At 48.7% G+C, this 141,773-nt stretch overlaps 1 protein-coding gene across 7 annotated transcripts; it reads left to right on the plus strand.

Moving 5' to 3' along the window:
- Positions 1-6,360: 6,360 nt before the first annotated feature.
- Positions 6,361-102,520, plus strand: dgcr2 (DiGeorge syndrome critical region gene 2). 7 transcript variants are annotated; one of them, XM_041202544.1, is made up of 13 exons: positions 6,361-6,557; positions 23,950-24,005; positions 56,328-56,457; positions 64,855-64,887; positions 68,532-68,654; positions 80,763-80,888; positions 83,843-84,053; positions 85,506-85,588; positions 85,824-86,006; positions 87,563-87,766; positions 89,874-90,026; positions 97,141-97,380; positions 98,339-102,520. In XM_041202544.1, exons 3-13 carry the CDS (start codon positions 56,451-56,453, stop codon positions 98,551-98,553), a joined length of 1,578 nt encoding a protein of 525 aa, XP_041058478.1. In that variant the 5' UTR covers positions 6,361-6,557; positions 23,950-24,005; positions 56,328-56,450; the 3' UTR covers positions 98,554-102,520. The 7 variants fall into 7 exon arrangements, with proteins under 7 accessions (XP_041058478.1, XP_041058480.1, XP_041058482.1 ...); XM_041202543.1 differs by lacking the exons at positions 6,361-6,557; positions 23,950-24,005 and adding an exon at positions 29,485-29,604; XM_041202548.1 differs by lacking the exons at positions 6,361-6,557; positions 23,950-24,005; positions 56,328-56,457 and adding an exon at positions 29,409-29,604 and having other exon boundaries at positions 98,804-102,520.
- Positions 102,521-141,773: the final 39,253 nt, after the last annotated feature.

A 141,773-nucleotide genomic window follows, 5' to 3' on the forward strand; every position in this document is an offset into this window, starting at 1 on the left:
TGGACCATATCTTGATGAAGCCTACTTTTAATGAAGATAGGCATAGATGATAATTCCATCAGTGCCTCCAAAGAGCCAGCTCAGCTTTTGACTGACTGAGAAAAGAGTGTTTGAGGACTAGAATCTCAAAGCCGAGGCTGGGGTCATGATTTACCAGGCAGTTGTGATCCCTATTCTCCTTTATGCTTCGAAAACTTGAACGACCTACAGTAGGTACCTCAAATCACTGGAGAGGTCCCATCAGCGGTTCCTTCGCAAGATCCTCCATATCCTGTGTCCAACAGCAGCTTGCTCTCAACATGCCCAGATTTGAAGCGCCAGTGATTCAAAACCAGCTCCACTGGGCAGGACTTGTTGTTTTGTATGCCTGACAACAGATTCTGGAACCAGCTGTTCTACTCAAAATTCAGTTGCGCCAAATAAAAGATGTGGCTATGGGTACCTGCATGGCCCCCAGTTAAGCCTGTCTCTGTGGAGTATGTGGAACATTCCTTGGTCCAGTTCTACTCAGGCTCCCTCCCACAACTCTTTTTGCGGTACATCGATGACTGTTTCGGTGCCGCTTCATGCTTTTGTCTGGACCTGGGAAAATTTATCAATTTTGCTTCCAATTTCCACCCCTCCATCACCTTCACATGGTCCATCTCTTGACCCTTCCTTGATCTCTCTGCCTCAATTTCTGGTGATAGACTGTCCACCAATATTCACTACAACCCCTCCCGCAGCTACCTCAACTACAGCTCCTCACACCCCGCTTCCTGTAAGGACTCCATCCCATTCTCTCAGTCCCTTCGCCTCCGTTGCATCTGTTCCGATGATGCTACTTTCCAAAACGGCGCTTCTGACATGTCTTCCTTTTCTTCTTTAACCAAGGTTTCCCTTCCACTGTGGTTGACGGGGCCCTCAACCATGTCCAACCTATCTCCCGCGCCTCTGCCCTCACACCTTCCTCTCCTTCCCAGAACCTCCCCCTTGTCCTCACTTTTCACCTCACCAGCCTCCGCATTCAAAGGATCATCCTCCGCCATTTCTGTCAACTCCAGCATGATACCACCACCGAACATATCTCCCCTTCACCACCACCCCCCCCGCCCCCCCGGCACCCCCTTGTCAGCATTCCATAGGGTCAGTTCCCTCTGGCACACCCTTGTCCACTCCTCCATCACCCCCAATACCTCATCTCTCTCCCATGGCACCTTCCCATGCAACCGCAGAAGGTGTAACACCTGCCCCTTTACTTCCCCCCCCTCCTCACTGTCCAAGGGTCCAAACACTCCTTTCAGGTGAAGCGGTGCTTCACTTGCACCTCCGTCAATTTAGTCTACTGCATTCATTGCTCCCAATGCGGTTTCCTCTACATTGAGGAGACCAAATGCAGACTGGGTGACTGATTTGCAGAACACCTTCAGTCTGACCCAGACCTCCCTGTCGCTTGCCATTTCAACACTCCACCTTGCTGTCATGCCCACATGTTGGTCCTTGGCCTGCTGCAATGCTCCAGTGAAGTCCAACGCAAACTGGAGGAACAGCATCTCATCTTCCGACTAGGCACTTTACAACCTTCTGGACTTAACATTGAGTTCAACAACTTCAGATCATGAGCTCTCTCCTCCGTCCTCATGCCTTTTTTTTATCTCTTTTTCAACATTCATTCTCATTTCTTAATTTTTATTTTTGAATTTTTATTTTTTATCTACATTTTTATTTTTATTATCATTTTTATTCATTGTTTTATCCACCTTTTGTCCTATTTTCAATCTTTTTTTCCCACCAGCATTTCCCCCCCGCCCCCCCCCCCCCCCACCCCCACAAGGGCCATCTGTCACTTGTTCATGTTCTTTACAGAGTGCCTACCCCTGTCCTGCTATTAACACTTCCTGCTTTTTGACCTTAATGCCACCATCAGCACCTCCTTTAGCCATTATCACCATCATTAACACCCTTTTGTCCATGACATCTCTGGCAATCTTTCCTTTGCCTCCACCTATCACTGGCCTTCTATTCAGCTTCACCTGCTCCACCCCACTTTAACAGTATAAATTTCATTACATTTTTACTTCTTTAGCTCTGAAGAAGTCATAAGGACTTGAAACGTTAACTTTTTTTTCTCTCCACAGAAGATGTTAGGCCTGCTGAGTTTTTCCAGCTTTTTCTGTTTTTGTTCCAAAGGTCATGTTCCTTAGCTTGTCATGGACTGACCCATAGGCTAGTCATCTAACTTCTGCGCTTGGCCGAAAGGTCATATTCATTCTCGTATTTTTTTAACCACAGACACTTTTAAAACTTCTATGGATAACTTGGCCAAGCCTGGGTAATCCCGTGATGCATCCTGATCTGCCTCTTCAGTCCCCTTTTTGGCCCTTGGCTACTAACCCTGCCCTCCCACCAAGATGACTGACTAACACTAAACTATCCCATGCTCCCCGCTCCATCGCTGTTGGCCAGGCAGGTGGTTAGATTCACTCAGTCATATTTTCTAAACTACATCTTGTCTGCTCTTTCTCCCCAGGCTTGCGCAGTACTTTGGTTACCATTTTAGCAATAGCTCGGTTCCGGTGTCACTGGCACTAAATGCCACGTTTGATCAAAAGTCTGAGAGCAATTAGCAGTTTTACCACCACCAGTATGTACTGGGTAATTCTGATACAAGGATGAATGTCCACCCTAATAATCCAGTCCCAAATCATCTGCCACCACAGTGCATCCTCCAGTTTGGTTTCCACATCCTGTCCCAGTCGCTTGACTTCCTGTTGGATCCTGTAATCCCACTTCATTGCTGCTGGGGCCTCTTCCCGCAACTCCAGTAGATGTTCTGGCAGCTTTGGGGTTTACTTCTCAGGAAGCAGGTACCTCAGTAAGTCCTCCTTTAAATCATAGGTTATTTTCACCTGCTCCTTATGAGGAGGCCAGATGTGGATTATTACCAGATGTCTGTTTGTTGTTGGGGCCCAGGGTGGAAGCAGAAACTTGGGCTGATCACTGGGCAATGAATGTGACCGCACTGGTATTGAGGCTCATTGGTAGTCACGCAGTGTTCACCTCCACAGTAGGCCACCTACGTTGGTTCATGGCAGGCATTAGAAATTTCAAGGGTCCGGTTTAGAATGGTGTTAAAACCGTATGTAGTTCTCCGCTTTCTCCTGTCCCAGCTGTCTTTCCAATTTATTAGCTCTTAACATAAGTTCCTGCAATGTGACAGTCAGGTGATTAACCTTGTCATCTATATCCGCTATGTCCAGGGAATTCATAGTGGATGCCCCTACGCCATAGAAAGTGGCTGCATCATTAATTAGGTCTCATTTACAGGGGGCGTTCCACCACGCGTGTGTGGGGAAGGTGGTGGCATAGTGGTATTGTCACTGGACTAATATTCCAGGGACTCAGGGTAATGCTCTGAGGACCTGGGTTCAAATCCTGTCATGGCAAATGGTGAAATTTGAATTCAGTATAAACCTGGAATTAAAAGTCTAATGATGACCACAAAACCATTGATGCCCCGGTTGCTGGGACAGCATCAGAAATTACCATAACAAGGAGTCAGTGATAAAAGGACCTAGTCTGTGTCTCACACCACTCCAGAAGTTCCATCTGACTGATATTAGGTACAACCAAAACTATCTGATGATATATGTTCTCAAACAGATTCCTACCGGAGTCCAAAACCGCAAGTCCACTTTGGGGTCCAGGGCAGACTTTGGGGCGTTTTAAGGGCTCCCTGGTGGCCGTAACTGTAGTCCTGGTAGTTGTTGTTACTGGGGTCATGTGGGTGGCCATGGTTATGGGAGGGTCCTCAGACACACGCTCCATCTGCCATACTCCCTCTAAAACTCCCTTGCACCATTCACCAATGTTTAAATTGATACTCAGGGATCTGAAGTGGTGCTGTCAGTTATTACATTTGGTACACATACAACATCAAAATATTTATCCGTGACACTTCATGCCTCGTCGGGGAGGGTCAGGCCCATCCCTTTCCCTTTGTCCCCTTTACTCAGGGGATTCCAAGGGTTCTCGTGGCAGCGTTGTTCCAGTCCCAAGTATCCTGGGATACATCTTGGGAATACTCATTTGTTAACAGTGATATTTAAGTGTTCCTGAACACAATTGGCATCGCTTAAGCGTGTGTAGAACAGGCCTGGCTGGGTCGGTTGGTTGACTATTTTGGTTCTTTCTATGATGAGGCTAATCATGGTCATCGTGTCCCTGTAAAGAGAGAGTATAAGGGACACCGGTCATCATCGGTTAGTCCTTGTTATTCTTTGCACTTCCGTACTACTTAATCTGCATCCCAGTATTTCCAGTGGCCTTTTCATGTCCACGCATGCGCACATGTCGCTGGTTTCAGGATCTTGTAAGGTCCTTACCAGCAGGCTGCTAATCCTGGTTCTGCGGGCAGGGCCCTGACCATCGCCTGATCCCGTAGTTCTGGCAATCTTTTCTTCTGTGCCATCTAATTCCATATCCCTGATAATCTACTGCTCCCTAACCTCCTGTCTTAGGTCATGCAATTGCTTACCCAACTCTTTGATGAACCGTGTAACCCTTTCCTGAGCTGGCCCTACGCCCTCTCTGCTTGTATAAGTGCCCTCGGGCAGCCTCATGGCTGGTCCGATCATTAGTTTGAATGGGTTTAATCTGGTCATTCGGTTTGGAGTTGCCCACAGTCTCATCAGGATACTGGTCAGCAGATCAGCCCAGCCCTTGCCAGTTTCAGCAGTGGCCTTGGAGAATGATGCTCTGAGAATTCTATTCGTTCTTTTCACCATACCTGAGCTCTGGGTGGTATGTAGAACTTTTGCTTAACTCCCACAGGACACATGCCTGTTTAATTATTTTACCTGTAAAATGCATTCCCTGGTCTGAGTCTACCTGCAGGGGTATTCCCCATTCAGTATAATTTCTTCAGTGAAAATTCTCACCACAGTATTAGTGGAACAATCCCTGATCGCAAATGCTTCTACCCATCGGATGAGCTGGTCTATTACAACCAAGCAGTTCGTCTTGCCTCGACTGGGGGACGATGGCCCAGTAAAGTCTATCTGCATGTGTTCCTAAGGCCCCATGGGTCTGGACTAATGGACCTTTAGATTTTTACAGATTTACCAGCATTAAACTGGGCGCAGATGACACATCGCTGACAATGTTCTGCCACATCCCTGCTCATTCCCAGTCACCAAAAACACCGCTGCAGACATCCAAGCGTGATACTCCTTTCAGAGTGTTGGTTTCCATGCTAGATCTTAGCAGGTTTTGTCTCATACATTCTGGGGCCACAACTCACCCATTTTTCCTCCAGATTCTATACTCATCTTTGCTCACACCCCTTCTTTCCCATGCTTCCTTTTCTGTTTTGGATGTCTCATCATGTATTTTCTGAATATCTACCTCCTCCGGGCCAGTGATGCAGGTACCACTGGCTCCGGGGTCCTTGCTTCTGCTGCATGCTTTGCTGCCTCACCTGCCCACTCATTTCCCTTCTGGATAGGGTCCTGAACCTTCTGGTGTACCTTAATTTTTACCACAGTGGCTTGGAGTAATTGTGCCGCTTCTACCAACCCTTCAACTACTTCCTCGTGCAGTATATGCCCCCTACTAGTGATCCCATGCCCTCACCTACTCCAAGCAGTCATGTAGTCGTGGACAACCCCGAAAGCATACCTGCTGTCAGTATAGATATTCACGGTGTAGTCTTTGGCTACCTTGAGGACTTCAGTGAGGGCCAAAACACTCGATAACTCTTGCACTGGTTTTCAGGCAGGCTTGAGGAACACTCGAGGGTACTCTATTCCAGCATGTAGAGCATCTCTGGAGCAGCTTCTATTCGCTTCCACTGGAGTCAAGAGGTTTCCAGCATCTTTAAAACTGCTTAATTACCTTTTCTTGTAAAATGCTGTCTTTTCCAGGAACAGCAGCAACCAGAGTCCTGCATTAACCCTTTAAGGGACAGTGTCTTTTAAAAACACACATTCTTCCAGAATGTTCTTAGTCTTGACAATGGACCATTTTCTGTGGTTAAAGTGTTCATGACAGATAACTTCCTTTTATACTCTGTGCCGCTATTAATAAAACTTAGGATACAGTTTTTTTTAACCGAGCTCTCCACCTGTGCTGCCGCCTTCAAAGATCTATGCACGTGTACACCCAGGTCCATCTGCTCCTGCACACCCTTTAGAATTGTGCCCTTTATTTTATATTGTCTCTCCTCATTCTTTCTACCAAAATGAATCACTTCACATTTTTCTGCATTAAATTTCATCCGTCACCTTCCTCTTGCCCAGTCCACCCACTTGTCTATGTCTTTTTGAAATTCTACATGATCCTCCTCACAGTTCATAATATTTCTAAGTTTTGTATCTGAAAATTTTGAAATGGTGCCCCATACACCATAATCTAGGTCATTACCTGTGGGAAGAGCAGTCGGAGAGGTAGACCTGTCAGCTGCTTGGAACCGGCCCGCGCTGAGTTCGAAAGGAGAGTGAAAAAAACAAATTGTGACATCACAGGAAAGAAGAAATTTGATTGGTTGGAGAAGAAGCTATCTGTTTGGTGAGTGTATGGTGAGTATGTAGTAAGTGTTAAGGTTTATTCTATTCCTAAGGTTTAAAATAAAGTAGGAACTGTATTTTTTGGTAAGGTTTATTAAATAATTTAACTAAAATAATTTTCTACTTGGAATAAACAGCGAGAGTTCAGGGGATAAAACAGCGAGAGCCCAGGAGGTGAAACAGCGAGAGCCCGGGAGATAAACAACCGAGTGGAGAGACAGTTGAGAATTGAAAACAGCACGAGTATAGAAATGTAAATTTCTAAACAAGCACACGGAAAGTAAGCATTTATGGGCACCGAAGAGGGAGCCGATTTGTAAGGGCGAAGAATTTCTACTTTCTACTAATCTCCAGTTTATAGTCAATAGCACAAGAGTAAGGTTAAGATAAGTAAACGTAATTAAAGTTTAAGCAAAGAAGTGATTTAAAAGGTTAAGTCATGGCAGGACAGCTCAGCCAAGTGGAATGCCCATCCTGTGGCATGTGGGGAGTCATGGACACTTCTCATGACCCAGACTAGTCCATGTTCAGGAAGTGTCACTGGCTACATAAGCTTGAACTCTGCGTTGAGCAGTGGCTGGAGTCACTGAGGCACATCAGTGAGGCAGAGAACTATGTGGATAGCAGGTTCAGGGAGGTGGTCACACCACAAGTTAGGGGCAAGCAAGCAGATACGGAATGGGTGACCACCAGGCTGACCAAGAGAAATAGACAGGAATTGCAGGAGTCCTCAGAGGGCCTGCTCACTAACCGGTTTTCCATCTGGATATCGGTGAGGGCGATGGATCCTTGGAAAAGCGCAGCAAGAGCCAAGCCCACGGCACCACAGGTGGCCCAGCTGTACAGGAGGGGAGGGAGAAGAGTGCAAGGGCAGTACTGATAGGGGATTCTAGTTAGGGGAGCAGACAGGTGTTTCTGCAGCTACCGACGTGACTCCAGGATGGTTTGTTGCCTCCCTGGTGCTAGGGTCAAGAGTTATGGTGTCACAGAGCTGCAGGACATTCTTGTGGAGGAGGGCGAACAGCTAGAGGTTGTGGTCCACATTGGTACTAACGATATAGGTAGGAAGGGGGATGTGGTCTTGCAAAATCTGCAAGCAGGACCTCTAAAGTAGTAATCTCTGGATTACTCCCAGTGCCACTTGCAAGTGAGCACAGAAATATGAAGATAAGACAGATGAATGTGTGATTGGAAAGATGGTGCAGGAGGGAGGGCTTTAAATTCCAGCGACACTGGGACTGGCTCTAGGGGAGGTGGCACCTGTACGAGCCGGATGGGTTGCATCTGAACAGAGCTGGGGTTGAGTTCCTTGTGAGTCATTTTGCTAGTGCTGTTGGGGAGGGTTTAAACTAACTCAGCAGGGGTGTGGGAAACAGGAGAGAATATTAGAAAGTAATACCAGGGTGCAAGGAATGCTGGGAGAGGCAGATAGCATTAAAATAGAGAAAAGTAAGTTAATAGATGGGGTTGGAGTAAGGGAGCACATAATGAAGTCTGAGTCAGGGTTACACTGCATGTATGAGTATAGTTAATAAAATTGGGGAGTTACGCGCACAGATTGCCTTGTGGGATTATGATGTTGTGGCGATAATGGCTTAAGGAAGGGCAGATCTAGGTGTTAAATATTCCTGGTTACAAGGTGTTCAGAAAAGATAGGGAAGGGGAAACAGGAAGAGGGGTAGCGTTTTTGATTAAGGAAAGTATTGCAGCACTGGAGAAAGAGGATGTGTCAGAGGATTCAAAGACAGAATCGATTCGGCTAGAGCTAAGGAATAAGAAGGGTGCAATTATATTGCTCGATGTAATATTTGGACCTCCAGCTAGTGGGAAGGATATAGAGGAATAAATCTGCAAGGAAATTACAGAGAGCAGTTATAATGGGGGACTTTAATTACCTGTATATAGACTGGCATAGTGGTAGTGAAAGGGGGTCAGTGAGGGACAAGCATTCCTAGATTGTGTTCAGGAAAATTTCCTACAGCAGTATGTGTCCAGTCCAACAAGAAAGGAGGCACTGCTAGACCTGGTTCTTGGGAATGAGGTGGGCCAAGTAGATCAAGTGACAGTGGGGGAACATTTAGGGGACAGTGATCATTGTATCATAAGGTTTAGGATGACGGAGGAAAAGGATATTGGGTCAATCCAGAGTGAGAATAATCAACTGGCAGAGAGCAAACTTCAATGGGGCAAGAAAGGAGCTGGGCCATATAGACTGGAACCAAAGGTTAGTGGGAGAAACAGGAGCTGAACAATGGGCTACCTTCAAAGAGGAGATGGTTTGGGCACAGTCATGGTATGTTCCTTCAAAGGTGAAGGGTAGGACAAACAAATCCAGAGCTCCCTGGATGACAAAGGAGATAGAAATTAAGTTAAAGAAGAAAAAGTTTGCTTACTGCAGGCGTCAGGTAGCAAATACAATTGAGAACCAAGCTGAATACAGAAGGTTCAGAAGGGATGTGATAAAGCAAATACGGGAAGCAAAGAGGGATTATGAAAAAAGACTGGCAACTAACGTAAAAGGAAATCCCAAAGTATTCTTTAAGCACATCAATGGTAAAAGGAGGAGTATGGCTGATTAGGGACCAAAAAGGGGATTTACGCATAGAGGCAAGAGGCATGGCTGAGGTGTTAAATGAATACCTTGCATCTGTCTTTACCTACAAGGAAGATGCTGCCCAGGCCATGGTGACAGAGGAGGAAACTCAGTCATTAGAAGGGTTTAAAATTGTTAAGGAGGAGGTATTGGATGAACTCTCAGTACTTAAAATTGATCAGGCACAGGGACCAGATGAGATGCATCCAAAAATATTGAAGGAAGTGAGTGTGGAAATTGCAGAGACACTGGCAATAATATTTCAATGTTCCCTGGATTTGGGGAAGGTGCCAGAGTACTGGAGCATTGCAAAGATTATTCCCTTGTTCAAAAAAGGTTGTAAAGATCTGCAGTGAAATTACAGACCAGCCAGTTTAACTTCGATGTTGGGGAAACTTCTAGAAACAATTATTCAGGATAGAATTAATAATCACATGGATTTGGAAGAATTAGCATGGATTTATGAAAGGAAAATTGTGTCTAACTAACTTGGTGCAGTTTTTTGAAGAGGTAACAGAGACAGTTGATGAGGGAAAGGCTGTTGATATGTGTATGGACTTCAAAAAGGCGTTCAATACAGTGCCACACAACAGATTTGTGAGCAACGTTATAGGTCATGGAATAAAAGGGACAGTAGTAACATGGATACAAAATTGGCTGAGGGATAGGAAACAGTGAGTAATGGTTAATGGGGATTTTTTGGGCTGGAAGAAGGTTTGTAGTGGAGCTCCCCAGGGGTTGGTATTGGGACCCTTGCTTTTCCTGATATATATAAATGATCTTGTTCTTGGTGTGCAGGGGACAATTTCAAAGTTTGCGGACGACAATAAACTTGGGAGAATTCTAAACTATGAGGAGGAGAGTGTAGAACTTCAGAAGAACATTGACACATTGGTGGAGTGGGCAGATAGGTGGCAGATGAAGTTCAGTGTGGAGAAGTGTGAGGTGATACACTTTGGTACAAAGAACATGGAGAGACAGTATAAAATAAAGGATATTCTAAAGGGTGTGCAGGAGCAGAGAGACCTGGGTGTATATGTACGTAAGTCATTAAAGGTAGCAGGACAGGTAGAAAGCTGTTCCTAAAGCATACAGCATCCTAGATTTCATTAATAGGGGTATGGAGTATAAGAGCAGGGAGGTTTTGATGAACTAATATAAGACACTGGTTACACCTCAGCTGGAGTATTGTGTACAGTTCTGGGCACCACACTATGGGAAGGATGTGAACGCATTGGAGAGAGTACAGAAGAGGTTTACAAGAATGGTTCCAGGGATGAGACACTACAGTTATGAGGAAAGATTGGAGATGTTGGGACTGTTTTCCTTGGAGAGAGAAGGCTAAGAGGAGACTTGATACAAGCTTTCAGAATCATGAGGGGTCTGGACAAAGTAGATAGATAGAAACTGCTCCAGCTCCTAAACGGATCGAGAACCAGAGAGCACCGTTTTAAACTGTTTTGCAAAAGAAGCAAATGCAAGGGGAGAAAAAACTTTTTCACACAGCGAGCAGTTAGGGTTTGGAATGCACTGCTTGGAAGTATGGTGGAGGCAGATTCGATTAAGGCATTCAGGAGGGCATTGGAAATTTATTTAAATAGAAATGATGTGCAGGGTTACAGGGAGTAGGCAGAAGATTGGCACTGTTAAAATGCTGGGCTGAATGGCCTCCTTCTATACCATAACAATTCTGTGATTCTGTGATTATGAAGAGCAATGGTCCCAAAACTGACCCCTGGGGAATTCCACTCCAAACCTTTCTCCAGCCTGAAAACATCCATTAACCACTATTCTTTGTTTCCTGTCACTCAGCCAATTTCATATCCATGCTGCCACTGTCCCTTTTATTCCATTAGCTATAACTTTGATCACATGTCTATGTGCAGCGCTTGATCAAATGTCATGTACACCACCTCAACAGCATTACCCGCATCAACCCTCTCTGTTAATTCTTCAAAAAGCTCCAAATTAGTTAAACAAAACCATGCTGGCTTTCATTGATAAACCTGTATTTGTCCATGTGACTACAAATTTTGTCCCGAATTGCTTCTGGAAGTTTCCCACCGCTAGCGTTAAACTGACTGGGCCTGTAGTTGCTGAGCAGTCTTTACACCGTTTTTGAACAAGGGTGTAACATTCGCAATTCTCCAGTCCTTTGGCACCTCCCTGAGTCTAATGAAGACTGAAAAATTATGGCCAGTGCCTCCACGATTTCCACACTCACTTCTCTGTGTCCTTGGATGCATCTAATCCGGTCCTGGTGCCTGATCCATTTTAAGTACAGACAGCCTATCCAATACATCCTCCTTATCAATTTTGAACCATTCAAGTGTCTGAACTACCTCCTCTTTCACTATGGCCTGGGTATCATCATCTTCGATAAACACAAATACAAAGTATTCCTTTAATACCTGAGGCATGCCCCTGCCTTCATATGTAAACCTTCTATTTGATCCCTAATTGGCTCCACTCCTCCTTTTACCACCCTTTTACTATTTATATGCCTATAGAAGATTTTTGGATAGTCTATCACAAGGGACAAAGTATTTGAGAAACTAGTGGGACTGAAAACAGACAAGTCACCAGGGCCTGATGGTCTGCATCCAAGCGTTTAAAAGGAAGTGGTTGGAGAGATAGTGGAGGCATTGGTCGAAATATTCCAGAAGTCTCTGGATTCTAGGAGGGTCCCAGCAAATTGGAAAACTGCTAATGTGACGCCCCTATTCAAGAAGGTAGGGAGACAAAAAGTGTGAAACTATAGGCCAGTGAACCTAACATCTGTTGTTGGGAACATGCTAGAGTCCATTCTTAAGAAAGACATAGGACATTTAGAAAAGCTTAACACAATCAAACAGAGTCAACATGGTTTTGTGAAAGGGAAATCATATTTGACAAATTTGCTAGAGTTCTTTGAGGATGTAACAAGCAGAGTTGATAAAGGGGAACCGGTGGATGTAGTGTGTTTGGATTTCCAGAAGGCATTCGATAAGTTGCCACAAAAGGTTATTGCACAAGATAGGAGCTCACACTATTAGGGGTAATGTATTAGCATGGTTTGAGGATTGGTTAACACACAGAAGACAGAGTTGGGATTAATGGGTCTTTTATAGGTTAAAAAAATGTAACTAGTGGAGTTCCACAAGGATCAGTCCTAGGGACTCAATTATTTACTATCTATATTAATGACTTGGAGGAGGGGGCAAAGTGTAAATTTGCTGATGATACAAAAATAGGTGGGAGGGCATGTTATAATGAGGACATAAGGAATCTGCAAGGGGATATAGACAGGTTGAGTGAATGGGCAAAAATTTGCCAGATGGAGTTTAATTTAAGAAAATGTGAGATCATACACTTTGGTAGGAAGAATCAAAAGGCAGACTATTATTTAAATGGAGAGAAACTCCAAAAAAAGTGCAGCATAGAGGGACCTGGGTATTCTTGTGCTTAAAGTTAGCATGCAGGTGCAGCCATTAATTAAGAAGGCAAATGGAATTTTGCCCTGTATTGCTAGGGGGTTGGAATTTAAAAATAGGGAAGTCTTGTTACAATTGTATAGGGTGTTGGTGAGGCTGCACCTGAAATACTGTACAGTTTTGGTCTCCATATTTAAGAGAGAATATACTGGCATTGGAGGCAGTTCAAAAGAGATTAATTGGGCTGATTCCTGAGATGAAGGGGTTGACTTATCAAGAACGGCTAAACAAGTTAGGCTTTTATTCGTTAGAGGTTAGAAGAATGAGGGGTGAGTTTATTGAAATGTACAAGATTCTGAGGGGGCTTGACAGGGTAGATGTTGAGAAGATGTTTCCACTATTGGGGGAATCTCGAACTAGGAGACATAGTTGCAGAATAAGGGGGCACTCATTTAAAACTGAGGTGCGAAGGAATTTCTTCTCTGAGGGTAGTGAATGCTTGGAATTCTCTACCCCAGAGAGTTGTGGAGGCTAGATCACAAAGTATTTAAAGAGGAGTTAGATAGATTTTTGAAATATTGGGGAGTTCAGAGCTATGAGGATCTGGCGCAAGAGAGGAGTTGAAGGCCTGAGGAAGATCAGCCATGATCTTATTAAATGGCAAGCAGGTTTGAGGGGCTGAATGGCCTACTCCTGCTCCTATTTCTTATGTTCTTATGTAAGTTCGGCAACCTGTGCAGAGCTCTCCTGGGAGACTTCTCTCAGGAGCAGTGGCACCCCCACTGCCTACTTCTGCCATCCTGTTCCATTCACATACTCTTGTGACCCATCCACAAACAGGGTGTGGTCTGCTTCTTCTTGGGGCTCCTCACAGATCCCACTGGGGTCTTCTGAGATGATAGGTTCCTCGCACTCATGTGCTTCCACCATGTCCATAATACCTTCTGCAGGATCATCTCTGCAACTGGACTTGCACCCTAACTCTGGGTGGGTAAAATTAAAGTGCTCACCTGTCTGGTGCACCCAACCAATCAGTTCCTCAGTCACTGGTGGAGACGCTCTCGCAGCACCAATCTAAAAGACATTCGACACACAGTCAGCTGTGGTAAAGCAAGCAGCAGTCTTATTCAGTATGAGTATGCATATAGGGGAATGCTCTCTCAGAAGCTGTAAGAGGCAATTCAAAGTTACACAGTTTCTGTTGGTTATATATATCATTTTTTGGATAACTCATCATTAACTCACAAGGTTCTTAATCTTGTATGTCTAACATGTTACATCCTTATTTACAACATGAACAAAGAATGACTTGTTTATTACCTCCACAGTTCTGGAGGAATTTGTAAACCAATCACAGGATGACCTGACTTTTAGTATTATGTTCACAGTTCATTCCAGAACATAAACTTTGCTTATCTATCCTGATATTTTACTGCTGTGCCTAGCACATCTTGACCCTGAGGTCAAGCTATCAGTTTATTACAGTATAACTCATAGACCATTCATCATCTTATCCTAACCCAAAGGTCACATTCCTTATCTTATTATGGACTGACCCATGGACTAGTCATTTAACTTCCAGGCCTGGCCAAAAGGTCATATTCATTCTAGTTTTTTTTTTAACCTCAGACACTTTTAAAACTTACATCTGCAACTTGGCCAAGCCTGGGTAATCTCATGATGCATCCTGATATGCCTCTTTACCACATTGTTTTGTAGATGCCAGTGTTGTAGCAGTACTGGAACAGCTTGGCTAGAGTCTCAGCCAGTTCTGAAGCACAAGTGTTCATTCAATACTACAGGCAGCCTGTTGTCAGGGCCCATATCCTTGACTGTATCCAGTCCCTTCATCTGTTTCTTGATTTCTTGTGGAGTAGATCAATGTGTTTGAAGACTATGCAGTGGCCACTCCTATCAGGGCTGTAATGGACAGATGAATCTGTGACAGGTGAGGATGAGGTCAAGTAGGTTTGTCTCTGGTTGATCTTCTCACCACCTGCTGTGGGCCTAGGCTTGACAGATATGAACTTCAGGACTTGGCCAGCTTGGTCAGTAGTGGTACTACTGAGCCACTCTTGGTGATAAACATTGAAGTACCTCACCCAGAGTACATTCTGTGCTCTTGCCACCTTCAGTGCTTCTTCCAGGTGGTGTTCAGTATGGAGGAGCACTGATTCATCAATTGAGGGAGGGAGGTGGGTGGTAATCAGCAGGCGGTTTCCTTGCCCATGTTTGACTTGACTTCTCGGGGTCTAGACCCCGAGAAGTCGAGTTGATGTTAAGGACTCCCAGGGCAACTCCCTCCCAACTGTTTATCACTGTGCCACGGGCCACCTCTGCTAGGTCTGTTCTGCTGGTGGGACAAGAGGTACCCAGGGATGGTGATGAAGGAGTCTGGGACATTAACTGTAAGGTGTGATTCTGTGAGTATGACTATATCAAGCTGTTGCTTGACTAGTCTGTGAGACCGTACTCTCAATTGTGGCACTGGTCCCCAGATGTTAGTGAGGACATCACTGCAGGATCAACTAGGCTGAATGTGTCTTTGTCACGTGTAATGATTTGGATGAGGAGATTAAATGTAATATCTCCAAATTTGCAGATGACTAAGTGGGGTGGGAGGGTGAGCTGTGAGGAGGATGCAGAGATGCTTCAGTGTGATTTGGACAAGCTGAGTGAATGGGCAAATGCATGGCAGGTGCAGTATAATGTGGATAAATGTGAGGTTATCCATTTTGGTAGCAAAAACAGGAAGCCAGATTATTATCTGAATGGCTATAAATTGAGAGAGGGGAACGTGCAACGAGACCTGAGTGTCCTTGTACACCAGTCGCTGAAGGTAAGCATGCAGGTGCAGCAGGCGGTAAAGAAGGCAAATGGCATGTTGGCCTTCATAGCCAGAGGATTTGAGTATAGGAACAGGGATGTCTTGCTGCATTTGTACAGGGCCCTGGTGAGACCACACCTTGAATATTGTGTGCAGTTTTGGTCTCCTTATCTGAGGAAGGATGTACTTGCTATAGAGGGAGTGCAGCAAAGGTTTACTCGACTGATTCCTGGGATGGCGGGACTGACATATGAGGAGAGATTGAGTCGATTAGGATTATATTCGCTGGAGTTCAGAAGAATGAGGGGGGATCTCATAGAAACCTATAAAACTCTAACAGGACTTGACAGGGTAGATGCAGGAAGGATGTTCCCGGTGGGGGAGTCCAGAACCAGGGGTCAGAGTCTGAGGATACGGGGTAGACCATTTAGGACTGAGATGAGGAGAAATTTCTTCACCCAGAGAGTGGCGAGCCTGTGGAATTCATTACTACGGAAAGTAGTTGAGACCAAAACATTGTATGTTTTCAAGAAGGAGTTAGATATAGCTCTTGGGGCGAAAGGGATCAAAAGGTATGGGGAGAAAGCAGGAGCAGGCTATTGAGTTGGATGATCAGCCATGATCATAATGAATGGCGGAGCAGGCTCAAAGGGCCGAATGGCCTACTCCTGCTCCTTGTTTCTATGTCCAGTGCCTATGTCGATGCTGGGTGGTAGTCCATTTTCATTCTTATTAGACATTTTTATAGCAGTTTGATACAACTGGGTAGCTTGCTCGGCCATTTCAGAGGGCAGTTACAAGTTCACCAATTCTTTCAGGCAACAGGCATAGTGCTAGAAGCTTGGAGAAAAGAAAAATTGTATCATTGTTTAAAAAGGAGAATAAGGATAGACTGAGTAATTACGTACCAGTCAGTCTAACCTTGTTGATGGGCAAATTATTGGAAAAAATTCTGAGATAATTTATATTGTCATTTAGAAAGGCATGGATTAATCAAAGATAATCAGCTTGGATTTGTTAAGTAAAGATGGTGTCCAAACAACTCAACCAATTTTTTTTTAGGAGGTAACGAGGAGGGCCAATGAGGGTAGCACATTTGATGTAATTACATGAATTTTAGCGGGATTTTGATCAGGTCCCATATGGCACATTAGTCAGAGAAGTAAAAACGCATGGAATCCAAGGTAAAGTGATAAGTTGGATCCAAAGGGTAATGGTCATTGGGTGTTTTTGTGACTGGAAGGCTGTTTCCAGTGCATAGAATTATACAGGACAGAAACAGGCCCTTCGGTCTATCATATCCATGTTGGCCATCAAGTACCTATCTATTCTAATCCCATTTTCCAGCACTTGGCCCATTGCTCAGTATGCTATGCTGTTTCAAGTGCTCATCTAAATACTTCTTAAATGTTGAGAGTTCCTGCCTCCACCACTCCATCAGACAGTGTGACCCAGATTCCAACCACCCTCTGGATGAAAAAATATTTCCTCAAATCCCCTCTAAACCTCCTGCCCCTTACCTTAAATCTATGCCCCCTGGTTATTGACACCTCCACTAAGGGGAAAAATTTCTTCCTATCCTATCTACGCCCCTTATTTTGTATACCTCTATCAGGCCCCACCTCAGTCTTCTCTGCTCCAAGGAAAACAACTCTAGCCTATCCAGTCTCTCTTCATAGCTGAAACGCTCCAGCTCAGGCAACATTTTGGTGAATCTCCTCTGCACCCTCTCAAGTGCAATCACATCCCTCCTATAGTGTGGCAACCAGAACTGCAGACAGTGCTCCAACTGTGGCTTAACTAGCATTATATACAGCTCCAACATAACCTGCCTGCTCTTGTATTCTACGCCTCTCCTAATAAAGGCAAGTATCCCATTTGCCTTCTTAACCACCTTATCTAACTGTGCTGCTGCCTTCAGGGATCAATGGACATGTGCACCAAGGTCCCTCTGATCCTCTGTACTTCTTAGGGTCCTACCATTTGTTGTGTGTTCTCTTGCCACATTAGTTTTCCAAAAATGCATCACCTCTCATTTTTCAGGATTAAATTCCATTTGCTACTGCTTTGCCCACCCTAACAGCCCATCTATATCTTTCTGTAATTTAAATCACTATTTACAACACCACCAATTTTCATGTCATCTGTGAACTCACTGATCATACCTCCTATATTCACATCTAAATCATTAACGTACACAACAAACTGCAAAGGTCCCAGCACCGCTCGTCACAGGCTTCCAATCGCAAAAACAACCTTCGACTTTCACCCTCTGCCTCCTGCCACTAAGCCAATTCTGGATCCAATTTGCCAAATTGCCCTGGATCCCATGGGCTCTTACCACCTTGACCATGTGGGATTTTGTCAAAAGCCTTACTGAAGTCCATGTAGACTACATCAACTGCACTACCCTTGTCTACACAACTAGTCACCTCCTCAAAAAATTCAATCAAATTTGTTAGACATGATCTCCCCCGATAAAGCCATTAAGACTATCCCTGATTAATCCTTGTCTTTCCAAGTAGAGATTAATCCTGTCCCTCGAATTTTTTCCAGTAGTTCCCCTACCACTGATGTTAGACTCACTGACCTGTAATTATCTGGTTTATTCCTACTATCCTTCTTGGATGATGGTACCACATGTCCTCCAGTTCTCTGGCACATCTCCAGTGGCCAGACAGGATTTGAAAATTAGTGTAAGAGCCCCTGCAATCTCATCCCTTGAATCACATAGCAGCCTGGGATACATCTCATCTGGGCCTGGAGATTTATCCATTTTTAAGCCCACTAAAACAGCTAATACCTCCTCCCTTTCAATGCTAATTTGTTCAAGTATATCACACTCCCCCTCCCTGATTTCTACACCTACATCATCCTTCTCTATAGTGAACACAGATGAAAAGTAATCATTTAAAGCCTCACCTATGTCCTCCGGCTCCATGCACAGATTGCCACTTTGGGCCCTACTTTTTCCCTGGTTATCCTCTTGCCCTTAATAATATTTATAAAATGCCTTGGAATTTTCCTTTATCTTGCCTGCCAGTGTTTTTTTCATGCCCCCTCTTTGCTCTCCTAATTACTTTTTTAAGTACCCCCCCACCCCCCCCACACACACACTTTCTATAGTCCTCTGGGGTTTCTGCTGTTTTCAGCCTTCTGTATCTGCCTTAAGCCTCCTTTTTTTTTGTCTTATCCAATCCTCTATATTCCTTGACATCCAGTGTTCCCTGGACTTGTTGGCCCTGCCCCTCACTTTTACGGGAACTTGTTGGCCCTGAACTCTCACTATTTCCTTTTTGAATGATTCCCACTGGTCTGATGTAGACTTTCCTACAAGTAGCTGCTCCCAGTCCACTTTGGCAAGATCCTGTCTTATCCTATTGAAATCAGCCTTCCCCCAATTCAGGACCTTTATTTCCGGTCCATCTCTGTCTTTTTCCATAACTATCTTAAATCTTAGAGTTATGGTCACTATTTCCGAAATGCTCCCCCACTGACACTTCTACTACTTGACTGGCTTAACTCCCTAAGATTAAGTCCAGTACTGCCTCTTCTTTAGCAGTTCTTCAGGATTCAGTACTGTGTCCCTTGCTTTTTGTGGTATGTATCAATGATTTGGACTTGAAAGTAGAGGTATGATTAAGAAGTTTGAAGATGATATGAAAATTGACCCTGTGGTTAATAGGAAGAAAGCTGTATTCTGCAGGAAGATAATACTGAATTGGTCAGGTGTGCAGCAAAGTAACAAATGGAATTCAATCTAGAGACATGTGAGGTAAAGCGTTTGCGGCAGGGGGAGGCATTCCTAAAGCTAGCAGGAGAGGTCGATCTTGCAGTTAAGATGATGTACAGGATACTTTAATGGCCAGGGCATAGAGTATGAGAGTAAAGATGTTATGCTTGAACTCATTACAGTCAAATCATGCCCATAAAGCTTTCTGGGCGATGGACACTATACAGTTTAAAAAGGAAACATAGCATCCTGACACCGTACAAAATGCACTCTGGAGAGTCAGGTGACTTAATTTGTGGTTTCTGTACAGACAGAGACAGACATGTTTGAACATATCTCTGGGAAGTTACTTAAGATGCAAATAGCCTTTCCAGGTGGAACAGATTTAAAATGGCAAGGCTGTTAGACTCACCGGCCCCATGAAGATGGGATTTCACATAAAGTTATCCATGAGGATAATCATACCTGGATGTTAATGGGATATCAAACATTCCCCCATTTTATGACAATTACATTGGCTTCAGCTCATTTTGTGAACAATAGGATACATCATTACTGTCATTACATGACTAAACCTGGCTGGTGAGATCCATAAAGGTAGCCCAGTGGATCAGTCTGGCACCAACATCGATAGAAGAGACCTGCAAGACCATATTTATTCACTACTGATATTTGACCACATCTTTGATTGAAAAGCCAAAAATATTCAACCTCCTGTGCCTTCAATTAACCAAGAGAAAACCCTTTGGGCCTGCAACATTTCAACCACCATCTTAAGGACTGTGTAAATAGGAAACCTGTTTCTTTTAACTCTGTTCATAATGTAAGTGCATGTTACATCTTTAGGAATCATCTTTTCTTGTGTGTGTGCATCTAGTGCATATGAGGACTGAGTATTGCGAGTACATTTGGGTGTTAGGAATAAATGTTTATTCTTTATTTTGATTTAAACATACAAGAAACCCTGCTTTGTGCCTGTTCCTTAAATATGCAGCACTCAGGCATAAAATGCTCCTCCTCTACAAATACAGTGTTGTGGTCTGCCAAGGAGTGAAGAAAGTGGGAAATTATCCCACATCCCTCTCCATCCATATCAAACTGTATAAAACACTAGTTAGACTGCAGCTAGAGTACTGTATATATTTCTGGTCACTGCATTACAGGAAAGATATGATCACACTAGAGAGGGAACAGAGACTTACAAGGATATTACCAGGACTTGAGTGCAGCTGGGGCAGTTTTCCTTGGAACAGAGGAGGCTGAGGGGAGATTTAATTGAGGTGTATAAAATTGAGAGTCCTGGATAGAGTCAATAGGAAAAGATCTGTTTCTATTAGCAGAGGGGTCAATTTGCAGGAAGCATGGATTTAAAGTAGTTAAACTTTGAGTTGAAGAGAAATTCTTTCACCCAGATGATGGTGAAGGTCTGGAACTCACTGCCCACAAGGCAGAAATCCTCATCGTATTTACAAAATACTTGGATATCCACTTGAACTGCTATAATCGACAGGGCCATGCACCAAGAATAGCAAGTGAGATTGGGCTAGATAATACCTTTCTCAGCTAGCAAAGACATGATGGGCTGACTGACCTCCTCTGCAGTCATGAATTTCGATGATTCTGACACAAAAACACACACGGGAAAGGTGGAATATACTTAAAATAGATAAAATGCGGAAGGTACTTTAGGGGGAAACAGTGGCGTAGTGGTAACATCACTGGATGAGTAACCCAGAAGCCCAGGATGATCCTCTGGGGACATTGGGTTAAAATCCCACCACAGTAGCTGGTGGAATTTAAATTCAATTTATAACCTGGAATTGAAAAGCTAGCCTTAATAATGGAGACCATGAAACCATGATGAAAGCAAAGTACTGCGGATGCTGAAAATCTGAAATAAAAACAGAAAATACTGGAAAAACTCAGGTCTGGCAGCATCTGTGGAGAGAGAAACAGAGTCATTGTTTTGAGTCCGTATGACTCTTGTCATAAAAATCCATCTTCTTCACTAATGCCCTTTAGGGAAGTAAATCTGCTGTCCTTAGCTGGTCTGGCCTATATGTGATTGCAGACCCACAGCAATATGGTTAACTCTTAACTGCCTTCTGAAGGTGGTGTGGCAAGCCAATTAGTTCAAGGGCAATTAGGGTTGGGCAGATATGATGGCCTTGCCAGAGATGCCCTTATCCTATAAAAGAATTTAAAAAAACTTGAAAGAAACAGCATGCCAGGTGAAATGTGGGATATGCTTAAAAACAATAAGCAGGGAAAAGTGAAATATAGAGGAACAGAACAGAATCTTTACCTGTGGCGTCCCCCAAGGATCTATCCATGGTCCCCTCCTATTTCTCATACACATGCTTCCTCAGTTTTGAATATTTAGTTTGAAATGTTCTCTGTTTCTCCCACTACAGATGTTGCCATCCTGCTGAGTATTTCCGGCATTTTCTCTTTTTAACTCAATCCATCCCTATCCCTAGTAACTATCTGAGGCAGAATCAGACTGTTCATAACCTTGGTGTCATAACTGACCCCAAGCTGAGTTTCTGATCAATTATCTGCACCATCGCTGAGACTGCCTATTTCTACCTCATAACGCCATCCAAATTCCTCCTCTGTCTCAGCTCATCTACTGCTGAATCCCTTATTACCTCTAGCCTTGACTATTCCAATGCATTCCTAGCCAGTCTCCAATGTTCTACCCTCCATAAGGTCGTCAAAACTCTGCTGTCCATGCCCTAATTTGCACCAAGTTTGATTTCCCTATCACCCCTGCATTCACTGACCTACATTAGCTCCCAGTTAAATTACAAGAAGTTACACAAACTTGAGTTGAATTCCCTGAAATTTAGGAGGTTGAGGTGTGATTTGATCAAAATTTTCAAGATATTAAAGGGAACTGATAGGGTGAGAGAAACTATTTCCATGGGCTGGGGCTGGGACTCGGGGACAGGGTCCAAAAGTTAGAGCCCGACCTTTCAGGAGTGAAATTAGGAAACTCTTGAACACATAAAGGTTGAAGTTTGGAACTCTCATAAACTGAAATTAATACTTGATCAATTGTTAATACTACATCTGAACTGATTATTGTTAGCCAAAGGGATTTTTTTAAGGGATTTGGATAAAGGTGGGTATATGGAGATAGGTTGCAGATCCAGTCATGATCTCATTGAATGGCTGGGTGGGGGGCGGGTGGCTAACTGGCCTCCTTCTGTTCCTATGAAATATAAAAGAAAAACAGGACAAGTGGAAAAATTTGGATTTTTTTTTAGAGCAGTACTCCCAGAGAAACAGGAAATATACTTATAAAAGTACAAGTTCTTATTTCTGATTTCCATACTACCCTTTGACATTGGAACTTGATGTTGTGTTTTCATATGACACATGTAAAACAAAAACAGAATTACCTGTTTTCAAAGCTGCACGTGCCCCCAGTTTCATTTTATTCTTCTTCTCATCCACAGGTAATTCTGTTTTTGTTTTGGATTTCCAGCATCCGCAGATTTTTGCTTTTATCTCTTAAATTCCACATGTATGCTGATGACTCCACTGTCTCTAAGTATGGGGGGAATCATCCGCTCTTGAGTCTAAGTCTGGTGGCGGGAGGAAAGTCTGGACACCCTTCTTCTCCACACCTCCCCCTCCCCTCCCCTCCCAGCTCCTTCCCCGGACACTCTACTTCTCCTTCCCCGCTGCACCTGCCTTCACTGTCCAGCCTTCACTCCACCCTACATCTACCTTCCCTGCTTCACCTGCCTCCTCTATCCAACCTTGGCACAGATTTTCCTACTGGCACTCTGAGTGAAGTTATGCGAGGTTCCCAAGAAGGTGAAAGCAACAACTACAGCACTCAAAGTCATGGGAGAGGTGAAGCTCACAAGGTGCACACCATTTATATATAGTTGTAAAACTGAACTTTCTAAATTCTCACAAGTGGGGAATTTAGTTTGGAGGGTGGACTTAATTCTGGCGAGGTGGCTTTTTAATGAGCGTGTATGAGATGCTAATGCAGGTGAATGGAGTTCCTGACATTGCTCATCGGAAAACTTGACCCGGCTGGAAAGTTGGGAGAACAAATTACACACAGTTTACCCTGCTGTTGGGATTACAGATTTTTTGCCTTCCACCAAATGATTCTGGCCACTGGTGGAACCAGAAGATTCTGCCCCAGGTTGTTGCCTCCCAAATCCGTGTCCATCGTTTCTGCAAATCCATGTTTGAAGCTCTCTAATAGGGGTTCCATCACTGTCACGTTGCTGGAACAGCCCGAATCAAATCACAAATGGACTGTGTGCTGGACTATCCACCCTCATCCTCCCTGACCTGTCTGCAACCTTTGACAGCTGACCACGCCATTCACTTCCAACACTCAGAAGGATCCCGCTTAGAAAGATTGGAATCAAGATTGGCAGGCAAAACTGCAATTGAGCAATGGGCTGCCTTTAAAGAAGAGACAGTTTGGGTACAGTCCTCTGAGGGAAAGGTAGGACAAATAAAGCCAGATATTCCTGCATGCTGAAAGAGATAGAGAGTAAAATGAAATTGAAAATAGGTGCATCTAAAAGGTCAGGTTGATAATACAAATGAGAACCAGTCTGAATATAGAAAATTCAGAGGGAAAGTGAAAAAATAGATAAGAGCAGTAAAGAGACAGTATAAGAAGAAACTGGCAGCTAATAGAAAAGACTACCCAAAAGTCTTCTATATGCATATAAATAGTGAAAATGTGGTAAAAGGATGAATGGAGCCATGTAGGGACCTAAAAAGAGGATTTATGCATGGAGGCAGGGGACATGGCTGAGGTACTAAATGCGCCCTTTGTATCTGTCTTTATCAAGGAAGAAGATGCTGCCAAACCCATAGTGAAAGAGGAGGTGTTGAGACACTGAACGAGGTAAAAACAGATAAAGTAGAGATATTTGACAACCTAGCTGTACAAGTTTCACACCATTTAAAAAGTATCCTTATTTTCTATTAACTCCACCAAAGTGAGTAATCTCACTTTTCCCACATTATATTCCATCTGCCATCTTAGTGCCCACTCACTGAACCTGTCTGTATTCCTTTGCTGAGTCTTTTTATCTTCCTCACAGCATATATTCCCACCTAGCTTTGTATCATCAGCAAACTGGGATATATTATCCTCAGTCTCTTTGTCTAAGTCATTAGTATAGATTGTAAATAGCAAAAGCTTCAGTATAGATCCTTGCTGAACTCCACTAGTTACAGCCTGCCAATCTGAAAATGACTTATTTAATCCAGAGGCCCAAACAATCCCCATCCACCACTACTCTCCTCTGTCTGGCAGAACTTGTTCTCTCACTGAACAATTTCTCCTGAAACTCTTCTCACTTCCTCCAAATAAAAGATGTGGGTATGGGTACCCGCATGGGCCCCAGTTATGCTTGTCTCTTTATGGGGTATGTGGAACATGCCTTGTTCCAGTCCTACTCCAGCCCCCTCCCACAACTCTTTCTCCGATACATCGATGTTTGCTTCGGTGCTGTTTCATGCTCTTGTCTGGACCTGGAAAATTTATTAATTTTGCTTCCAATTTCCACCCCTCCATCATTTTCACGTGGGGTCCATCACTGACACTTCCCTTCCCTTCCTTGACCTCTCTGTCTCAATTTCTGGTGATAGACTGTCCACCAATATTCATTACAAGCCTACCGACTCCCACAGCTACCTCAACTACAGCTCCTCACACCCCGCTTCCTGTAAGCTCTCCATCCCATTCTCTCAGTTCCTTTGCCTCCTTCGCATCTGTTCTGATGATGCCACTTTCAAAAACAGTTCCTCTGACATGTCTTCCTTCTTCCTGAACCGAGGTTTTCCTCCTACGGTGGTTGACAGAGCCCTCAACCGTGTCCAGCCCATCTCCCGCGCATCCGCCCTCACACCTTCCTCTCCCTCCCAGAACCATGACCGTTGTCCTCACTTATCACCCCACCAGCCTCCACATTCAAAGGATCATCCTCTGCCATTTCCACCAACTCCAGCATGATGACACCACCAAACACATGTTCCCTTCACCCCCCCCGGTGGCTTTCCGCAGGGATTGTTCCCTCTGGGACACCCTGGTCCACTCCTGTTTCACCCCCTACTCCTCAACCCTTTCCCACTGCACCTTCCCAGGTGCAACATCTGCCCCTTTACTTCCCCCCTCCTCCACCGTCCAAGGGCCCAAACACTCCTTTCAAGTGAAGCAGCATTTCACTTGCACTTCCCTCAATTTAGTCTACTGCATTCGCTGCTCCCAATGCTGTTTCCTCTACATTGGAGAGACCAAATGCAGACTGGGTGACTGCTTTGCAGAACACCTTCGGTTTGTCCACAAGCATGACCCAGACCTCCCTGTCGCTTGCCATTTCAAGACACCACCCTGCTCTCATGCCCACATGTCCGTCCTTGGCCTGCTGCAATGTTCCAGTGAAGCTCAATGCAAACTGGAGGAACTACACCTCATCTTTCAACTAGGCACTTTACAGCCTTCCAGACTGAATATTGAGTTCAACAACTTTAGATCATGAACTCTCTCCTCCATCCCCACCCCCTTTCTGATCCCCCTTTTTTCTAATAATTTATATAAATTTTTCTTTTCCCACCTATTTCCATTATTTTAAAAAATATTTCCATCCATTGTTTTATCTCTACATTTTAGCCTATTTTGATCCCTTCCCCCCACCCCACCCCCACTAGGGCAATCTGTCTCTTGCTCGTCCTGCTTTCTACCCTTAATGTCACCTATTAGCACATTTCTTAGGTATATCACCACCGTCAACACCTCTTTGTCCTTTTGTCTATGACATCTTTTGGCAATCTCCACCTATCACTAGCCCTCTATCCAGCTCTACCTGTCCCACCCCCGCCCCCTTAAACCAGCTTATATTTCACCTCTCTTCTATTTTTCCTTAGTTCTGAAGAAGAGTCTTACAGACTCGAAACATTAACTGTATTCCTCTCTGCAGATGCTGTCAGATCTGCTGAGTTTTTCCAGGTATTTTTATTTTTTTCATTTAATCCCTGCTCTGTTTCTGCCCATTAGCTAATCCTCTATCCATGCTAATATATTATTACCTCAACCTCAAAAGCCCTAAGCTTGTTTTATACTTTCAGGGGATGTGGTTAGACCAGCATTTATTGCCCAGCTCTAATTTCCCCTTCAGAAGATGGTGGTGAGCTGCCTTCTTGAAGCGCTGCAGTCCATGTGGTGTAGGTACACCCACAGTGCTGTTAGGGAGGGAGTTCCAGGATTTTGATCCAGTGGCAATGAAGAAACGCCAGTATATTTCCAAGTCAGAATGTTGTGTGACTTGGATGGGAGCTTCTAGGTAACGGTGTTCCCCTATGTCTGCTACCCTTGTCCTTCTAGGTGGTAGAGCTTGTGGGTTTGCAAGGTGCTTGGTGGGCTTGTGCAGTGCATCTTGTAAACAGTGTTTTGGGCTGTAACCTGCAGGGTAGATGAAGAGGAATCATGGATGGGGTATATACTGAATTTCCAATGGCACTGACTAAGGTTATTCCACAAGTGAATCAGCCATTTAAATACTGTGGCTACAAGAGCAGGTCAGAGGCTGGGAATTCTGTGGAGAGTAACTCACCTCCTGGATCCCCAAAGCCTGTCCATTATCTCCAAGGAACAAATCAGGAGTACAGTGCCTGATGCCAACTCTCATAATGCTTGAAGCTCAACAACATCTTGTAAACACACTGCTACCAGTGTGCATTGGTGTAGAGAGTGAATATTGAAGGTGGAGGATGATCTGCCAATCAAGGGGCTGTTTTGTCCTGGATGTTGTTGAGCTTCGAGTGTTGTGGAAATTGCACTCATCAGGCAAGTGGAGGGTATTCCATTACGCTCCTGACTTGTGCCTTGTAGATGATGGACAGGCTTTGGGGAGTCAGGAGGTGAGTTATCCCCCACAGAATTCCCAGCCTCTGGCCTGCTCTTTAGTATTTAAATGGGTGATTAACTTGTGGAATGACTTAGTCAGTGCCGTTGGAAATTCAACACATACCCCATCCACGATTCCTCTTTATCCACCCTGCAGGTTACAGCCCAAAAAGCTTTTAATACATATGTCAAATATAATTTCCCTTTTTGAAGGGCTGCTGGGTGCGCAGTGCGGGGCTACTGAGTGCTTGATACTGGTAGCATTTACCTTGGGCAGAAATATTAAATGTTGTGAAACCAAAGCAGGTAAATGGAGTTCAGATACAAATCGAATTGAATGGCAGACAGCTGAAGTGCCTTATATCCTTGGCTGCTCGTTTGCCTGGACCTGGATCTTTTCCTGCCCAGATGAAATTACATTGTTTCATAATTTGCCATGGTGAGATTTGAACTCTTGATCTTGGGGTTACAAGCCTAGTACCATAACCACTTGGCTATCATACCAGAATTTGCCTGGACCCGTACTCCACTCTCTTGATAGGCAATCGAATCCGTCTCCTGCTCTGACAGACCCCGCCCCTCACACTGACAGATCCTGCCCTCCCGCAAACTGATCTTGCCCTGCTCTGACAGAGCCCCGCCCTACCGCACACAGGCCACGCTCCCCGCTTTGACCACTCCCGCTCTGACAGACTCACCCCCCACTAGGGGTATCTGTACCTTGCTTGTCCTGGTTTCCACCCTTAATTAGCACATTCCTTGGATAATAACACCACCTTCAACACCTCTTTGTCCTTTTGTCGATGACATCTTTTGGTTATCTCCATCTATCACTGGGCCCCTATCCAGCTCAACCACCCCCCCCTTAAACCAGCTTATATTTTCACCTCATTTCTCTATTTCCTTAGTTTGTTGAAGAGTCATACGGACTCAAAACGTTAACTTATGTTCCTCTCCGCAGATGCTGAGTTTTTCCAGCTATTTTTATTGCTGACAGATCTCAGCCCTGCTCTGCCTGATCCCGCCCTCCCGCTGCCTGATCCCGCCACCACTCTGACAGACCCGCCCTCCCGCACACAGTCCACGCCCCACGCACTGACCGAACACGTCCGGTCCGACAGACCCCGCCCTTGCTGTGATAGACCCCGCCCCCGCTCTGGCAAACCCTGCTCCGGCTTTGACAGACCCCGCCCCCGCTCTGACAGAGCCCGCCCTGCTGTGACACACCCCATCCCCGTTGTGACAGTCCCCGGCCCTCGCTCTGACAGACCTCGCCCTCCCGCAGGCTGGCCACGACCCCCGCTCTGACAGAACCCATCTCCGCACTGACAGACCCCGCCCCGATCTCACAGACCCCACCCATCGCTGACAGACACGACCCGCTCTGACAGAACAAAAACAGAATTACCTGGAAAAACTCAGCAGGTCTGGCAGCATCGACGGAGAAGAAAAGAGTTGACGTTTCGAGTCCTCATGAGCCTTCGACAGAACTTGAGTTCGAGTCCAGGAAAGAGCTGAAATATAAGCTGGTTTAAGGTGTGTGTGTGGGGGGCGGAGAGATAGAGAGGTGGAGGGGGGGGGGGGGGGGGGGGGGTGTGGTTGTAGGGACAAACAAGCAGTGATACGGAAATCTTGTGGCAGAGAGGAACAGAACTTCTTCAAGGAGGTAGGCATTTCTTGAAGAGCAGTGGCAGTCAATTAAACACAGAGATAAAAACAAAAAAACTGCGGATGCTGGAAATCCAAAACAAAAACAGAATTACCTGGAAAAACTCAGCAGGTCTGGCAGCATCGGCGGAGAAGAAAAGAGTTGACGTTTCGAGTCCTCATGAGCCTTCGACAGAACTTGAGTTCGAGTCCAGGAAAGAGCTGAAATATAAGCTGGTTTAAGGTGTGTGTGTGGGGGGCGGAGAGATAGAGAGACAGAGAGGTGGGGGGGGGGGGTGGTGTGGTTGTAGGGACTGCGACAAGATTTCCGTACCACTGCTTGTTTGTGCCTACAACCACACCCCCCCCCCCCACCCCCCACTCTCTGTCTCTCTATCTCTCCGCCCCCCACACACACACCTTAAACCAGCTTATATTTCAGCTCTTTCCTGGACTCGAACTCAAGTTCTGTCGAAGGCTCATGAGGACTCGAAACGTCAACTCTTTTCTTCTCCGCCGATGCTGCCAGACCTGCTGAGTTTTCCAGGTAATTCTGTTTTTGTTTTGAATTTCCAGCATCCGCAGTTTTTTTGTTTTTTTCCGCTCTGACAGAACCCCTTCTGACAGACACCGCCCCACGTTCTAACAGAACCCGCCCCCCGCGGCGGGCCCCGCCCCTACCGCTCTGACAGACACCGCACCCCGCGGACGGACCCCGCCCACGCGCAGGTACCACGCCCCCAGGGATAGACCACGCCCCGTGGCCCATACCCATCAGGCTTGGCCCCAAACGGCCGCCATCTTATGTGTTTCCCGGAGCCTGAGAGTGGGGCCGACGCCGGGGCGGCAGCTGCCGGCCGGAGGATGCCTGGTGGATAAATGTGGCCCAAAGTCGATATCCCTTTCTTGTTGTTGCTGATCGCAGCTGTGGCGGAGCCGGAACGGCCAGGTAACTGCGGCGCAGACACAGGACCTGGCAAGATATGCGCGGGCGTACCAGAGGCCTAGTCAGTTACCCGAGAACCAAGAACCAGGCGAGCGAGAGACTGTCCGTGGGAGAGAGACCGTCTGTGGGAGAGAGACGGTCCGTGGGAGAGGGAGGGAGAGAGACGGTCCGTGGGAGAGGGCGGGAGAGAGACGGTGCGTGGGAGAGGGAGGGAGAGAGACGGTGCGTGGGAGAGGGAGAGAGAGAGACGGTGCGCGGGAGAGGGAGGGAGAGAGAGAGACGGTGCGCGGGAGAGGGAGGGAGGGGGTCCGCGGGGGAGGGAGGGAGAGAGAGGAGCTCTGCGAGAGAGAAGGGCTCTGCGAGAGAGAGAGGAGAAATGCGAGAGAGAGGGAGGGGCAATGCGAGAGAGAGGGAGGGGCTCTGCGAGCGCGATAGAGAAAGGGGCTCTGCGAGAGAGACAGGGGCTCTGCGAGCGCGAGAGAGAGAGAGGAAATGCGAGAGAGAGAGGGGCAATGCGAGGGAGAGAGAGAGACAATGCGAGAGAGAGAGACAGGGGCTCTGCGAGCGCGAGAGGGAGGGGCTCTGCGAGAGAGAGAGGAAATGCGAGAGAGAGAGGGGCAATGCGAGAGAGAGAGGGGGGCAATGCGAGAGACAGAGGGGGGCAATGCGAGAGAGAGAGGGGCAATGCGAGAGAGAGAGGGGGGCAATGCGAGAGAGAGAGAGAGAGGGGGGCAATGCGAGAGAGAGAGGGGGCAATGCGAGAGAGAGAGAGGGGGGCAATGCGAGAGAGAGAGAGGGGGGCAATGCGAGAGAGAGAGAGGGGGGCAATGCGAGAGAGAGAGAGGGGGGCAATGCGAGAGAGAGAGAGAGGGGGCAATGCGAGAGAGAGAGAGGGGGGCAATGCGAGAGAGAGAGAGGGGGGCAATGCGAGAGAGAGAGAGGGGGGCAATGCGAGAGAGAGAGAGGGGGGCAATGCGAGAGAGAGAGAGGGGGGCTCTGCGAGAGAGAGAGAGAGAGGGGGGCTCTGCGAGAGAGAGAGAGAGGGGGGCTCTGCGAGAGAGAGAGAGAGAGGGGGGCTCTGCGAGAGAGAGAGAGAGAGGGGGGCTCTGCGAGAGAGAGAGAGAGGGGGGCTCTGCGAGAGAGAGAGAGAGAGGGGGGCTCTGCGAGAGAGAGAGAGAGAGGGGGGGCTCTGCGAGAGAGAGAGAGAGAGAGGGGGGCTCTGCGAGAGAGAGAGAGAGAGGGGGGCTCTGCGAGAGAGAGAGAGAGAGGGGGGCTCTGCGAGAGAGAGAGAGAGAGGGGGGGCTCTGCGAGAGAGAGAGAGAGAGGGGGGCTCTGCGAGAGAGAGAGAGAGGGGGGGGCTCTGCGAGAGAGAGAGAGAGAGGGGGGCTCTGCGAGAGAGAGAGAGAGAGGGGGGGCTCTGCGAGAGAGAGAGAGAGAGGGGGGCTCTGCGAGAGAGAGAGGGGGGGCTCTGCGAGAGAGAGAGAGAGAGGGGGGGCTCTGCGAGAGAGAGAGAGAGAGGGGGGGCGCTGCGAGAGAGAGAGAGGGGGCTGCGAGAGAGAGAGAGGGGGCTGCGAGAGAGAGAGAGGGGGGGCTCTGCGAGAGAGAGAGAGAGAGGGGGGGCTCTGCGAGAGAGAGAGAGAGAGGGGGGCTCTGCGAGAGAGAGAGAGAGAGGGGGGGCTCTGCGAGAGAGAGAGAGAGAGGGGGGCGCTGTGAGAGAGAGCGAGAAGGGGGGCTCTGGCGAGAGAGAGAGAGAGAGGGGGGGTGGGGGGGCTCTGCGAGAGAGAGAGAGGGAGGGGGGCTCTGCGAGAGAGAGAGAGAGGAGGGGGGCTCTGCAGTTGAGAGAGAGGAGAGGGGGCTCGTGCGGAGAGAGAGAGAGAGGGGGGGCGTATGCGAGAGAGAGAGAGAGAGGGGTGGGGGGGGAGGGGCTCTGGCGAGAGAGCAGCGAGAGAGGAGGGGGGCCCTCTGCGAGAGAGAGAGAGAGAGGGGGGCTCTGCGAGAGAGAGAGAGAGAGGGGGGCTCTGCGAGAGAGAGAGAGAGAGGGGGGGCTCTGGCGCGAGAGAGAGAGAGAGGGGGGGCTCTGCGAGAGAGAGGAGGAGAGGGGGGCTTCTGCGAGAGAGAGAGAGAGAGGGGGGCTCTGCGAGAGAGAGGAGAGAGGGGGGGCTGCGAGAGAGAGAGAGGGGGCTGCGAGAGAGAGAGAGAGGGGGCTGCGAGAGAGAGTGAGAGGGGGCTGCGAGAGAGAGAGAGAGGGAGGGGGCTCCTCGCGAAGAGAGAGAGAGAGGGGGGAGAGGGGGGCTCTGCGAGAGAGAGAGAGAGAGGGGGGGCTCTGCGAGAGAGAGAGAGAGAGGGGGGCTCTGCGAGAGAGAGAGAGAGGGGGGCTCTGCGAGAGAGAGAGAGAGAGGGGGGCTCTGCGAGAGAGAGAGAGAGAGGGGGGCTCTGCGAGAGAGAGAGAGAGAGGGGGGCTCTGCGAGAGAGAGAGAGAGGGGGGGCTCTGCGAGAGAGAGAGAGAGAGGGGGGCTCTGCGAGAGAGAGAGAGGGGGCTGCGAGAGAGAGAGAGAGGGGGGGGCTCTGCGAGAGAGAGAGAGAGAGGGGGGCTCTGCGAGAGAGAGAGAGAGAGGGGGGCTCTGCGAGAGAGAGAGAGAGAGGGGGGCTCTGCGAGAGAGAGAGAGAGAGGGGGCTCTGCGAGAGAGAGAGAGAGAGGGGGGCTCTGCGAGAGAGAGAGAGAGAGGGGGGCTCTGCGAGAGAGAGAGAGAGAGGGGGGCTCTGCGAGAGAGAGAGAGAGAGGGGGGCTCTGCGAGAGAGAGAGAGAGGGGGGCTCTGCGAGAGAGAGAGAGAGAGGGGGGCTCTGCGAGAGAGAGAGAGAGAGGGGGGCTCTGCGAGAGAGAGAGAGAGAGGGGGGGCTCTGCGAGAGAGAGAGAGAGAGAGGGGGGCTCTGCGAGAGAGAGAGAGAGAGGGGGGCTCTGCGAGAGAGAGAGAGAGAGGGGGGCTCTGCGAGAGAGAGAGAGAGAGAGGGGGGCTCTGCGAGAGAGAGAGAGAGAGAGAGGGGGGCTCTGCGAGAGAGAGAGAGAGAGAGGGGGGCTCTGCGAGAGAGAGAGAGAGAGGGGGGCTCTGCGAGAGAGAGAGAGAGAGGGGGGGCTCTGCGAGAGAGAGAGAGAGAGGGGGGGCTCTGCGAGAGAGAGAGAGAGGGGGGGGCTCTGCGAGAGAGAGAGAGAGAGGGGGGGCTCTGCGAGAGAGAGAGAGAGAGGGGGGCTCTGCGAGAGAGAGAGAGAGGGGGGCTCTGCGAGAGAGAGAGAGAGAGGGGGGCTCTGCGAGAGAGAGAGAGAGGGGGGCTCTGCGAGAGAGAGAGAGAGGGGGGGGCTCTGCGAGAGAGAGAGAGAGAGGGGGGCTCTGCGAGAGAGAGAGAGAGGGGGGGCTCTGCGAGAGAGAGAGAGAGAGGGGGGCTCTGCGAGAGAGAGAGAGAGAGGGGGGCTCTGCGAGAGAGAGAGAGAGAGGGGGGCTCTGCGAGAGAGAGAGAGAGAGGGGGGCTCTGCGAGAGAGAGAGAGAGAGGGGGGCTCTGCGAGAGAGAGAGAGAGAGGGGGGCTCTGCGAGGAGAGAGAGAGAGGGGGGCTCTGCGAGAGAGAGAGAGAGAGGGGGGCTCTGCGAGAGAGAGAGAGAGAGGGGGGCTCTGCGAGAGAGAGAGAGAGAGGGGGGGCTGTGCGAGAGAGAGAGAGAGAGGGGGCTGCGAGAGAGAGAGAGAGGGGGCTGCGAGAGAGAGAGAGAGAGCGGGGTGCGAGAGAGAGAGAGAGAGGGGGGGGCTCTGCGAGAGAGAGAGAGAGAGGGGGGCTCTGCGAGAGAGAGAGAGAGAGGGGGGCTCTGCGAGAGAGAGAGAGAGAGGGGGGCTCTGCGAGAGAGAGAGAGAGGGGCTCTGCGAGAGAGAGAGAGGGGGGCTCTGCGAGAGAGAGAGAGGGGGCTGCGAGAGAGAGAGAGGGGGCTGCGAGAGAGAGAGAGAGAGGGGGGCTGCGAGAGAGAGAGAGGGGGCGAGGGGGGCTCCGCGAGAGAGAGAGAGAGGGAGCGAGGGGGGCTCCGCGAGAGAGCGAGGGGGGCTCCACGAGAGAGCGAGGGGGGCTCCGCGAGAGAGCGAGGGGGGCTCCGCGAGAGAGCGAGGGGGGCTCCGCGAGAGAGCGAGGGGGGGCTCCGCGAGAGAGCGAGGGGGGGCTCCGCGAGAGAGCGAGGGGGGCTCCGCGAGAGAGCGAGGGGGGCTCCGCGAGAGAGCGAGGGGGGCTCCGCGAGAGAGCGAGGGGGGCTCCGCGAGAGAGCGAGGGGGGCTCCGCGAGAGAGCGAGGGGGGCTCCGCGATGAGAGCGAGGGGGGCTCCGCGAGAGAGCGAGGGGGGCTCCGCGAGAGAGAGAGAGAGAGAGGGGGGCTCCGCGAGAGAGAGAGAGAGAGAGGGGGGCTCCGCGAGAGAGAGAGAGGGGGGCTCCGCGAGAGAGAGAGAGAGAGAGAGGGGTCTCCGCGAGAGAGAGAGAGAGGGGGGCTCCGCGAGAGAGAGAGAGAGAGAGGGGGGCTCCGCGAGAGAGAGAGAGAGAGGGGGGGGGCTCCGCGAGAGAGAGAGAGAGGGGGGGGGGCTCCGCGAGAGAGAGAGAGAGAGAGGCTCTGCGAGAGAGAGAGAGAGAGAGAGGGGCTCTGCGAGAGAGAGAGACGGAGGGGCTCTGCGGTGCTCTGCGAGAGAGAGAGATGGGGGTTCTGTGAGAGAGAGAGGGAGCGAGGGGGGCTCTGCGAGAGAGAGAGAGAGAGGGGGGCTCTGCGAGGGAGAGAGAGAGAGGGGGGCTCTGCGAGAGAGAGAGAGAGAGGGGGGCTCTGCGAGAGAGAGAGAGGGGGGGGCTCTGCGAGAGAGAGAGACGGAGGGGCTCTGCGGTGCTCTGCGAGAGAGAGAGATGGGGGTTCTGTGAGAGAGGGAGCGAGGGGGGCTCCGCGAGAGAGCGAGGGGGGCTCCGCGAGAGAGCGAGGGGGGCTCCGCGAGAGAGCGAGGGGGGCTCCGCGAGAGAGCGAGGGGGGCTCCGCGAGAGAGCGAGGGGGGCTCCGCGAGAGAGAGCGAGGGGGGCTCCGCGAGAGAGAGCGAGAGAAAGTGGGGCTCCGCGAGAGAGAGAGAGAGAGAGAGAGTGGGGCTCTGCGAGAGAGAGAGAGAGAGAGAGTGGGGCTCTGAGAGAGAGAGAGGGGGGCTCTGCGAGAGAGAGAGAGAGAGGGGGGCTCTGCGAGAGAGAGAGAGAGAGGGGGGCTCTGCGAGAGAGAGAGAGAGAGGGGGGCTCTGCGAGAGAGAGAGAGAGGGGGGCTCTGCGAGAGAGAGAGAGAGAGGGGGGCTCTGCGAGAGAGAGAGAGAGAGGGGGGCTCTGCGAGAGAGAGAGAGAGAGGGGGGCTCTGCGAGAGAGAGAGAGAGAGGGGGGCTCTGCGAGAGAGAGAGAGAGAGGGGGGCTCTGCGAGAGAGAGAGAGAGAGGGGGGCTCTGCGAGAGAGAGAGAGAGAGGGGGGCTCTGCGAGAGAGAGAGAGAGAGGGGGGCTCTGCGAGAGAGAGAGAGGGGGGCTCTGCGAGAGAGAGAGAGAGAGGGGGGCTCTGCGAGAGAGAGAGAGAGAGGGGGGCTCTGCGAGAGAGAGAGAGAGAGGGGGGCTCTGCGAGAGAGAGAGAGGGGGCGAGGGGGCCTCCGCGAGAGAGAGAGAGAGGGAGCGAGGGGGGCTCCGCGAGAGAGCGAGGGGGGCTCCACGAGAGAGCGAGGGGGGCTCCGCGAGAGAGCGAGGGGGGCTCCGCGAGAGAGCGAGGGGGGCTCCGCGAAGAGAGCGAGGGGGGGCTCCGCGAGAGAGCGAGGGGGGGCTCCGCGAGAGAGCGAGGGGGGCTCCGCGAGAGAGCGAGGGGGGGCTCCGCGATGAGAGCGAGGGGGGCTCCGCGAGAGAGCGAGGGGGGCTCCGCGAGAGAGCGAGGGGGGCTCCGCGAGAGAGCGAGGGGGGCTCCGCGAGAGAGCGAGGGGGGCTCCGCGAGAGAGCGAGGGGGGCTCCGCGAGAGAGCGAGGGGGGCTCCGCGAGAGAGCGAGGGGGGCTCCGCGAGAGAGAGAGAGAGAGAGGGGGGCTCCGCGAGAGAGAGAGAGAGAGAGGGGGGCTCCGCGAGAGAGAGAGAGAGAGAGGGGGGCTCCGCGAGAGAGAGAGAGAGAGAGGGGGGCTCCGCGAGAGAGAGAGAGGGGGGCTCCGCGAGAGAGAGAGAGAGAGAGGGGGTCTCCGCGAGAGAGAGAGAGAGGGGGGCTCCGCGAGAGAGAGAGAGAGAGAGGGGGGCTCCGCGAGAGAGAGAGAGAGAGGGGGGGGCTCCGCGAGAGAGAGAGAGAGGGGGGGGGCTCCGCGAGAGAGAGAGAGAGAGAGGCTCTGCGAGAGAGAGAGAGAGAGAGAGGGGCTCTGCGAGAGAGAGAGACGGAGGGGCTCTGCGGTGCTCTGCGAGAGAGAGAGATGGGGGTTCTGTGAGAGAGAGAGGGAGCGAGGGGGGCTCTGCGAGAGAGAGAGAGAGAGGGGGGCTCTGCGAGAGAGAGAGAGAGAGGGGGGCTCTGCGAGAGAGAGAGAGAGAGGGGGGCTCTGCGAGAGAGAGAGAGAGGGGGGCTCTGCGAGAGAGAGAGACGGAGGGGCTCTGCGGTGCTCTGCGAGAGAGAGAGATGGGGGTTCTGTGAGAGAGGGAGCGAGGGGGGCTCCGCGAGAGAGCGAGGGGGGCTCCGCGAGAGAGCGAGGGGGGCTCCGCGAGAGAGCGAGGGGGGCTCCGCGAGAGAGCGAGGGGGGCTCCGCGAGAGAGCGAGGGGGGCTCCGCGAGAGAGAGCGAGGGGGGCTCCGCGAGAGAGAGCGAGAGAAAGTGGGGCTCCGCGAGAGAGAGAGAGAGAGAGAGAGAGTGGGGCTCTGCGAGAGAGAGAGAGAGAGAGAGTGGGGCTCTGCGAGAGAGAGAGTGGGGCTCTGCGAGAGAGAGAGAGAGTGGGGCTCTGCGAGAGAGAGAGAGAGAGAGAGTGGGGCTCTGCGAGAGAGAGAGAGAGAGTGGGGCTCTGCGAGAGAGAGAGAGAGAGTGGGGCTCTGCGAGAGAGAGAGAGAGAGTGGGGCTCTGCGAGAGAGAGAGAGAGAGAGAGGGGCTCTGCGAGAGAGAGAGAGTGGGGCTCTGCGAGAGAGAGAGAGAGAGAGAGAGTGGGGCTCTGCGAGAGAGAGAGAGAGAGAGAGAGAGTGGGGCTCTGCGAGAGAGAGAGAGAGTGGGGCTCTGCGAGAGAGAGAGCGAGGGGGGCTCTGCGAGAGAGAGAGCGAGGGGGGCTCTGCGAGAGAGAGAGCGAGGGGGGCTCTGCGAGAGAGAGAGCGAGGGGGGCTCTGCGAGAGAGAGCGAGGGGGGCTCTGCGAGAGAGAGCGAGGGGGGCTCTGCGAGAGAGAGAGCGAGGGGGGCTCTGCGAGAGAGAGAGCGAGGGGGGCTCTGCGAGAGAGAGAGAGGGGGGGGCTCTGCGAGAGAGAGAGGGGGGGCTCTGCGAGAGAGAGAGAGAGGGGGGCTCTGCGGGAGAGAGAGAGAGGGGGGGGCTCTGCGGGAGAGAGAGAGAGAGGGGGGCTCTGCGAGAGAGAGAGAGAGAGGGGGCTCTGCGAGAGGGAGAGAGAGAGGGGGGCTCTGCGAGAGAGAGAGTGGGGCTGTGCGAGAGAGAGAGAGAGAGAGAGAGAGGGGCTGTGCGAGAGAGAGAGAGAGAGAGTGGGGCTGTGCGAGAGAGAGAGAGAGAGAGTGGGGCTGTGCGAGAGAGAGAGAGAGGGGGGGGCTCTGCGAGAGAGAGAGAGAGGGGGGCTCTGCGAGAGAGAGAGAGAGAGGGGGGCTCTGCGAGAGAGAGAGAGAGAGGGGGGCTCTGCGAGAGAGAGAGAGAGAGGGGGGCTCTGCGAGAGAGAGAGAGAGAGGGGGGCTCTGCGAGAGAGAGAGAGAGAGGGGGGCTCTGCGAGAGAGAGAGAGAGAGGGGGGCTCTGCGAGAGAGAGAGAGAGGGGGGCTCTGCGAGAGAGAGAGAGAGAGGGGGGCTCTGCGAGAGAGAGAGAGAGAGGGGGGCTCTGCGAGAGAGAGAGAGAGAGGGGGGGCTCTGCGAGAGAGAGAGAGAGAGGGGGGCTCTGCGAGAGAGAGAGAGAGAGGGGGGCTCTGCGAGAGAGAGAGAGAGAGGGGGGCTCTGCGAGAGAGAGAGAGAGAGGGGGGCTCTGCGAGAGAGAGAGAGAGAGGGGGGGCTCTGCGAGAGAGAGAGAGAGAGGGGGGCTCTGCGAGAGAGAGAGAGAGAGGGGGGCTCTGCGAGAGAGAGAGAGAGAGGGGGGGCTCTGCGAGAGAGAGAGAGAGAGGGGGGCTCTGCGAGAGAGAGAGAGAGAGAGGGGGGCTCTGCGAGAGAGAGAGAGAGAGGGGGGCTCTGCGAGAGAGAGAGAGAGAGAGGGGGGCTCTGCAAGAGAGAGAGAGAGAGGGGGGCTCTGCGAGAGAGAGAGAGAGAGGGGGGCTCTGCGAGAGAGAGAGAGAGAGGGGGGCTCTGCGAGAGAGAGAGAGAGAGGGGGGCTCTGCGAGAGAGAGAGAGAGAGGGGGGCTCTGCGAGAGAGAGAGAGAGAGGGGGGCTCTGCGAGAGAGAGAGAGAGAGAGGGGGGCTCTGCGAGAGAGAGAGAGAGAGGGGGGGCTCTGCGAGAGAGAGAGAGAGAGGGGGGCTCTGCGAGAGAGAGAGAGAGAGGGGGGCTCTGCGAGAGAGAGAGAGAGAGGGGGGCTCTGCGAGAGAGAGAGAGAGAGAGAGAGAGGGGGGCTCTGCGAGAGAGAGAGAGAGAGAGGGGGGCTCTGCGAGAGAGAGAGAGAGAGAGGGGGGCTCTGCGAGAGAGAGAGAGAGAGAGGGGGCGAGGGGGGCTCCGCGAGAGAGAGAGAGAGGGAGCGAGGGGGGCTCCGCGAGAGAGCGAGGGGGGCTCCGCGAGAGAGCGAGGGGGGCTCCGCGAGAGAGCGAGGGGGGCTCCGCGAGAGAGCGAGGGGGGGCTCCGCGAGAGAGCGAGGGGGGGCTCCGCGAGAGAGCGAGGGGGGGCTCCGCGAGAGAGCGAGGGGGGGCTCCGCGAGAGAGCGAGGGGGGCTCCGCGAGAGAGCGAGGGGGGCTCCGCGAGAGAGCGAGGGGGGCTCCGCGAGAGAGCGAGGGGGGCTCCGCGAGAGAGCGAGGGGGGCTCCGCGAGAGAGCGAGGGGGGCTCCGCGAGAGAGCGAGGGGGGCTCCGCGAGAGAGCGAGGGGGGCTCCGCGAGAGAGCGAGGGGGGCTCCGCGAGAGAGAGAGAGAGAGGGGGGCTCCGCGAGAGAGAGAGAGAGAGAGGGGGGCTCCGCGAGAGAGAGAGAGAGGGGGGCTCCGCGAGAGAGAGAGAGAGAGAGGGGGGCTCCGCGAGAGAGAGAGAGAGAGAGGGGGGGGCTCCGCGAGAGAGAGAGAGAGGGGGGGGGCTCCGCGAGAGAGAGAGAGAGAGAGGGGCTCTGCGAGAGAGAGAGACGGAGGGGCTCTGCGGTGCTCTGCGAGAGAGAGAGATGGGGGTTCTGTGAGAGAGAGAGGGAGCGAGGGGGGCTCTGCGAGAGAGAGAGAGAGAGGGGGCTCTGCGAGAGAGAGAGAGAGAGAGAGGGGGGCTCTGCGAGAGAGAGAGAGAGGGGGGCTCTGCGAGAGAGAGAGACGGAGGGGCTCTGCGGTGCTCTGCGAGAGAGAGAGATGGGGGTTCTGTGAGAGAGAGAGAGGGAGCGAGGGGGGCTCCGCGAGAGAGCGAGGGGGGCTCCGCGAGAGAGCGAGGGGGGCTCCGCGAGAGAGAGCGAGGGGGGCTCCGCGAGAGAGAGCGAGAGAAAGTGGGGCTCCGCGAGAGAGAGAGAGAGAGAGAGAGAGAGAGTGGGGCTCTGCGAGAGAGAGAGAGAGAGAGTGGGGCTCTGCGAGAGAGAGAGAGAGTGGGGCTCTGCAAGAGAGAGAGAGAGTGGGGCTCTGCGAGAGAGAGAGAGAGAGTGGGGCTCTGCGAGAGAGAGAGAGAGAGTGGGGCTCTGCGAGAGAGAGAGAGAGAGTGGGGCTCTGCGAGAGAGAGAGAGAGTGGGGCTCTGCGAGAGAGAGAGAGAGAGTGGGGCTCTGCGAGAGAGAGAGAGAGAGTGGGGCTCTGCGAGAGAGAGAGAGTGGGGCTCTGCGAGAGAGAGAGAGAGAGTGGGGCTCTGCGAGAGAGAGAGAGAGAGTGGGGCTCTGCGAGAGAGAGAGAGAGAGAGGGGCTCTGCGAGAGAGAGAGAGTGGGGCTCTGCGAGAGAGAGAGAGAGAGAGAGTGGGGCTCTGCGAGAGAGAGAGAGAGAGAGAGAGAGAGAGTGGGGCTCTGCGAGAGAGAGAGAGAGTGGGGCTCTGCGAGAGAGAGAGAGAGTGGGGCTCTGCGAGAGAGAGAGAGTGGGGCTCTGCGAGAGAGAGAGAGTGGGGCTCTGCGAGAGAGAGAGCGAGGGGGGCTCTGCGAGAGAGAGAGCGAGGGGGGCTCTGCGAGAGAGAGAGCGAGGGGGGCTCTGCGAGAGAGAGAGCGAGGGGGGCTCTGCGAGAGAGAGCGAGGGGGGCTCTGCGAGAGAGAGCGAGGGGGGCTCTGCGAGAGAGAGAGCGAGGGGGGCTCTGCGAGAGAGAGAGCGAGGGGGGCTCTGCGAGAGAGAGAGAGGGGGGGGCTCTGCGAGAGAGAGAGGGGGGGGCTCTGCGAGAGAGAGAGAGAGAGAGGGGGGCTCTGCGAGAGAGAGAGAGAGGGGGGGGCTCTGCGAGAGGGAGAGAGAGAGGGGGGCTCTGCGAGAGAGAGAGTGGGGCTGTGCGAGAGAGAGAGAGAGAGAGAGAGAGTGGGGCTGTGCGAGAGAGAGAGAGAGAGAGTGGGGCTGTGCGAGAGAGAGAGAGAGAGAGAGAGTGGGGCTGTGCGAGAGAGAGAGAGAGGCTCTGCGAGAGAGAGAGAGAGAGTGGGGCTCTGCGTGCGAGAGAGAGAGAGTGGGGCTCTGCGAGAGAGAGAGAGAGAGAGTGGGGCTCTGCGAGAGAGAGAGAGAGAGAGAGAGTGGGGCTCTGCGAGAGAGAGAGAGAGAGTGGGGCTCTGCGAGAGAGAGAGAGAGAGTGGGGCTGTGCAAGAGAGAGAGAGAGAGAGAGAGTGGGGCTGTGCGAGAGAGAGAGAGAGAGAGAGAGTGGGGCTGTGCGAGAGAGAGAGAGAGAGTGGGGCTCTGCGTGCGAGAGAGAGAGAGTGGGGCTCTGCGTGCGAGAGAGAGAGAGTGGGGCTCTGCGAGAGAGAGAGAGAGAGAGTGGGGCTCTGCGAGAGAGAGAGAGAGAGAGTGGGGCTCTGCGAGAGAGAGAGAGAGTGGGGCTCTGCGAGAGAGAATGAGAGAGTGGGGCTCTGCGAGAGAGAGAGAGTGGGGCTCTGCGAGAGAGAGAGAGAGAGAGAGAGTGGGGCTGTGCGAGAGAGAGAGAGAGAGTGGGGCTGTGCGAGAGAGAGAGAGAGAGTGGGGCTGTGCGAGAGAGAGAGAGAGTGGGGCTGTGAGAGAGAGAGAGAGAGAGAGAGAGAGTGGGGCTGTGAGAGAGAGAGAGAGGGGGGCTCTGCGAGAGAGAGAGAGAGAGAGTGGGGCTCTGCGTGCGAGAGAGAGAGAGTGGGGCTCTGCGAGAGAGAGAGAGAGAGTGGGGCTCTGCGAGAGAGAGAGAGAGAGTGGGGCTCTGCGAGAGAGAGAGAGAGAGTGGGGCTCTGCGAGAGAGAGAGAGAGAGTGGGGCTCTGCGAGAGAGAATGAGAGAGTGGGGCTCTGCGAGAGAGAGAGAGAGAGAGTGGGGCTCTGCGAGAGAGAGAGAGAGAGAGTGGGGCTCTGCGAGAGAGAGAGTGGGGCTCTGCGAGAGAGAGAGAGAGAGTGGGGCTCTGCGAGAGAGAGAGAGAGAGAGTGGGGCTCTGCGAGAGAGAGAGAGAGAGTGGGGCTCTGCGAGAGAGAGAGAGAGAGTGGGGCTCTGCGAGAGAGAGAGAGAGAGTGGGGCTCTGCGAGAGAGAGAGTGGGGCTCTGCGGGAGAGAGAGTGGGGCTCTGCGGGAGAGAGAGTGGGGCTCTGCGGGAGAGAGTGGGGCTCTGCGGGAGAGAGAGTGGGGCTCTGCGGGAGAGAGAGTGGGGCTCTGCGGGAGAGAGAGTGGGGCTCTGCGGGAGAGAGAGTGGGGCTCTGCGGGAGAGAGAGTGGGGCTCTGCGGGAGAGAGAGTGGGGCTCTGCGGGAGAGAGAGTGGGGCTCTGCGGGAGAGAGAGTGGGGCTCTGCGGGAGAGAGTGGGGCTCTGCGGGAGAGAGAGTGGGGCTCTGCGGGAGAGAGAGTGGGGCTCTGCGGGAGAGAGAGTGGGGCTCTGCGGGAGAGAGAGTGGGGCTCTGCGGGAGAGAGAGTGGGGCTCTGCGAGAGAGAGATAGAGGGGGGCTCTGCGAGAGAGACAGAGGGGGGTGCTCTGAGAGAGAGAGAGAGGCGCTCTGCGAGAGAGAGAGAGAGAGAGGGGCGCTCTGCGAGAGAGAGCGAGAGGGGGGCTCTGCGAGAGAGAGCGAGAGGGGGGCTCTGCGAGAGAGAGAGAGGGGGGCTCTGCGAGAGAGAGAGGGGGGCTCTGCGAGAGAGAGAGAGAGGGGGGCTCTGCGAGAGAGAGAGAGAGGGGGGGGCTCTGCGAGAGAGAGAGCGAGGGGGGCTCTGCGAGAGAGAGAGCGAGGGGGGCTCTGCGAGAGAGAGAGCGAGGGGGGCTCTGCGAGAGAGAGAGCGAGGGGGGCTCTGCGAGAGAGAGAGCGAGGGGGGCTCTGCGAGAGAGAGAGCGAGGGGGGCTCTGCGAGAGAGAGAGCGAGGGGGGCTCTGCGAGAGAGAGAGCGAGGGGGGCTCTGCGAGAGAGAGAGCGAGGGGGGCTCTGCGAGAGAGAGAGCGAGGGGGGCTCTGCGAGAGAGAGAGCGAGGGGGGCTCTGCGAGAGAGAGAGCGAGGGGGGCTCTGCGAGAGAGAGAGCGATGGGGGCTCTGCGAGAGAGAGAGCGAGGGGGGGCTCTGCGAGAGAGAGAGCGAGGGGGGCTCTGCGAGAGAGAGAGCGAGGGGGGCTCTGCGAGAGAGAGAGCGAGGGGGGCTCTGCGAGAGAGAGAGCGAGGGGGGCTCTGCGAGAGAGAGAGCGAGGGGGGCTCTGCGAGAGAGAGAGCGAGGGGGGCTCTGCGAGAGAGAGAGCGAGGGGGGCTCTGCGAGAGAGAGAGCGAGGGGGGCTCTGCGAGAGAGAGAGCGAGGGGGGCTCTGCGAGAGAGAGAGCGAGGGGGGCTCTGCGAGAGAGAGAGCGAGGGGGGCTCTGCGAGAGAGAGAGCGAGGGGGGCTCTGCGAGAGAGAGAGCGAGGGGGGCTCTGCGAGAGAGAGAGCGAGGGGGCCTCTGCGAGAGAGAGAGCGCGAGGGGGGCTCTGCGAGAGAGAGCGCGAGGGGGCCTCTGCGAGAGAGAGAGCGCGAGGGGGCCTCTGCGAGAGAGAGAGCGCGAGGGGGCCTCTGCGAGAGAGAGAGCGCGAGGGGGCCTCTGCGAGAGAGAGAGCGCGAGGGGGCCTCTGCGAGAGAGAGAGCGCGAGGGGGCCTCTGCGAGAGAGAGAGCGCGAGGGGGCCTCTGCGAGAGAGAGAGCGCGAGGGGGCCTCTGCGAGAGAGAGAGCGCGAGGGGGCCTCTGCGAGAGAGAGAGAGAGGGGGGGCTCTGCGAGAGAGAGAGGGGGGGCTCTGCGAGAGAGAGAGGGGGGCTCTGCGAGAGAGAGAGGGGGGCTCTGCGAGAGAGAGAGGGGGGCTCTGCGAGAGAGAGAGGGGGGCTCTGCGAGAGAGAGAGGGGGGCTCTGCGAGAGAGAGAGGGGGGCTCTGCGAGAGAGAGAGGGGGGCTCTGCGAGAGAGAGAGGGGGGCTCTGCGAGAGAGAGAGGGGGGCTCTGCGAGAGAGAGAGGGGGGCTCTGCGAGAGAGAGAGAGAGGGGGGGGCTCTGCGAGAGAGAGAGAGAGAGGGGGGCTCTGCGGGAGAGAGAGAGAGAGGGGGGCTCTGCGAGAGAGAGAGAGAGGGGGGCTCTGCGAGAGAGAGAGAGAGAGGGGGGGGCTCTGCGAGAGAGAGAGAGAGAGGGGGGGGCTCTGCGAGAGAGAGAGAGAGAGGGGGGCTCTGCGAGAGAGAGAGAGAGGGGGGCTCTGCGAGAGAGAGAGAGAGGGGGGCTCTGCGAGAGAGAGAGAGGGGGGCTCTGCGAGAGAGAGAGTGGGGCTCTGCGAGAGAGAGAGAGAGAGAGTGGGGCTCTGCGAGAGAGAGAGAGAGAGAGGGAGGGCTCTGCGAGAGAGAGAGAGAGAGAGGGGGGCTCTGCGAGAGAGAGAGAGAGAGAGGGGGGCTCTGCGAGAGAGAGAGAGAGAGAGGGGGGCTCTGCGAGAGAGAGAGAGAGAGAGGGGGGCTCTGCGAGAGAGAGAGAGAGAGAGGCTCTGCGAGAGAGAGAGAGAGAGGGGGGCTCTGCGAGAGAGAGAGAAAGAGAGGGGGGCTCTGCGAGAGAGAGAGAGAGAGAGGCTCTGCGAGAGAGAGAGAGAGAGAGAGGGGCTCTGCGAGAGAGGCTCTGCGAGAGAGAGAGACGGAGGGGCTCTGCGGTGCTCTGCGAGAGAGAGAGATGGGGCTTCTGTGAGAGAGAGAGAGAGGGGGGCTCTGCGAGAGAGAGAGAGAGAGAGGGGGGCTCTGCGAGAGAGAGAGGGGCTCTGCGAGAGAGAGAGGGGCTCTGCGAGAGAGAGAGACGGAGGGGCTCTGCGGTGCTCTGCGAGAGAGAGAGATGGGGGGTCTGTGAGAGAGAGAGAGGGAGCGAGGGGGCTCCGCGAGAGAGCGAGGGGGGCTCCGCGAGAGAGAGCGAGGGGGGCTCCGCGAGAGAGCGAGGGGGGCTCCGCGAGAGAGCGAGGGGGGCTCCGCGAGAGAGCGAGGGGGGCTCCGCGAGAGAGCGAGGGGGGCTCCGCGAGAGAGCGAGGGGGGCTCCGCGAGAGAGCGAGGGGGGCTCCGCGAGAGAGCGAGGGGGGCTCCGCGAGAGAGCGAGGGGGGCTCCGCGAGAGAGCGAGGGGGGCTCCGCGAGAGAGCGAGGGGGGCTCCGCGAGAGAGCGAGGGGGGCTCCGCGAGAGAGCGAGGGGGGCTCCGCGAGAGAGCGCGAGGGGGGCTCCGCGAGAGAGAGAGAGAGAGTGGGGCTCCGCGAGAGAGAGAGAGAGTGGGGCTCTGCGAGAGAGAGAGAGAGAGAGAGAGAGTGGGGCTCTGCGAGAGAGAGAGAGAGAGTGGGGCTCTGCGAGAGAGAGAGAGAGGGGGGCTCTGCGAGAGAGAGAGTGGGGCTCTGCGAGAGAGAGAGGGGCTCTGCGAGAGAGAGAGGGGCTCTGCGAGAGAGAGAGGGGCTCTGCGAGAGAGAGAGTGGCTCTGCGAGAGAGAGAGTGGCTCTGCGAGAGAGAGAGTGGCTCTGCGAGAGAGAGAGTGGCTCTGCGAGAGAGAGAGTGGCTCTGCGAGAGAGAGAGTGGCTCTGCGAGAGAGAGAGAGTGGCTCTGCGAGAGAGAGTGAGTGGCTCTGCGAGAGAGAGTGAGTGGCTCTGCGAGAGAGAGAGAGTGGCTCTGCGAGAGAGAGAGAGAGTGGCTCTGCGAGAGAGAGAGAGAGTGGCTCTGCGAGAGAGAGAGAGAGTGGCTCTGCGAGAGAGAGAGAGAGTGGCTCTGAGTGGCTCTGCGAGAGAGAGAGAGAGTGGCTCTGAGTGGCTCTGCGAGAGAGAGAGAGAGTGGCTCTGAGTGGCTCTGCGAGAGAGAGAGAGAGTGGCTCTGAGTGGCTCTGCGAGAGAGAGAGAGAGTGGCTCTGAGTGGCTCTGCGAGAGAGAGAGAGAGTGGCTCTGAGTGGCTCTGCGAGAGAGAGAGAGAGTGGCTCTGAGTGGCTCTGCGAGAGAGAGAGAGAGTGGCTCTGAGTGGCTCTGCGAGAGAGAGAGAGAGTGGCTCTGAGTGGCTCTGCGAGAGAGAGAGAGAGTGGCTCTGAGTGGCTCTGCGAGAGAGAGAGAGAGTGGCTCTGAGTGGCTCTGCGAGAGAGAGAGAGAGTGGCTCTGCGAGAGAGAGAGAGAGTGGCTCTGAGTGGCTCTGCGAGAGAGAGAGAGAGTGGCTCTGAGTGGCTCTGCGAGAGAGAGAGAGAGTGGCTCTGAGTGGCTCTGCGAGAGAGAGAGAGAGTGGCTCTGAGTGGCTCTGCGAGAGAGAGAGCGAGGGGGGCTCTGCGAGAGAGAGAGCGAGGGGGGCTCTGCGAGAGAGAGAGCGAGGGGGGCTCTGCGAGAGAGAGAGCGAGGGGGGCTCTGCGAGAGAGAGAGCGAGGGGGGCTCTGCGAGAGAGAGAGCGAGGGGGGCTCTGCGAGAGAGAGAGAGCGAGGGGGCCTCTGCGAGAGAGAGAGCGCGAGGGGGGCTCTGCGAGAGAGAGAGCGCGAGGGGGGCTCTGCGAGAGAGAGAGCGCGAGGGGGCCTCTGCGAGAGAGAGAGCGCGAGGGGGCCTCTGCGAGAGAGAGAGCGCGAGGGGGCCTCTGCGAGAGAGAGAGAGTGGCTCTGCGAGAGAGAGAGTGGCTCTGCGAGAGAGAGAGAGTGGCTCTGCGAGAGAGAGAGAGTGGCTCTGCGAGAGAGAGAGAGAGTGGCTCTGCGAGAGAGAGAGAGAGTGGCTCTGCGAGAGAGAGAGAGAGTGGCTCTGCGAGAGAGAGAGAGAGTGGCTCTGCGAGAGAGAGAGAGAGAGTGGCTCTGCGAGAGAGAGAGAGAGTGGCTCTGAGTGGCTCTGCGAGAGAGAGAGAGAGTGGCTCTGAGTGGCTCTGCGAGAGAGAGAGAGAGTGGCTCTGAGTGGCTCTGCGAGAGAGAGAGAGAGTGGCTCTGAGTGGCTCTGCGAGAGAGAGAGAGAGTGGCTCTGAGTGGCTCTGCGAGAGAGAGAGAGAGTGGCTCTGAGTGGCTCTGCGAGAGAGAGAGAGAGTGGCTCTGAGTGGCTCTGCGAGAGAGAGAGAGAGTGGCTCTGAGTGGCTCTGCGAGAGAGAGAGCGAGGGGGGCTCTGCGAGAGAGAGAGCGAGGGGGGCTCTGCGAGAGAGAGAGCGAGGGGGGCTCTGCGAGAGAGAGAGCGAGGGGGGCTCTGCGAGAGAGAGAGCGAGGGGGGCTCTGCGAGAGAGAGAGCGAGGGGGGCTCTGCGAGAGAGAGAGCGAGGGGGGCTCTGCGAGAGAGAGAGCGAGGGGGGCTCTGCGAGAGAGAGAGCGAGGGGGGCTCTGCGAGAGAGAGAGCGAGGGGGGCTCTGCGAGAGAGAGAGCGAGGGGGGCTCTGCGAGAGAGAGAGCGAGGGGGGCTCTGCGAGAGAGAGAGCGAGGGGGGCTCTGCGAGAGAGAGAGCGAGGGGGGCTCTGCGAGAGAGAGAGCGAGGGGGGCTCTGCGAGAGAGAGAGCGAGGGGGGCTCTGCGAGAGAGAGAGCGAGGGGGGCTCTGCGAGAGAGAGAGCGAGGGGGGCTCTGCGAGAGAGAGAGCGAGGGGGGCTCTGCGAGAGAGAGAGCGAGGGGGGCTCTGCGAGAGAGAGAGAGCGAGGGGGGCTCTGCGAGAGAGAGAGCGAGGGGGGCTCTGCGAGAGAGAGAGCGAGGGGGGCTCTGCGAGAGAGAGAGCGAGGGGGGCTCTGCGAGAGAGAGAGCGCGAGGGGGGCTCTGCGAGAGAGAGAGCGCGAGGGGGCCTCTGCGAGAGAGAGAGCGCGAGTGGGCCTCTGCGAGAGAGAGAGCGCGAGTGGGCCTCTGCGAGAGAGAGAGCGCGAGGGGGCCTCTGCGAGAGAGAGAGCGCGAGGGGGCCTCTGCGAGAGAGAGAGCGCGAGGGGGGCTCTGCGAGAGAGAGAGCGCGAGGGGGGCTCTGCGAGAGAGAGCGCGAGGGGGGCTCTGCGAGAGAGAGAGCGAGGGGGGCTCTGCGAGTGAGAGAGAGAGGGGGGGCTCTGCGAGAGAGAGAGAGAGAGAGGGGGGGGCTCTGCGAGAGAGAGAGGGGGGGCTCTGCGAGAGAGAGAGGGGGGCTCTGCGAGAGAGAGAGGGGGGCTCTGCGAGAGAGAGAGGGGGGCTCTGCGAGAGAGAGAGAGGGGGGCTCTGCGGGAGAGAGAGAGAGAGGGGGGCTCTGCGAGAGAGAGAGAGAGAGAGGGGCTCTGCGAGAGAGAGAGAGAGAGGGGGGCTCTGCGAGAGAGAGAGAGGGGGGGGGGCTCTGCGAGAGAGAGAGAGAGAGGGGGGGGCTCTGCGAGAGAGAGAGAGAGAGGGGTGGGCTCTGCGAGAGAGAGAGAGAGAGAGAGGGGGGATCTGCGAGAGAGAGAGAGAGAGAGGGGGGCTCTGCGAGAGAGAGAGAGAGAGAGGGGGGCTCTGCGAGAGAGAGAGAGAGAGAGGGGGGCTCTGCGAGAGAGAGAGAGAGAGAGGGGGGCTCTGCGAGAGAGAGAGAGAGAGAGGGGGGCTCTGCGAGAGAGAGAGAGAGAGAGGGGGGCTCTGCGAGAGAGAGAGAGAGAGAGGGGGGCTCTGCGAGAGAGAGAGAGAGAGAGGGGGGCTCTGCGAGAGAGAGAGAAAGAGAGGGGGGCTCTGCGAGAGAGAGAGAGAGAGGGGCTCTGCGAGAGAGAGAGACGGAGGGGCTCTGCGGTGCTCTGCGAGAGAGAGAGATGGGGGTTCTGTGAGAGAGAGAGGGAGCGAGGGGGGCTCTGCGAGAGAGAGAGAGAGGGGGGCTCTGCGAGAGAGAGAGGGGGGGGCTCTGCGAGAGAGAGAGGGGCTCTGCGAGAGAGAGAGACGGAGGGGCTCTGCGGTGCTCTGCGAGAGAGAGAGATGGGGGTTCTGTGAGAGAGAGAGAGGGAGCGAGGGGGGCTCCGCGAGAGAGCGAGGGGGGCTCCGCGAGAGAGCGAGGGGGGCTCCGCGAGAGAGCGAGGGGGGCTCCGCGAGAGAGCGAGGGGGGCTCCGCGAGAGAGCGAGGGGGGCTCCGCGAGAGAGCGAGGGGGGCTCCGCGAGAGAGCGTTGGGGGCTCCGCGAGAGAGCGAGGGGGGCTCCGCGAGAGAGCGAGGGGGGCTCCGCGAGAGAGCGAGGGGGGCTCCGCGAGAGAGCGAGGGGGGCTCCGCGAGAGAGCGCGAGGGGGGCTCCGCGAGAGAGAGCGAGGGGGGCTCCGCGAGAGAGAGCGAGGGGGGCTCCGCGAGAGAGAGAGAGAGTGGGGCTCCGCGAGAGAGAGAGAGAGTGGGGCTCCGCGAGAGAGAGAGAGAGTGGGGCTCCGCGAGAGAGAGAGAGAGTGGGGCTCCGCGAGAGAGAGAGAGAGTGGGGCTCCGCGAGAGAGAGAGAGAGTGGGGCTCCGCGAGAGAGAGAGAGAGTGGGGCTCTGCGAGAGAGAGAGAGAGTGGGGCTCTGCGAGAGAGAGAGAGAGAGTGGGGCTCTGCGAGAGAGAGAGAGAGAGTGGGGCTCTGCGAGAGAGAGAGAGAGGGGGGCTCTGCGAGAGAGAGAGAGTGGGGCTCTGCGAGAGAGAGAGAGAGAGTGGGGCTCTGCGAGAGAGAGAGGGGCTCTGCGATAGAGAGAGGGGCTCTGCGAGAGAGAGAGGGGCTCTGCGAGAGAGAGAGTGGCTCTGCAAGAGAGAGAGTGGCTCTGCGAGAGAGAGAGAGTGGCTCTGCGAGAGAGAGAGTGGCTCTGCGAGAGAGAGAGAGTGGCTCTGCGAGAGAGAGAGAGTGGCTCTGCGAGAGAGAGAGAGAGTGGCTCTGCGAGAGAGAGAGAGAGTGGCTCTGCGAGAGAGAGAGAGAGTGGCTCTGCGAGAGAGAGAGAGAGTGGCTCTGCGAGAGAGAGAGAGAGTGGCTCTGCGAGAGAGAGAGAGAGTGGCTCTGCGAGAGAGAGAGAGAGTGGCTCTGCGAGAGAGAGAGAGAGTGGCTCTGCGAGAGAGAGAGAGAGTGGCTCTGCGAGAGAGAGAGAGAGTGGCTCTGCGAGAGAGAGAGAGAGTGGCTCTGCGAGAGAGAGAGAGAGTGGCTCTGCGAGAGAGAGAGAGAGTGGCTCTGCGAGAGAGAGAGAGAGTGGCTCTGCGAGAGAGAGAGAGAGTGGCTCTGCGAGAGAGAGAGAGAGAGTGGCTCTGCGAGAGAGAGAGAGAGTGGCTCTGCGAGAGAGAGAGAGAGTGGCTCTGCGAGAGAGAGAGAGAGTGGCTCTGCGAGAGAGAGAGAGAGTGGCTCTGCGAGAGAGAGAGAGAGTGGCTCTGCGAGAGAGAGAGAGAGTGGCTCTGCGAGAGAGAGAGAGAGTGGCTCTGCGAGAGAGAGAGAGAGTGGCTCTGCGAGAGAGAGAGAGAGTGGCTCTGCGAGAGAGAGAGAGAGTGGCTCTGCGAGAGAGAGAGAGAGTGGCTCTGCGAGAGAGAGAGAGAGTGGCTCTGCGAGAGAGAGAGAGAGTGGCTCTGCGAGAGAGAGAGAGAGTGGCTCTGAGTGGCTCTGCGAGAGAGCGAGAGAGTGGCTCTGAGTGGCTCTGCGAGAGAGAGAGAGAGTGGCTCTGAGTGGCTCTGCGAGAGAGAGAGAGAGTGGCTCTGAGTGGCTCTGCGAGAGAGAGAGTGGCTCTGAGTGGCTCTGCGAGAGAGAGAGAGAGTGGCTCTGAGTGGCTCTGCGAGAGAGAGAGAGAGTGGCTCTGAGTGGCTCTGCGAGAGAGAGAGAGAGAGATAGAGTGGCTCTGAGTGGCTCTGCGAGAGAGAGAGAGAGAGATAGAGTGGCTCTGCGAGAGAGAGAGAGATAGAGTGGCTCTGCGAGAGAGAGAGAGAGAGAGAGAGAGGCTCTGCGAGAGAGAGAGAGAGAGAGAGGCTCTGCGAGAGCGAGAGGCTCTGCGAGAGCGAGAGGCTCTGCGAGAGCGAGAGGCTCTGCGAGAGCGAGAGGCTCTGCGAGAGCGAGAGGCTCTGCGAGAGCGAGAGGCTCTGCGAGAGCGAGAGCAAGAGGCTCTGAGTGGCTCTGCGAGAGAGAGAGAGAGATAGAGTGGCTCTGCGAGAGAGAGAGAGAGATAGAGTGGCTCTGCGAGAGAGAGAGAGAGATAGAGTGGCTCTGCGAGAGAGAGAGAGAGATAGAGTGGCTCTGCGAGAGAGAGAGAGAGATAGAGTGGCTCTGCGAGAGAGAGAGAGAGATAGAGTGGCTCTGCGAGAGAGAGAGAGAGAGAGAGAGAGAGTGGCTCTGCGAGAGAGAGAGAGAGAGTGGCTCTGCGAGAGAGAGAGAGAGAGAGAGGCTCTGCGAGAGAGAGAGAGAGAGGCTCTGCGAGAGGGAGAGCGAGAGGCTCTGCGAGAGCGAGAGGCTCTGCGAGAGCGAGAGGCTCTGCGAGAGCGAGAGGCTCTGCGAGAGCGAGAGGCTCTGCGAGAGCGAGAGAGTGGCTCTGCGAGAGAGAGAGAGTGGCTCTGCGAGAGAGAGAGTGGCTCTGCGAGAGAGAGAGTGGCTCTGCGAGAGAGAGAGAGAGAGTGGCTCTGCGAGAGAGAGAGAGAGAGAGTGGCTCTGCGAGAGAGAGAGAGAGTGGCTCTGCGAGAGAGAGAGAGAGAGTGGCTCTGCGAGAGAGAGAGAGAGTGGCTCTGCGAGAGAGAGAGAGAGAGAGTGGCTCTGCGAGAGAGAGAGAGAGTGGCTCTGCGAGAGAGAGAGAGAGTGGCTCTGCGAGAGAGAGAGAGAGTGGCTCTGCGAGAGAGAGAGAGAGTGGCTCTGCGAGAGAGAGAGAGAGTGGCTCTGCGAGAGAGAGAGAGAGTGGCTCTGCGAGAGAGAGAGAGAGTGGCTCTGCGAGAGAGAGAGAGAGAGGCTCTGCGAGAGAGAGAGAGGCTCTGCGAGAGAGAGAGAGAGAGTGGCTCTGCGAGAGAGAGAGAGAGAGTGGCTCTGCGAGGGAGAGAGAGAGTGGCTCTGCGAGAGAGAGAGAGTGGCTCTGCGAGAGAGAGAGAGTGGCTCTGCGAGAGAGAGAGAGTGGCTCTGCGAGAGAGAGAGAGTGGCTCTGCGAGAGAGAGAGAGTGGCTCTGCGAGAGAGAGAGAGTGGCTCTGCGAGAGAGAGAGAGTGGCTCTGCGAGAGAGAGAGAGTGGCTCTGCGAGAGAGAGAGAGTGGCTCTGCGAGAGAGAGAGAGTGGCTCTGCGAGAGAGAGAGAGTGGCTCTGCGAGAGAGAGAGAGTGGCTCTGCGAGAGAGAGAGAGTGGCTCTGCGAGAGAGAGAGAGTGGCTCTGCGAGAGAGAGAGAGTGGCTCTGCGAGAGAGAGAGAGTGGCTCTGCGAGAGAGAGAGAGTGGCTCTGCGAGAGAGAGAGAGAGAGAGAGATAGAGTGGCTCTGCGAGAGAGAGAGAGAGAGAGGCTCTGCGAGAGAGAGAGAGGCTCTGCGAGAGAGAGAGAGGCTCTGCGAGAGAGAGAGAGAGGCTCTGCGAGAGAGAGAGAGGCTCTGCGAGAGTGAGAGAGGCTCTGCGAGAGAGAGAGAGGCACTGCGAGAGAGAGAGAGGCTCTGCGAGAGAGAGAGAGGCTCTGCGAGAGAGAGATGGGCTCTGAGTGAAAGAGAGAGAGTGGCTCTGAGTGAAAGAGAGAGAGTGGCTCTGAGTGAAAGAGAGAGAGTGGCTCTGAGTGAAAGAGAGAGAGTGGCTCTGAGTGAAAGAGAGAGAGTGGCTCTGAGTGAAAGAGAGAGAGTGGCTCTGAGTGAAAGAGAGAGAGTGGCTCTGAGTGAAAGAGAGAGAGTGGCTCTGAGTGAAAGAGAGAGAGTGGCTCTGAGTGAAAGAGAGAGAGTGGCTCTGAGTGAAAGAGAGAGAGTGGCTCTGAGTGAAAGAGAGAGAGTGGCTCTGAGTGAAAGAGAGAGAGTGGCTCTGAGTGAAAGAGAGAGAGTGGCTCTGAGTGAAAGAGAGAGAGTGGCTCTGAGTGAAAGAGAGAGAGTGGCTCTGAGTGAAAGAGAGAGAGTGGCTCTGAGTGAAAGAGAGAGAGTGGCTCTGAGTGAAAGAGAGAGAGTGGCTCTGAGTGAAAGAGAGAGAGTGGCTCTGAGTGAAAGAGAGAGAGTGGCTCTGAGTGAAAGAGAGAGAGTGGCTCTGAGTGAAAGAGAGAGAGTGGCTCTGAGTGAAAGAGAGAGAGTGGCTCTGAGTGAAAGAGAGAGAGTGGCTCTGAGTGAAAGAGAGAGAGTGGCTCTGAGTGAAAGAGAGAGAGTGGCTCTGAGTGAAAGAGAGAGAGTGGCTCTGAGTGAGAGAGAGAGAGAGTGGCTCTGAGTGAGAGAGAGAGAGAGTGGCTCTGAGTGAGAGAGAGAGAGAGTGGCTCTGAGTGAGAGAGAGAGAGAGTGGCTCTGAGTGAGAGAGAGAGAGAGTGGCTCTGAGTGAGAGAGAGAGAGAGTGGCTCTGAGTGAGAGAGAGAGAGAGTGGCTCTGAGTGAGAGAGAGAGAGTGGCTCTGTGCGAGAGAGAGAGCGAGCGGCTGTGCGAGAGAGAGAGCGAGCGGCTGTGCGAGAGAGAGAGCGAGCGGCTGTGCGAGAGAGAGAGCGAGCGGCTGTGCGAGAGAGAGAGCGAGCGGCTGTGCGAGAGAGAGAGAGCGAGCGGCTGTGCGAGAGAGAGAGAGCGAGCGGCTGTGCGAGAGAGAGAGAGCGAGCGGCTGTGCGAGAGAGAGAGCGAGCGGCTGTGCGAGAGAGAGAGCGAGCGGCTGTGCGAGAGAGAGAGCGAGCGGCTGTGCGAGAGAGAGAGAGCGAGCGGCTGTGCGAGAGAGAGAGCGAGCGGCTGTGCGAGAGAGAGAGCGAGCGGCTGTGCGAGAGAGAGAGCGAGCGGCTGTGCGAGAGAGAGAGCGAGCGGCTGTGCGAGAGAGAGAGCGAGCGGCTGTGCGAGAGAGAGAGCGAGCGGCTGTGCGAGAGAGAGAGCGAGCGCGGCTGTGCGAGAGAGAGAGCGAGCGCGGCTGTGCGAGAGAGAGAGCGAGCGCGGCTGTGCGAGAGAGAGAGCGAGCGCGGCTGTGCGAGAGAGAGAGCGAGCGCGGCTGTGCGAGAGAGAGAGCGAGCGCGGCTGTGCGAGAGAGAGAGCGAGCGCGGCTGTGCGAGAGAGAGAGAGCGAGCGCGGCTGTGCGAGAGAGAGAGAGCGAGCGCGGCTGTGCGAGAGAGAGAGAGCGAGCGCGGCTGTGCGAGAGAGAGAGAGCGAGCGCGGCTGTGCGAGAGAGAGAGCGAGCGCGGCTGTGCGAGAGAGAGAGCGAGCGCGGCTGTGCGAGAGAGAGAGCGAGCGCGGCTGTGCGAGAGAGAGAGCGAGCGCGGCTGTGCGAGAGAGAGAGCGAGCGCGGCTGTGCGAGAGAGAGAGCGAGCGCGGCTGTGCGAGAGAGAGAGCGAGCGCGGCTGTGCGAGAGAGAGAGCGAGCGCGGCTGTGCGAGAGAGAGAGCGAGCGCGGCTGTGCGAGAGAGAGAGCGAGCGCGGCTGTGCGAGAGAGAGAGCGAGCGCGGCTGTGCGAGCGAGAGAGCGAGCGCGGCTGTGCGAGCGAGAGAGCGAGCGCGGCTGTGCGAGCGAGAGAGCGAGCGCGGCTGTGCGAGCGAGAGAGCGAGCGCGGCTGTGCGAGCGAGAGAGCGAGCGCGGCTGTGCGAGCGAGAGAGCGAGCGCGGCTGTGCGAGCGAGAGAGCGAGCGCGGCTGTGCGAGCGAGAGAGCGAGCGCGGCTGTGCGAGCGAGAGAGCGAGCGCGGCTGTGCGAGCGAGAGAGCGAGCGCGGCTGTGCGAGCGAGAGAGCGAGCGCGGCTGTGCGAGCGACAGAGAGCGAGCGGCTGTGCGAGCGACAGAGAGCGAGCGGCTGTGCGAGAGAGAAGGGAGACTGAGCCTGTGGTAAAGAGCAAGAGAAAAACTGCGGGAGGGGGGACTCCGTGCCTGCGGGCGGGTGGGCTGCGGGAGGAGGGACTTTGTGCTTGCGGAGTTGGGGGCGGTGGAGGGACTGCGTGCCTGTGGCGGGTTGGTGGAGGGACTGCCTGCCTGTGGGGGAGGGGGGTGCAAAGGATGATTTTTGTGGTTGGTGGAGGTCAGTCCTCTCAGCTCCAGGACTTCACTGCAGGAGTTCTTCAGGGTAGTGTCCTCAGCCCAACCATCTTTGGCTGCTTTATCAATGACCTTCCTTCCATCATAAGGTCAGAAGTGGGGATGTTCGCTGATTACGCAATCTTCACCATTTGCAACTCCTCAGATACTGAAGCTACTGAAGCAGTCCATGTCCAAAAACAGCAAGACCTGGACAATATCCAGGCTTGAGCTGACAAGTGGCAAGTAATATTCATGCCACACAAGTGTCAGGCAATGATCATCTCCAACAAGAGAGAATCCAACTATTGCCCCTTGATGTTCAATGCCATTACCATCACTGAATTCCCCACTATCAACATCCTGGGGGTGGTTGTAATTGACCAGAAACTGAACTGGACTAGCCATGTAAATACTGTGGCTACGAGGCTTGGAATCCTGCGACGAGTAACTCAACCTCCTGACTCCCCAGAGCCTGTGCACCATGTAAAAGGCACAAGTCAGGAGTGTGATGGAATACTTCCCACTTGCCTGGACGAGTGTAGCTCCCACAACACTCTAAACTTGACACCATCCAGGACAAAGTAGCCCTCTTGATTGACACCCCATCCAGAAACATTCACTCCCCCCACCACCGACGCACAGTAGCAACAGCGTGTACCATCTGCAAGATACACTGCAGGAATTCACCAAGGCTCCTTCAACAGCATCTTCCAAATCCACGACCACTACCATCTAGAAGGACAAGGGCAGCAGATAGATGGGCACACCATCGTCTGGAAGTTCCCCTCCTAGTCACTTACCATCCTGACTTGGAAACATATCATCGTTCCTTCACTGTCGCTTGGTCAAAATCCTGGATCTCCCTTCCTAACAGCACTGTGGGTGTGTCTACACCACATGGACTGCAGCAGTTCAAGAAGGCAATTCTTGAATTCACCACCACCTTCTTAAGGGCAATTAGGCATGGGTAATAAATGCTGATCTAGCCAGCAAAGCCCACATCCTGTGAATGAATGAAAAGAAACAGTCAGAAATTAAGCTTATGGTGTGGCAGGACAGCTCAGTAGTGTGGAATGTGCATCCTGTGGCATGTGGGGCATCGTGGGCACTTCACGTGGCCTGAACAAGCTCTGGGTTTTGGAACTCGAGTGATGGCTGTAGTCATGCTCCTAACCTGCAGTATGACTACCTCCTTAAACATGCTACCCATGTAGTTCTCCGCTTCGTGAATGCACCCCTGTGAAGCTATCCACTTTGGTAGAAGGAGCAGAGTTGTAGAGTATTTTTTCTATAGGGACCTGGGTGTTCTTGTTCGTAAGTCATTGAAAGCTGCCAGCGCAATAAGCAATTAAGAAGGCAAAACAAAAACAGAATTACCTGGAAAAACTCAGCAGGTCTGGCAGCATCGGCGGAGAAGAAAAGAGTTGACGTTTCGAGTCCTCGAGGACTCGAAACGTCAACTCTTTTCTTCTCCGCCGATGCTGCCAGACCTGCTGAGTTTTTCCAGGTAATTCTGTTTTTGTTTTGGATTTCCAGCATCCGCAGTTTTTTTGTTTTTAATTAAGAAGGCAAATGGCAAGTGGATTTTGAGTACAGGAGTAAAGATGTCTTGCTTCATTTGTATCGAACTTTGGTTAGACTGCACATGGAGTATTGTGTGCAGTTTTAGAATAGAATTGTTAAAGCACAAACGGCCATTCGACCCAGCATGTCCATGCAGGCGCTCCTAAGGAACATTCACCTACTGCTGCTCCCCCACATTTCTGCACATTCTTCCCGCTTTCAGATTTTTAAAATGATATTTTATTGTATTATATTGTAGATAATAAAAATGTATATTATAAGTATGTTTATTATATATTCAGTTTTGGTCCCCTTAACTTAGGAAGGATATACTTGCCATAGACGATGTATAGTGGAGGTTCAACAAACTCCATCCTGGGATGGCGAGATTGCCCTATGAGGAGAGAATAAGGAGACTGGGCTGTATTCTCTAGAGTTTGGAAGAATGCGAGGTGATCTCATTAAAACTTACAAAATTCTTTAGAGACAGTATAGATTCAGAAAGGATGTTTCCACTAGCTTGGGTGCTAGAACCAGGGGACAAAGTATCCGATAAGGGACAGGCCATTTAGGACTGAGATAAGGAGGAATTTCTTCACTCGGAGGGTGGTGAATCTTGAATTCTCTATCCCAGAGGTCTGTGGAGGCTCAAACATTGACCATGTTCAAGAGAGAAATCAATAGATTTCTGGGTACTAATGACGTCGAGGAATATGGGGATAATGCAGGAAAATGGCATTGAGGCAGGCAATCAACCATGATCTAGTTGAGTGGCAGAGTAGGTTCGAGGGGCTGAATTCCCTACTCCTATTTTCTTGTAATGAAGAGTCCCAAGGCGCTTCAGAGTATTACAAAACGAAGCATGAAACTGAGCAACATAAGGGAATATTAGGTCAGATGACCAAAAGCTTGGTCAAATGGAAGGTCTTAAAGGAGGCAAAAAAAGTGGAGAGATGTAAGAAGGGAATTCTAAATCTTGGAGGCCCTGGAAAATGAAAGCACAGCCCCTAGCGAAAGAGCAATTATTGTTGGGAATGCACAAAAGACCAGAATTAGAGGAGCACAGATATCTTGGAGGAGATTATAGAGATAGCAAGGGACAAGGCCTTGGAGGGATTTGAAAACAAGCAAGAGGATTTTAAAATCAATACCTGGCTTGACCAGGAGCCAGTGTAAGTGTAGCTCAGTGAGCTCGGGGGTGATAGGTGGGTAGAATGTGGGAGCAGCAGATGAGCTGGGATGGACAAAGTTGGGGGATGTTATCGAGGTGGAAAAAGGTGATCTTAGTGATGGCACGAATATGAAGTTGGAAGCTCATCTCAGGATCAACTGTGGCACCAAGGCTGTGAACAGACTGGCTTCAGACTTGCCAGGGAGAGGGATGGAGTCAACAATTAGGGAGCAGATTTGGAGTGGGAACCGAAAACAATGGCTTCAATCTTCTAAATATTTACTTGGGAAGTCCTGGGTGTCGGATAAGCAGATTGATCATTTAGCAGCAGTGGAGGAGTTGAGAGAAGTGTTGGTAAGGTCCAACTGGGTGTTGTCAGCATATGTATGAAGACTCTCACCTTGCCTGTGCATGATGTGGCCAAGGGGCAACATGCAGAGGAGGAATAGGAGGAGGTTGGTAGTAGTGGGGGCGGGGGGGCAAGGATTGATACTTTGGGAATGCCAGAGGTTTGGGAGCAGGAAGAGAAGCCATTGCAAATGATACTTTGGCTACAATTAGATAAGAATGGAACCAGTTGAGAGCAGTCCCACCCAATTGGACCACAGTGGAGAGGTGGTGGACGAGAATGGTGTGATCAACCATGTCAAAGGCTGTAAACAAGGACGAGGAGGCAGCGTTTACCTTTGCCACACTTGCATGCCAATGTTATTTGTGACTTTGGAAAGAGCTGTTTCAGTACTGTTGCAAAGGTAAAAACCTGATTGGAGGGATTCAAAAATGGAGTTCTGGGAAAGATGGGAATGGATTTAGGAGGTAATACCACATTCCAGGACTTTGGAGAAGAAAGGGAGTTTGGGGATTGGATGGTAGTTTGCAGGGACAGAAGGGTGAAGGGTTGCTTTCATGAGGAGATGCTAGATTTAAAGGAGAGAGAATGATTTATAATATTAGCTAACATGGGAACCAGGAGGGGAAGTTGGGTGATCAGTTTAGTAGGAATAGGATCGAGGGAAAAGGTAGGTCAGAGAGGGCATGAGAGGAGCTAGGAGAGAAACTAGAGAAATATACAAGTTCAGGGTTAGGGGAAGGAGGAGCATTAAAGGAAGTTTGTCCTGGTCGGATGTGACAGCAGCTGGTCGGATTGTCTCTATCTTAGTGACAAGGAAGTCCATGAACTCCTTGCACTTGTCGTTGGAGGGTGGAGGAGACAGCGGAGAGTTTGCAGTAGAAAAAGAAGCCGGGGTTTATCTTTGTATTTCATGATTATCCAGGAATAGTAAGCTGTTTTAACAGATGCATGCAGGACCTAGTAGTGTTTTAAGAGAGGTAACACCTGAACGGAGAGAATGGTTCACAATATCTGCTAAAATGGGAGCCCCTCTCTACCACGTAGAAGGACAGGAGCCACCTGCTGCAAGTTCCCCTCCAAGCCACTCACCATTCTGACTTGGGGCTATATCATTGTTCCTTCACTGTCGCTGGGTCAAAATCCTGTAACTTCCTCCTCAACAGCACTGTGGGTGTTTCTACACCACATGGACTGCAGCGGTTCGCAAAGATGGCTCACTGCCACCTCACAAGGGAAATTGGGGATGTGCAAAACAATACTGGCCCAGCAATGCTCATATCTCATGAATAAATAATAAGTAATCCAGCCAGATCTGGCGGCGGGGATGGCTAAGCCAGTTGTCTGCCATATCCTTTTAAGCTTGTGTCCCTTGGACTGAAGGGAGTGGAGATAAGAGTGGTGCTGGGGGAATGGCCAGCGTACGAAAGAGTAATAGTTTTATTGGAGACTAGGGCATCAAAGGTGAGGGTGCAGTGGTTGAGTATACAGTACTATACAGTAGAAATGTTGTGATAAATAGCCAGAAGCTAGATAGTTGGGATTTTGAATGTGAATTGAGGGATGGATTTTTTTCCAGGGGCGAACATGTAGAAGTTAGGGTTGGGGCATGGAAGGGGGATGTGAGTGGTGAAGGGTACAAGGAAGTGATCAGAGATAGCCTTACCTATGATTGAAACTATGGGACTAGCGAGACTTTGTGAGGTAGCAGGGACAAGGAGGGATGACTTTGATAATTGGGTGGGGAGTTTACATAGAGGGAGTAATTTAGGGAGGATAAGAAGGTTGTGAACTCAGAGGAGAGAGAACGTGAGTTGTGAAAGAGGTTGAAATCACTCGTTCAGTTCAGAGGCTGAGGGATGAAAACAGTGAACAAACCTTGGTCATAAAAGTTTATTATATCTGGGAAGACGGTACAGAATGACTGTGAAAGAGAGGTGAGAGGAGATGCTCAAAGGAGAGAAAATGCCAGAGGAGTAGGAAGTTAGGCCAAGGTGAGATCTTGTGATTCGTGCCACACCACCACCGTAGTAGTCCTGATGGGGCAAATGGTGGAAGATGTTGTCTTCTTAGGCAGTCCTTTGGAATTGAGGATGACTCTGGTCCAGTGGGTTCTGAGATAGCTGATAAGTCCAATGTGCAATCTGCAGACTCTGCCACAAGCGGGGCAGGTGTTACTTGAAGGGTTGGGTAGATGAATTATTTGGAAGTTTCTCTAATATCTTGACTTTGCCTCCGCATGCTCCTGACGAAGCCTTTCTGTGTTTGATGCTTTCCTGAATGAACATTCTCCATTTTGGTCAGTCACAAGCCAGGAACTCCTATGAGTCGACAGGGATGTTTGACCTCTTCAGGGATGCTTTGAGGACATCCCTAAAGTGTTTCTGTTGTGGGAGTCTCCAGTCATGACTGAGTTCCAAGTAGAGCCGTCTGGAGTCTGGTGTCAGGTATTTGAATGATATGTCCTGCTCAGTGGAGCTGCTTTTGAGTGGTTACTGTCTTGATGCTGGGCATGTTGGTATGGAAGAGGACACTGTTGTTGGACTGCCTTTCGTGCCATTGGATTTGGAGGATCTTGTGAAGGCACAGCTGGTGGAAGATGTAGCCAGGCGGGAAGGTTTCATTAAGCGGGGAGGTGCCATCACCAGGTTTTTGTCAAGACCATAATGTCTATGCAATTAACCGCAATAAGTTCATAGGTGGCAAGGGCCTTAATCACAAGTGAAGGGACATTCTGGAGGGAGCTGGGGAGGAATGAACTGCAGAGTCAAAAGGATCAGCAGTGGGAGGGTGAGTTTGAACAGAGAGAATATTGACAAGGTTAGCCCCCAACATGCATGATGGGCTAGAAAGTCAACAAGGAAGTGGAATGGGGCAATTGGCATTGCTGCTTATTATGAGCCAGTGTCAAATGCCTTGATGAACCCATCGATGGATGTCATGAAAGACACAGAGGGAAGCTATAAGCTCATCCAACAGGAGTTTGAGCCTGGTGCAGTGGCAAGAAAGCAGGAAGATCGTGGAGTACTGAAGGATTGGGGCAGGAATTTAGGAGGGGAGAGTAACAGAGATAAGTGAAAGGAGGCATGGCAATAGGAGAGAGTATATAAGAAGTGGGTAAAAAGTAGTTAAAATAAAAAGGAAAGGTGAAATAGATTGATGGACTTGGGTCTGGAGTGACAGCCAAAATGCGCAAGTGATTGGAGTCCAGGGGAATACAAGTTACCTAGGTCTGGTTACATAGAAATTAGGATACATAAAAACATGATCGTAAACAGGCAATAGGTGGTGACAATAGAGTCCAGAGTTCAAGTATGTCTCTGATGTGATTCATCAAGTGTGTTAGTGTAGTGGGTGGTACAAAGTGCTTAGTCTGCTTGTCATCTCTTGCTTTCAGCTCTCACCTCTGGCTAGTAGTACAAGTATTACAAATAGAAAACAGTGTGCGCCCAGCCAGCAGCCTTTTCATCAGCAAGCCATGTGTAGTGCCTCCCTGTGATGATATATGTAAACTGGCTACCTCGCAGGCCCAGGCTAAACAACAGGGAACTCAGAGTAGGTTTGGCCCCCAGACGCATGGCATACTGGGCTACCAGTGTGTAGTTACACCCTGGTGCCCGCAAGCCAAACCCTCAGCTATAGGTAAATAGCCCCACTGCCTGGTGGGTGTGTTGGAAGAGAAGTGGTGAAGGAGTAAACTCTGACGTGAGTCCTGTATCAGGCAGCTTTCCGACAAACAGCTGAACTTGAGTTCTCTGATTGAACAATTTCTCCTTTAACTTGTCTCACTTTCTCCATATAAAAGGCACCAAACAGTGGTGCTTGGTTTCATCCTTTGGACAGTACTAGCATTGCTGAGAGGGACGGGGGACCTAATAGTTGGGCAACTCGGTCTCCCCAGGCTTATGGCCTGTGGTTTATGCTGGCACACCATGGGAAGCTACGGTTACTGGGTATACGTTCTCACTCAATTGACGGAGAGCACAAGTGCCAGGGGTCACTTATGACGATGGGAGAGATCATCGTGTCTCTTGGATAGCTACCGCCCACCCCTAGCATGGCAACCCCCATGGTGCTGTCCTGCCATGGCCTGTTTACTTAAATGGGTGCTTGAAGCTTGAAGAATCATCCCTGGACAGGCGGTTCATTAAATTATGCACCAGGCAAGAGAAACTCAACAGATAAGACACCAGTTTTTCGCATCACAAGCTGAAATGTAAGGACTATGCATCCTGGCCTTACCGACGACCTTCTGTAGGTTCATGACACACACACACAGTTGTGATCGACAAACAACCTACAAGGCTCTATGTGGACATTGCTGCGCTGCAAGAAACTAAGCTCGCTCAAAGTGGATCCCTTAAAGAAAAATACTGCACATTTCTCTGGCAGGGAATACCCAAGAAGCAACACATGGGCATGGAGTGGGTTTTGGAGTAAAAGAACATTCTACTTGTGAGGATTGAATCCCCCCCACAGAAGGCTCGGAGACTTCTTACTAAAGAGTAAGCAAGCACAGGCCCAGCAGTTATGCCCTGAGACTCACCTCCACCCCAGATATGAAGGTTCAATTCTATGAGGCACATGATACTTTTGCCATCAGCAGAATTCCCAGCACCAGCGGACTGTACCTTCTAGGGGACATCAATGCAAGGGTGGGTACCGACCACACAGCTTGGCCAATGTGCAAAGGGCACCAGGGAATCGACAAGATGAACGAAAATGGAGCTCTTCTGTTATCATGGATTCCCTGTAACGAACAGCTACTTTCTGATAAACATGATGTCCTGGAGACATATGAGATCACATCACGCCACTGGCACCAGTTAGATCTCATCGTCACCAGACATACCACCCTCAAATCCTGATCACTTGTAACTATCACAGCACAGACGTGATACTGACCACTCCTTGGTGTGTTACAAGGTCATGCTTCAGCCAACGAAACTATACTCCCAAGAAGCAGATTGCTCGGCACTGCACCAGTCAGTGCTGGTTGAAACTCTACAACAGCATACTACCTGCTGCTGGATCTGGTGATGCTGGAGGGACGTATGAAGAAATCAAGAAAGCAACAGGCCTAGCAGCAACAAATTCAGCTCCCTTAAGACAGACAGGGATGATCACTGAACCTAGCAAGCAGATGGAAATGTAGGTGGAGCATTACCTCGAACCCTATGCAAAGGAGAACATTGTCACTGAAGAAGCGCTCTGCGCCATTCCAGACTTTCTATTATTGAGCTGTTGTCCAAGCTTGGAGACCGGGGAAGTCCAGAAGTTGTTTGAGGATTGAGCACCAGAGGATTCATCAATGAAAGTATTTTCATAGGAATTAATATCCAGGTGTATTAGCTCAGTTGTGAATTTGGAGGACACCATCAAATCCAAAAGCAGAAGTGGATTTCTTCTCTGAATATTATGTACAGATGCCTCTGTACCACAGCAGTCTGTAGTGTCTCTCCATTTAAATAATCTGCCCTTCTATTCTATTAAAGTAGACACTCTCACATTTTCCGCCGTATACTCCACCTGCCAAATTTTTGCCCACTCATCTAACCTATCCATATCCATTTGCAGACTCTTTGTATCCTCCTCACAACTTGCTTTCCCACCGACCTTTGTATCGTCAGCAAATTTGGCTACAATACACTTTGCTCCTTCACCCAAGTCATTCGTCCCTTCACCCAAGTCATTCATATAGACCAATAGTTGAGGCCCAAGCTCTGATCTCCGTGGACAGCCACACTCCATTCTGACTATATCTCTGTTCCTTCGCTGTCACTGTGTCAAAATCCCGGAACTCCCTAACAGCGCTGTGAGTGTACCTACACCAAATGGACTGCTGTTGTTTAAGCAGGTGGTTCACCACCATCCACCTGGGCAGTTAGGATAGGCAAAGTTTGCCAGCAATGCCAATATCCTGTGAAATGAATTTTTTAAGAAAAGTTGTGTAACTGGGCAGAAAGCTATAAGAGAGGGCAAAACTGTGGCAGATGGATTTGAGTGTAGGGGAGTGGAGCCATCCACTTGGGATCTAAGAAAGGCAAAGAGGAATATTTTCTGAATAATGAGAGACCAGGAATTGTGGAGGAGCAAAGAGATTTCGGGGCCCTGAGTACACAGGCAAAAATTGCATTCCAAAAGGCTGATAAAGTATTGACCTTTACCTTGAGAGCTGGAGTACAAAAGTTGCAGGGCTTGGCGTTTTGATGATTAAAAACTGACTCCAGGCTTAAGTGAATCATGAATTGTTACAATGCAGGAGGAGGCTATTTGGCGCATCAAGTCTGCACTGGCGCTCCAAATGAGCAACTTGCATGCTATCTCCCCCTCCTGGCCTTCTCCCCATAACCCTGCATCATCTTCCTTTTCAGATGAGAGTCTAATTCCCTTTTGAGTGCCTCAGTTGAACCTGAACCCATGGATTGGAAATAGTCTGCTCAAAGCTCCGTCCTTCTTGCACGACCTCTGTCTTATTGAGAAGTAGCATTTGTTGGACAGTATCATGAATGAGCCACCTTTCAATAAGATTCCCAGCTCCAAAAGCTTACAAAGAAAAGTAGAAACATTGAAACTATAAGATAGAAATGGAAAATGTGTACCTGGATTGTCAGCTTGCACCTTGCAGAAGAAAAGGCAGCTCTGCCTTTTCGGAGAGACCCTTCAGTGTGACATTGCTCAGTAAGTGAAAAAGTGGGGCTAGCTATCACCATTTGTGTACAGCTCATATCCCTAATGGCATTCACAAAGGCATTTATACCTGGGTGTTCACCAACCAAAGCCATTCATCAAGCAACAAGATGTGGTATTGAACTCTGCTGTTCTCTTAACCCAGAGATGTGATTTTACATTATAACCATGCTATTTTATTTGTGCCTGAAGTAGATCCAATTTCAGACAACCCCATCCAGGAACTTGACTGGCTGAATATTTTGCTCTGAAACTCTGCTGCTAGTTAGGTTCTAGATTCCCATGATGATGCTGACTCAGGTGCCCCATTGCACCCTGAAGTGAATAGTTAGTCTGAGGATTAACTCCTATAGTGCAGTGCTTTGTGTCAGGGGCTGGTTTGTCTGATCTCAAATCCCTGCATGTGTATTTAAAGGTCAGACTCAGCTAGGCCGGTTATGCACAGGTTGCTTTGGGCAAGAGGTATCTAAAATGTCATGTTTAACTTTTTAAAAGACATTACATTATTGGAGGGAGTTAACCCAATTGAAGTCCATCACACTGTTAGCTGGTCAAAGTCCTTCTGTCTTGATAAATGTGCAATCCTGTCTAGAGATGCTAGCTGATTGTTTTAAACTGCTTGTTCTCTGTTTATTGTAGGCCCGCGGCTAGGTCTGGCGAGACTTTTATCAGGTGAGTGTTTTGCAGCTGTACTTGAATGTTAAAAATTGCAAGTTGTTGGTATCACAGTATCTTTACAGTGCAGAAGGGGGCCATTTAGCCCATCAAGTCTGCAATGGCTCTCTGAAAGATCATTCTACCTAGTCCCACTCCCCTGCCTTATCCCCCATAACCTTGCACATTCTCTCTTTTCAGGTAGCAATCCAATTCCCTTCTGAATACCTTGATCGAACCTACCTCCACCACCCTCTCAGATAGTTTGTTCCAGACTCCAACCACCCTTTCAGTGAAAATTTTTTTCCTCACACCACATTTACTCCTTTTGCCAATTATTTTGAATATGTGCCCTCTCGTTCTTGATGTTCTTTTGGGTGGGAACAGTTTCTCACTATTTTCTCACTGCCCATACCCCTCCAGATCTTGAATACCTCTATCAAGTCTCCTCTCAGCCTTCTTTTCTCCATGGAAAACAGTCCAAATCTCTCCAGTCTATCCTCATAGCTATAGTTCTTCATCCTGGGAATCATTTTGTGAATCTCCTCTCCACTCTCTCCGATGCCTTCTGCCTAGAATTTCTTTAGCCTTACCTAACGACTGAAATTAAAGAAGTGAAAGGAAAAGTCAAGCAGCAAGTCTGCCAGCATCTGAAAAAATTGGCAAAATGTTTTTTGGATGTAACCTCTTGCAGTATTGGCAGATATGGTTCTGAAAAAGATCTACACGAGCACTGGTAGATCTGCTGTGTGATGCAGAGCATTTGACATAGGAAGACAGGTTAGTGCTTAATGAGTCTTGTGTTCCTTACAAGTGCTCAATGTTTTTCGGGTTTACCCAGGCTCATTTGAGAAGATCCTGATGCCTAATATTATAGGCAGGTCTCCCGCTTTGCACTGACATCCTAATAGGGTAAAAAACAAAAACAGAATTACCTGGAAAAACTCAGCAGGTCTGGCAGCATCGGCGGAGAAGAAAAGAGTTGACGTTTCGAGTCCTCATGACCCTTCGACAGAACTTGCGTTCGAGTCCAAGAAAGAGTTGAAATATAAGCTGGTTTAAGGTGTGTGTGTGGGGGGGCGGAGAGATAGAGAGACAAAGAGGTGGAGCGGGGGGGCGGGGGTGTGGTTGTAGGGACAAACAAGCAGTGATAGAAGCAGCTCATCAAAAGATGTCAACGACAATAGTACAATAGAACACATAGGTGTTAAAATTAAAGTTGGTGATATTATCTAAACGAATGTGCTAATTAAGAATGGATGGTAGGGCACTCAAGGTATAGCTCTAGTGGGGTTTTTTTTTATTTATATAATGGAAATAGGTGGGAAAAGGAAAATCTTTATAATTTATTGGGAAAAAAAAAAGGGAAGGGGGAAACAGAAAGGGGGTGGGGATGGGGGAGGGAGCTTACGACCTAAAGTTGTTGAATTCAATATTCAGTCCGGAAGGCTGTAAAGTCCCTAGTCGGAAGATGAGGTGTTGTTCCTCCAGTTTGCGTTGGGCTTCACTGGAACAATGCAGCAAGCCAAGGACAGACATGTGGGCAAGAGAGCAGGGTGGAGTGTTGAAGTGGCAAGCGACAGGGAGGTTTGGGTCATTCTTGCGGACAGACCGCAGGTGTTCTGCAAAGCGGTCGCCCAGTTTACTTTTGGTCTCTCCAATGTAGAGGAGACCACATTGGGAGCAACGAATGCAGTAGACTAAGTTGGGGGAAATGCAAGTGAAATGCTGCTTCACTTGAAAGGAGTGTTTGGGTCCTTGGACGGTGAGGAGAGAGGAAGTGAAGGGGCAGGTGTTGCATTTTTTGCGTGGGCATGGGGTGGTGCCATAGGAGGGGGTTGAGGAGTAGGGGGTGATGGAGGAGTGGACCAGGGTGTCCCGGAGGGAGCGATCCCTACGGAATGCCGATAAGGGGGGTGAAGGGAAGATGTGTTTGGTGGTGGCATCATGCTGGAGTTGGCGGAAATGGCGGAGGATGATCCTTTGAATGCGGAGGCTGGTGGGGTGATAAGTGAGGACAAGGGGGACCCTATCATGTTTCTGGGAGGGAGGAGAAGGTGTGAGGGCGGATGCGCGGGAGATGGGCCGGACACGGTTGAGGGCCCTGTCAACGACCGTGGGTGGAAAACCTCGGTTAAGGAAGAAGGAGGACATGTCAGAGGAACTGTTTTTGAATGTAGCATCATCGGAACAGATGCGACGGAGGCGAAGGAACTGAGAGAATGGGATGGAGTCCTTACAGGAAGCGGGGTGTGAGGAGCTGTAGTCGAGATAGCTGTGGGAGTCGGTGGGTTTGTAATGGATATTGGTGGACAGTCTATCACCAGAGATTGAGACAGAGAGGTCAAGGAAGGGAAGGGAAGTGTCAGAGATGGACCACGTGAAAATGATGGAGGGGTGGAGATTGGAAGCAAAATTAATAAATTTTTCCAAGTCCTGACGAGAGCATGAAGCGGCACCGAAGTAATCATCGATGTACCGGAGAAAGAGTTGTGGAAGGGGGCCGGAGTAGGACTGCAACAAGGAATGTTCCACATACCCCATAAAGAGACAGGCATAGCTGGGGCCCATGCAGGTACCCATAGCCACACCTTTTATTTGGAGGAAGTGAGAGGAGTTGAAGGAGAAGTTGTTCAGTGTGAGAACAAGTTCAGCCAGACGGAGGAGAGTAGTGGTGGATGGGGATTGTTCGGGCCTCTGTTCGAGGAAGAAGCTAAGGGCCCTCAGACCATCCTGGTGGGGGATGGAGGTGTAGAGGGATTGGACGTCCATGGTGAAGAGGAAGCGGTTGGGGCCAGGGAACTGGAAATCGTTGATGTGACGTAAGGTGTCAGAGGAATCACGGATGTAGGTGGGAAGGGACTGGACAAGGGGAGAGAGAAGGGAGTCAAGATAACGAGAAATGAGTTCTGTGGGGCAGGAACAAGCTGAGACGATCGGTCTACCGGGGCAGTTCTGTTTGTGGATTTTGGGTAGGAGATAGAAGCGGGCCGTCTGAGGTTGGGAGACTATCAGGTTGGAAGCTGTGGGAGGGAGATCCCCAGAGGAGATGAGGTCAGTGACAGTCCTGGAAACAATGGCTTGATGTTCAGTGGTGGGGTCATGGTCCAGGGAGAGGTAGGAGGAAGTGTCTGCGAGTTGACGCTCAGCCTCCGCGAGGTAGAGGTCAGTGCGCCAGACAACAACAGCACCACCCTTGTCAGCGGGTTTGATGACAATGTCAGGGTTGGACCTGAGAGAATGACTCGAACGCAAGTTCTGTCGAAGGGTCATGAGGACTCGAAACGTCAACTCTTTTCTTCTCCGCCGATGCTGCCAGACCTGCTGAGTTTTTCCAGGTAATTCTGTTTTTGTTATGGATTTTCAGCATCCGCAGTTTTTTTGTTTTTATCATCCTAATAGGGTTCCTTCTTTGTCCTGACCCCTCCTATTTTGTTTGCAGTGTAGTCACTTATTGTTTTCAGTTCCCACTGTTTGTAGGCTTTCTTTCTCTTACTGTGTGTAGAGGTAATTGGGGGTCCTTCCCTACAGTTCTTCCCACCATTTAAATGCCTATTGTGAAGCAACACCTCTGACTGCACTTCACTTAAATACTGGGAGGAGTGCAGCAATAGGATTTGGATGACTGCTGCTTGACAAGAGTGTTGTCCTGCATTCCACAGAGCTGCGCTGTACCCCTGGACAGTTTGCTTGTAACACTGGAACTATTCAGTGTATTCCTCAAACCTGGCACTGTGATGGCTGGCAGACCTGTGAAGATGGCAGCGATGAGCTGGATTGTCCAGGTGAACTATAAGCTGTGAGATTGTGTGTTGCATGTGATCAGATCTGAAAGTATCTTTCACCTGTGATTTTATAATTGTTTTCTTGTTGCATTGACTACAGACACACAAATGCAAAATAAGTTGAAGCTTAAGAGCTGCTTTGACCAAAAGGCATTTGATACAGTGCCGCACAACAGACTTGAGTAAAGTTATAGCTCATGGAATAAAAGGGTTAGTAGCAACATAGAAATTTGCTTTTCTTGATATATATTAATGACCTAGACCTTGGTATACAAGGCACAATTTTAAAGTTTGTGGATGATGTGAAACTTAGAAGCATTATGTGCTCTGAGGACGATAGTGTGGAGCTTCAAAAGGTCATAGACAAGTTAGTGCAATGGATGGAAATGTGAAATGTCAAGAGATTCATTTTGCTAGGAAGGACATAGAGAGACAATATAAAGGGTGCAATTCTAAAAGGGGTGCAGGAGCAGTGAAGCCTCGGTGTATCTGTGCATAAATCATTGAAGGTGGCAGGACAGGTTGAGAGAGCAGTTAATAAAGCATACAATGTGCTAGGCTTTATTAATAGGGGCATGGAGAATAAGAAGAAGGAGTTTATGTTGAACTTATATAAGGCACTAGTTTGGCCACTAGTTTGCATCCAGTTCTGGGTGCTGCACTTTAGGAAGGGTGTGAAGGCATTGGAGAGAGTGCAGAAAAGTTTCACAGGAATGGTTCCAGGGATGAGGAACTTCAGTTATGAAGATAGATTGGAGAATTTAGGACTGTTTTCCTTGGAGAAAAGAAGGCTGAGAGGAGATTTGAAAGAAGTATTCAAAATAATGAAGAGTCTGGACAGAGTAAATGGGGAGAAACTGTTCCCACTCGTGAAAGGATCGAGAGCAAGAGGGCATAGATTTAAAGTCATTGGCAAAAGCACCACGAGGAAAAGATTTTTCACTCAGCGAGTGGTTAAAACCTGGAATGCACTGTCTGAGAGTGTGGCGGAGGCAGGTTCAATCGAATCATTCAGAAGGGAATTAGACTGTTATCTGGAAAGGAAGAATGTGCAGGGTTATGGGGAGAAGGCAGGGGAATGGAACTAGGTGAATTGATCATTTGGAGAGCTGGCACAGGCATGATGGGCCAAATGGCCTCCTTATGCGCTGTAACAATTCTGTGATTCTGAAACGTCTGCATTCCTTATTTCTTTGCCTTGTACAATCAAAACTCCAAGACTTGGTGTTGATGGCTGCTGTTATGCCTGGCTTTTGTGTTGGCAGCTGCCAGCCAGTATTCTTGTGCGTCATGGAAAACATGGAAAAGTCGCGGAAATAAAAAATGGCCCAAATCATTGCAAAGTCACGGAATTTTTTAAAGGCAGAGATGAGAATTTTCTGACTTCAGATGGAATTCCAGTCTTTTTCCAATGTTTCTCTGGCACCCATCTGCCCCTTTCCATATTCATTTGCTGCACATGTTAGGAATCCAGTACAGGTTTTGTTCCTCTCCAGTTTGATCCCACTGATTGGCTGCTTTGGAGCGTGCCAAAACAACAATAGTCATTGTCTGAGTAGCCTGTCAGTTGGGGACAGTCTACGTGCTGTATTGGCTTTGGACACTGCTGGGACAATGGAAGTAATTGATCAAGTAGTATGCGCCAAATATCCCCATCCCCACTTGCTTATTCAAGATGCATGGGGGGCACATTCACCCTCAATGCCACCAGTAACCTGTGGAAAAAGTAAAGAAGGGGGTGGCAGATTCAAGAAAGGTCACCCCTGTACAATAATTCCATACGTATAACTCCTCTGGGCTGGGTTGAACAGTTGGAAACACAGATGCAGAGAGTGAGAAAACAACAGGCAGCTTGATTGGAGGAGTAGTGAGCGAGCATGGTGGACAGAACCTGGGAGGAGCTGCTCCTCCAGTCACAGATTTTGTGCCTCCCTGACATTTGCTGTTCCAGCTCCAGAGACAATATCTGTTATTGGGTGAGCAGTAAAGGTAGGGGGTAGGGAAACTGCTATTGGAGGAACTGGAGCAATTATCCTAGAGCATGATCTGTTCAGCTGAAACTTTCAACATCTTCCCAGGTGAGGCCTAGGAGAAAAAAATGGAAAAGGAAAATTACGGAAGCAGCCAGAAACAAGGCCAAGAACAGGCCCATGGTTGCCTCCTGTACTTGGGAATAAGGGCAATAGCCAGTGGAGAGCAGACGTTTTAAATTTCATGTGGTGGTTGGTGAGGACTGGGGAGGCAACGAGAAGAGAAGTGATCAGCCATGCAGACTTGTTTGGCCTTTTTCTAACTTAGCTAAACTATATATGCCTGTCTGATTTCTGTTTCATTACATCAAATAGTTAGAATTTGATATGATATGGGAATTTGGAATTGTATTTAGGTGATGAACAAAGACTTTCCAGATTGCAGGGCAGGCAACCTTAGCTCACGGATGATGACATCTTGCCTCCATTTGTTGAAGCATGATGTACATACACCAGCAAAAGGTGTGGCAAGCAACACACCACCTCATTCTCCAAAGCCTGAAGGCCCAGGTCAGGAGTGTGATGGAATGTTCTCAACTTGCCTGGATTGGTGCAGCTCCACCAACATAACTCTATCCTGGACAAAGCAGCCCACGTGATTGATACCCCGTCCACCACCACTCCTTTCACCACAGGCACACAGTGGTAGGTGTGTGTACTATATGCAAGCTATGCTGCAGCAACTTTCAAATGCTCCATGAGGAACACCTTATGAATCTGCGATCTCCAAATCTCAAAGAACATAGGTAATAGATGCATGGGAACGCCACTTGCAAGTTCCCCTCCAAGTCACTCACCATCCTGACTTAGAACTGTTGCTTAAGTCACTGGGCCAAATATCCTTGAACTCCTGTCCTAACAGCACTGTGGCTGTGTGCCTACACAAAGTGTAGCCGTTCAGGAAGATCTCTCACTACCACCTTCTTGAAGGCAAATAGCAAATAAATCCTGGCTTTGCAAGTAATGTTCGTTAGTATACATGCTAGCATTTGGGTTAGTGTCATTATGTAAAGTATTGGACTGGGAGGAAGATATATCTGCAACAGCAAAGTTATAACCATGCTGAAAATCTGAAATAACAAAGCTAGAAGAATTCAGGTCAGACAGCATCTGTGGAGAGAAACAGAGTTAATATTTCAGGTCGATGACCTTTCGTCAGAACTGAAGAGAGATAGAAAACTGTTAGAGTTCTTAAGCCGGTGTAAAGGGCATTTTGAAAAAAATTAAGAGAACAGAGCAAGTTCAGAAGGATACCGGTTGAAGCGAATGATAGGGAATTGAGACAACCAGTATCATGCCGGCCAGCAGGAGGGGTCCAGGTGAAAGCAAAATATAAGAGACGGGTGACAGGATCCATTAGGTTGGGGGAGGGCTCCTGGTCAAAGAAGGAGGCGGAGGCAACAGAAGGAAAGCTCAGCATTGTGCCGAACTCTCAATTCATTGAGGTGGTGACATAAGGGGATGAAGATGAGGCCTTTGCTAAGGATAGAGCATTCATAGTCAGAGTAAGTTCAGAAGATATCGTGAATACGTGGCAAGAGGTGAGACTTGAGGATGAAAGTGGTTCAAAGGGAAAGGGAGGAAGGATCTGGAGGGGTGCTGGTACCCATGATTGGTGAAGCTTGTGATCCTTCACAGCTGAAAGGAAGATAGAGATTTTTGTTAAAGCGCTGAATAAGGCCAAAGATGAAGTAAAACTATGGACTAGGACAGCTTTGAGATAGGATGGGTCGATATTGCTTAAGGGAGAGATGGGGAATGTGCATGTGACGGTACATGGCATTGAGAGCGCATCTTGGAATGCAACGAGAACAGCGGTTCAAGAAGTTTTGGATGCCTTGGGGTATCTTAAAAAAGGTGGAATTTAAGTTAGAATCCATGAGAAGTAAGTTGAAGCCCGAGACGGTCGTTGATGAAAGAAAAGTGCCTGTGGAAGCAGGTTTGTTTTAGATATCTGATCAAACATGAGAAGGGAAATAGAAAGCATAGAAGGTGAATAAGGTAGAAGAACCAAGCGGAAATCGTGTTGGAGAGAAGGGTAGAACTTCATGGTAGGTGTTCCTGGAAATGAGGTGGTTTAAAACTTTTACATTTCTATCTTTTCTTCAGTTCTGATAAAAGGTCATTGACCTGAGAGGTTAACTCTGTTTCTCTTCACAGATGCTGTCTGACCTGAGTTTTTCCAGCTTATTTTGTTCTTAATCACAGCTTCACACGCAGAATCACAATGCAGAAGAGGCCCTTTGGCCCATCGAGTCTGCACTGACACTTGAGAGACACCTGACCTACCTACCTAATCCCATTTACCAGCACTTGGCCCATAGTTTTGAATGTTATGATGTGCCTAAGTGCTCATCCAGGTACTTTTTAAAGGATGTGAGGCAATCTGTGTAATACAGGGTTAATATCTGTGTAATACTTGATAAGTGGGGTAGGGAGCTGAATGTCCAGTGCCGGGGCAGGAGGATGGCTGGTGTCTGTCAGCAATGGCCTGTCGCAGTATAGTTTGGCTATTCTTGGATTTGCAGGGTGTATTCAAGGGCTGATTTTTGGCCTCAACGTTCCTGACCTTTCTAGCTCTTACCTTCCCTGGTTTTCATGAAACTGGGGTTTTCAGAAATTGGTAATGAATTATAGAAATGACTATGTGATCAGTGGTATTTATTTCTGGTGCTTTTGTGAATGGCGTTTGAAACTTGATTTCTGCTGCCCTTATGTTTTCTAATACCTTGCTCCTATTCAGCACATCACACTGTGCATGCACTGGTGATTTTAAGCTTGAAGTACCTAAGGGGAAGACATGGAATGTCCATGTAAACATGTAGTTTACACAGACTTCCAGTAGAAATTCAATTAAATTTTCACATAAGACACTTATGAAATTGAAGACACACCTGGTCAGGAGATTGGTTTGGTGGGAGAAGACAGTAAAGATACTGGATGTGTACTTGAATTGGAAGGAACTGACAAGTGCTGTCCCACAAGGACCTGTGCTGGAGTCTTAACTATTTAAATAATTTATTAATTATCTTATTTAGCCTTGGTTAGATTATACCTGGAGAACTCTGAACACTTTAGGAAGGATGTATTGGCCTTGGAGGGAGGTCAGCGTAAGTTTACTAGAATGACACTAGACTCCAACAGTTAAATAACAAGGTGAGATTACAGAAAATAGGGTTGTATTCCCTGGTATTTAGAAGGCTCGGGTGATTTGATCAAAATTTTTGCATATTAATGGGGAACGGAGTTTTGTTCCATCTATCCTTTTGTGCTTCTGGGTGACGATGACCACCAATGTGCTGGAGAAGGGTTTGACAACAGTAATGCCATCATGGGCAGGTACTATAGATGTCGGCGTATAAGGCAACTTGTGAAGTTTCAAAATACTTACACTCAGCATGTAAGTCATTTTTGTAAAAGTGAACCACCATTTTGAAATATCATTGGCATCTGATGCAAAGAATGGGCATGCCTTAAATTCTTGCGCATCTTCGCAACACAGCCTGTGTCGCCTGCTAGGTCCCTTGTGCCCAGATATAAGGTACTAATAAGTAAAACATGCAGTTGTAGGGTGTAAAATTGAGGCCGACTATTAATGCAGATATAGAATGTCTTGGCTGAAAAGGGAAATTGACTTTAAATTCATTTACGGGATGTGCGCTTCGCTGGCTGGGCCAGCATTTATTGCCTATCCCTAATTGCCCTTGAGAAGATGGTGGTGAGCTGCCTTCTTGAACCGTTGCAGCCCATGTGGTCTAGGTACACCTGCAGTGCTGTTAAGGAGGGAGTTCCAGGATTTTAACCCGGTGACAGTGAAGGAACAGCGATATATTTCCAAGTCAGGATGGTGAGTGACTTGGAGGGGAACTTGCAGGTGATGGTGTTCCCATCTATCTGCTGCCTTTGTCCTTCTATATGGTAGCAGTCATGGGTTTGGAAGGTGCTGCTGAAGGAACCTTGGTGTGCTCCTTCAGTGCATCTTGTAGATGGTACATGCTGCTGCTACTGTGTGTCGGTGGTGGAGGGATGTTTGTGGATGTGGTGCTAATCAAACGGGCTGTTTGTCCTTGATGGTGTCAAGTTTCTTGGGTGTTGTTGGAGCTGCACTCATATCCTGACTTGTATCTTATAGATGGTGAACAGGCTTTGAGGAGTCAGGAGGTGAGTTACTTGCCTCAGGATTCCTAGCCACTGACTTGCTCTTGTTGCCACAATATTTATATGGCTAGTCCAATTCAGTTTCTGGTCAATGGTAACCCTGAGGGTGTTGATTAGTGGAGGATTCAGAATGCCATCAAATGTCATGGGACGATGGTTAGATTCCCTCTTACTGGAAATAGTCATTGCCTGGCACTTGTGTGGTGTGAGTGTTACTTGCCACTTGTTAGCCCAAGCCTGGATATTGTCCAGGTCCTGCTGCATTTGGACATGGACTGCTTCAGTATTTGAGGAGTTGTGAATCGTACTGAACACTGTGCAATCATCAGTGAGCATCCCAACTTCTGACCTTATGATGGAAGGAAGATCATTGGTGAAGCAGCTGAAGATGGTTGGGCCTCTGACACTACCCCGAGGAACTCCTGCAGTGATGTTCTGGAACTGAGATGATTGATCTCCAACAACCTTTCTTTGTGCTCGGTATGACTCCAACCAGTGGAGAGTTTTCCCCCTGATTCCCATTGATTCCAGTTTTGCTATGGTTCCTCAATGCCACATGCAGTCATATGCTGCCGTGATATCAAGGATAGTCACTCTCACCTCACCTCGTGAGTTCAGCTCTTTTATCCATGTTTGAACCAAGGCTAATGAGGTCAGAAGCTGAGTGACACTGGCGGAACCCAAACTGAGCATCTGTAGTAAACTGATGTGTGATATGCCTTTAAGACAAGTGTTGTAATGGAAGATCCGATGATCTTGGTACCCAATAGCAGAGTAGAATGCTACCTGTGTAGTCAGTAGTCTAGAGTAAAGACAGAGTTTTGAGTTGTAGCACGCAAGTATAGCTGCTGAGTTCCTTTTGTAAATAAAGTGTTTCTTCTAAGAATGGTCTACTGATCTTCTCTGCCTTGGTACCAGCTCAGTCACCCCAAAATAAGCATGCAACCCGGATCCTTCAGTCCCAACAAACCAGGATACAGGATCCAACAGCGTCAGTGACCAGGTTATTGATGAGTAAGTTCCGCTTGATAGCACTGTTGATGATCTCTTCCATTACTTTACTGATGATCAAGAGTAGACTGATGGGGCAGTACTTGGCCGGGTTAGGTTTGTCTTGCTTTTTGTGTACAGGACATCCCTGGGCAATTTTCCACATAGCCGGGCAGATGCCAGCGTTGTAGCTGTACTGGAACAGCTTGGCTGGATCAGCATGTTGTGGAGCACAAGTCTTCAGTACAATTGCCAGAATATTATCAGGGCCCATAGCCTTTGCAATATCCAGTGCCTTCAGCCATTTCTTGATATCATGTGGAGTGAATCGAATTGGCTGAAGACATCTGTGATGCTGGGGACCTCCGGAGGAAGCCGAGATGGATCATCCACTTGGCACTTCTGGCTGAAGATTGTTGTGAATGCTTCAGCCTTATCTTTTGCACTGCTGCGCTGGGCTCCCCCATCATTGAGGATGGGGATATTTGTGGAGCAGTCTCCTCCAGTGAGTTGTTTACTTTTCTACCATCATTCACGACCTGAGCTGTTGGTGTGGAATCACTTAGCTCTATCACTAGCTGTTTATGCTGTTTGGCTGTGTTGTAGCTTCACCTAGGTTGACATCTCGTTTTTAGGCATGCTTGGTGCTGCCCCTGGCAAGCTCTCCTGCACTCCTCATTGAACTAGGGTTGATCTCTTGGCTTGGTGGTAATGGTAGAGTTGGGGATATGCCGGGCCATGAGGTTACAGATAATGGGTGAGTACAATTCTGCTGTTGTTGATGGCCCACAGTGCCTCATGGACGCCCAGTCTTGAGTTGCTAAATCTGTTCAAGATCTATCACATTTAGAATGGTGGTAATGCCACACAACACGATGGAGGGTGTCCTCTGTGAAGGCGGGACATCGTTTCCACATGACTTTGTGTTGGTCACTCCAACCGATATGGTCATGGATGGATGCATCTGCAGCAGGCAGGTAGCATTGTGGTATTGTTGCTGGACTAGTAATCCAGAAACCCAGCATAATGCTCTGGGGACCTGGGTTCGAATCCTGCCAGAGTAGATGGTGGAATTTGAATTCAATAAAAATCTGGAATTAACAGTCTATTGATGAACATGAAACCATTGTCGATTGTTGTAAAAACCCATCTGGTTCACTAATTCACTTTAGGGAAGGAAATCTGTCATCCTTATCTAGGCTGACCTACATGTGACTCCACACCCACAGCAATGTGGTTGACTCTTAAATGCCTTCTGAACAAGGGCAATTAGGGATGGGCAATAAATGCCGGCCTAGCCAGCGACACCCACATCCCATGAATGAATTTTAATAAAAGGTTGGTGAGGATGAGGCCATGTATGGTTTTCCCTCTTGTTGGTTCCCTCACCACCTGCCACAGACCCCAGTTTAGCAGCCATGTCCTTTAGGACTCGGCCAACTCTGTCTATGATGGTGCTACCGGAGCTACTCTTGGTGATGGGCATTGAAGTCCCCCATCCAGAGTACATTCTGCGCCTTTCCCACCCTCAGTGCTTTCTACAAGTGGTGTTCAACAGCTGAGGGAGGGCGGTACGTGGTAATCAGCAGGAGGTTTCCTTGCCCATGTTTGACCTGATGTTCTGGACTCCCAGGGCAGCCACTGTGCTGCTACCTCTGCTGGGCTTGTCCTGCCAACAGGACAGGACAATACCCAGGGATGGTGATGGTGGTGTCTGGGACATTATCTGTAAGATATGATTCCGTGAGGATGACTGCCATGCTGTTGCTTGACTAGTCTGTGAGACAGCTCTCCCAGTTTTGGCACAAAGCTCTGGATGTTACTAAGGAGGACTTTGCAGGGTCGACAGGGCTGAGCTTGCCATTGTCATTTCTGGTGCCTAGGTTGATGCTGGACGATGGTCCGGTTTCATTCCACCTTTTTGATTTTTCAGTGGTTTGATACCACTGAGTGGCTTGCTAGGCCATTTCAGAGGGTATTACTGTGGATCTGGAGTCACGTGAGGATAGCGGATTTCCTTTCCTAAAGGACATTAGTGCAGCAGATGGGTTTTTACGACAATCGACAGTGGTTTCATGGTACCTTTAATTTCAGATCTTTTATTAAGTTCAAATTCCACCATCTGCTGTGGTCTCTAGATTACCAGCCCAGTCACAATACCACTACGCCACCACCTCTCCCTGAATATATGCAAAATATATGCTGAAAATATGCAAAAACGTGATATTTGGGGCCAGAAAAATGGGGTCATCTTATACCCTGGGTGACTTATGTTGCAATTTATGGTAGTCAGACTGTGTCTCATTGGTAGCAGCCGTTTATGGCCGGAAATGAAAAGCAAAGGTGAGCATATCACACAACCTCATTCTTGTCACGGGAATGCTTTTCCTCAGCCACAGAGAACATTGAGATGACTCACACAACAATGGAAAAAGTGACAAGGAGATGGATACAAGTTCATCCACCCTGCAAGAAAGGAATTAAAGTAGCAGCAACCACCAATCAACACAACAGCCTAACCAACAATGAGTCCAACATGAAGGAATGGAATAAAATTTGGTGATGATCATTGCCTGACATTTGTCTAGCACAAATTTTACTAGTCACTGAGTACCACAAACCTGGATGTTGTCCATATCCTCCTGTGTTTTGACATGGAGTGTTTCATTTTCTGAGTAATTGCGAATGGAACTGTGCACTGCAATCATCAGTGAGCATCTCCAGTTCTGACCATATGATTAAGGGAAGGTGGTTGGACCTGAGACATTGTCCTGAGGAGCTCCTGCAGCAATGTCATGGGGTTGAAATGTGCTAGGTATCACTCCATCCAGTGGATTTTTCTCCCTTATTCTCATTGATTTCAGTTTTGTTAGGCTGCTTGATGCTGACTGTAAATGCAGGTGCAATTGCTCTCACCTTCCCCCTGAAATTCAGCACTTCTCTGTGTTTGGAGCTAGGTGGTCCTGGTGGACCCCAAACTGAGCACCGGTGAGCAGGTTATTTGTCAATAGGAAGGAGCTGGTGACGATCCTTTCAGTTACTTTGCTGATGATTGAAAGTAAGCCGATGGGGCAGTAATTGGTCAGATTGGGTTTGCCCTTGTTGTGGATAGACAGTTAAGCAATTTTTCACATTGCCATATAGATGCTATTTTTGCTATTGTAATGGAATAGCTTGCTAGAGACACAGCTAGTCTTGGAGTGGTAATCTTCAGTAACTACGGCTGGGAGGTTGCAGTTTATGAAGGATATCTAGGCTTTAGAGAAGCTGCAGAGGAGACTTACTGGACCAAAATGAGGCACTTAATTTATGTGGAGAGACTGGAGAAGAAAGGGCTGTTCTTCACACAGAGAACATTGAGGGGATTTGGTCTTTTCAAAGAACTGGCAGCTTACTGACAGATTAATGACCTTGTGCATTGTAATTCTAGCCACATCTTGCCATCTTATTTGCTGCTGTGCATGCTAGTCAAATAAAGGATGTTAAAGCCATCCAGTCAAATTAAGGAGATGCCATCTATCAAATTGCTTCTTAAATCTATCCAGTCTATTTTTTTCTCAAGTGAAAAAAACTAAAGATTTCTTCAAGTTAAGGTTCCTGAATAACCAAAGCAAGTGTGTTATGATTTCCATGGAGACAAATAACTTTTAAAGAGATCTGAGTTCCAAGTGACCAACTCAAAGGATCACAAGGCAAGATTTCACATTGTAAGATATTAATGCTAAACTTCAGGAAAGACATTCTTATTAGAATTTTAACACACTCCAAAACCCCAGGCTGCTCTTTTGATATTAACAGCACGCTCTCTGCAGAATTGCACTCTTTAGAGGAAGCAGTCCAAAGTTAGTTGTAGCTTCCGACAAGCTTGCATCTCCCTGTATTGCTAAGTTGTAACATCCAGTGTTCATCTAAACCACTCCCCTCTGTCGGCTGAGAATTCCAGAACTGATTATGGCAGCAAGGCCTACTCCAGAAATTTGCTTCCCCAGCCATGTCAGGGTGAATCATTCATTGTACTTAAATTTCCACAGGTTATGTCTCTGACCTGGGAACAGTTGCACAGGCCCCTGTCGCACGTGGGTGCCCCCGCGCGCGCACACACACACACACACACACCAAACCCCCCCCCCCCCCCCACCCCCGTCCCTCAAGGAATTCCTCCTCATCTGTCTTAAGTCTGGACCCCTTATTTTGAAATTGTGCCCCCTAGTTCTAGATTCCCCCAAATGAGTAAATATCCTCCCAGCATCTAACCTGTCAAACTCCCTCAATAAGATTATCTCTCATTCTTCTAAACTCCAATGAACATTGGCTCAACTTTTCCTCATAAGACAACTCCTTCATCCCAGGGATCACCTAATACTTTGGTTACCTCTAGACCTGAGTATTCCAACACCTTCCTGCCCAACCTCCCATTTTACACCCGACATAAACTGAAGGTTATCTGAAGTTCTTCTGCCTGTGTCCTTACTCGCAGCATATCCCATTACCTATCACTCCTGTGCATCTCTGAACTATGTTGGCTCCCGGTTAGGCACCACCTAAAATTTTTATACTTTTCAAATCCCTCCATGGCATTGCCCCTCTCTTTCTGTGTAATCTCTTCCAGTTCCACAGCCTCAAAGATATCTGTGCTCCTCCAATTCTGCCTCATGCACATTCCAATTTTAACTGCTCCACCATTGCATTCAGCAACTTAGAGTTAAACTCTGAAATCCCTGCCTAAACTTCTTTGCCACTTGACCAAACTTTCCATGTTTAATACTCTCAGCCTAACTCTGTGATCTCATCTTGTTTTATGTTACTCCTGTTGAAGCACATAGGGATGCTTTGCTACATGAAAGGCGTTAGATAAATGTAATGCTGTTTGGTAGTAGAGGCAGTGAGAGCAGTTGCTCTAATTTCACCTAGTGCCTATTTTTCCTGCTAGGTGTAATTGGCGATCACCAGGTACACCATGTGAAGGAAACAGTGGACTTGAAACATGGGCGTGGCAGAGGAGCTGAGGACACCCGCTTCTACCCTGTCAACGTGGGCCAGCCATTTCATTTCACCCGTAGGTTACTGTTCCATCACATATGCTTTTGACCTAGCCCTTCAAAATCCATGAATGGGGGGGGGGGTTGGGGGGTGGTGCTCTCACTATTTCACTGGGAGGTGTCCACTCAGTACTAGCCTGGGCTTTGAGAGTCATTCAACTTCAATTCAATGTTGAAATGTTGTCATCTTCCTACCTATTATTTCTCAAGTCATTAGTGCTGTTTCTCACTAGGGGACAGTTCCTGAAGGTGCTCACTCTCACTGGGTTACAGTTCTGAAGATGCTGACTCTCAATGTGGTACAGTTCCTGAAGGCGCTGACACTCACTGGGTTACAGTTCCTGAACGTGCTGACCCTCACTGGGGTATAGTTCCTGAAGGGGTTGACTCTCACTGGGGGATGGTTTACCCGTGTTATACAGCAACAGGCCAGCACACAAATGTGCTGTTCCTCAGTGTTATACAGTGACAGACCATGCAACAGTACTATAACCCAGTGTTATACAGTGACAGACCTGTCCTTACCAGCACTGTATCCCAGTGTTATAGTGATAGGCCTGAACACCTGTGTTAAGCAGTGACAAACCTGTCCACACTACATATGAACATATGAATTAGGAGCAGGAGTAGGCCATTGTGCCCCACGATTCAGTTAGATCATGGCTGATGTGATTGTAACCTCAACTCCACAGTCACACCTACCCCTGATAACCTTTCACCCTCCCTGTTTATCAAGGATCTAGCTAGCTCTGCCATAAAAAATATTCAAAGACTACTTCTGCTGCCTTTGAGGAAGGGAATTACAAAGGCTCACAAGCCTTAGAGAAAAAATTTCTCCTCATCTCTGTTTTAAATGGGCGACCCTTTATTTTTAAACAGTGACTCCTAGTTCTAGATTCTTCCACAAGAGGAAACATCCTTTCCACATCACCCTGTCAAGACCCTCATAATCTTATATGTTTCATTCAAGTTGCTTCTTACTCTTCTAAACTCCAGATACAAGCCTAGCCTGTCCAACCTTTCCTCGTAAGACAACCCTCCGTTCCAGCTATTAATCTGGTGAACCTTCTCTGAACTGCTTCCAACACATTTACATCCATCCGTTAAATATGGAGACCAGTACTGTACACAGTACTTCAGATGTGATCTCACTAGTGCTCTGTATAACTGAAGCATAATCTCCCTTCTTTTGTATTCAATTTCTCTTGCAATAAATAACATTCTATTAGCTTTCCTAATTACCTGCTGTACCTGCTAACTAACCTTTTGCGATTCATGCACTAGGACACCCAGATCCCTCCACATCTCTGAGCTTTGCAATCTCTCACCATTTATATAAGCTTCCTTTATATTTTTCCTGCCAAAATGGACAATTTCACATTTTCCTAAATTTTACTCCATTTGCCAGAACTTTGGTCACACACTTAACATATCCAAGTACCTTACATCCTCTTCACAACTTACTTCCCTACCCACCTTTGTATCATCAGCAAATTTAGCAACCATCCCTTCAGTCCCTTCATCTGAGTCATTTATATAAATTGTAAAAAGTTGAGGCCCCTGTGGCACACCACTCGTTACATCTTGCCAACCAGAAAAAGACCCATATATTCTAACTGTTTCCTGTTAGCTAGCCAACCTTCTATCCGTGCCAATATGTTAACCCCTTCATCATGAGCTTTCATTTTCCACAATAACCTTCTGATGTGGCACCTTATCAAATGCTTTCTGGAAATCTAAGTACATCCCCTGTTTTCCCCTTTATCCACAGCACAAGTTACTTCTTCAAAGAACTCCAATAAGTTGGTTAAACATGATTTCCCTCCCACAACACCAAGTTGGCTGCGCCTGATTGCCTTGAATTTATTTAAGTACCCTGTTATAACATCTTTAATAATACATTCTAACATTTTTCCTGTAATGGATGTTAAGCTAACTGGCTTGTAGTTTCCTGCTTTCTGTCTCCCTCCCTTTTTGAATAAAGGAGTTACATTTGCTATTTTCCAACCTAATGGAACCTTCTCCAAATTGAGGGAACTTTAGAAAATTTAAACCAATGCACCAACTATCTCACTTATTTTTAAGACTCTAGGATAAAGTCCTAGGGACTTGGGGACTTGTCAGCCCGCAGCCCCAACAATTTGCTCAGTATCACTCCTCTGGTGATTGTAATTTTCCTGAGTTTCTCCCTTCATTCCATTTTCTGATTTATAGCTATTTCTGGGATGTTGCTTGTATCCTTTATTGTGAAGACCGATGCAAAATAATTGTTCAATTCATCTGCCATCTCTTTATGTTCTATTTTTAATTCCCCAGACTCACTTTCCATAGGGCAACGTTCACTTGAACTACTCTTCTTTAAATATCTATAGAAATTCTTACTATCTGATTTATATTTCTAGTACTGTACCCCTGTGTAAGACACCGGCGGGTGGGCCTGTGGCCCAGCGCTAAGCGACGGTGGGTGGGCCTGTGGCCCGGCACTAGGCAGCGGGCGGGCCGGGCCAGTCTGTACAATAATGCAATTGTAGACTAGTACTCCTTAGAGCAGAAAAGGATAAGAGATGATTTGATAGTTATTTAAAACATGAATGTTTAGATAGATTAAATGAAGGGAAATGGATTTCAGTGGTTAAGGGTTGGTAACATGCTTTTACACAGTGAGTGATTAGGATTTGAAATTCACTGTGTGATGCGGTGATGGATAGAGATTCCATATTAGCCTTCAAAAGGAAATTGGATAAATAATTGAAGGAGAAAAAAATTCAGGGAAGTGGGTAGTGGGACTAACTTCATTGCTGTTTCAGAAAGCTGATAGAGACTCACTGGGCTAAATGGCATTCTGAGCTGAAATGCTGCAGAGTGTTTCTCATGTGAATAGCTGCACCCTTGCTGAATTTTTTGTACTGCATGCCTCTCCATTTTGGTGTCACACAACAGCCGGATGAATTGAGCCTCTCTTTGTTGATAGGGAAGTGCCCTACTGGCTGGCATCACTATGAAGGGACAGCAAGCTGTTACCGAGTGTATCTGAACAGCGAGAATTATTGGGATGCTGTCCAGACATGTCAGCAAGTGAATGGATCACTGGCCACCTTCACAACTGATCAGGAGCTGCGATTCATACTGGCAGAAGAATGGGATCTGGACGAACAGCCAGTGAGCCGCAAGGACCAGCGCAGGTAAGACTGGATGACGGGAAGTGTAGGGCAAAGGAGAGGTTATTTTGGGAGGGGGGGGTGTTGTAGAATGAGGGACAAGAAGTGCAAGTGTGAGGGGAAGGTGGAGAAGAGAGGTGGGGGTAAAGTTGAATGGGTCAGGGCAGTGAAAGAAGGGCAAGAAAAAGGCGGGAGCAGTTGAGGGCCAAGGTCAGAGTGGGTAAGCGGTGGGATAGACAGGGCGAATGTGGCGGGGGAAGAGGCGGCTGGGGTGGTGGTGAAGGGGGGCGGGGGGGGGCGGTGTGGTGAACGGGTGGATATAGGGAGGAGAGAGGATGAATGGGGGGTATGTGGAGGAAGGGGCGGCCAAGGTGGCGTGTGTGGGAGTGGACTGGGATTGGGGTTTAAACTGCGGTGTGAGTTGGGGTCTTCAGTGGAGGGGTTAAGGGGCAGTGGTGTGAAGCTGGTGCTTTTTTTATTCATCCATGGAATGTGGGCTTCACTGGCTGGGCCAGCATTTATTGCCCATGAGAAAGTGGGGGTGAGCTGCCTTCTTGAACCGCTGCAGTCCATGTGGTGTGGATACACCCACAAAGCTGTTCGGAAGAGAGTTCCAGTGACAGTTAAGGAACGGCAATATGTTTTCAAGTCAGGATGGTGAGTGACTTGGAGGTGGTGGTGTTCCCATCTATCTGCTGCCCTTGTACTTCTAGATGACCATGATCGTGGGTTTAGAAGGTGCTATCTAAAGAGCCTTGGTGAATTACTGCAGTGCATCTTGTAGATGATACACACTGCTGCTGCATTGCATTAGTGGTGGAGGGAGTGAATATTTGTGGATGGGGTGCCAATCAAGCGAGCTCCTTTGCCCTAGATGGTGTCAAGTTTCTTGAGTGTTGTGGGAGCTGTACTCATTGTGCCTTTTAGGTGGTGAACAGGCTTTGGGGAGTCAGGAAGTGAGATACTCGCTGCAGGATTCCTAGCTTCTGACCTGCTCATGTAGCCACAGTATTTTTATGGCTCATCCAGTTCAGTTTCTGGTCAATGGTAACCCTCGGGATGTTGATAGTGGGTGATTCTGTTATGGTAATGCCATTGAATGTCAAGGGGCGATGGTTAGATTGTCTCTTGTTGGAGATGATCATTGCCTGGCACTTGTATGATGCAAATGTTACTTGCCACTTGTCAGCCCAAGTCTGGATATTGTCCAGATCTTCTTGTATTTGGCCATAGACTGCTTTGGTGCTGCTATGAGCTGTTATACAATCCTGGTCATTACAACACGGAGGAAGGCCATTTGGTGCATTGACTCTGTGCAGGCTCTCTGCAGAGCAATACAGTCAGCTCCATTCCACCCCTTATCCAAGCTCACACTGACCTCCTACTCCATCAACCTCAAGCTTGTAAACCAGCCTTTCATTACCAGATAGGAGGTAATGCATTCCTTCTCCATCTGCAACATTCTTTGTTTTCCAGATTCTGGGTTGGTTATCAATACATGGTAACCAACCGAAGTCACACCTCACTTCAGGGGCAGTGGGAAGTAGCCTACAAGAGTAGTAAGTATGCTGGAGGAGCAATTGCTTTCTGCTGTCCCCCTGCACGCACACACACACACCCCCCACCCCCCCAGCGTCGTCGTGGCCCCCTCCCTGCCCCCAGTTGCCATGCCCACCACCCTTGGTCATCATTCCCTCTGCCGCACGGTCGTCGTGGCCCAACCCCCATGCCCAAGACATCACAATGCAGGTTGCATTTTGCAGGCTTAAGGACTGTTTTGATTTTGCTCTTTAGGTTCCACAGAAGTGTTCCTTCCCCCAGAGAAGGTAACGTTTTTTGGGATGACCATCTCTGAGCAGGAAAACGTATTATGTGCTCAGCTGCAATGCTCCCACTTCCCCAGCCTGCGGCACCATGGCTTACACAGCTGGTATGCAGAGAACTGCAATGAAAAGTCAGCATTTCTTTGCAAGAGAAGTGAGTACACTCTTTGGGGCAATCCGTTTATCTACCTGCCAGCTGCTCTCAAAATCCTAACATTTCTTCATACACAGTCTTGAGATTATAACTTCAGTATTATCTTATGGGAGGGCACTGGACCTCGACTCCAAATAAACCTCTCCTCCTCCTCGTGCTGAAATTTTGTTTCCAAGTATGAGTTCAATTTGTCCAGTCTCACAAGCAGGAAGGTCACTTGATGATCCACATATTTTTATTTTCTCCTTAGCTGAAAGGCTCAAGTAGCTCCCTACGTATACCACAGCTAAGATCAGTGAACACTTATGGTTATGGTGGCTCAATCCCTGGGATAGGGGAGGAGGTGGTTTATTCTGAGTCAGTGTTGCACAGTCCATCACCAGTTGGTATTTATCCCAGGTCTGTGGTACAGTTCCTCATCGGGTCATGTGTTCCTGGTCAACCTCCCATGTACAGGTGCAGGCAGTCTGAAAAGGGGGCTGTGGGGCTGGTCGTCAGGGCAGTTGGGGCCATCCATATGTTCTCTGGCCCCTGTCGAGGTTCACTCTTGCAATGGGGAAATCCAGCAGCTTGTCAGGGAAGCAGGAAAAAGAGAAAGAAAGCAAGTTGTGAAATTGGGATTTCATTATTGAGTTTACAATTAGAATTCTTTGTAAATCAGACCCAAGGAATCTATTGGTGTGCTGCCTTCTGAGAAGACAAGTGAAGGATCTGATGTCCTGGGTCGACAATGTAAGAGGGAGCTTGTATGTGAACTGTTAGTAACAAGTGTGATATTCAACATGCAGATTTCAACTTAACCAATAAGAACCAGTGAGTGAGACAGGGGAAAGATTTCTAGAGTTAATGTAAATGAGCAAATGAGGGAAGGTAAACATTCTGGATTAGACTGAATCGTAGGGATGATCAAATCTCCAAAAAGGAGGTGAGGCTTTGAGTACCAGTAATCAGAATGTGATTGCAGTTGACATTACAAGGATTAGAGAGGTTACCAAAGTTGAAACAAAAAACTTGAAGCACTTGAACTGTCTGGGCAAGTGGATGTGAATTTGGAGAGTGGAGAACTTCCTTCAATAATATGATTCTGAATGCAACGACCACTGTGTGAACCCATATATAGCAAACAATGGATATCGCACTAAAATAAATAGTATGTAATGTGTTTTATTTGGCTTGTCATTTTGAGTTAGCAGTTTTTAAGCTGTACCTTAAGACTTTTTAACATTTTCTTGATGCTTCAAGCCTCCCCAACATGTGCGTGCGCACGCACATACACACACACACACCCGCCCCACCTGCTCCTGCATGATCCTATAACTAACTGATCGGGGCTAGTGTTCTTGGTGGTTGCAACTGAGCTGGGAGCTCAATGTCTGTTCAACTAAAGCTGTAGAATTGTATCTGAGCACAATGCCTTTTCCATCAAACCTCTTACATGGCTCATGTAATTTTTATGTGGGAGGGGAACTTGGGACAATGCTGAACAGTGCTGTTTGCCTGACAGGGTTACAGCCTCTTCATGAGCATCTGCATCTAACTATATGTTTGCGTTCTAGGTCAAACCTGTGTGGATATAAAAGATAACGTAGTGGACGAGGGCAAATACTTCACTCCAAAGGGCAATGACCCATGTTTGAGCTGCACCTGCCACAACGGTGAGCCTGAAATGTGTGTGGCAGCCCTGTGTGAGCGGCCCCAAGGCTGTCAGCACTACGAGAAGGACCCGAAAGAATGCTGCAAATTCACCTGCCTCGACCCAGGTAAAGCAGGCCAGGAGCGACGCTGACATGTCCCGTGCTCCATTGTTCAAACATGTAGACATGATTGTTGAGTGAATACAGGTTCTCGAATGAAGCAGGGGAGCACTGACTGGGGTTAAAAACCTGAAGATTGTTGGTGGAAAGGAAGGAGCGAGTGAGGTGAGAAGCTCCACATTCTTTGGGTGGGTCACAATGAGATGCAAATTCCCAGGCGGGACTTGTCATGTGCCATAATCTATTTATAAACCAGACGGAGCAGATGTGTTCAAGGGGCATCCATGCAAAGCTGACTTTAAATATGTTGCATCTTAGCTCAGTGGTAGCACACTCACCTCTGAGTCTGAAGCTTGTGGATTCAAGCTCCATTCAAGAAACTTCACTTTACCAAGTGCAGCACTTCCCGTGCAGTGCTGAGGGAGTGCTGCATTGTCTGAGGTGCTTTATTACAGATAAGACATTAAACAGATGCCCTGTCAATCCCCTCAGGTTGGTGTAAAAGAAACCATAAAATAATTCAATTTGGTATCCTGGCCAATAGTTATCCTTCAACCAGTATCATTAAAACAGATTATCTGGTCATTATCACAATGCTGTTAATAGGAGTTTGCAGTTCAACATCACAATAGTGATCACAGTTTGAAAGTATTTAATTGACTGTAAGATGTTCATAAGAGGTGCTTTTATTTCTACTATGCTCACACACTCAGGTGAACCCTCTATGTGCTAACGTAATCCCTCTTCCACCCCACCCACATCTCAGGTGACACTTCCGTTCATGCTCTCCTGTCCTGCCTGTAGAATACAACAGCAGTGTAACCAAATAGATTCTGTGCTCAACCATCCTAGGACACCCTCTCTCTCCAGCACTGTAATATTTTCCTTAATACTGTCACCCTTCTTTTCCTTCCCTACCTTTCTTTAACAACTTATTTCTAGAAATATTTAGTACCCTGTCTTTGTTACCACCACAGTATCCTATTTCCGTGTGGCTACCTGCACTTAGATATACACAGTCAATCTAATTTGTGCCTGAGTAGATTCCTCTTATCCTGACCCGACCTAATAGCTTGCTATTTCTTATTTTAGTGCCATCTGCCTTCCCAATTCCCTATGCATCTTGGTTTTCTCTCCTGCTATTACCTCCAGTCATGTATTCATCTGCTCTATCTTCCTCTTCCTCTGCTCACTAACACACGGCACTGGGAGCAATCCAGAGATTACTCCTTTGAGGTCATGCTTTCTAACTTTTCCTTAGCGCCCTAAACCCTGCCTGCAGGACTACATCCCTTTCTGTCCATGTCGTGGTACCAATATGGACCATAACTGCTAGCTGTTCACCCCTTCTGCCCCAATCCCCCACCCCTCTGAGTGCTTTGCAACTCTGGCACCAGGGAGTCAGCATACCATCCTGAACTCGCATCTGTAGCTGTAGAAGTGCCTTCTATTCCCTTAACTGATGAATGCCCTATCATTATTGCTTTTCCAATCTTTATCCTGACCACCTATACAGCTGAGCCAGCTGTGGTGCTGTAAACTTGTCTCAGGCTTCATTGCCCAGAGGGACCATCGCTCTCACCAGTGTTCAGAGCTGAAAAATTAGTGTGATTCACTTGGGTCTCCTGTACTATGTGCCTGTTCATTCTTGACTTCCTGGCAGTGGCCCTTTCCCCCACGAAACTGTCATTCTTACTGTTATGCCACAGTGACGCCAGCTGCTGCTCAAGCTCCAAACACCTGCTGACCACACGTACTGAATGTGTGGTTGTTCAGGATGCTAAATGCAACCAGGACTTCCCACATGGAACAGGATATAAACTCCAAATAACTGAGCTGTCCTGCCATGCCTCTATTTTTTAGGCCATTAAATTTAATGCTTCTTTGCTCTGCCCCGCCCCGGCACCCCACCCCCCCCCGCACCCCCTCTTCCCCCAGGGCCCCGGGCTGGTAGTGCCCCGTCCTGCCCCTACTCTAGTGGACAAGTCTCTATACAAATGGCCGTTTCGTGGAGCGGATCAGTGCTTTCTTTTGGCAGAATAGTTGAGAATGTGTGACAATCTCTGTGAATCATCTGTTGAGAGTAACTGTCTTGTAAATCTTGTACCCACAGATGGCAGCAGTATTTTTGACTCCATGGCGAGTGGAATGCGTTTGATTGTAAGCTGTATCTCCTCCTTCCTTATCCTCTCGCTGCTACTTTTCATGGTTCACCGGTTGCGACAGAGACGCAGAGAGAGAATAGAGTCTCTCATTGGGGGCAACTGTAAGTATTGTATTGTAAATATTGTTTCATATTATATTGTCTGCATCATGTTATTGTTGTCAAATGCTCTTTGATAATGATGACATCCACCATCACCTTCCTCTACTCCACCGTTGTGTCTGTTGCTTATCCAACATCAGTACTATTGTCTTCAGTTCCACTACAAACACATTCCTTAGCTGATGACTCCTACTCAGCCTGACACTGAGCCCGACTGTTCATAATCGTGAGTTGCACTTCTGACCCCATATTCTGTCCATCACTAAAAAAGGCTAGTTCCTCCCCCATAACTTTGCCTTACTCAGGCCCTAACTGAGTAGAGTGGTGGCATAGTGGTATTGTTACTGGACTGGTATCCAGAGACCCTGGGTAATGGGGTTCGAATCCCACCATGGCAGATTCTGGAATTTGGATTCAATAAAAATCTGGAATTAAAAGCCTGATGATGACCATTGCCGATTGTTGTAAAAACCCATCTGCTTCACTAACGTCCTATAGGGAAGGAAATCTGCCGTCTTTATCTGGTCTGGCCTACATATGATTCCAGACCCTCTAAATAAGGGATAGGCTACAAATGCTAGCCTAGGCAGCAACGCTAACATCCCATGAACAAATATTAAAAAAATCTGCTGCTGAAGCCATCATCAACCCCCCCCACCCCTCCCACACAGATAGTTCTACCCTCATCCCAAACTCTGCTACCCATATCTTAACTCACACCAAATCTCATTCCCTTCTCGCCCTGTGCTGGGTGATGTACTTTGGCTCCAGCTTCAGCAATACCACTATTTTAAAATTCTCATCCTTGTTTTCAAAGCTGAATCCTTCCATGACCTTCCTTGCACCTCCTTATTTCTGTAATCTCCTCCAGCCCTACAACCCTCTGTGCTTTTGCAATTCCACCCTCCTCATCCTTGAGTTTAATCACTTCATCATCAGTGGCTTTACTTTTAGCTATTTAGGCCTTAAGCTCTACAGTTTCCTTTCTAAACACCTTTCACTCTGTACCTCTGTGTCCCCTTTTAAGACGATCCTTAAAACCTGCTTCTTGGCAAAGCTTTTGGTCACCTGCCCTAATATCTACTTATGTGGCTCAGTGTCTGTTTCTGTTTGATAACCCACTGTGAAGTACCATGGGTCATTATTATTATTATGCTAACGGAGCTATATAAAAGCAAGTTGTTGCGTTTCACCAGTATCCTGACATGCTGTGTCTATCAATTCCATGTAGGCCATTTATATTGAATTTATAAATGCAATAGATTTGCTTCTATAATATAACCTGCATCTTTGTCAGCTGTGGCTAACCAGGTAGCACTCTTTCTTCTGAATCAAGTTGTGGTTCAGACTCCATTCCTGAGCAGATTGTAGAGGTGCTTATTGCATTGAGTTTGATTAAGCTAAAGACAACGATAAAGTCAGCAAGGTTAAGGAATGTTTTGTGGGCACAGTCCACAATGTATTCAAACTTCCCAGTTTTTAACTAGAAGGAATTGTGACTCATGGGGACTCAATGTTGTACAAGCAGTTTGATACCAGAGGCGCTGGAGAGGTTGAGCTGGGTGTTGTCAATGTGAATATGTAAGCTGACCTGATGTGCCCAAGGATTAGCTTGTGGATGAGAATAAGGTGGAAGCGTAGAACAAATCATTGCAGGGATAGGATGAGAAGCCTCTACTGGAAATATGCTAGTCATGGTCAAATAGATAAGAGTGGAAGCAATGGCCATCGCGCTGAGCTGGTCAGTGAAGAAGGGTTCTTTTAGGAGGCTGAGTGGTGAGGAACAGCGGAAAGTGGTCGAAAATGGAAATGGCCTGGCTAGTGATTGAGAGGCCAGTAGACTTGGCAAGGCTGAGGGACTAGCCATGAATATGAGAGGGTTTATAGAGCAACAAAGAGGTTAAGGGTGAACAGAAGGCAATGACTAGAAGAGGGAACTAAAATGAAGATTGAGATCAGGTTATGTGGTGAAGGGACTAAGGAAGCAAAACAGGGAGGCTATCTTGAGAAACTTAGGCGGGCTTGCGAGGATTGGTGCAGTTTTTAAAGAAGAGTGAGGAGGTATAACTGAATGTGGCACTCTCTGTTTAACCAAGTTCCAGGCAAATGCAGGATGTCAATGCAATCATCCACAGTAAGTTCATGGAGAGGCTGTGATTGGTGATCTTTGAGGAGTGAGCAAGGTGGGTGATGGATGAAATGAGTGGGACAAGAAGCTGGTGAAGTTGGCCCATAGCAAACACACGGAGCAGGGAGGTTGGGGCTGGAATAAGACTGGGATGTTACTGTAGGGAGACAATGACAAACATGGCAACAGGAGAGCAGTGGGGTAAAGATTTTAAAGGCAAAGTATCTTGATAGAAGATTGAAGTGCAGCATGATAAGTGATAAAATGATCAAGAGCAAAAGACCCAAGAGGGAATGAGTAAAAAGGAGATCGAAGTAATGGAATCTTCCTGCCCGCATGTAGTTTTACTTCCAATTTTAGCTGACAACTTGGCAATGTGAAATCTTGGTGCCTTGTTTGGGTGAAGTCTCAAAGCCCACACCCTATCCATCACCAAGTTTGCTTACTTTCATTTCTGTCTGATAGTCTATCACTGCCCATACTTTATCCCACTGCTGCAAGAATCCTCATTCATGCTTTGTCACTTCAAAACTTCATTGTTCCAAATTCCAAAACTCTCTCATTGGCCGACACACATCAGTCCAGAAATTCCAACTTGTTCAGCTGGTTATATCCTGTCCGACCCACCCTGGCATGTTCTCAGTACATTGAATTTAAAATGCCCATCCTTAAACCACACAGTCTTACCCATTCAGACCTCTCCAGCACTGTGTCTGCACCTGTACCCTTTAGCACTCTGACTATCCCTCCACTGCACCATTTGTGGAGCCTTGTAACACATCAGCCTCATTCTTTTGAGATTCCCTCCCCAAAATTCTTTGCTCCCAACATTTTAAAAACTCTCCAAAAAAGCCAAACTCCATGACCTTTCCCACCATGCTCCTTTCCTGTATTTCCTCTGTGAAGCATCTTGAGATTGGCTCTCTGTTAGAAACCCAGATGTAGATGAGTTTCAGATGCATGCAAACACTGCAACAATCATAGAAACATCAACTCCCTCTTTTGGCTGCCAACCATATTAGATGTGTCTCAGATTGCCCCACTAGGATTCTTTCAGGCAGCTGTTCAAGTGGAGGGAGTAAGTAGAAATGTGTGGTAGTAGGGCACAATATAGTTAGAGGGGTGGACACAATTCTCTGTCACCAAGAGTGAGAGTTCAGAAGGCTAAGTTAGCTGCCCAATGCCAGGATTCAGACATCTGCTCGGGTCTGGAGAGGAACTTTCAGCATCAGGAGGAGGATCCAGTGGTCGTGATCCACGGGGTGCCAATGACATGGTTTTAGAAAGAGGTTTGGCTTAAGGATTATGTGTACCTAGGGGCAAAATGAAAAAGCAGAACCACTAAAGAAGGATTGGTGTTGTGGAAATGTTTCTGTTCCTGGGGCACTGGCACCAGTACTGGGGGAAGAGGAAGCTGTACTGTTGGGACAGTCTTCATCTGAACTGTGCTGGGACTATGTTCTGGCAAGTCGTATAACTAGGGCATCAGGGCTTTAAACTAAATTGTATGGATGAGGGATCATCTGAGGGAAGATGTGCTAAAATTGAGAAAGGACAAGGTGGTAGAGCAGAGTAGCGATGTGGGTAATGATAACCAGAGTGTGGCAGAAAGGGACAGAGTATATAATTAATGAGTGCACCAGCAGATAAGGCCAAAGTTAAAGGCACTGTACTGCGTGCAGCATTTGTGACAAAATGGATTAATTATTAGCTGAAATAGAAATTAATATGTATGACCTGATAGCCATTTCAGAGACGTGGTTGCAAGGTGACCAAGGCTAGGACTTGAATATTCAAGGCTAATGACGTTTCATATGGGCAAGAAGCTAGGGAAAGGCCGAGTAGCTCTGTTAAAGGTGACAGTACTCTGAGAGATGACCTTAGTTCAGAAGATCAAGATATAGAATTTGGGTAGAGATAAATATCAAAGGTAAGAAGTCACTTGTGGGAGTATTTTACAGGACCCCTAACAGTAGCTACACTCTGGGCAGAGTGTGCAGGAAGAAATAATGAGGCTCGTAAGAAGGATACTGCAATAATAATGGGTGATTTTAATCTTCATTTAGATTGGACGAATCAGATTAGCAAAGTTAGCCTGGAAGACAAGTACATAGCGTATCAGGACAGTACATTTGAGTGCCAACCAGGGAGCAGACTCTTTTAGACCTGGTAATATGCAATGAGAGGGGATTAATTAATAACCTCGTAGAAAAGGAGCCTCTAGGCACCAGTGATCATAACATGATAGAATTTCACTTCAGTTTGAGGGTGAGAAATGTGGGTCTAAGACAAGTGTCTTAAATTTAAATAAAGGCCATTACCAGGCTGTGAGAACAGAGTTGGAAAAATAGGTTAAAAGGTAGAACAGTAGATAAACAATGGAAACATTTCAGGAGACATTCCATAAAACTCAGCAAAGATATATTCCATTGAGAAAGCATGATGCAAGTCAACTTATCTTATAGTCGAGAGACGAGGTTGGGAGCTTCAGCTCCCGATGGATCTCTAAACATTTCCACATGCGCAGACCGGAAGACTGGCCTCCCAGGCAGGGGCCAGGGAGAGTTCCAAAAGAAATGCCCCAGATCGGGGACAAGGATAGGAAGAGGTCCCTGTTAAGTTAAAACAGGAAAAGGCCTGTGGGTAGCAAACTTTAAGTGAAGAGGGCTCGGAGGAAGCCCTGACAATAGACTTGAAGGGGGCTCAGGAAGCCCTCAAAATCAAATCGAAAATGTCTCAGGAAGCCCTTGCATTCGAATCGAAGGGGTCTCGGGAAGCCCTTGCAATCGAAATGAAAGGGGCTCGCAGCTGTGGGGAAGCCCTAGCAATCGAATCAATGGCTCAGAGGAAGCCCTGGCAATCAAATCGAAGGGGGCTCGGAGAAGCCCTGGCAATTGAATCGAAGGGGTCTCGGGTGAAGCCTTGGCAATCAAATTGAAGGGGGCTTGGGGGAAGCCCTGGCAATTGAAGGGGGCTTGGGGGAAGCCCTGACAATTGAATCGAAGGGGCTTGGGGGAAGCCCTGGCAGTCAAATCGAAGGGGGCTCGGGGGAAGCCCTGGCAATCAAATCGAAGGCAGCTTTATTGTCTTCACTGTAGGAGACACAAAAAACATACCAAGAACACTTGAAAACCATGAAGTAAAAGGGAGGGAGAAACTTAAACAATCACAATTACTAGGAAAAAGGTGCTGGGAAAACTATTAGAACTAAAAGTTGACAAATGCCCTGTACCTTATGGCCTGAATCTTAGGGTCTTAAGAGAAGTGGCTGCAGAGATAGTAAATGCATTGGCTATGATCTTTCAAAATTCCAAAGATTATGGAAATTTACATATTATAATCAGACAGAGTCAACATGGTTTTGTGAAAGGGAAATCGTGTTTAGAGCATTAGTTTTTTAAGGAAGTAACGAGCAAGGTGGATGAAGGGGAACCTGTAGATGTGTATTTGGATTTTCAAAAGGCATTCAGCAAGGTGCCACATCAAAGGTTACTACACAAAATAAGAGTTTGTGGTGTAGCAGGTAACATTTTATCATGGGTAGAGGATTGTTTAGCTGACAGGAAGCAGAAAGTATGGATAAATGGGTCATTTCCTTGAAATTGCTAATAAAAAGTGGAGTGCCACAAGGATCAGTGCTGGGGCCTCAACTATTTACAAATCTGTATCAATGACTTGGGTGAAGGCACCAAATGTATGGTAGCTAAATTTGCTGATGACACAAAGTTAGGAAAGTAAATTGTCAAGAGGACATTGAGCCTACAGAGGGCTTTAGATAAGTGAATGAGCAAAAGTTTGGCAGATGGAGTATAATGTAGGAAAATCTGAACATGTCCACTTTGATAAGAAGAATAGAAAAGCATATCTGAATGGAGACAGACTGCAGAACTCTATGGTAGAGGAGGATCTGAGTATCCTGGGCATGAATCAGAAAAAGTTGGTATGCAAGTACAGCAGGTGATTAGGAAGGCAAACGGAATGTTGGCATTTATTGCAAGAGGAATTGTGTATAAAAGTAGGAAGTGTTGCTACAGTTGTACGGGACCTTATTTAGATCGCATCTGGAGTACTGTGTACAGTTTGGCCTCCTTACTTAAGCAGGGATATATTTATATTAAAAGCAGTTCAGAGAAGGTTCCCTCAACTGATTCCTGGGGTGAATATGAGGGGAGATTGAGCCGGTTGGGCCTATACCCATTAGTTTAAAAGAATGAGTGGTGATCTTATTGAAACATAAGATTCTGAGGGGATTTGACAGGGTGGATGCTGAGAGGGTGTTTCCCCTTGTGGGGAAGTGTAGAACTAGGGGACACAGTTTAAAAATTGCATCTCCCATTTAAAACCTAAGATGAGAATTTTTTACTGAGGGTGGTTAGTCTGCGGAAATCTCTTCCCCAAGGAGCAGTGAAGACTAGTTCATTGGATATGCTCAAGGCTGAGTTAGTTAGATTTTTGATCAACAAGGGAGTCAAGGCTTATTGTGGGGCAGACATGAAAGTGAAGTTAAAGCCACAATCAGACCAACCATGATCTTATCAAATGGCAGAGCAGGCTCGAGGGCTCAAATGTCCTACACCTGATTCTTGTGTTCTTTCTGTTTTTGTATTTCCCATGCCAAGCAAGGATGAATGAAGTTAACATTCCAAACTCTGTGTGTGAAATATCTCTGATCCATACAAGTTATTCTTATAAGGATAGGCAGAGCTGTCTCCTAAAATGTATCTGAATCTAAGATGAAAGAAAAAAAGCATTGATGAGAATGAAGTGGAAAATTTTCTGAACTGTTTCCTTTTCCACAGATGCTGCATGATTTGCTGAGTGTTTCTATCAGTTTTCACTTCTTTTAAAGGTTTGAGTTCTGTTGGATGTTCATGTTATCAGCTCTCCAACTCAACTCCAATGTTCGCAATCACTGACTAGGCCTTTTCTACCTGTGGGTTGTCGCCAGCTTGCTTGACATTTAACTTTCCGGTTTTATTTTCACAGTGCATCATTTTAACCTTGCACGAAGTGGAATGCCAGGCTTCGATTATGGCCCAGATAGCCTTGGATCAGGTTTAACTCCTTTACATCTTTCTGATGACGGTGAGGGAGGAGCATTCCACTTCCATGACCCTCCACCTCCATACACAGCTTATAAATACCCAGATATACAACATCCCGATGACCCACCACCTCCATATGAAGCGTCCATCAATCCAGACAGCATGATTTGTGTTAGCCAAGGTAAGTCCAACCTCTCAATCCGTTGCTATACTGCCTCTTGAGGGTTTGTAATTGATATCCCATTATTATAGCCCCATGATCTGTAAAGGATGACAGAAGAGGCTAATGAGACCCCTAGATAAGGATGGGATGATAACATGTATAAGGAGTGAGCAGGACAGTGTGATTAGACTGAGTAGGATATTAAAGGCCATGAGGAATAAGCAAGAGAGTGGGAATAGACCGCCGCCCCGGGACATTAAAGGCTGTGAGGAGGAGTGTGGGATTAGACTCAATAGGATATTAAAGGTACAGGGAGTGAAGTGGATAGAGGAATTAGACTAGATGGGCTCCTATAGGGTAAGCAGAATAAGTGTGAGTGTGATTAGACTGGGAATGGGGGAGTAGCAGAGGAAGACTGGATCAGATATTAAAGGATATGGGGAGTAGTAGGAGAGTGGGCTTAGACTTGAGTGGGGGTGGGGTGGCGGGATGTTATTAATGGGCACAGGGAGTGAGGCTAGACTGGATTGGATATTAAAAGATATGGGGAGTGAGATTAGAACTGGGGCATTCTGTGGGGACCAACAATTGCTGCATGCTGTATTTGATAATCTGTTTCTATTTCTGAACATTGAATAATGGAGTGAAATGCCACCATTGCTGGATCTGAAATAATCTGAGAATTATAGAGCACCCTGAGGAGAAGGACTAAAGTTCATGTTTCAGGTCGAATCTGATGATGGGTCTTCAGCTGAACCATTGACCTGTTTCCTCTGTCCTTCTGTGCTGCCTCCAGGATGTGTTCCCACTGTTTGTTGGTGTTAAGCAGATCTGCCGAAGACCCTAATTTGATAGCTGTAACAGGATGAGAGAACTACATGCGCAAGGAATCCTCAGCAGCTGGAAGTCTATTTCTAGCAGGTGCATTTTTTTGGTGCAATGCAGAAAATAAAGTGAAACTTTTTTTTACTTTTAGATGGTGATCGTGGGCAGGTGGTAGAGCCGAGCAGCCAGCTACCCATAGCAGAGGGGGCTATTGGAGAACAGGCAGATGCCGCAAACTTTACCTTACCGACTGTCATAGAGGAGCTGGAAGATTCAGCTGACAGCTGTACCTTGCTAGTGCCACATGACACCTGCTTAGAGAGTGGAGCATTAAGCAGTCACTCCTCAATAAATACTGTTGTATAAATGGATGGGTTTATCCTTGATTTTTGGAATAAGAGCGGATGTTTGCACAGTGCTGTACAGACAAACATTAGTCAGATGACTAAAAAAGGCTTTAGTTCTGGTTTCCAGCAGTCAGATTTCCTGTTTCAATGAGCGAGTTGATCCTTTTTGTATATATTGATGGTGGAATCAGCACATTTTCCTGGAGACAGGTACAATAGGACTTTAAGAAGCTAATGGGCGGCTGTTTTTTGTGTTTTTTTTAATATAGACGTCTGAATGCAGGACTTGGAATTGAGAAGCTGGAAGAGACTTGAGGAGGTAGTAGTTCTGCATGCTGAATAAATACTGGCATCACAAAGTTCTCTCATAACCAGAGCTTTCGGACCAGGAACTGATGGGGCCCATTGTTGGAAAGAGCTGAAAGATATTTGTAGACAAACAGAAGTGCACTCGCCATTCTGTGCTGTCACTGGGGCACAAGAATGGTGGAGGTGAGCTGTGCACTAGGGTGGAGGGTAGTTGGGGTATGCATATGTTGCACAGGCTGCTTAAGGGTCTCATTGTGGGGGTGGTGGTGGGGGACAGGTGGTCACAGACTGGGGATATTACTGGCCATCTGGGTGGGCTGGGGCAGCAGTAATGTGGGGAGACCAGAGGCTCTTGGGGGGTGGGGGTTGCAGGCCCTCTCGAGCTGTGGGCACTTCTTCAAGCTCTCTCAGGGGAGGGAGTTTGCAGGCTGTCTCTGGTCTTGCAGGGCATGGGAGATTACTGGCTTTCTCAGGGTGAGGGGGGCAAAGTACTTAGGATCTCAGTAGGACAGGGGCCGAGCATCTGAATTAGGGGTATTATACAATAATGGAAGGTTTTTGTTCGGTTTGGTTTCTTTTTGCCAGTACGGTATCAATAGCAATATGTTCAGCAAGCTGGGTGTAGGCTGTACTCCCATCCCAGGCTGTTGATTGGGGTACAGTGGGAGAGAGCCCAGGTTTCTGAATGGTGGATCGAATGGTGGAGGGTATCAGTCCTGCATAATTTAGGGTTACAGAGTCCGAGAGCACATTCCTGTACTCCCTTACTCTACTCACTCTTCCTTGCTGGAGATTTTCAATATCATGTTCATTTCAGTTCAATAATACTGATCAATGTATTGATCAGTAGTGTTGATATTGATCGATAAGTTGATCATTGTTACTGATGTGGTCGTTGGTATTGTTAATATTGATATGTCCAATCATTTTGATATGGTCGATATTGATCATTTATATTGACATGGTTGGTTGATTTCAATCAATATATTAATCTTTGGCATTGATGCGGTTAATACAGATTGATGTAGTTGGTTGATATTGATAATGTGTTAGTTGGGGAACATTTAGAGTACAGTGATCATTAGTTTAGGTTGGCTATGGAAAGGGGCAAGAAACAATCCAGAGTAAGAATAATTAAATGGAGAAAACCAACTTCAATGGGGTAAGAATGGATCCGACCAGATAAATTGGAATCAAAAGATTGGCAGGCAAAATGATAACTGAACAATGAGCTGCCTTTTAAAGAAGAGAGACTTCGGGCACAGTCAGGGTATACTCCCACAAAGGGGAAAAGCAGGGCAAACAAATCCAGAACTCCCTGGATGATGAAAAAGACAGAAATTTAGATGAAGAAGTGTGCTTATGACACGTGTCAGGTGGGTAATACAATGGAGAACCAGCCTGAATATAGATGGTTCAGAAGGGATTGAAAAAGCAGAGGGTGTGAGAAGAGACTGGCAACTAACACAAAAGGAAATCCCAAAGTCTTCTATAGACATATAAATAGTAAAAGGGTAGTAAAAGGAGGAGTGGGGCTGATAAGGGACCAAAAAGAGGATTTATGCAAAGAGGCAGGAAGTTTAGCTGAGGTATTAAACAAATACTTTGCATCTGTCTTTACCAAGGAAGAAGATGCTGTGCAGGTCATGGTGAAAGAGGAGGTAGTTGAGTCATTCAAAGTGTTTAAAAGTAATGAGAAGGTATTGGATAGGCTATTTGTACTTGAAATTGATCAGACACCAGGATCAGATAAGAAACATCCAAGGATACTGAGGGAAGTGAGAGTGGAAACTGGCCATAATTTCCCAGTCTGTCCTAGACTTGGGTGGTGCCACAGGACTGTAGAATTGCAAACATTATACCCTTGTTCAAAAAAGGGTGTAAGGATAAGCCCAGCAACTGCAGACCAGTCAGTTTAACCTTGGCAGTGGGAAAGCTTTTAAAAACCATAATTCAGGACAAAATTAATAGTCACTTGAGCGAGTGTGGGTTAATTAAGGAAAGCCAGCATGGATCTGTTAAGGGCAAATCATTTTTAACTTGCTGGAGTTTTTTTGAAGAAGTAACAGAGGGTTGATGATAATGTTGTTGATGAAGTGTACATGATTCCAGAAGAATTTGATACAGTGTCGCACAACAGACTTGTGAGCAAAGTTATAGGTCATGGAATGAAAGGGACAGCAGTGGCATAGATACAAAATTAGTTGAGTGACAGGAAACAGTGGTTAATGGATGTTTGTTGGACTAGAGGAAGGTTTGTAGTGGACTTTCCCAGGTATATACTAACGACCTAGACCATGGTGTACGGGGCACCAGGAAGTTTGCAGATGATACAAAACTTGGAAGCATTGTGAATTGTGTGGAGGACAGTGTAAAACTTCAAAAGGACATCTACAGCTTCATGGAATGGGCAGGCAAGTGACATGAAAGCTAATACAGAGAAGTGTGAATGATTCATTTTGGTAGAAGGAACGTGGCGAGACAATATAGAATAAAGGGTACAATTCCAATGGGGATACAAGAGCAGACAGAGCTGAATGTATATGTGCAGAAGTTACTGAAGGTGGCAAGACAGGTTGAGAGTATGGTTAATAAAGCGTACGGTATCCTAGACTTCATTTAATAGGGGTATAAGAGTACAAAAGCATGGAGGTTATGTTAAACCTGTATAAAACACTCCAGCCTCAACTGGAGTATTGTGTCCAATTTTGGGCACCGCCCTGTAGGAAGGATCTGAAGGCATCAGAGAGGGTGCAGAAAAGATTCACGTGAATGATTCCAGGAATGAGGAACTTCAGTTACATAGATAGATTACAGAAGTTGGGACTCCTTGGAGAAGAGAAGGTTGAGAGCAGATTTGATCGAGGTGTTCAAAATCATGACGGGTCTGGACAGAGTAAATAGGGAAAAGCTTCCTATTGGTGGAAGAGTCACGAGCAAGAGGGCACAGATTAAAGGTTATTGGCATAAGAAGCAATGGAGACATGAGGAAAACTTTTTCACGCAGAGTGTAGTTAGGATCTGGAATGCGCTGCCTGAGAGTGTGGTGAAGGCAGGTTCAGTCAACACATTGAAAAGGGAATTGGATTATTATCTGAAAAAGAAGAATGTGCAGGGCCATGGGGAGAAGGCTGGGGAGTGGCACTAAGTAAACCTTTTCTTCAGAGAGCCAGCACAAGCAAGTCTGGCTGAATGGCCTCTATCTGTGCTGTAACCATTCTGTGATTGATTGATTGAGAAATTGACATTGGTTTGTCGATATTGATCAATGATATATGGATGCTGGACTTTGTGTTGACCTGGTTGCAGCTATTTTATTGGAAAAATCTTATTCAGATGGAGAGTTTAGGAATTATGCACTACCTTCCTATTGTCTAGCCACAATCTTTCCCTTCGGCACTCAATTCACACAACCAGATAGGGGTGCGCACAGTCCATTCAAATACTGCATTTACCAGATGTTTGTACTTAGTTTGTCTGTGATTGATCTTACTGTGGCAGTGGAAAGATTTTGATAATCGGCAAAATATTATGTAGAAATTAAATTTGATACTGTTATTAGGTCCATGTATGTGTTCAGGAGTTTCCATTTTTCACTGTCTGCAGCACGTTCAAGTTTTCATGTTGCTGTTAATAATATTCATTGAAATGCCAAATAAATTCTGAAGTGGAGATAACTTACTTGCTGTTATGGCTTTTCATTGTTACTTCTCTTGTATTCAGCCCGCATTCACCAAGTAATCAGTTGTCAGGAGTGGAATTCAGCATAACTCAGCAGGTCTGGCAGCATCGGCGGAGAAGAAAAGAGTTGACGTTTCGAGTTCTCATGACCCTTCAACAGAACTGAATGAATGTTAGGAGAGGGGTGAAATATAAGCTAGTTTAAGGTGGGGGTGGGGAGAGAACTGGGGGGGGTGGTTGTGGCTGTAGGGGCAAGCAAGCAGTGATAGGAGCAGATAAAAGATGTCACAGACAAAAGAACACGTGTTGAAGGTGGTGATATCTAAACGAATGTGCTAATTAATGGATTGCAGGGCACTCAAAGTACAGCTCTAGTGGGGGTGGGGTGGAAAGACTAGCAGGGCATAAAAGATTTAAAAATAATGGAAATAGGTGGGAAGAGATAAATCTGTATAAATTATTGGAAAAAACAAAAGGAAGGGGGAAAAAACGGAAAGGGAGTTCAAGATCTAAAGTTGTTGAATTCAATATTCAGTCCGGAAGGCTGTGAAGTGCCTAGTCGGAAGATGAGGTGCTGTTCCTCCAGTTTGCGTTGGGCTTCACTGGAACAATGCAGCAAGCCAAGGACAGACATGTGGGCAAGAGAGCAGGGTGGAGTGTTAAAATGGCAAGCAACAGGGTGGTTTGGGTCATTCTTGTGGACAGACCGCAGGTGTTCTGCAAAGCGGTCGCCCAGTTTACGTTTGGTCTCTCCAATGGGAGACTATTGGGAGCAACGAATGCAGTAGACTAAGTTGGGGGAAATGCAAGTGAAATGCTGCTTCACTTGAAAGGAGTATTTGGGCCCTTGGACGGTGAGGAGAGAGGAAGTGAAGGGGCAGGTGTTGCATCTTTTGTGTGGGCATGGGGAGGTGCTATAGGTGGGGGTTGAGGAGTAGGGGGTGATGGAGGAGTGGACCAGGGTGTCCCGGAGGGAACGATCCCTACAGAATGCCGCCAGGGGGGTGAAGGGAAGATGTGTTTGGTGGTGACATCATGCTGGAGTTGGCGGAAATGGCGGAGGATGATCCTTTGAATGTGGAGGCTGGTGGGGTGATAAGTGAGGACAAGGGAGACCCTATCATGTTTCTGGGAGGGAGGAGAAGGCGTGAGGGCGGATGTGCGGGAGATGGGCCAGACACAGTTGAGGGCCCTGTCAGCGACCATGGGTGGAAAACCTTGGTTAAGGAAGAAGGAGGACATATCAGAGGAACTGTTTTTGAAGCTAGCATCATCAAAACAGATGTGACGGAGGCGAAAGAACTGAGAGAATGGGATGGAGTCCTTACAGGAAGCGGGATGAGAGGAGCTGTAGTCGAGGTAGCTGTGGGAGTCGGTAGGCTTGTCATGGATATTGGTGGACAGTCTATCACCAGAAATTGAGACAGACAGGTCAAGGAAGGGAAGGGAAGTGTCAGAGATGGACCATGTGAAAATGATGGAGGGGTGGAGATTAGAAGCAAAATTAATAAATTTTTCCAAGTCCCGACGAGAGCATGGAAGCAGCACCAAAGTAATCATCAATGTACTGGAGAAAGAGTTGTGGAAGGGGGCCGGAGTTGGACTGGAACAAGGAATATTCCACATACCCCATAAAGAGACAGGCATAGCTGGGGCCCATGCGGGGTACCCATAGCCACACCTTTTATTTGGAGGAAGTGAGAAGAGTTAAAGGAGAAATTGTTCAGTGTGAGAACAAGTTCAGCCAGATGGAGGGGCGTAGTGGTGGATGGGATTGTTCAGGCCTCTGTTCGAGGAAGAAGCTAAGGGCCCTCAGACCATCCTGGTGGGGGATTGGACGTCCATGGTGAAGACGAGGCGGTTGGGGCCAACGAACTGGAAATTGTTGATGTGATGTAAGGTGTCAGAGGAATCACGAATGTAGGTGGAAAGGGACTGGACAAGGGGAGAGAGAAGGGAGTCAAGATAACGAGAAATGAGTTCTGTGGGGCAGAAACAGGCTGACACGATCAGTCTACCGGGACAATTCTGTTTGTGGATTTTGGGTAGGAGGTAGAAGCGGGCCGATCGAGGTTGGGCGACTATCAGGTTGGAAGCTGTGGGAGAAAGATCTCCAGAGGAGATGAGGTCAGTGACAGTCCTGGAAACAATGGCTTGATGTTCAGTGGTGGGGTCATGGTCCAGGGAGAGGTAGGAGGAAGTGTCTGCGAGTTGACACTCAGCCTCCGCGAGGTAGAGGTCCGTGCGCCAGAAAACAACAGCACCACCCTTGTCAGTGGGTTTGATGACCATGTTGGGGTTGAACCTGAGAGAATGGAGTGCAGTAAGTTCAGAGAGAGACAGGTTAGAATGGGTGAGAGGAGCAGAGAAATTGAGACGACTAATGTCGCGCCGACAGTTCTCAATGAAAAGATCAAGAGAAGGTAAGAATCCAGAGGGGAGGGGTCCAGGTGGAGGGAGAATATTGGAGGTGGGTAAAAGGATCCGTTGAACAGGGAGAGGACTCCTGCCCAAAGAAGTGAGCATGGAGACGAAGACGGCAGAAGAAGAGTTCAGCATCGTGCCGAGCCCGAAATTCATTGAGATGAGGGCATAAGGGTATGAAACTAAGTCCTATGCAAAGCACTGAACGTTCAGCGTCAGAGAGGGGGTATAGTGAAAACATGGCCAGGGCTGGGATTGGAAGATGGGGTGGAGACCGAGGGACAGGCAGGGGTGGAGGGTCCTAGATGGGTGTTGGTGTCGATGAGTTGTTGGAGCTTGCATTCCTTAGCACTTGAGAGAAAGAGAAAAAGTTTCTTGTTGAGGCGTCGGATGAGACGAAGAATAAAATGAAACTGGGGGCACGCGCAGCTTTGAAAAAGGGTGCGGTGGTGCTGCTGGAGGGAGAGGTCGAGTGTGTTCATATGGCGGCACATGGCACTGAGTGTGGATTACAGAATGTGACGGAACAGCAGTCCGAGAAACATTTTATGTCCCGGAGATACCTGTAATCCTGGGTGGGTTCGAAACAAGAGGGATGGAATTTCAGTTGAAATCCACGTGGGCTAAGTCGGAAACGGAGACAGTCACTGAGAAAGGAGATCTGGCTGTGAAAGCAGGTTTTAGTAAACACCTTGTCAAACGCCAGGAGATAAATGGAAAGCAATGAAGGTGAACAAGGCAAAAGAGAGATACGGAAATCTTGTCGCAGAGAGGAGCAGAACTTCTTCAAGGTAGGCATTTCTTGACGAGGAGTGGCAGTCAATTAAACACAGAGATTAAAAAAAAACCTGCGGATGCTGGAAATCCAAAACAAAAAGAGAATTACCTGGAAAAACTCAGCAGGTCTCTGATCTCTCTGTCTCAATTTCTGGTGATAGACTGTCCACCAATATCCATGACAAGCCTACCGACTCTCACGGCTACCTTGACTACAGCTCCTCACAACCCGCATCCTGGAAGGACTCCATCCCATTCTCTCAGTTCCTTCACCTCCGTCACATCTGTTCTGATGAAGCTACCTTCAAAAACAGTTCCTCTGACGTCCTCCTTCTTCCTTAACCGAGGTTTTCCACCCACGGTCGTTGACAGGGCCCTCAACCGTGTCCGGCCCATCTCCCGCGCATCCGCCCTCACGCCTTCTCCTCCCTCCCAGAAACATGATAGGGTCTCCCTTGTCCTCACTTATCACCCCACCAGCCTCCACATTCAAAGGATCATCCTCCAGCATGCCAACTCCAGCATGATGCCACCACCAAACACATCTTCCCTTCACCCCCCTGGCGGCACTCTGTAGGGATCGCTCCCTCCTGGACACCCTGGTCCACTCCTACATCACCCCCTACTCCTCAACCCCCAGCTATGGCACCTCCCCATGCCCACGCAAAAGATGCAACACCTGCCCCTTCACTTCCTCTCTCCTCACCGTCCAAGGGCCCAAACACTCCTTTCAAGTGAAGCAGCATTTCACTTGCATTTCCCCCAACTTAGTCTACTGCATTCGTTGCTCCCAATGCAGTCTCCTCTACATTGGAGAGACCAAACGTAAACTGGGCGACCACTTTGCAGAACACCTGCGGTCTGTCCGCAAGAATGACCCAAACCTCCCTGTCGCTTGCCATTTTAACACTCCACCCTGCTCTCTTGCCCACATGTCTGTCCTTGGCTTGCTGCATTGTTTCAGTGAAGCCCAACGCAAACTGGAGGAACAGCACCTCATCTTCCGACTAGGCACTTTACAGCCTTCGGGACTGAATATTGAACGGAACAACTTTAGATCTTGAACTCCCTCCTCCATCCCCTTTCCGTTTCTTCCCCCTTCCTTTTGTTTTTTCCAATAATTTATACAGATTTTTCTTTTCCCAACTATTTCCATTATTTTTAAATCTTTTATGCCCTGCTAGTCTTTCCACCCCACCCCCACTAGAGCTGTACCTTGAGTGCCCTGCCATCCATTCTTAATTAGCACATTCGTTTAGATAATATCACCACCTTCAACACCTCTGTGTTCTTTGTCTGTGACATCTTTTGATTATCTGCTCCCATCACTGCTTGCTTGTCCCTACAACCACACCACCACCCCCCCACCACTTTTCTCCCACCAGCACCACCACCCCGCCCCCCCACCTTAAACCAGCTTATATTTCACCCCTCTCCTAATATTCACGCAGTTCTGTTGAAGGGTCATGAGGACTCGAAACGTCAACTCTTTTCTTCTCTGCCGATGCTACCAGACCTGCTGAGTTTTTCCAGGTAATTCTGTTTTTGTTTTGGATTTCCAGCATCCGCAGTTTTTTGTTTTTATCTGTGTGTGGAATTCAGCATGTCTCCCTGGACTGAGCCCAGTGCGATCGATTCACAGGTCAGAATCCAATACACAGATGTGAGCTGCAGGCTGGAATCTAATCGAGGGGGGCCAGGGCTTTATGTATGGAATAATATATATACACGGAGAGATTTACAGGCTTGCTCTATCTCCTAACTTTATGCTGGTTCTACGAGGACATCCAAATCTCCCCAGACATCATCTAAAATTTGCTCACCATTTAAAAAATATTTTGCTTTTCTATTCTTTCTACCAAAGTGAATAACCTCATTTCTTCACAATCTCTGCCCCCGCCACCTTATTGCCCATTCACTTAACGTTTATCCCTTTGCAGCTTCTTTGTATCCTCTTCGCATCGTACCATCTTTCTTACTAACGGGGAATTCAGTGACGGTAGAAGTTATGGAAAGTTTACAGCATGGAGGCCACTTGGCTCACTGTATCAACCCCGGCCAATAGACAAACTACTCAGCCTAATTCCACTTTCCAGCATTCGGTCCATAGCCCTGCAGGTTACGGCACTTCAGGTGCACACCCAGACACCTTTTAAATGAGTCGAGGGTTTCTGCCTCTGCTACCCTTTCAGGCAGTGAGTTCTAGAGCCCCACAACCCTCTGGGTGAAAAGAATTTTCCTCATCTCCCCTCTAATCCTCTACCAATCGCTTTAAATCTATGCTCCTATTCACTGACCTCTCTTGCTAAAGTAAATAGATCTTTCCCAACCACTCTATCCAGGCCCCTCATAATTTTTTACATCTCAATCAAATCTCCCCTCAGATTCCTCTGTTCCAAGGAGAAAAACCCCAGCCTATCCAATCTTTCCTCATAGCTGCAATTTTCCAGTCCTGGCAACGTCCTCATAAATCTTCTCTGTACCCTCCCTAATGCAATCACATCCTTCCTGTAATGAGGTGACTAGAACTGCATACAGTACTCAAGTTGTGCTACCTTTGCAACAAAGGTACTACCTTTCAATGTCGAGGAGGTGGCACTTAGTGCAAATAAACTTGCAGAGATTTGGGGATAGAGATGAGGAAGGGGACTAATTGGATTGCTCTACAGAAAGCCAACATGAACATGATGGGCTGAATGGCTTCCTTCTGTGCCACCCACTGCATAAAAAAGTATCTTCCTCATACCCCCTGCATCTTCTCCCCGAAATCTCAAATCTGTGTCCCATAGTCTTCGTACCATCAGTTAATGGGAATGGTTTTTCTTTGTCATATCTAAACCTAGGTAAAAACAAAAACAGAATTACCTGGAAAAACTCAGCAGGTCTGGCAGCATCGGCGGAGAAGAAAAGAGTTGACGTTTCGAGTCCTCATGACCCTTCGACAGAACTTGAGTTCGAGTCCAAGAAAGAGTTGAAATATAAGCTGGTTTAAGGTGTGTGTGTTGGGGGCGGAGAGATAGAGAGAGAGAGAGGTGGGGGGGGGTGTGGTTGTAGGGATAAACAAGCAGTGATAGAAGCAGATCATCAAAAGATGTCAACGGCAATAGTACAATAGAACACATAGGTGTTAAAGTTAAAGTTGGTGATATTATCTAAACGAATGTGCTAATTAAGAATGGATGGTAGGGCACTCAAGGTACAGCTCTAGTGGGGTTTTTTTTTATAATGGAAATAGGTGGGAAAAGGAAAATCTTTATAATTTATTGGACAAAAAAAGAAAGGGGGAAACAGAAAGGGGGTGGGAATGGGGGAGGGAGCTCACGACCTAAAGTTGTTGAATTCAATATTCAGTCCGGAAGGCTGTAAAGTCCCTAGTCGGAAGATGAGGTGTTGTTCCTCCAGTTTACGTTGGGCTTCACTGGAACAATGCAGCAAGCCAAGGACAGACATGTGGGCAAGAGAGCAGGGTGGAGTGTTAAAATGGCAAGCGACAGGGAGGTTTGGGTCATTCTTGCGGACAGACCGCAGGTGTTCTGCAAAGCAGTCGCCCAGTTTACGTTTGGTCTCTCCGATGTAGAGGAGACCACATTGGGAGCAATGAATGCAGTAGACTAAGTTGGGGGAAATGCAAGTGAAATGCTGCTTCACTTGCAAGGAATGTTTGGGTCCTTGGACGGTGAGGAGAGAGGAAGTGAAGGGGCAGGTGTTGCATCTTTTGCGTGGGCATGGGGTGGTGCCATAGGAGGGGGTTGAGGAGTAGGGGGTGATGGAGGAGTGGACCAGGGTGTCCCGGAGGGAGCGATCCCTACGGAATGCCGATAAGGGGGGTGAAGGGAAGATGTGTTTGGTGGTGGCATCATGCTGGAGTTGGCGGAAATGGCGGAGGATGATCCTTTGAATGCGGAGGCTGGTGGGGTGATAAGTGAGGACAAGGGGGACCCTATCATGTTTCTGGGAGGGAGGAGAAGGCGTGAGGGCGGATGCGCGGGAGATGGGCCGGACACGGTTGAGGGCCCTGTCAACGACCGTGGGTGGAAAACCTCGGTTAAGGAAGAAGGAGGACATGTCAGAGGAACTGTTTTTGAATGTAGCATCATCGGAACAGATGCGACGGAGGCGAAGGAACTGAGAGAATGGGATGGAGTCCTTACAGGAAGCGGGGTGTGAGGAGCTGTAGTCGAGATAGCTGTGGGAGTCGGTGGGTTTGTAATGGATATTGGTGGACAGTCTATCACCAGAGATTGAGACAGAGAGGTCAAGGAAGGGAAGGGAAGTGTCAGAGATGGACCACGTGAAAATGATGGAGGGGTGGAGATTGGAAGCAAAATTAATAAATTTTTCCAAGTCCCAACGAGATCATGAAGCGGCACCGAAGTAATCATCGATGTACCGGAGAAAGAGTTGTGGAAGGGGGCCGGAGTAGGACTGCAACAAGGAATGTTCCACATACCCCATAAAGAGACAGGCATAGCTGGGGCCCATGCGGGTACCCATAGCCACACCTTTTATTTGGAGGAAGTGAGAGGAGTTGAAGGAGAAATTGTTCAGCGTGAGAACAAGTTCAGCCAGACGGAGGAGAGTAGTGGTGGATGGGGATTGTTCGGGCCTCTGTTCGAGGAAGAAGCTAAGGGCCCTCAGACCATCCTGGTGGGGGATGGAGGTGTAGAGGGATTGGACGTCCATGGTGAAGAGGAAGCGGTTGGGGCCAGGGAACTGGAAATTGTTGATGTGACGTAAGGTGTCAGAGGAATCACGGATGTAGGTGGGAAGGGACTGGACAAGGGGAGAGAGAAGGGAGTCAAGATAACGAGAAATGAGTTCTGTGGGGCAGGAACAAGCTGAGACGATCGGTCTACCGGGGCAGTTCTGTTTGTGGATTTTGGGTAGGAGATAGAAGCGGGCTGTCCGAGGTTGGGCGACTATCAGGTTGGAAGCTGTGGGAGGGAGATCCCCAGAGGAGGTGAGGTCAGTGACAGTCCTGGAAACAATGGCTTGATGTTCTGTGGTGGGGTCATGGTCCAGGGAGAGGTAGGAGGAAGTGTCTGCGAGTTGACGCTCAGCCTCCGCGAGGTAGAGGTCAGTGCGCCAGACAACAACAGCACCACCCTTGTCAGCGGGTTTGATGACAATGTCAGGGTTGGACCTGAGAGAATGGAGTGCAGTAAGTTCAGAGAGAGACAGGTTAGAATGGGTGAGAGGAGCAGAGAAATTGAGACGACTAATGTCGCGCCGACAGTTCTCAATGAAAAGATCAAGAGAAGGTAAGAATCCAGAGGGAGGGGTCCAGGTGGAGGGAGAATATTGGAGATGGGTAAATGGATCCGTTGAACTGGGAGAGGACTCCTGCCCAAAGAAGTGAGCCCGGAGACGAAGACGGCGGAAGAAGAGTTCAGTATCATGCCGAGCCCGAAATTCATTGAGGTGAGGGCGTAAGAGTATGAAACTAAGTCCTTTGCTGAGCACTGAACGTTCAGCATCGGAGAGGGGAAGGTCAGGGGGTATAGTGAATACACGGCTGGGGCTGGGATTGGAAGATGGGGTGGGGAGGGAGGGACAGGCAGGGGTGGAGGGTCCTAGATGGGTGTTGGTGTCGATGAGTTGTTGGAGCTTGCGTTCCTTAGCACTTGAGAGAAAGAGAAAAAGTTTCTTGTTGAGGCGTCGGATGAGCTGAAGGATAAAATGAAACTGGGGGCACGCGCAGCTTTGAAAAAGGGTATGGCGGTGCTGCTGGAGGGAGAGGTCGAGTGTGTTCATATGGCGGCGCATGGCACTGAGTGTGGATTTCAGAATGTGACGGGAACAGCAGCCCGAGAAACGTTTTATGTCCCGGAGATACCTGTAATCCTGGGTGGGTTCGAAACATGAGGGGTGGAATTTCAGTTGAAATCCACGTGGGGTAAGTCGGAGACGGAGACAGTCACTGAGAAAGGAGATATGGCTGTGAAAGCGGGTTTTAGTAAACACCTTGTCAAACACTAGGAGGGAAATGGAAAGCAACAAAGGTGAGCAAGACAACAGAGAAATACGGAAATCTTGTCGCAGAGAGGAACAGAACTTCCTCAAGGAGGTAGGCATTTCTTGAAGAGCAGTAGCAGTCAATTAAACACAGAGATAAAAACAAAAAAACTGCGGATGCTGGAAATCCAAAACAAAAACAGAATTACCTGGAAAAACTCAGCAGGTCTGGCAGCATCAGCGGAGAAGAAAAGAGTTGACGTTTCGAGTCCTCATGACCCTTCGACAGAACTTGAGTTCGAGTACAAGAAAGTTGAAATATAAGCTGGTTTAAGGTGTGTTTGTGGGGGGTGGAGAGATAGAGAGAGAGAGAGGTGGGGGGGGTGGTGTGGTTGTAGGGACAAACAAGCAGTGATAGAAGCAGATCATCAAAAGATGTCAACGACAATAGTACAATAGAACACATAGGTGTTAAAGTTAAAGTTGGCGATATTATCTAAACGAATGTGCTAATTAAGAATGGATGGTAGGGCACTCAAGGTAAAGCTCTAGTGGGGATTTTTTTTTTATATATATAATGGAAATAGGTGGGAAAAGGAAAATCTTTATAAATTATTGGAAAAAAAAAAGGAAGGGGGAAACAGAAAGGGGGTGGGGATGGGGGAGGGAGCTCACGACCTAAAGTTGTTGAATTCAATATTCAGTCCGGAAGGCTGTAAAGACCCTAGTCGGAAGATGAGGTGTTGTTCCTCCAGTTTACGTTGGGCTTCACTGGAACAATGCAGCAAGCCAAAGACAGACATGTGGGCAAGAGAGCAGGGTGGAGTGTTAAAATGGCAAGCGACAGGGAGGTTTGGGTCATTCTTGCGGACAGACTGCAGGTGTTCTGCAAAGCGGTCGCCCAGTTTACGTTTGGTCTCTCCAATGTAGAGGAGACCACATTGGGAGCAACGAATGCAGTAGACTAAGTTGGGGGAAATGCAAGTGAAATGCTGCTTCACTTGAAAGGAGTGTTTGGGTCCTTGGACGGTGAGGAGAGAGGAAGTGAAGGGGCAGGTGTTGCATCTTTTGCGTGGGCATGGGGTGGTGCCATAGGAGGGGGTTGAGGAGTAGGGGGTGATGGAGGAGTGGACCAGGGTGTCCCGGAGGGAGCGATCCCTACGGAATGCCGATAAGGGGGGTGAAGGGAAGATGTGTTTGGTGGTGGCATCATGCTGGAGTTGGCGGAAATGGCGGAGGATGATCCTTTGAATGCGGAGGCTGGTGGGGTGATAAGTGAGGACAAGGGGGACCCTATCATGTTTCTGGGAGGGAGGAGAAGGCGTGAGGGCGGATGCGCGGGAGATGGGCCGGACACGGTTGAGGGCCCTGTCAACGACCGTGGGTGGAAAACCTCGGTTAAGGAAGAAGGAGGACATGTCAGAGGAACTGTTTTTGAATGTAGCATCATCGGAACAGATGCGACGGAGGTGAAGGAACTGAGAGAATGGGATGGAGTCCTTACAGGAAGCGGGGTGTGAGGACCAAGGACCCAAACACTCCTTTCAAGTGAAGCAGCATTTCACTTGCATTTCCCCCAACTTAGTCTACTGCATTCGTTGCTCCCAATGTGGTCTCCTCTACATTGGAGAGACCAAACGTAAACTGGGCGCCCGCTTTGCAGAACACCTGCGGTCTGTCCGCAAGAATGACCCAAACCTCCCTGTCGCTTGCCATTTTAACACTCCACCCTGCTCTCCTGCCCACATGTCTGTCCTTGGCTTGCTGCATTGTTCCAGTGAAGCCCAACGTAAACTGGAGGAACAACACCTCATCTTCCGACTAGGGATTTTACAGCCTTCCGGACTGAATATTGAATTCAACAACTTTAGGTCGTGAGTTCCCTCCCCCATCCCCACCCCCTTTCTGTTTCCCCCTTCCTTTTTTTTCCAATAAATTATAAAGATTTTCCTTTTCCCACCTATTTCCATTATATATAAAAAAAAACCCCCACTAGAGCTATACCTTGAGTGCCCTACCATCCATTCTTAATTAGCACATTCGTTTAGATAATATCACCAACTTTAACTTTAACACCTATGTGTTCTATTGTACTATTGTCGTTGACATCTTTTGATGATCTGCTTCTATCACTGCTTGTTTGTCCCTACAACCACACCAACCCCCTCCACCTCTTTGTCTCTCTATCTCTCCGCCCCCCACACACACACCTTAAACCAGCTTATATTTCAACTCTTTCTTGGACTCGAACGCAAGTTCTGTCGAAGGGTCATGAGGACTCGAAACGTCAACTCTTTTCTTCTCCGCTGATGCTGCCAGACCTGCTGAGTTTTTCCAGGTAATTCTGTTTTTGTTTTGGATTTCCAGCTTCCGCAGTTTTTTTGTTTTTATCTCTGTGTTTACCTGACTACTACTGCTCTTCAAGAAATGCCTACCTCCTTGAAGAAGTTCTGTTCCTCTCTGCGACAAGATTTCCGTATTTCTCTGTTGTCTTGCTCACCTTCGTTGCTTTCCATTTCCCTCCTAGTGTTTGACAAGGTGTTTACTAAAACCCGCTTTCACAGCCATATCTCCTTTCTCAGTGACTGTCTCCGTCTCCGACTTACCCCACGTGGATTTCAACTGAAATTCCACCCCTCGTGTTTCGAACCCACCCAGGATTACGGGTATCTCTGGGACATAAAACATTTCTCGGACTGCTGTTCCCGTCACATTCTGAAATCCACACTCAGTGCCATGCGCCGCCATATGAACACACTCGACCTCTCCCTCCAGCAGCACCGCCATACCCTTTTTCAAAGCTGCGCGTGCCCCCAGTTTCATTTTATCCTTCAGCTCATCCGACGCCTCAACAAGAAACTTTTTCTCTTTCTCTCAAGTGCTAAGGAACGCAAGCTCCAACAACTCATCGACACCAACACACATCTAGGACCCTCCACCCCTGCCTGTCCCTCCGTCCCCACCCTTTCTTCCAATCCCAACCCCAGACGTGTATTCACTATACCCCCTGCCCTTCCCCTCTCCGATGCTGAACGTTCAGTGCTCAGCAAAGGACTTAGTTTCATACCCTTACGCCCTCACCTCAATGAATTTCGGGCTCGGCATGATACTGAACTCTTCTTCCGCCGTCTTCGTCTCCGGGCTCACTTCTTTGGGCAGGAGTCCAGTTCAACGCAGTCACTGAGAAAGGAGATATGGCTGTTCAACGGATCCATTTACCCATCTCCAATATTCTCCCTCCACCTGGACCCCTCCCTCTGGATTCTTACCTTCTCTTGATCTTTTCATTGAGAACTGTCGGCGCGACATTAGTCGTCTCAATTTCTCTGCTCCTCTCACCCATTCTAACCTGTCTCTCTCTGAACTTACTGCACTCCATTCTCTCAGGTCCAACCCTGACATTGTCATCAAACCCACTGACAAGGGTGGTGCTGTTGTTGTCTGGCGCACTGACCTTTACCTCGCGGAGGCTGAGCGTCAACTCGCAGACACTTCCTCCTACCTCTCCCTGGACCATGACCCCACCACTGAACATCAAGCCATTGTTTCCAGGACTGTCACTGACCTCACCTCCTCTGGGGATCTCCCTCCCACAGCTTCCAACCTGATAGTCGCCCAACCTCGGACAGCCCGCTTCTATCTCCTACCCAAAATCCACAAACAGAACTGCCCCAGTAGACCGATCGTCTCAGCTTGTTCCTGCCCCACAGAACTCATTTCTCGTTATCTTGACTCCCTTCTCTCTCCCCTTGTCCAGTCCCTTCCCACCTACATCCGTGATTCCTCTGACACCTTACGTCACATCAACAATTTCCAGTTCCCTGGCCCCAACCGCTTCCTCTTCACCATGGACGTCCAATCCCTCTACACCTCCATCCCCCACCAGGATGGTCTGAGGGCCCTTAGCTTCTTCCTTGAACAGAGGCCCGAACAATCCCCATCCACCACTACTCTCCTCCGTCTGGCTGAACTTGTTCTCATGCTGAACAATTTCTCCTTCAACTCCTCTCACTTCCTCCAAATAAAAGGTGTGGCAATGGGTACCCGCATAGGCCCCAGCTATGCCTGTCTCTTTATGGGGTATGTGGAACATTCCTTGTTGCAGTCCTACTCTGGCCCCCTTCCACAACTCTTTCTCCGGTACATCGATGATTACTTCGGTGCCGCTTCATGCTCTCGTTGGGACTTGGAAAAATTTATTAATTTTGCTTCCAATCTCCACCCCTCCATCATTTTCACGTGGTCCATCTCTGACACTTCCCTTCCCTTCCTTGACCTCTCTGTCTCAATCTCTGGTGATAGACTGTCCACCAATATCCATTACAAACCCACCGACTCCCACAGCTATCTCGACTACAGCTCCTCACACCCCGCTTCCTGTAAGGACTCCATCCCATTCTCTCAGTTCCTTCGCCTCCGTCGCATCTGTTCCGATGATGCTACATTCAAAAACAGTTCCTCTGACATGTCCTCCTTCTTCCTTAACCGAGGTTTTCCACCCACGGTCGTTGACAGGGCCCTCAACCGTGTCCGGCCCATCTCCCGCGCATCCGCCCTCACGCCTTCTCCTCCCTCCCAGAAACATGATAGGGTCCCCCTTGTCCTCACTTATCACCCCACCAGCCTCCGCATTCAAAGGATCATCCTCCGCCATTTCCGCCAACTCCAGCATGATGCCACCACCAAACACATCTTCCCTTCACCCCCCTTATCGGCATTCCGTAGGGATCGCTCCCTCCGGGACACCCTGGTCCACTCCTCCATCACCCCCTACTCCTCAACCCCCTCCTATGGCACCACCCCATGCCCACGCAAAAGATGCAACACCTGCCCCTTCACTTCCTCTCTCCTCACCGTCCAAGGACCCAAACATTCCTTGCAAGTGAAGCAGCATTTCACTTGCATTTCCCCCAACTTAGTCTACTGCATTCATTGCTCCCAATGTGGTCTCCTCTACATCGGAGAGACCAAACGTAAACTGGGCGACTGCTTTGCAGAACACCTGCGGTCTGTCCGCAAGAATGACCCAAACCTCCCTGTCGCTTGCCATTTTAACACTCCACCCTGCTCTCTTGCCCACATGTCTGTCCTTGGCTTGCTGCATTGTTCCAGTGAAGCCCAACGTAAACTGGAGGAACAACACCTCATCTTCCGACTAGGGACTTTACAGCCTTCCGGACTGAATATTGAATTCAACAACTTTAGGTCGTGAGCTCCCTCCCCCATCCCCACCCCCTTTCTGTTTCCCCCTTTCTTTTTTTGTCCAATAAATTATAAAGATTTTCCTTTTCCCACCTATTTCCATTATATATATAAAAAAAAAACCACTAGAGCTATACCTTGAGTGCCCTACCATCCATTCTTAATTAGCACATTCGTTTAGATAATAACACCTATGTGTTCTATTGTACTATTGCCGTTGACATCTTTTGATGATCTGCTTCTATCACTGCTTGTTTCTCCCTACAACCACACCACTCCCCCACCTCTCTCTCTCTCTATCTCTCCGCCCCCAACACACACACCTTAAACCAGCTTATATTTCAACTCTTTCTTGGACTCGAACTCAAGTTCTGTCGAAGGGTCATGAGGACTCGAAACGTCAACTCTTTTCTTCTCCGCCGATGCTGCCAGACCTGCTGAGTTTTTCCAGGTAATTCTGTGTTTGTTTTGGATTTCCAGCATCCGCAGTTTTTTTGTTTTTATCTAAACCTAGGTACATGGATCATTAAATCGTGATGAACAGGTACAGAAAATAATCAAAAAGGCTACTGGAATGCTGGCCTTTTATACCTCGAGGACTAGAATACAAGCTATAGAAGTCATGCTTCAGCTATACAAAGCCTTAGTTAGATCACGATACCTGTGCTATTGTGAGTAGTTCTGTGCGCCACATCTTAGAAGGGAGTGCAGTGTTTAGGAGTTGAGCAGTTTTACATATGGATTGATGGGTACCTGGGAATGTTACAGGCTTGAATCCAATCGACAGGTATAGGCAGTTTATAATTTGAATGAGAGGTAATCAGGGATAAGTTAACCTCTGAGTGGTTCAGGGGTTTTATATATAGAATTACCATCAGCCTGGGGTCAGTTACAACAGGAATCGAAGCAAGGAGTTTTGGTGGTGTTTAGATACCCACGAGTGAATTGCATGCTGAAATCTAGGCAAGGGATTTGAGTTGCTTATATCCAGAATAATGGGTAGCCAGAAGTGAGTTACTGTCTGGAATTTAATCAAGGGCTCTGGAGCAATGACCCCTCAGTTTTTATTATTGTTTTGGTCTGTTTATTTCAATCCTGTAGTATCTTTAATTGTTTTTTGCTTGGCTGTGCCCAAGCATTATTTTAAACTCTACTCAATTTGCAGGGAACATTGCACTGGAGGATGTAAAAAGTATAATAGAGATTCAGGAGAAGTTACAGACTGGATTTCAATCCAGAGTTTCAAATGGTTCATACGAGCATACAAACTAGGAGCAGGAGTTGGCCACTCGGCCCCTTGAACCTGCTCCGCCATTCAATAAGATCATTGCTGCACTGATTGTTGACTCGACTTCACTTCCTGCCTACCCCCGATAACCTTTCATCCCCTTGGTTATCAAAAATCTATATACATTTGCCTTAAAAATATTTAAAGACCCTCTTCCTCAAAAGGTAGGGAAGCAGAATTCCAAGGACTCTCAACCCCCCGAGAGAAAAAATTTCTCCCCATCTCGGTCTTAAATGGGCAACCCCTTATTTTTAAATAGTGACCCCTAGTTCTAGATTCTCCCAAAAGGGAAAACATCATTTCCATATCCACCCTGTCAAGAACCTTCAGGATCTTATATGTTTCAATCAAGTCACCTCTTACTCTTCTAAACTTCAGTGAATACAAGCCTAATCTGTCCAACCTTTTCTCACAGGACAACCCGCCCATTCCTGGTATTAGTCTAGTAAACATTCTCTGAACTGCTTCCAACGCATTTACATCCTTCCTTAAATACGGAGATCAATACTGTACACAATACTCCAGATGTGGTCTCAACAATGCCCCCTATAACTGAAGCATAACCTCCCTACTTTTGTATTCAATTCCCCCTTCAATAAATGCTAACATCCTATTAGCTTTCCTAGTTGCTGTGCTTGTATACTGGCCTTTTACAATTCATGAATGAGGACACCCAGGTCCCTTTGCAGCTCAGAGCTCTGCAATCTCTCACCATTTAGATAATATGCTTCTTTTTTATTCCTCCTGCCAAAATGGACAATTTCATATTTTCCCACATTATACACCATTTGCCAGATCTTTGCCCACTCACTTACCTATCTATTTCCCTTTGTAGGCTCCTTATGTCCTCTTCACAATTTACTTTCCTACCTATCTTTGCATCATCAGCAAATTTAGCCACCATCCCTTTTGTCCTTTTATCCAAGTCATTTATATGAAATAACAGTTTACTGGGAAAGAGTTAGAGGTTGAAATATAATCTTGGGGTTTGAAGGGTTTATATATAACTGATAACCAGCAGAGAGTTACAGGCTGGAATCCAATCCAAAGATATGGGGGGCATTTTATATAGAATATGATAACTGAGAATGAGGTTACAGGCTGGAATGTAATTGAACATATTTAGAATTATATGTTGAGATGGTTCATGTATGTAATATCATACCTGGGAGTGAATTACAGGACAGAAATGAATCAAGGTCTTCCAGTGGTTTATATACAGAACATTTATCTGGGAATGATTTACATGCTGAAATCTAGTACAGGCAGACATCTAATTGTGGAGTTTGCATGCATTATATATAGACTAATGGAAGGGGTTCAAAGTTCTTTTATAGAATAAATGGATAGCAGATAGTCACTGAATGGAGCCTAATCGAGGGGTATGAATGGTTTATGTAGACAGTAACATACCTGGGAATTACCCATACCCTTAATCGAGGGCTGTTTCTATATCAAATAACAGGTAGTTGCAGAACGGAATCTAATTGGGTTTTATGTAGAATAATAGGTGCCTGGGTATGCGTTATGGATGGGGATCTCTGGGTTCAGAAGTGTTTATAACGATAACAAATATCCAGGAATTAGAGGCTGGAGACTAGCTGAGGTTTTGTCATAATGAATAGCGGATAACTGGAAGTGAGGTTGATTCCTGGGATGAAAGGATTGCCATATGAGGGAAGGATGAGCAGGTTGGACCTATACTCATTGAAGTTTAGAAGAATAAGCGGTGATCTTTTTGAAACATATAAGATTTTGAGGGAGCTTGACGGGGTAGGTATCAAAAGAATATTTCCCCTCATGTAGGAATCTAGAAATAGGGAGTGCAGTTTTAAAATAAGGGGTTTCCCATTTAAAAGAGATGAGGAATTTTTTCTCTGAGGGTCATTGGTCTTTGGAATTCTCTTCTTCAACAAGCAATGGAGGCTGGATCATTGAATGTATTCAAAGAACATAGAAACATAGGATAAAAGCAAAAAACTGTGGATGCTGGAAATCCAAAACAAAAAGAGAAACAGAAATACCTGAAAAAACTCAGCAGGTCTGGCAGCATCGGTGGAGGAGAGCACAATTGACGTTTCAAAATGTCAACTGTGCTCTCCTCTGCCGATGCTGCCAGACCTGCTGAGTTTTTCGAGGTATTTCTGTTTCTGTTTTTGTTAAAGAAACATGAGACTTAGGCGCAGGCATCGGCTATTCAGCCCATCAAGCCTGCTCCACCATTCAATAAGATTATAGCTGATCTAGTTGTGGTCTCAGCTCCACTTTCCTGTCTGTTCCTTGACTCCCTTGCAGACGGTGGTAATGTCACTGGACTAATAATCTAGAGACCCAGTTATTGTTCTGGGGACATGGGTTCAAATCCCACCTTGACAGATGGTAGAATTTGAATTCAGTAAATAAATCTGGAATATAAAGTTAGTATCGGTAATGGTGACCATGATAGTTATCATCCATCGTCGGAAAAACCCACCTGGCTCACTAATATCCTTAGGGAAGGAAATTTGCCGTCCTTACCTGGTCTGGCCTACATGTGACTCCAGACCCACAGCAGTGTAGTCCATTCTTAACTGCCCTTTGAAATGGCCTAGCAAGCCGCTCAGTTCAAGGGCAACAAATGTTGACTTTGTCGGCGGCACCCACATCCATGAAAGAATGAAGGAAGTGCTGTTGCTTACAGTAGAAGCAACTGGCGCAACATTGCATCCAATGCTTGGCAGGAGGAAGGACATGGGAGTGAGTTACAGCTCGGAATCTGATCAAGGAGTTCAGATGTTTTACGTTGAGAAGAATGGATAGCCAGGAGTGAGATACAGACCGGAATCTATTCATCTTATGTACAACTGTCATGATAAAAAATGTATTATGAGCTAATTTAAAATCCAATTCAGTCCACCCTGGACACTTAAAATTTGCTTGTATATTGAATAACAGACTTCTGGGAGCTGGAACCTAACTGAGATATTCATGGGGTTCATATACAGAATAACTGATACTGAGGGGAGTGTTACAAAAAGGAGTTTGGGTGATTACCTGTTGGATAACAGGCATTCAGGAGTGAGTTACAGGCTAAAATCTAATCGCGAGCTTTGGGTGGTTTATATATAGAACACTGGACACCCAGGAGTGAGACGTTGATATTGTTTATATACAAAATAACTCATACTCAGGGAGAGAGTTGCAGGCTGGATATTAATAGTGGGGTTTGGGGTATTTATATAAAGAATGGTGAATATCTAGACTGCAATCTAATCAAGGGATTTAGGTGGATTATATATGGAATAGCAGAAGTCCAGGAATGAGTTACAGTATGAAACCTAATCCAGGGGTTTGGATAGATCAAAAATAGAATAACCTGGGAATGAGTTATAGGCTGGAATCTAATCTAGGTGTTCCAAATGTTTATATATAGAATAATCTTTAGATGCCAATCTGTAACTCATTTCTGTTTAATGAAGTAATTTGGGTGTTTTGTATATGAATAGTAGATACTCTGCAGTGTGTTACAGGCTGGAAGTTAACCTAGGGATTTTTTTTGTTGTTGGGGGAACTGTTGTAAATCGAACAGCCAGGCGGTAAAAGATGGAACGTTGGAGCCTAGTCTTTATACACTTACAAATTTTCCTGGATAAAGAAACACATTCCATATTGTGCACCTCCACACTTTTGGCCTGTTCCTGGATATATGGGCAGACTTAAAAGAGCATAAAGGGGAAATGGAATGCAAAAGAGTATATATGAGCAGAGGTCAGTCTCCAATTAATGCCCACCTGAATACAATTAAAACCCAATTAATATACAATTAACAAATTCCCTTCTCTCTTTTAAAATAAAAGTAGAAATTAGACTTTGTGTACAACCAAACTTTGAATGAATAAGTAACAGAATTTCATGATCTGTAAAGAAAATAACATTACCTTGACAGATATCCCTTCTCTAGGACCCCTAACAATTTATTTGTTCATGCGTTTTATCTCCTAAAACAATCCAATAGCTGATGGTTTGAATCTACCCATTTAATTTTAGATTTCCTTTCTGGGATTTATTTCAAGCCAGCAAGATCAGCCTGTAATCTTTTCTCACTCACATTTTTGTAGTACTCTCATTGATCCCATAATGAAAACTCTTCTACATAACATTCAATCAATATGCTACCTTCAGTCCCTCCATTTGGATCACCAAAGGATGGCTGCCCTGTTTCCTACATTAAAACAATGATTACACTTTAGGACATCCTGTGGTCATGAAAGGAGCTATATAAATGCAAGTTTTTCTTTTAGGTAGGTCTGTAAGGGAAGAAGCCCTTGCAGATGGGACTTATAAGGATAAAGTGAGGTTAGTATCGAAGGGTTTTGAAGGTGTTACAGATGTTAGAATGGATTCTTCTCCCACCCTGGAAACAATCTTGAAAATCCTTTTTGCTTCTTTGGTTACATATTCTTGGGAGCATGGGTCAATGACTTAAAAGTTGCATTTCGGCAGGGTTATTACTTCTTAGAGAGAAGTATTATGAAACCACCCAAAGAGGCAGCAGGTGTAGAAGGAAAACTAAATAAATGCATCCATGGCCTAAATGATGCTTCCAGGGTGTGTTATTTTCAGTGTGATCTGTTTTGCTGAAAATAGGTTGAGTTCAACAAAAATCAGATCCTGCAATGTTTTATTGGTGTCATAAAGGAAAACCTTTAGGCATCTTCATGATGCATTTTGGTGATTTCTTGCGGTGGTTCTACAGAATTTGAGAAACTTGCTATTAATTAAATTATAATAAAATTTAAATTGAGAGTCAGGCATGTGGGGCTTTCAAGTACATTGGTTTAAATATCAAGCAGAGTGGGTCTGGAATAACTTTCAATCAACAGTCCTATCTAGACAGTGTTAGCCCAATCCCAGTTAATCTTACTAGGTCATCACAGAAAGATGATGATTTATCTAAAGAAGAGACAGCAATTTGCAAAGCTTGATTGGTCAGTTGTACTGGTTGTGTAGTCAGACTAGATCAGACTCTAGTTTTGATGTATCGGAGTTAATTACCACAAATGAAGCACCCCAAAGTAGAGATTGTTTAAGGATACCAGGAGAATACTGAATTCAAGAGTTTTGTGTTGAGGGATTTTAAAGTTGGTTGGGCTGCAAAATGGCTTGGCAGTTGATAAGACTTTTTGCAATATCGCACCACTTTTACAGTGCAGAAGGAGGCCATTCGGCCCATCGAGTCTGCACTAGCTCTCTGAAAGAGCATTCCACCTAGCCCCACTCCCCTTCCTTATCCCTGCAACTTTACACATTCTCTCTTTTCAGGTAGTTTGTTTTTCTTTTCTCGGAATGGAAGATGTGACGATGGAGTATTTGAAACTTTTGACTAAGAGTCAGTGAGAGAGTTAACATATGAAGTGCAGGTGAAACAAAAGCAGAATTTTGTAAGGCTGATATGTTTAGAGTACTTGCCCAGTATTTAAAGCTGGAAGAAATACCTGAAACTAGTGTGTCACAACTAGAGGTAGTAAGACCTCAGTTGCAAATGAAAGCAGCTTGATATAGAAAGACTGGAGGAAAGAGTGAAAGAAAGGATGAAAATCATTGACCTGGTAGAAAAAGGAGAAAGAGAATGAAAAACATTCAAGTTAGAAAGAAAGGAGAAAGAAAAATAAAGGGATAGCTTGAAATAAATAGAAATGGAAAAGCTTCAATGGGAAAAAGAGGAGCAAGAAAAAGAAAAACAAAGAGTGCAAGAAATGGAGCTAGAGTATCAGAGAGAGACGGAGCTTAGACAGCATTTCCTGGCTAGGGAAACACTTACAATAAAGGAAGAAAGGAGAGATAGTGATTCAGACAGTGACTTTGATTTCTTTGAGGAATTTGATTTGACCAAAAATCTTCAGTTAGTGCCTAAATTTACGGAGGATGGAGTTGAGAGATATTTCACCTCATTTGGAATTGAGTTGGCCAAGAGATGCTGGGACTATAATTTTAGTGTTTTGTCAGGTACAGCCAAGAATCTGTATGCTAGCTGAACAGAGGAGCAATCTATAGGCTGCAAGGTAGTAAAAAGGCTGATACTAAATGCTTATGAGCTTGTCCCTGAAGCTTATCAATTGAAGTTTAGGACTATAAGAAAGAGACCTAATCAGACATGTGTAGCTTTTGCAAGAGAAAAAGAAACTCTGTGGGATCAATGGTTTACGGCATTAAAGTTAGACAAGGCTTTTGAAAATGTAGGAGAGATTGATTATGAAAGAACTTAGAAATAGTATTCCAGTAACTATCACAACATATTTAGATGAGAGACAAAGTAAAAAGATCAGGGAAGTTACTGTTTTAGCCGATTCTTATGATATTTCACACAGTGCTGAGTGTAGGAAAAGGATCATACAGGCTCAGTAAGGAAATTAAACCTAGTGATGGTAAAAGTGTCAGTCACAAGGAGCCGGTTGAAGGACACCAGTCTATTAAATATGGAAAGGTAGAAGGCAAAGGTGAAAGAAGAAAAGTAGTATGTCACCATTGTAACAAGGCAGGGCATACAAGATCAAATTATTAGCGGTTGAATGGGAAACCAATTGCAGTGATAGAAACTCAGAAGAGTTCTGTAAATAAAAGTGTCGTGCGCTTTGAAACCCAATGCATGACAAACGATAGCCTTTCCACAGGTGAAAAAGGAAGAGTCAGTACTATCCAGGGAGGTGGGAATGTATTTGCAACCTACCCAAAGAAGTTTTGAAGACAGGTTGCAGAGATGTTTAAAGATTTTATATGCAAAGGGAAAGTATATCCATGTGTTCCAGGAAAAGCAGGAAAAACTGTTAAGATCTTAAGAATACAAGGGATAGCCAGTCATTAACATTATTTGGTCATGACATCTGCTGTTCAGAAGGGTTATTGTAGGAAAAAGTGTTAGTTAATGGAATTCGTGGAGGGTTCAAGCCTCCAAGTTATAAAAATTAATTTTTAAAAATGAGTTTAAAACGCTAGAGGTGATTGTTGGAATGGTGGAGAAATTGCTTACTGCAGGGTTTCAATTTATTCTAGGAAATAATATAACTGCCTCACAAATATTGACCATCCTACTATAATAGAGGAACCTGTTGAATCAACAGAAGTTTTATGGAAGAAGCATCTTGGATTGTTTCCAGATTGTGTGGTGACAAGGTCACAGGCACACAAAGTTGAAGAGGAAGAATCTAAATGACAGGGAGAGGATATTGTACCTCAGTTGGCTGAATCAATCTTTGAAAAAATTACTCAGGAAGAGAAGGTTGGAAAGGATGAGGTTGAGGTGTTTAGTTCATTGAAGTTAGTGGAGTTACAGCAGCAGGATCCAGACTTAAAGCAGTTATATCAGACAGCTTATTCAGAAACAGAGGCAGAATACATTCCATTGTATTATTACCTTAAAGACAGTTAGTGAGGAAATGCAGACTGTCCCATGAACTGGCAGATGAAAAGTGGGCGATAGTACACCAAGTAGTGATACCATCTGGGTACTAGAATGAAATTTTGAGAGTGGCGCATGAAATCCCAATGGCTGGACATTTAGGAATTAGGAAAACTCAAGCTAAGATACAAAAACATTTCCATTTGCCTAGACTATGTAAAGATGTAGTTAAATTCTGTCAAACATGTCACACATGTCAAGTGATAGGAAAATCTCAAACAATAATTAAACCTTTAATTCCAATTCCAGAATTTGAGGAACCTTTTAACAGGGTCCTGATTGATTGTGTAGGACCCCTCCCTAAGACTAAAGTGGAAATCAGTATCTCCTGACAATCAAGGATGTTTCCACTAGATTTCCAAAAGCAATACCTTTAAGGAAAATCACAGCAAAGGTGATTATAGGAGAGTTGACCAAATTCTTTACAAGATACGGGTTACCAAAAGAGATACAATTGGACCAGGGTTCAAATTTCATGTCACAGCTGTTTAAGGAAGTAATAAACAGCCTAGGAACAAAGCAATTTAGGTCATCAGCCTATCACCCTGAATCACAAGGTGATTCTTAGAAAGGTGGCATCAAAGTTTAAAAACTATGATTAAAGCACATAGTCAAGATTATCCACATGATTGGGATTGAGGGATTCCATTCGTGTTGTTTGCTATTAGGGATGCACCTAATGAGTAAATAGGGTTCAGTCCTTTCAAGTTACTTTATGGTTATGAAGGGAGGGGACCACTCAAATAGATTCAGGAGAAATGGTGAGTCAAAATTCTGAAACTATCTCCTGGATTATGTGATGGAATTCAGAGAAAGATTGAGTACAGCATGTGAGCTAGCTAGGAAACATTTAAAATTATCACAGCAAATGTTGAAGGCAAAGGTGATTGTGGCTGGGGGTAATGTGTTAGTATTGTTGCCGGTGTCAGGCGAACCAAGGTTTAGTGGAGCTTACTGGATCAAAAAGAGACTGAGGTAAACTATGTAGTGAATACACAAGATAGAAGAAAGAATCAGCAAGTGTGCCATGTAAACATGCTTAAAAGGTACCTTGATAGAGAGGATAAACAGACAGAGATACTGGTAGTGGTAGGGAAGGAGGAGGAAACAGAAATTAAAGATTCTGAAATTGATCTTCCTCTGATTAAATTGGACAATGAGGAAATACTTGAGAATCTAAATGTGATATTAAGTTACCTTCTAGAAAACTGTTGAAGTGATTTATAAGAGCTGTTTCAGTTACACAAAGCAATTTATGGAAATAGACCAGGGAAAACAATTTTGGCTTTGCATGATGTTGATGTGGAGGATTCCATTTCAATAGAGCAACACCCATATAGATTAAATCCAGTAAAATTGACTCAAGTGCAAAAAGAAATTGAATTTATGCTTCAAAATGACATCCTAGAGCTCAGTCACAGTAATTGATATTCGCCCATTTTAACGGTTGCCAAAACCGGATAGATCACAAAGACTATGGGCAGAATCATCCCGGATTAAGTGCGGTACCGGGCGGGTTAAAACGTTTTATCCGCTGGCTGCAATGGCATCTTCTCCCGCTGTGTCATCCCAAACCCAGCGTATTAATTATGCATTCCCTGGAAACACGCCATTTCCAGAGTGAACAGGCTCTGATTCGCCCACCACACCGTCACCTCATCACCAGGCACCACATTTAAAATACAACCACGCACAGTCCTCTCAGTGCTTCCAGTCCAGGACAGCTGCAAATAAGACATGGCACGAAAGGCAAGAAGACTGCAGCCCTCAGGTTTAGTGACGTGTCCCTCAAGCACCTTTTGGACGCCATGGAGACCCATTGTGATGTCCTCTACCCCCGCTCTAGCCACAGGAGGGGCAGCAACATTACCACTCCAGCTTGCTAGGCAATTGCAGTGGTGATCTGTGCCAATGCTGCACGGAACAGGTTGGCCATCCAATGTATATAGAGGATGAATGATCTCATCCGTGTTGTCAGGGTAAGGCAACCATCTCATCACTAAACTCATATGTTCAACCCCATCACACATTCATTGGCATCTCACTCGCTGCCAGCTCAAGGGACATCACCACTCACTCTCTCACACACACCCTCACATCTCCATCTGGCCTCTTCTCCTCTGGAGACTGCCTCCTCAGCCCTCACCATCTTGAGGCCACTTGCACAGATCAACTTGTGCCTCCAGACACAGCCTGGGATACCTTCCTTCCCCAGTATAGCCTTCAGCCTGCAGCCTCTTCCCTTGCCTGAGGCCACTTCTCCTCCTTCCCTAAGCAAGCCCATGCCCTGCAGCTGTTCAAAGCCACCCACTGTCTTATGGTTGGTCTGGTAGGTAGAGACCTGCCTGAAAGCCCCCCTAAAAGTGCTATGGTGCTGTCTGTGAAGCCTAGAACTGTTGACTGTGAGTGCTGACCGAAGCAAGGTAGGCAAACAAGCCTTGGAGTCCCAAGTGAAGTGCATCTCGACAGGTGCACATCACTGATGTGCAGTTGTGAAACACTTTGGTATGCAATCATGGGTGGACAATCAGAGGGGGGAGGGGTGGTGGTGATGATTCTGGCGAGCTGGCCTAATAATGATGTGCAGATGTATTACAATGAGTTTCCTGACGTCTGATGGCGGGAAACGAGACCTATCATCGACCGGCTGAGCGGACAATCGCAAACTAGTTTCATGACGTCATGAAACCGATTATTGGCCTTGTCGCCATATTGTCCACTCACGCAGCTCAGCATGCCCAAAGCCAGCGGGCATGGATGATTCCACCCTATGTATTGATTACTGCAAAGTAAACTCAGTTAAAAAGGTGGATTCATATCCTATTCAGGATTGGAGGACTGTATTGAGAGAGTGGGACATTCAGAGTTCATCACAAAAATTGACTTGCTGTGAGGATACAGGCAAGTACACTTATCATAACAGGCGAAAGAGATATCAGCTTCTGTGATGCCAGATAGTCTATATTAATGCAAAGTAAGGCCTTTTGGTATGAAAAATGCACCAGCTACATTTCAGAGACTAACAAACAAAGTGATTGAAGGACTGAGCAATTGATGACTTAGTGGTATTCAGTCAAATCTGGGAAGAATATCTATGACATTTAAATAACTGTTTGACGAACTACAGGAAACCAAATTGGTGATAACTTTGCGTAAAAGTGAATTTGCAAAAGCAAAAATTATATATTTAGGCCACACTGTTGGACATGGTCAAGTGGCCCCATGAGATGCGAAAGTAAAAGTTATTGTATGGTTCCCAGTGCCTACAAAAAACAGGAAGTTTTGAGATTTTTGGGCATGAGTGAATTTTATCGGAGGTTTGTGCCAAATTCCAGCAGCATAGTTATTCCACTGACTGGATTATTGAAAAAGAACAGGAGATTCCAATGGACACAGGAGTGTCATTCTGCATTCAACAGCTTGAAAACTGTACTAGCTACTACACCTGTTCTAGCAGCATCTGATTATTTAAAGCAGTTTAAAATGGCTGTTGATGTCAGTTGTGTGGGTGTTGCTGCAGGAATATGAACTGGGACTTGAGAAACCAGTGGGGTATTTCTCACGAAAGCATCAGAAGAAATATTCAACTATGGAAAATGAGCCTTTAAGTTTGGTTTTAACTTTGCAGCATTTTGAAGTGTATATTGCAAACAATTCTTCAGAGATGGTTGTATATACAGACCACCATCCTTTGATATTTCCGGCAAAGTTTTGAGATAAAAAGACCAGACTGTTCCGGTGAAGTTTGTTATTACAACCATTTAATTTAAAAATCTTACATGGGCGAGAGAATTTAATTGCAGATGCATTGTTAAGTTCAAAGGACTTGGATGTTGGGGAATTGAAAATAGGCTGGAATGAATTTTATTCTTACAAAACAATTACAAATGTCATGGCTGATGCATGTACACCATAGTGTAATTTTTTTAATAACTATAATAAGTAATACAAAATGGGCTGAGAAAATGAAAACATCTCTTTGAAATATAACATTTCAGTTTTTTCTGTTAGAAACATAGAAACCAGGAGCAGGAGTGGGCCATTTGGCCCTTCCAGCCCTGCTCCTGTACTTGAATTCATTCATTATGATCATGGCTGATCATTCAACTTAATAGCCTGCTCCCACTTTCTCCCCATACCCTTTGATCCCTTTTGCCCCAAGAGTTATATCTAACTCCTTGAAAACATACAATGTTTTGGTCTCAAATACTTTCTGTGGTAATGAATTCCACAGGCTCACCATTCTCTGGGTGAAGAAATTTCTCCTCATCTAAGTCCTAAATGATCTACCCCATATCCTCAGACTGTGACCCCGGTTCTGGACTCCCCCACTATCGGGGACATCCTTCCTGCATCTACCCTGTCTAGTCCTGTTAGAATTTTATAGGTTTCTATGAGATCCCCCCTCATTCTTCTGAACTCCAGCGAATATAATCCTAATTGACTCAATCTCTCCTCATATACCACTTAGTGGTATTCAGTCAAATCTGGGAAGAATATCTATGACATTTAAATAACTGTTTGACGAACTACAGGAAACCAAATTGGTGATAACTTTGGGTAAAAGTGAATTTGCAAAAGCAAAAATTATATATTTAGGCCACACTGTTGGACATGGTCAAGTGGCCCCATGAGATGCGAAAGTAAAAGTTATTGTATGGCACAATCCCGCCATCCCAGGAATCAGTCTGGTAAACATTCGCTGCACTCCCTCTAGAGCAAGTACATCCATCCTCAAATAAGGAGAGCAAAACTGCACACAATATTCCAGGTGTGGTCTCACCAAGGTCCTGTACAATTGCAGCAAGACATCCCTGTTCCTGTACTTGAATCCTCTGGCTATGAAGGCCACCATACCATTTGTCTTCTTTACCGCCTGCTGCACCTACATGCTTACATTCAGCGACTGGTGTATGAGGACACCCAGGTCTCGTTGCACATTCCCCTCTCTCTGTTGAGGGAGGTATGAGGATGTTTTTAAAAAATATTTTTGGGAATAAGGTGGTAATCTGTGAAGAAGGCTGTGAGTGTGTCTGCATTTTTTTTTATTAATTTATGGGATGTGGTATTTGCTGGTTAGACCAGCATTTATTGCCCATCCCTAATTACCCTTGAGAAGGTGGTGGTGAGCAGGCTTCTTGAACTGCTGCAGTCCATGTGGTGTAGGTACACCCACAGTGCTGTTAGGAAGGGAGTCCCAGGAGTTTGACCCAGTGACAGTGAAGGAATGGCGGTATGTTTCCAAGTCAGGACAGTGAGTGACTTGGAGGGGAACTTGCACTGGTGGTGTTCCCATCTATCTGCTGCCCTTGTCCTTCTAGATGATCATAGTTGTGCGTTTGGAAGGTGCTGTCTAAGGAGCCTTAGTGAATTCCTGCAGTGCATCTTGTAGACAATACACACTGCTGCCACATTGTAGTGGAGGGAGTGACTGTTTGTGGATGTGGTACCAATCAAGTGGGCAGTTTTGTCCTGGATGGTGTCAAGCTTCTTAAGTGTTTTGGGAGCTGCACTCATCCAGGCAAGTGGGGAGTATTCCATCACACTCCTGACTTCTGCCTTGTAGATGGTGGACAGGCTTTGGGGAGTCAGGAGGTGAGTTACTCATCGCAGGATTCCTAGCCTCTGACCTGCTCTTGTAGCCACAGTATTTTCATAGCTCATCCAGTTCAGTTTCTGGTCAATGGTAACGCCAAGGATGTTGATAGTGTGGGGATTCAGTGAATGTAATGCCATTGAATGGACGGTAGCTAGATTCTCTCTTTTTGGAGATAGTCATTGCCTGACACTTGTGTGGTGCAAATGTTACTAGCCACTTGTCAGCCCAAGCCTGGATTTGTCCAGGTCTTGCCGTATTTGGACATGGACTGCTTCAGTATCTGAGGAGTCACGAATGGTGCTGAACATTGTGCAATTATCAGCGAACATCCCCACTTCTGACCTTATGGAAGGAAGCAGCTGAAGATGGTTGGGCCGAGGACACTACCCTGAGGAACTCCTGCAGTGATGTCCTGAAGCTGAGATGACTGACCCACAACAACCACAACCATCTTCCTTTGTGTTAGGTATGACTCTAACCAGTGGAGATTTTCCCCCTGATTCCCTTTGACTCCAGTTTTGCTAGGGCTCCTTGATGCCACACTCAGCCAAATATTGCCTTGATGTCAAGGGCAGTCACTCTCACCTCACCTCTGGAGTTCAGCTTTTTTGTCCATGTTTGAACCAAGGCTATAATAAGGTCAGGAGCTGAGTGGCCCTGGCAGAACCCAAACTAGTGAGCAGGTTATTGCTAAGCAAATGCCGCTTGAAAGCACTGTTGATGGTCCCTTTCATTACTTTACTGATGATCGAGAGGACTGATGGGGCAGTAATTGGCTGGGTTGGATTTGTCCTTTTTTTTGTGTACAGGACAAGGCAATTTTCCACATAGCCGGTTAGATGTCAGTGTTGTAGCTGTACTGGAATAGTTTGGCTAGGGGCATGGCAAGTTCTGGAGCACAAGTCTTCAGTACTATTGCCAGAACGTTGTCAAGGCCCATAGCCTTTGCACTATCCAGTGCCTTCAGCTGTTTCTTGATATCACGTGGAGTGAATCGGTTTGGCTGAAGACTGGCATCTGTGATGCTGGGGACCTCCGGAGGAGGCCGAGATGGATCATCCATGGATCATCCTTCTGGCTAATGATTGTAGCAAATGTTTCAGTCTTATCTTTCGCACTGATGTGTTGTGCTCACCCATCATTGAGGATGGGGATCCTCTCCTCCAGTGCATTTTTTAATTGTCCACTACCATTCACGACTGGATGTGGCAGGACTGCAGAGCTTAGATCTGATCCGTTGGTTGTAGGGTCACTTAGCTCTGTTTATCACTTGCTGCTTATGCTGTTTGGCATGCAAGTAGTCCTGTGTTATAGCTTCACCAGGTTGATACCTCATTTTTAGGTATGCCAGGTGCTGCTCCTGGCATGCCCTCCTGCACTCTTCATTAAACCAGGGTTGATCACCTGGCTTGATGGTAATGGTAGAGTAGGGCATATGCCAGGCCACGAGGTTACAGATTGTGTCCGAGTACAATTCTGCTGTTGCTGATAGCCCACAGTGCCTCATGGATGCCCAATCTTGAGTTGCTAGATCTGTTTGAAATCCATCCCATTTAGCAAGGTGGTAGTGCCACACAACATGATGGAGGGTATCATCAATGTGAAGGCGGGACTTCGTCTCCACAAGTACTGTGCGGTGGTCACTCCGACTGATACTATCATAGACAGATGCATCTGCGACAGCCAGGTTGGTGAGGATGAGGTCAAGTATGTTTTTCCCCCTTGTTGGTTCCCTCACCACCTGCCGCAGACCCAGTCTAGCAGCTATGTCCTTTAGGACTCGATCAGCTCGATCAGTAGTGGTGCTACCGAGCCACTCTTGGTGATGGACGTTGAAGTCCCCCACCCAGAGCACATTCTGCACCCTTGCAACCCTCAGTGCTTCCTCCAAGTGGTGTTCAACATGGAGGAGCACTGATTCATCAACTGAGGGAGGGCAGTACGTGGTAATCAGCAGGAAGTTTCCTTACCCATGTTTGACCTGATCCCATGAGACTTAATGGGGTTTGGTCCTCTGTTGAGGACTCCCAAGACAACTCCCTCCCGACTGTTTCCCACTGCACCGCCACCTCTCCTGGGCCTGTCGTGCCCTTGGGACAGGTCTTACCCAGGGATAGTAATGGTGGTGTCTGGGATATTGTCAGTAGGGTATGATTCCATGAGGATGACTATGTCAGGCTGTTACTTCACTCGTCTGTGAGACAGCTCTCCCAATTTTGGAACAAGCCCCCAGAGGTTAGTGAGGAGACCTTGCATTGTCCACGGGGCTGAGATTGTCATTGTCGTTTCTGGTGCCTAGGTCAATGTAGCAGTTTTGATACAACTGAGTGGCTTGTTTGGCCATTTCAGAGGGCATTTAGGAATCAACAACATTGTAGTGGGTCTGGAGTCACATGTAGGCCAAACCAGGTAAGGCCAACAGATTTCTTTCCCTAAAGAACATTAGTGAACCAAATGGGTTTTTACAACAATCGACAATGTGTCTATGTGTGTGCGCGTGTGATTAAACTGGGAGAAGGTTAGTAAAGACAGCTTGTCTGGGAGCAGAAGGTAAAGGTGCTAAATGATAACGATGCATTTGTAATGAGAGGCTATGGTGAAGTTGAATATAGAAGTAGGTAAGTTGTGTTTTAAAATTCCATTTGGGAATAGGTAAGGACCTGACTTTTCAGCTGTTAAATTCCAAAGGGAGTTTAGAAGTGACAAGGGACTTTTACAACTCACAAAGGTTTCATCAGTGAACAAGGTTATTACATTTTTTTGACCTGAAAGTGGAGGCAACATGAAAACATGAAAGATTTTTATATTTTGGAAAAATTGAGTTCAGAGATGCTAGGAACAATGGAGTCTTAGATCAAAGGGGAAAAGGATATTTAAGGGAAGATGTTTAGTTGACTGTGTGGGGGAGATGTCCTGAGACCAGTTCTGTGCTGAGAAAAGTCGTGAATTTGAAGCAGCCATCTAGTTTCAAGCCAGAAAGGTCTTTGTTTTCAGAAACCTGTCTGTTTCTGAGCTTCCTTCAACAGCAGAGTTGAAGAGAGTGAGAAGTCGTGTGGTATACTTTATTAAAGTAATGGCAGTTTTTGCCTTGGGTAATATCATTGGATTTTTATGATTAAAAATCAGTAAGGGAGCTGTTGCCAAGTAGTTTACTTGTGTGTTTTGACCAAGTGACTTTTTGGTGGGGAAATTGTTGTAAGATTGTTTAACTGTGTAACCTGTAATCTTGTGTGCTTAACCTTCTCTTTCTTCTTGTTAAAAAATCTTTTCATTTTATAATTCTAAAAGTGTGACTGGGATTCTATGCTTCTGGGATCAGTAGTTTTCCGCTCATTTTCAAAATGCAAAAAAAAATTCCTGATTGGAACAGGAATTATAGGGGGAGAATTATGCAACTGGGCCATCCAGGAGAGGGGATGAAACATGGAGAACAAACATTCTAAGGGTGTGACAGGAACTCTACAGGTGAAACTGAATTCTACAGTGGAGCAGGAATTTTATAGGGTGACTGAATTTAAACAAGAGCAGGGAGATAGAAATTCTACAAGCAGGATGGGAACTCTATAGGTAGGATAGGTATTCAACCAGTGGAACAAGAATTCTATAGGTGGAACAGGGCATCTGTAGAGAGACAGGAATTCTACAGATCTGATAGGAATTCCACAGGTGGACTTGAATCTTACAAGTATAATTGGAATTCTAAAGGCAAGACAGGAATTCTAAGGTGGGACAAGAGTTTTAGAGCTGGGACAGAAATTCAATTTCTGGGACCAGAATTACAGGGAGAGAGCAATTCCATAGGTTGAATTGGAATTTTACAGGAAAGGAGGGATTCTGCAGGTAGGACAGGAATTCTACAGGAAGACTGGAATTACACAGGGAGACCAGGAATTAGACATTTATGATAGGAATATTACAGTGAATCCAGAATTCTACAGATGGAACAGAAATCATAAAGGTGAGACAGGAATTCTAGAGGAAGACAGCAATTCAATAGAAAAATGGGAATTCCACAGTAAGGGGGGAATTCTGGAGGTGGAACAGGAATTCATCAGTTGGACAGAGATTTAACAGGTGAGACTGCAGTTCGACAGGGAGACAGGAATTCTACAATGGGAGCAGGAATTCTACAGGGAGCCAGGTATTCATCCCTGTGTCCAGTCTATAAGTGGGACTGGAATTCTAGAGGGAGACAGCATTCAATAGAGAAACAGGAATTCCACAGTGATAGAGGGATTCTACAGGTGCACAGGAATTTTAGAGGTGGACAGATATTCGTCAGGTAGGACAGCAACTCTAAAGCTACAATAGGTATTCTACAGGGAAACAGGAATTCCACGAGTGGGATAGGATTCTACAGGAGGACAGGAATTCCACAGGGAGACAGGAATTCCACAGAGAGAGAGCAATTTCACAGCGGGAGAGGAATTTCACAGAGAGACAGGAATTCCACAGGGGGAGAGGAATTCCACAGGGAGAGAAGAATTCAGCAAATGGTTCAGTAATTCTGCAGGTGGGACAGTGATTCTAAATCTCCAACATTTGTGGCTCAGTTGGTCGACCTCTCACCTCTGAGTCAGAGCATTGTGAGTTCAAGACCTACTCCAGGACTTGAGCACAAGAGCCGAGGCTGACACTCCCTCAGAGTACGGCACTGTCGGAGGTGCTTTGTTTGGATGAAACATTAAACCAAGCCCCTGTCCACTCTCTCAGGTGGATGTAAAAGATTCCATGACACTATTTTGAAGAGCAGCAGGGGATTTATCCCTAATGTGCAGGCCAATAACTATTCCTTAACTAATCATCACAAAAACAGATTATCTGGTCATTATCACATTTCTGGTTGTGGGAGCTTGCTGTGCGCATATTGGCTGCCATGTTTCCTAAATGACAACATTGACTATAAATTGTTGGCTGTAAACTCTTTGAGATATCTGTGAACTCAAAGGTGCTATATAAGTGTGAGTCTTCCTTTCATTTTCTTTTTACAGTGAAATAGGAGTTTTGCAGGTAAAATAGGTTTTCAATAGGATAGACTGCAATTTTACAGAGATACAGGAATTCTACAGTTGGGGCAGGATTTTTAAATAGAGACAGGAATTCTACAGGTGGGACAAGAAGTCTATAAGTGGGAAAGAAATACTATGCAGTGACTTTAACAGTTTAGACAGGAATTTTACAGGTGGGATTCTACAGGGAGAGTGGAATTCTCCATTGGTTCAGTTGTTCCAGAGGTGGGTCTAACATTCTTCAGGGAGACTGGAATTTTACAAGTGGGACAGGAATTCTCCCATGAGAAATGAATTATGCAAATGGACTATATCTCTGCAGGGAGAATGGAATTGAATACATAGGACAGGAATTCTACAGGTGAGTTAGGAATTCTATAAGTAAACAGGAATTTTGTAGGGGGACAGGAATTATACAGTTGGGACTGACGTTCTATCAGAAGACTGGAAATAAGCATGTTGGACACAAATTCTGCAGGTCAGACAGAAATTACATATAGAAATTCTACAAATGACAGAGAAAATCCTGAAGTCAGACAGGAATCCAACAGAGAATTATAATGTCAACAGGTAAACGTGAATTAAACATATGGAACAGCATTTCATCAGTGTCAGGAATTCTACAGGTGAGACAGGAATTCTTAGGTGGGATAGGACCATTTTAGCTGTGTCAGGTATGGCTTAGTTGGCAGCACTGTTGTATCTGAGTTCAAGTCACATTCCAGGTCATGAACACAAAAACCAAGGCTGGTAATCTAGAGCAGTACTGAGGGAATGTTGCACAGCCAGAGGTGCTGCCTTTCAGGTGAGGCGTTAGGCCAAAACCCTGTCTACCCTCTCAGTCGCACACGAAAGGTTCCATGGCAATATTTCAAAGAGCAGCAGGACAATCATCCCCAGTGTCTTGCCCAATGTTTAGCCCTCAGTAAACACGACAATAAGATAGTTCTCTGATTATTATCACATAAGGACCTCTACTGTGCACTATTTGGTTGCTACATTTCCTACAGTGATAAAGCACTTCAATGGCTGTAAAACACTGAGACAATGGGCAGATTTGTCCCAGATTTGCACTAAGTGCGGTAGCGGGCGGGTAAAAGGATGTTTTGCCCATCGGCCGTGATAGCAGGTTTTCACGCCATATTGTCCAAAACTCGTCACATTATTTATGCATTCCCGGGAAACGTGCCATTTCCATGGCAGGCAGGCTCTCATTCGCCTGCCCATCACCTTGCCGCTTCACCACGCCGGGCGCCATATTTAAAGTCCAACCGCGTGCACCACATCTCAGTGCTTCCAAACCACGACTGCTGCAGGGAAGGTGTCTAGGAAAGGCAAAGACTGCAGCCTCCAGGTTTAGTGATGCGTCACTGAAATGCCTTTTGGATGCCGTGGAGGCCCACTGCAATGTCCTCTACCCCACTCTGGCTGCAGGATGGGCAGCAGCGTGACCAACCAGGCTTGGGAGGCAGTGGCAGCATTGGTCAGCGCCAACACCCTTAAAAAGAAGACAGCGCTCAATGTCGCAAGAGGATGAATGATCTCCGTTCCGCCAGGGTAAGTTACTCTTCTCATCACTCCCAGCTCACACTCACAAACTTATCACACATCCACAGGACCCTCACTCACTGCCAGTTCAAGGGACATCACTATTCGCTCTCTCACACTCACCTTCATTCTCCTCATCCCATCTATGGGAACACTCACCACCCACGCATGCCAGGCACACTTATCATCCGGCCTGGCAGGTGTCTTGCTTACTCTTCCTCCATCTCTATCCACATAGGCACACAAGAGGGAGAGGTCACAGACTGATGGAGGAATACCTGAAATCAAGGTCCTCATGGACTTTGAAAACAGAGCCATCCATCTGGCCAGTGAGGACCTGGGCTGGTCCTGTGCTGACGGTGAGGTCAGCGCTGCTCTACCAAGTGAGGGTCCAGCATTGCAACATCCATCAGACAACCATGCTGTGAGTGATGTGTCCTGTTTCACAGGCCACTGCCATGCACTAATTATCTCCCCTTGCTTCCGCAGGCACATCTGGGAAACAGCCGACAGAGTCCAGGACCCAGGGCCTCTAATCAAGCCCCGAAGAAACCTCTGAAGAGGAATCTGTTGGCACCCACCCTGAAGTCCTATCACAGCGCTCCAAACTCTCCACCAGCGCAGAGACACACACCTCATTGGGATCGAGCTTTAGAGTAGCCCCGGGATCACAATTTGGTGAGCACATCGCACTGTCTGATCCACAGCAGGCAGAGGCAGGGACTTCCCAGGTCTCTGGCACTCGGAGGATTGCTGGAGGCCAGAACATTGCTGAGTCCGAGTCAGGTGAGGAGCCTTTGGACTCGGTCAAGTCACAGTTGCTGGAGCTGCAAAGGCAAGCTAGGGGACATCAGGAAGGGATAACTGCTGCACTCCTCAGCTGAGCTTTTCCAGCATTTTCTGTTTTTGTTTCAGATTTCCTGCATCCGCAGTATTTTGATTTTATCCCAAGAATGTCTCCCTGCCTATGGCTCCTTGTTCTGATGGGCAGTGTTCGTGTCACTCAGATGTGAAACCTTTCAGCACAAGATAAAGGCAGGTGTCTCAGTCCTCTTCCCTGTGCTCCGTGCAGCCTTTCGACCAAAGTGATGGTCCAGCTTCACACTCCCTGGAAACATTACTAATGCCTGCACCTCGGCGATGCTGGTCATTGCTGCCAGAATGTAGTGGGCAGGTGCCACAGAGTTGCCTCATTCTTTCTGTGTGTTCTCAGCACCTTTAAGGTGGGGCTGGCCCCCATCACACCAGCATCTGCGACCAGTGATGCTGTGCTTCTGATGGGGTCAGGTGCTGAAGTCAAAGGATCAGATGCTTCTAAACTTTCATGACTGTGCCTCTATGATATGACCCTGATCACAGAGCGCCAGTGAGCTGCCCTCAGCCAGACTGGAGTCAAACGTTCACAACTGCGATGTGAGGAACTATGAGGTCACCTCACTGCATGTTGTCATCATCCCCCACAAACCTGGCGGGTGTGAGGGCCTCTCGAGCCCATCTGCCTCGTCTAGCCACGCAAGGGCCTCATCCCCATCATCATTGCCTCCGAGGACCCCCTCACCCTCCTCCCCGTCGGCGCCCTCCTCATTGGAGGAGATGTGCAGCTCCTCCATCTCCTCCTCAGCCAGCTCCTCTCCCCATTGGAGTGCCAGACGATGACGACGATGTATGACATCCGCTGCGGACTGTATTGCAGGGCTCCACCAGACAGGTCCAGGCACCGGAACCGATGGTCTGCTCCACCAAGTTGTGAGTTGCAGCATGAGCCTCATTATAGCGTCGCTCTGCTGCAGTCTGAGGCCGCCACACGGGTGTCATCAGCCACGTCCTCTGCGGGTAGCCCTTGTCCCCGAGGAGCCATCCCTGCAGCTTCTGTGGACCCTGGAAGACTCCAGGGATCTGTGACCAACTGAGGATGTAGGCGTTGTGCACACTCCCTGGAAACTGTGCGCACATTCAGTTAATCTAGTTGACCGTGTGTAGCAGTAAGTGCAGTCGATCACATCTGCACCTGTGGGAATCCTGAGATCTGGGTGAATCCAATTGTTCTTGCATCCTGGCTGTCCTGGTCCTGGGAGAAATGCACAAAGTTATGTGCCCTCATAAAGATGGCATTTGTGACCTCTTGGATGCATTTGTGGGTGGAGGCTTGAGATATCCCACACAGGTCACCTGTGGAGCCCTGAAATGAGCCACTGGCATAGAAATTGAGTGCTGCAGTCACTTCCACAGCCACTGTCAGTGGTTGCCATCCATGTCCCCATAGTGCCAAGTCCTGCAGTAAGTGGCAGACATGAGCAACCAGATCCCTAGACATTCACAGTCTTCAGCGACACTGGTTCTTTGTCATCTACAGGAATGAAAGGCGGCATCTATAGGCCCTGGGCGTCACTCATCTCCGGCCTGTGGCGGCTCACTGTGGCTCTTCAGCGGTGTGTGCAGGAGCCCCAGTTGCCCCTTCTTCCTGAAGTTGCTGCTCCTGCCTCTACGCAGCCAGGAGTCTCAGTACTCTCTCATCCGTTGTCTCCATTCTCTGTAAGTCATCAGTCATACAGCTAGTTCACCAGGCTCCATGCTCCTGATGTACTCCTTCTGCAGGATGAAAGAGAAAGACACATGGGTTAGCATGGATGTACTAAGAACCTGTCCTGGTTAAGTCTGAAGGCCTCTTCATGCATCCTGGAGAGCGCTGGCCACCACTTGGATGGCCAGAGTTTAGTACGTTGCATGGCTGCCCGAAACCCCACCCACTTCCGCCCCACTGCACCCCATCGATTGGCAGCAGCTTTGCCCATTGGACATTCTCCTAACCTGCACTGCAAGGCTGCATTGTTAGCTTGAACCATGGGGGAGACTGATCCAAACTGGGATGATGACAATGCAAGGAGCTGTGAGCGCCTCTGCCAGTGACTGCACCATGGCGAGCTTTAGCAAGGAGATTGTACAATGTGTGCAGTTGTACAATTGTTCTGCAGTCCACTGAAATGCTCATTAGTTTGCAGTCTGTGCCTGAGGGGTGAAAAGCTCTGGAGCACTTGGTGGCACTTTCATGCCTCTGCATTGCTTGAGTGGGTAGATAGGCTAGAAGCCCAACTCCAATCATATCAATGTGGCTGTGCCTGAATTGTCTCAGTTGCAGAGGAATGGTCACTTTATACAGGGTTCCCTGATGCCTGGCCACTTCCCTCGCCCACCTTACCCCCCCCCCACCCCGAATGCTTGTGTGTTATATTCAACCGCAGGGTTGCCCTTCCCCCCCCAACCAGAAGTCACCTCAACAACAGGGCTACCCTTGCCACCCTCCCAAGTTGCCTCAACCGCAAGGCAGCCGTTGACCCCCCACCCTCCCCGCGCCTCAAACTTGAATTCCAACAGGCGACCCTGGCGAGTGCTGCACATCGTTGCAGTGGGCTCACCTCCGGGTTTCCCTCAAAGTGCAGCCCGCCAAGTGCATACCTGTTATATGTTCTTGTGAAACACGTTGGTGTGTTTTCCCACCGGTGTGGGCTGATGATCTAGCAGGGGGGCGGGGGAGAAGGGGGGGATGGATTCGACGGGCTGGCCTGATAATGATATGCAGATGTATTACGCAGCCTGCCATTGGCAGGCTGAGCGGATGTTCATGAACTGGCTTCACGCCATCGTGAAACTGATTGTGTCATATTGTCCGATCACACCACTAAACACGCCCTACACCAGTGGGCACGGAAAATCCCGGCCATCCAGTATGAAAGCAAAATACTGCATATACTGGAATTCTGAAATATAAGCAGAAAATGCTGGAAATACTCAGCGGGTCTGGCAGTATCTGTGGAGATAGAAACAGTTAATGTTTCAGGTCAGTTTCATCAAAACTGGGAAAAGGTTAAAATGTAGTAGGTTTTATGCAAATAAAAGGTTGTGGGGGAGGGAGGGGGGGGTGCGCCGTGTTGGAAAAAGAACAAAAGGAAGGACTGTTTTAGGGTGGATGGTTGGAGAAATGAACTGACAAAAGTGTAGGTGGTGCAGGGTCAAA

This window comes from Carcharodon carcharias, chromosome 13, assembly GCF_017639515.1.
Source record: "Carcharodon carcharias isolate sCarCar2 chromosome 13, sCarCar2.pri, whole genome shotgun sequence".
Lineage (NCBI taxonomy): Eukaryota > Metazoa > Chordata > Chondrichthyes > Lamniformes > Lamnidae > Carcharodon > Carcharodon carcharias.

Excerpts from the sequence above, each read along its gene's own strand:
- dgcr2 (XM_041202542.1), top strand. The coding sequence starts at position 29,535 with ATGTGGCCCAAAGTCGATATCCCTTTCTTGTTGTTGCTGATCGCAGCT. Across the intron at positions 68,655-80,762 it reads CGATGAGCTGGATTGTCCAG|GTGTAATTGGCGATCACCAG; the intron begins GTGAACTATAAG and ends TTTTCCTGCTAG. Across the intron at positions 97,381-98,338 it reads CATGATTTGTGTTAGCCAAG|ATGGTGATCGTGGGCAGGTG; the intron begins GTAAGTCCAACC and ends TTTTACTTTTAG.